We start from the raw sequence: 106,402 nt of genomic DNA, 5'->3' as shown, positions 1-106,402 counted from the left end.
ACGACAAGACGGTCACTTGCAACACTTGTAATGTTTCCAGAAACATTTGCTAATGGGACGCCATCTGTTATCAATGCTGAAGGTAACTTTCAACTCTCCAGGCAATAATCTCCATTGTCATTGTCCATCACATTTAGATGATGATGATGATGATGATGATGACGATGGCCAGAGTCTGGCCGGCTCAGAGGCTGCAGCAGGGTGCTCTCGTGCACCTCTAGCTCCTCTGTTCAGCGAGGCCAGGATAAACGAATGTCAGCGAGTAGTCTGTGTTTTTAGTTTTTATAATGGAGGTTGGGCTTAAAAAGCCAAACGTCTATTTTCTTTTGTCTGAAACAATTAATGTGAGAATCACAAAGTAAAGAGAGTTAATACAAACAAAAAAATGTGTACTTATTCCCTAACCCAACTAGAATCGATAAGGAATCGGATCAATAAGGAATCGGATCGATAAGGAATATCGATAATGGAATCGGAATCGTTAAATTCGAACTACTACTACTACTAAAGTCATGGTCCGGAACCACTTCTGTGATTATTTTAAACTACACAACAATTGATTGTGTTGTGAATTTAAACATGACAGAACATTATTACATTTTCCCTTAAAAATATGAACTCCATCAAAGGGTGAGAGCTTCACATCGGCAACAGTTATCACAACAGACGTGACTGCTATAGACGTACACGTAATAATGACCAGTGACAAAACAATAGGACCTTTCTGAAAACGGTCTCTGCAGTAAAATGGATCCGTTAATGACTTCCAGCTAAAGAGCATGGTGAGCATGACTGGCACATAATGAGGCAGAGACTGCTGCATGTGAAATCACAGGAACAGCAGTAAAATGGCCAGTGGAAAACAAATTAAGATTTAGTGTTAAGTGTTGTGTAATCAAAAGAACATCAGTATGTGAATGGGCTGTGCAAATGTCATTGACTAATGAGTAAAGACTTCATTTTCAAATGGATTAAGAGAGAAAAAGAATCATCTGTTCCACCAGGCTCCATGTGAAGAATCTATTTCAAATGAAAAAAGGCTTGACTTAAAGTGAACCTTCAAATAATGTCTCCAAGATGAGTGTGAGGTACATCAACTTACAACAGAGCTTGAGCAGGCCTGCATCACATGCTTTGGTATGATGGACCGTCTGTCTTTGGGTCCAAGCCACAAAAACAGCAACAACGTTCTACTTTATGTCCTTTTTTTTTTTTTTTTACAATGTTACTGTTGAAAACAAGTGCATTCATGTGTCCCGTCCATTGCTATTGAGCCAATATTGGGCATCAGTTCACTTAGATAAGGAGAAGGTGGCGAAAGCAGGTCAACACAAAAGGGTAAGAACTTGATGATGTGAATAAAGAGCAACAGTAGCTGCTGATATATAGAGGATTACATTACTGCTCCCAGAGCCTGCAGTGAACTTTCAGTCACATGATTTTCTAAATGTCATCCCTTATTTGCTGAATGTGTGCGTCTCAGAAACACAGCAACATTTGTTTTCTGTGTTGTTTTTTTTATGTGCAAATTGAAAATGCAAAACGATGGAAACGGACCTAATGCAGCTCAAAAAGGATTTTTAAAATGCTTGAATAGTGTTTATGCTGCTAACTGATCAGCTTATGTTCAAATACTTCTTGAGCAACTTTAACGTCTTGGTTATTTTGTGTCCCGTCCTCTTTGTGACGGTGGGTCAGTGGTTGAGGGCGTCGTCTTTCAGCTGGTAGGTCAAGGGTTTGATCGTCTACCCTGAGCAAGACTCATGGACTGCACTCACGTGTGTGTGAGTGAGTGAATGGATGAACGATGAATTTATAAGAGAGAGCGGCAACTCAAAACACAACATAATAAACATTAAAACACAATTTAAACAAAAGCCAGTTGGAATAAAAATCAAACAGAAAGAGTGGAAGAAAACAGAAAGCTAGACTAAAATATGACAAGCATAACAATTTACATTTATTGTGCAGTGAAAGATTCAAATTTAAAGTACTTTTTTTTGAGCATCAACAATATTGTACATAGATACACATACAGAGGAATCACAATGCTCCTCTTTATATAATATAATAACCCCCCCCCCCACGAACATGTTGGACACCAGTCCATAAAAAAATATTTAATTGAATTAAATAAAAACAAAGAAAGGATTTATAGTTTTATATATATATATATAAATATATATATATATATATATATATATATATATATATATATATATATAAAAAAAAGCACATACATGGGTTCGCCAACACTGAGGCTGTGCACAAAACAAGAAGACAAGGTTCACATGGATTAGATCACAATCACAAATACAAGATGGTTGCTATATGGTCTTTAAGTGGGCACAGTTTTAAGTTTACCTAAATGCTTCAACACTGGATCCCAGACACAAAAGAATTTGTCCTGAAAGTATATTTTATCTTTTCTAATTGTATAAATTGTGTCAGGTCACTAAACCACACAGACACTTTGGTAATAATGTAATAATATTCTTCTACGTGTGAGCAACGTTGTCAAAGCAATTATGTTTATAACTTCCTTAATGTTGTATGTCTCCTATCTGTGGTTGAAGATCAATATTCAATGCTCCCGACAACATTTTAATGAAATTTAAAGTACCTTTTTCATCAAGCTGAGTCATAAGCATACGAGAGTAGAAATGTTTTTAATGGATTTGAAAATCACATTAAAAATAATGACAGTAGTTCTGTTGGTCACTTGTTCCACGCCAGGTCCAGGGCTGTGGTACCCATGAGCAAGGCACCCGCTCCCCATGACTCATTAGTTACCTGGACACTCAAGGTTGTCCCCGGTCCCGGGTCATACGCTGCGGTGACCCCCAGACAGGGAGAAGCTGGTGTTTGTGTGCTGAGGTCAAGCTTTGTGTTGAATGACCCATGCTGGGTTCCATCTGTAGTCACATCTTGTCTGGAAGGCTCTGACGTCCTAGTTCCGATGTAAATGGAACGCAGCAGAAATGCCTTTGTTACAAAAAACAAAACAAAAAAAAACAGGTGCAACATGTGACCTCTGTCTCTCTTTCTCTCACACACACACACACACACACAGTCTCTTCAGTCTAAGCTCTTCCATATAATTAAGCTAATGAGTCAGTGATAGACAAGAGGAACATGTTATTTCCCCCTCGCGTCTATTGAAGGGACCAAATTGGTGTTCTCACTGTCTCTCTGTCTGTTGTTATGTGACGTGTCGCTCTCTTCTATGTGCTGCTTCCTTCACTTCCTCATGCACACGCTCTCAGACCCTGTGCCTCTCAAACACTGTCACACAGCAGAGGCTGTTCAGAGGACTTACCGTGCTTTTTCTTTTTGCGTGTAATCTTGAGAAACTGCTTGACGTCTTTGTTCATGTGTGTCTCTCTTATCTCATGCCTCCTTCTACAGCTTTCTGCTCTCCCTCTGTGACACACACACACACACACACACACACACACACACACAGCCCTCATGTATGTTCTGTTCCATTATGCCATGGCACAGACATGCATGATTGCATTAACACGGCAATATACCACACACAAGCCTCAAGAGATGGATGACTCCGACTCCCTCATGCAAACAGCACACACACACACACACACACACACACACAACACACACACACACACTGTGTGACATTATTAAGTCCTGGACGACTTCTTAACACTGACAAACCTGAAGTTCTGTTCCTGGGAGATTTGTCATAAGTCAGCCTTGGTGCACCTGTGCCACATAAACATCCTGTCATTAAAGGATGCCAGGAAGCTCGTTGTTGCCTTTATTACATCCAGACTAGATGACAGTAGATGACGGTGTGTTTTTAAGGTGCGTCTAAAGACATGCATTGATTTCCATTCATTTGGACAGCGTAAACAAAGTGTTATCCCATAACCAGTTAATGCCCTAACCCTTTCATGATGTTGAAGTCTTTTTTAACTCATGTAGAGTTTGGCATTGTTGGCTTTGATTCTTGTGTCGGACGTCGCGCTCATGACTCTTACAGTGACGACACTCTCTGACCAATCAGTGGCCGACAGTCTGTGACATCACACTTTAGTGTGGGCTCAGCTCGCCCGGTAAACCAGAACCACCAGGTGCTATCACTGATGGAAGAGCAAAAAAAAGCCCAGCAGAGTTGAGTCGAGTACCACGTAGTGCTAGAACTGTATAAAGGGAAAGTGCCATTAGTCTCATGAGTTCTCCCTCATTAGGACCAGGTTTTTGGTCTTCATGGGGACTACTGGTCCTGACGAGGTCAGTATTGAAGCTACACACACTGGGCCAATTCAAATGTCCCCTCAACCCTTAGATCACCTTCGTTGGGCTTCACTGCATCCTCTCCCTTCCTGTCATGTCTCTCCTCTGAGCAGAGGACTGAAAACCTCCTCATTATACATGCATGGCCGTCACATGCTCTCTCCACACCAATTATTCGGAGATGGGTACGAGGGTTCCGGTGAAAACAGCTGACCACAATGTCCACAACGACTGATGAGAACAAATGGCATCCGAGCTGCGTTTGGCCGTGTAATACGTTCTGACTCACTGTTTCATACAGGCTCTCGTTGTTATTTCCCTTGCCCTCCCTTCAGCCATTATTCACTGTTTTATTTCTTCTTAAATTGATGATGATACATTGGTACTTGTATGTTTGTTTTCATCCTAATACAAACACAGGTTACATTCAAATAAACACATTTAAAGGTTAAGCATATCTTTCTGATTTTGTTGACTCGGTGCGGCTTAATTCATATTCCTGTGATAAACTGTACGTTCATACTACTGCACACATCACATACTTATACAGATATTCTTATACTTACATTTATTCATCTCCAATATTTTATACATTGTAATTTTGTGAAGTTCCCGATACTGTGGTTTTTGGATCAATATTTATGTATCATTAAGTGTAGTTTGTGAAGACAGTTGGCAAACATTATACACATTATACACATTATACTGTTTCTCTTCACTGTCACCGAGCGCTTGGTTACTGTGTCTCTCTGTAATAATGTAAAGTGCCTTGAGATAATGTAAAGTGTTCCATGTTTCTATTTTGGATGCCGTGCAAAAGTGCTTTCCCACTGCACAGCATGGAAAATGATCCTGGCCCTCGCTGTGATGAGCAGCTTGGAAATTAAACCTGTCCGGGTACAAATGATGTTTGCCACATATGCATTATATTATTATCTCAACACAAGGAGAGGAAGCAGGGAGCGAGCTCAAAGCAAGCATAATCAGATTCCCACAGTGTCAGGATACACTCCCCTCATAGGTCTCTGTTCAGTTCATGTAAATCAGAAGAGTGTGACAGCGACAGGCTCCCTGAAACGGAGCCATCTAAATCTATCATGTGATGAAGAAATCCTAAAAACAAATCTGGATATCTTCTTCTTCTTTTCCTTTCGGCCGCTCCCTTCAGGGGTCGCCACAGCGAATCAACCTCCTCCATCTCACCCTGTTCTCTGTATCCCCCTCTCTCACACCAACTAACTTCATGTCCTCTTTCACTACATCCATAAACCTTCTCTTTGGTCTTCCTCTGGACCTCCTGCCTGGCAGTTCCAACCCCAGCATCCTTCTACCAACATACACTCACTATCCCTCCTCTGTACATGACCAAACCATCTCATTCTGGCCTCTCTGACCTTATCTCCAAAACATCTAACATGTGCTGTTCCTCTGATTGACTCATTCCTGATCCTATCCATCTTCGTCACTCCCAAAGAGAACCTCAACATCTTCATCTCTGCTACCTCCAGCTCTGCTTCCTCAGTGCCACTGTCTGTAGACCATACAGCATCGCTGGTCTCACCACTGTCTTGTATATCTTTCCTTTCATTCTGGCTGATACTCTTTTATCACACATTACCCCTGACAAATCTGGATATCTAAAGAATCAAATTATTTCTTCCACAATCTACATCCCCACAACATTTCAACCAAAGAAATGTTTTACTTTTCCAATGATGCTAAAAACAAAAACAAAAAACAAACTCAGTCCATGTTGCATGTTGACCACATCCAATCATTGTTATAGGAGGTAAACTGGCAGCTACATGTAATAATGTACAAACGCTATGATGAGAGTTCCACTGTGACGCTAAAAAGAGTGCTCCAGTCTCCACATCAGCACACACTGATTCACTGCCTCATCAGTATTATCACTCTGTCACACACGCACGCACACACAGGCATCACACCTCCATTTATTTTCAGACGTCACAGACAGAGCAGGTTTATTTGATTTAATGATGAGTGTGTGTGTGTGTGTGTACTTGAAGACACGGATGATGTCACACGTGCTTCTATGTGCGGTCAGTGAGATGACGTCTAAATTCACTCATAATTGCATCAAATGGAAACTCTGGCACTTTTAATTATACTATATAATTATATAACTGTGAATTGTATGGTGAGGACATGTTGTGTGGGTAGTATGAGTTTAAGGTTAAGCAGTTATAGTTAACTGGAGAGTGAATGTGCTGTTGTCTCACTGTTATTCACTCACCATTCAACACCATTGTAATTTCTCCACCTGGAAGGAAAAGGTTGAATGAATAAAAATGACACTGTTGCCAGCTCTTATGTCTCTTTGTCATTGATGGAACATGGATGTACAAAATGTCTGATTTTTATCTTGCCTTGAATTCTTTCTCTTTATCTATCAAACATTTATCATTTATCTATATGTTAATATTTGTATGACTTCATAAGTGAAGAGTCCTGAGTGCTGTCTCAATTATCTTTGCCATCTTTGCCCAACTCATCCCTTACAGAGCTTTCATTGAAAGAGAACAGAGTGTGACTCAGGGACATTGTCACATAGAAAACCTCTGTCTGACTGTGTTTCTGCACAGAGTTAACGCAGAGTTAACACAGAGTTAACTGAGCGTTAACGTAGAGTTAACACAGAGTTAACTGAGAGTTAACTGAGCGTTAACGTAGAGTTAACACAGAGTTAACTGAGAGTTAACTGAGCGTTAACGTAGAGTTAAGTGAGAGCTAACTGAGAGTTAAAGGCGACATAGACCGGAAGCTCCAATTAACACTGCGTTTGTGTGTGTATCTGCGTCATTACCTCGTTTATGAAACCCTAAAGTTTCAGAACAAACAGTTCAACCACTGCTGAGAAAATAGGGTTTTATTGTTTTCCTGGGCTCCACGAAGCGGATCTGATGATGTCATCAGAAAACCTCACCACTCCTCTCACCACAGTAGCGCCTCCTGGTGCGGGCACTAGTCCGGGCACATCCGGTTGCGTACATTCAACCGCAGAAGAAGAAGAACTACTCTCGTAGCTGCTGAGATGCAGAGCATCCACCGTGCCAGAGGGGGAGCTGTGTATCTGAGAGCTGGCCTACCAATTACGTCACTTCCAGGTACCTGGCCAATCACAGGACAGTGGGAAAGCTCTCGTTGGCTGGCCAATCACAACACAGTCCACGTTCTGGGGGTGTGGTTTTGGTCTGAAACAGCACGGCTGACGAGAGCGTCTTCATCATCATCCTCCGCTTATCCGGGGCCGGGTCGCGGGGGCAGCAGTTTCAGCAAGGGACCCCAAACTTCCTTTTCCTGAGCCGCATTGACCAGCTTCGACTGAGGGATCCCGAGGCGTTCCCAGGCCGTTCCATCTCAGGAGTGGAGATGTAATCTCTCCACCTTGTCCTAGGTCTACCCCGAGGCCTCCTCCCAGCTGGACGTGCCTGATACACCTCCCTTGGGAGGCGCCCAGGAGGCATCCTCACCAGATGCCCGAACCACCTAAACTGGCTCCTTTCAACGTGAAGGAGCTGCGGTACTCAGAGCTCCCCCCGGATGCCCGAGCTTCTCACCCTATCTCTAAGGGAAAAGCCGGCCACTCTCCTGAGGAATCCCATTTCGGCCGCTTGTACCCGCGATCTCGTTCTTTCGGTCATGACCCAACCTTCATGACCATAGGTGAGGATAGGAACGAAGATTGACCGGTAGATTGAGAGCTTTGCCTTCCGGCTCAGCTCCCTTTTCGTCACAACCGTGCGGTACAGCGAATGCAGTACAGCATCAGCCGCTCCGATTCTCCGGCCCATCTCCCGCTCCCTCGTCCCCTCACTCGTGAACAAGACCCCGAGATACTTGAACTCCTTCACCTGGGGCAAGGAGTCATTCCCTACCCGGAGAAGGCAATCCACCGGTTTCCTGCTAAGAGCCAGACTTAGAGGTGCTGATCCTCATCCCCACTCGGCCACGAACCGATCCAGTGAGCGCTGAAGGTCGCAGGCCGACGAAGCCATGAGGACCACATCATCTGCAAAAAGCAGCGACGTGATCTCAAGCCCGCCAAACCACAACCCCTCTCCCCCACGACACCCACAGGAAACAGGCCGGATTTAGTGCCGAGAACCCTGACACAGCTCATACTTTGGGCGTATAGGGATTGGATGGCCCTAAGTAGTGCCCCCCTCACCCCATACTCACGCAGCACCTCCCACAGTATCTCCCTGAGAACCCAATCATACGCCTTCTCCAGGTCCACCAAACACATGTAGACCGGATGGGTGTACTCCCAGGCCCCCTCCAGGATCCCTGCAAGAGTAAAGAGCTGGTCCGTTGTTCCACGACCAGGACGGAATCCGCATTGTTCCTCTTGAATCCGAGGTTCGACTACCGGTCGAACCCTCCTTTCCAGTACCTTGGAGTAAACCTTACCAGGGAGGCTGAGAAGTGTGATGCCCCGGTAATTGGCACACACTCTCAGGTCCCCCTTTTTGAAAAGGGGGGCCACCACCCCAGTTTGCCACTCCTTCGCCACTGACCTCGACCTCCACGCAATGTTGAAGAGACGTGTCATCCAAGACAGCCCCTCCACACCCAGAGCCTTCAGCATTTCTGGGCGGATCTCATCAACCCCTGGGGCCTTGCCACTGCGGAGTTGTTTAACCAGCTCAGTGACCTCCCTCAGGGAGATTGACGATGATCTCCCATCAGCTTCCCTCTCTGCCTCCACCACAGAGGGTGCAGATGTCGGATTCAGGAGTTCCTCAAAGTGTTCCTTCCACCGTTCGGTTACCTCCTCAGTCGAGGTCAACAGTGTCCCATTCTTACTGTACACAGCTTGGATGGTCCCCCGCTTTCCCCTCCTGAGGCCCCGAATGGTTTTCCAGAAACACCTTGGTGCCGACCGATAGTCCTTCTCCATGTCCTCTCCAAACTTCTCCCATACCCGCTGCTTTGCGTCTGCCACAGTCTGCCACAGAGGCTGCCGCCCTGTGAGGAGATATTTAGATCGGCGCGTTTGCAGCGACTAGGAGCATTTTAACCATGAAAACAAGTTAATATATGTAAGTAGACCTCCATAACTAACATATATGTGCGATACAAGCATTCTATGTTGCCTTTAACACAGAGTTAACTGAGCGTTAACTGAGAGTTAACACCGAGTTAACACATAGTTAACTGAGAGTTAACACAGAGTTAACGCAGAGTTAACACAGCGTTAACTGAGAGTTAACAGAGTTAACACAGAGTTAACACAGCGTTAACTGAGAGTTAACACAGAGTTAACACAGCGTTAACTGAGAGTTAACAGAGTTAACACAGCGTTAACTGAGAGTTAACACAGAGTTAACACAGCGTTAACTGAGAGACAACTGAGAGTTAACACAGAGTTAACTGAGAGTAACGCAGAGTTAACACAGCGTTAACTGAGAGTTAACTGAGAGTTAACAGCGTTAACTGAGAGTTAACTGAGAGTTAACGCAGAGTTAACTGAGGGTTAACTGAGAGTTAACGCAGAGTTAACTGAGGGTTAACTGAGAGTTAATGCAGAGTTAACGCAGAGTTAACACAGCGTTAACTGAGAGTTAACTGAGAGTTAACGCAGAGTTAACTGAGAGTTAACACAGAGTTAACACAGCGTTAACTGAGAGTTAACAGAGTTAACACAGAGTTAACACAGCGTTAACTGAGAGTTAACACAGAGTTAACACAGCGTTAACTGAGAGACAACTGAGAGTTAACACAGAGTTAACTGAGAGTAACGCAGAGTTAACACAGCGTTAACTGAGAGTTAACTGAGAGTTAACGCAGAGTTAACTGAGGGTTAACTGAGAGTTAACGCAGAGTTAACTGAGGGTTAACTGAGAGTTAATGCAGAGTTAACACAGCGTTAACTGAGAGTTAACGCAGAGTTAACTGAGAGTTAACGCAGAGTTAACGCAGAGTTAACGCAGAGTAAACTGAGAGTTAACGTAACACAGATTTAACAGAGTAAACGCAGAGTAAACGCAGAGTTAACACAGAGTTAACGCAGAGTTAACACAGAGTTAGTGTAGAGTTAATAGCCTTTGTCGTGAGACAATGAGAGGTGGAGAGACGTAAACATGTGACGTGTGCAGCGGCTGATGAGCTCTCAACATCCACATGTATGAATGTTTTCACACGTTCATGTCACATTGTTACGTCAACATTCATTTATATTGTTACACTCAGATTACATACAGATTATACAGACTCACATCAAATATTAGCCCAGTATGAAATAGTATTACTGTACTCTACATGAAGCTGTGTGTGTGTGTGTGTGTGTGTGTGATAGAGAATAGAGAAGGCAGTGATATTATTTCTGTACGAACAGGAGGCCTCACACCATACTTGGGGACTGATTGGATAAAAATGATATGGTAGAAATCAATATCACAGCAATGTGTAATAAACACAGGCCTGCAGGCAGTGACAGATAACATTACATTTATGGAAAAGCAGAAATCAAAATGACTTCACTGGTTGCTTCTGCCTGCTTAGAGAAGCTTATTGCATTCCCCTGAAACACAAAAGCAAGCTCTGTTTTTCACAATTAACAAGATCATTTTTTACAAATAAATAAATAAGTTTGTTATTTGTAAGTATTTTTAGGTTGTATATGTTGGGGGTATAAACCAATATTTCCCTATTTGTTATATGGCATGTGGATCTCATCTGCATCAACACACAAAATGGCTGTGGAGCAGGCAGCGCCAGCCCTGAGTAATTTGGTGCCCTTGGCAAGATTTTAGCTGGCGCCCCCTCTTGCATCGCAGCAGTCAATTTCACAATCAACTTTCATACAATCACACAGAAACTGCATGTGTGTATTCAAGATTTTATTTCTTTGAGTAAAAAATATCACACCAAATAAAAACTAAAGAAAGAAACAAGTGATAAAATTAAAAAGGACAGCAGCACCTGATGCTGTGTCACTGGGGGTGGTACTGAAATATTTTAAAAGTGCATCTGAAGAGAGAAGAGAAGTATATGTGACGACTGCATGTTACATTTTAATAAAAAAAACAGATGCTTGGTGTGCTATACATGAGACTAATATAGACTAATAACGAAAATGTCTTTATTGTCATTGCAATGCAATTCAGTCTAACCAGAGTGCACAAACCAGTATATGTATATATATATAGCCTATGAATGATATGGGAAAGCTAAGGTATGAAATATTAACAGTTATACACTTTAACACTGATGTAAACTTTAACAAACATAAACTGTGACACATAAAACCAAAGGCTTACAACCACCCTATTACAAAGGGGATGGACAACTAAAAGCATTTTAACTGACATACAAGCAGGAAAGACACCTGTAAAATAACACCTGAACAGGCCTAACGTTAAGTTTCCAAACGTCCCTGATGAATTTAAGGTGGAGTAACATTAACACACGTCGACTCAGCTATTTAGTGATTATTAAACAATGTTGCTATCGTCCCAAGTAAGCTAGCAAGCTAACACTCTGCTCCAACAACGGTAACTACGATGCATTAAACTATTAATCACATTGACATTACTGTACCTCTATCTTTTTCACCTTTTTCTTCCTCTTCTTTCCTTCTTTTCCTTCCTTGGGCGCCGGATGGCTTCAGTCTTTTGGACATAATTCTTTTTTTTTTTTTTTTTTTTTTTTTAACCTGTCCTGTCCAGTACCCAGGACATGTAATATGATTGACTGCATGCCTTTTGGTGTCGGACAGATTTGATATGTGCAGGACGAGTCTGGGATACTCGGAACTGCAGTATTTTTATTTATTCGTTTAAGGATTATGTGTTGCGGGCAGCCGGACCGGACAGGGGGACAGGGGGACAGGGAGTGGACTGACAAGGGGATGGGGAGTGAGCGGGGAGGAGGAAGGGAGGGGGAGGGGGAGTGAGAGAGAGAGAGAGAGAGCGAGCGAGAGAGAGAGGGAGAAAAAAGAAGAGAGAAAGAGATCGAGAGGGAGAGAGAGAGAGAGAGCAAGGTGGACAACAGTATAATACGTGGGTTAGTACCATTAAATTGAAATTATATAGACAGAACATACCTGATAAGACAGAACCTAGACAGCTTAAGGGTGACATTAGTGTGTTAGTAACAGGTTAATAACATTAAACAGTTGAAATTATTTAGTGTATACAGAACATGCTTTCAGATACAGTTTATATAGTAATTGTTAACGACCACATCAAGAGAGTATGTCCGGGCTTACAACAGTTATATCAGTTAAATTTAATTTATCTTAGCGTGTTAGTGTGTGTGTGCGTGTGTGTGTGTGTGTGTGTGTGTGATCGTGCATATCAGTGTATATGTGCAGGGGTTGTCATTAGGAGTGATTGGAATCTGGGTGGGGGACTGTGCCAATGTCCGGCCCGTCCCCAGCGACAGTCGGAGGAATGCGGGGGGAAAGCCCCCCCACCCAAGGTCGACCCGAGGGGGCCGACGACGACAAGACCACGGACAGAGGCCGAAACCACCCCACACTCAGGCAGGCCGCAGAGGCCCAGGGTCCCCGCACCCAGAGCCCGCCAGCGCCCAAGGGCAGGGCCAGCCCACCACCGGGGGGAGAAGCGCCCCCCCCAGACCGCCCACCAGGGAGGCACGGCCAGATACCCACCACTGCCACCCCCACCGCCCCCCAGTAGCCGACTGCACGCCCCCCAGCCCAGGGAGGGACAGGCGGAGGCCCACGTAGGGCCACCAGCCAAGGGGGCCCCCAGAGACGGAAGAGAGGCAGACTCCCGAGCCGGTCCAGACCCCCCAGGTAGAGGCAGGGCCAGTGGTCCAAGGACCCGCCGTGCCCAACCCCGCGGTGCCCCGGAGAGGGGTCCCCCAACATCCAGGAGCATCTGCGCCCGCCGACGACCCCCGCCGGGTAGGCAGACTGCCGCCCACCACAGCACCTTCAGGGAGGTGCGTCATGATGAGCCACAACCATGCCTCCCGGACACCCCCCAGACCGAGCGTAGGGGATCCGATCCCCCACGTCCAGCGACGCCTCATGGCCACCACTGCTGCCCTCACCCAGACCGCCAGTCCCAACACGGCCAGGGGGTGAGCAGGAATCGAGCGCTCAGGAGTGCACCCACGACCACCCCCCCCACCCCAGCCCACCGGTGAGTGATTTGGAGGTGTGTGCGTGTGTGTGGTGTGTGATACGATGTATGTTGGTATCTGGGGTGTAGTTAAAATGGTGGAGGGAAATGTGGCACGGGCGTCCCACTGTTGGCAGACAGTGGAGCCGTCGACGTGTCTCTCGCCCACCAGGCCCTAATGTCTAACATGCGATAAAATTAGGGGAAGAGTGGCAGATCATCGGGGGGAAGGAGAGCGGCCCCACCATGTGATGGTCCCACCCCCCGACCCCCCATCAGCTCAGCCACACCCCCCCCGGTGCCCTAGATGTGTGTGTTTAGATGTATCATCTGCGGTGGGGGGGGGCGTAGGGGGTGGGCAAGAGTGCCCCCCCAAGTAGGTTGCCAGCTTCCTGACTGGCAGGGCCATATGCCCCATTCCCACTCACCCCCGGCCAAGAAGGGAGCAACCCGTCCAGGCCAGGGACACGCCATGGCATCCCATGAGTGCCGCCGGGGCGGAGGACCAGATACCCCCACACTCGACCAGAAGGTAGGACCCCGGTGAGCACACCAGCCCCGACGAGGCAGGACCCACACCCAGGCCACCACGGCATTACTGACGGCAGCAATCCCCAGACCCCGGCCCGCCCACAGCCCAGGAACAGTCCAGACCAGGCCTACGTTCCACCCCATCTCCCATCCCAAGGGTCCCCAAAGCAAGGCGCCCCCCCGCGTGCCCCCCACCATGCCCCCCCCCCCCAAGGGACGGAGGACGCACAAGTCCGCCCCAGAGCGCAGCAGGAGCACAGCAGCGTGCACCGCCCCGCCACCCCGGAGGGCAGATCCCAGGGGGGATCCCCCCCCCCCCCCCCGCTAGGGGCCAACTCCACCCCCCAGCGCCCCGCAGGCCCCAGCGCACAGAGACCCAGAGCCCCTACCCCCACCCGCAGTGCGGCGCCAGCCCAGCCCCAGCCCACGGCCCACCACCCCCAACCCCCACGGGCCCCCCAGGCCAAGGCGGCAGTCCCCCCACAAATCCACCCCAACCCCCGTAGGGCAGACCCACAGCCACCGAGGGACGGTAGACCCAGGGCCACCAACCCACACAGACCACCAGACATCCCCAGTACCCCAGATGCACGGCCCGCAACACCACGGACCGACCAGGGAAGACACAGTCACCAACCCGCCCTAGGAAATATAATCAATTAGAGGTGTCCAGGTCAAATCAAATATAGGTAATTGTTTCTTTATGGAAGCAGACATTCTCTCCATAGAGATGTGATCTAAAATTAAATTTCTGTATTGGTTTAAACTTAAGTTTTTCTTGTTTTTCCAGTTCAAGAGGATAGTTTTCTTGGCGATGCTTAGGCTATTGATTAATATGTGTGATTTTTCCATGTTTATATGTATTCCGTTTAAATCACCCAGTATGCATAGCATGGGGGAAGGTGGTATGGTGTATTCGAGACATGCTGAGAGGTCCTCGCATACCCTACACCAGAAGTTATACACCGGTGTGCATAGCCATATAGCATGCATGTAGCTATCTGCTGTGTTTTCGTTGCAGTTTGTGCAGATATTTGATTGTAAGAGCCCCATTCTGAACATCCTTTGTCCTGTGTAGTGTGTTCTGTGTAAGATTTTGTATTGTATTAGTTGTAGGTCTGGATTTTTTATCAATTTGAATGTGTTAGATGATATCTGTAACCAGAAATTTTCATCTAGGCTGATGGATAGGTCCGCCTCCCATTTTGTGGTTGGTAAAGAGATTATACAATCATTTTTAGTCAATAGTGCATGTGTTTTAGACACCATTTTGGGAGACATAAGGTTTAGAAATTGTTTGATCATTGGAGGTAGTTCTAGATCCAATTTACTGGTTTTAAACCTCGTCTGGATTACAGATTTTATTTGTAGATAATCAAAGGACGTGTTGCTGTTAATGCCATATTGTTCCACTAAGTTATGGAATGGAATGAATTTGTTATCTTGAAGAATTTGTTCCAGGTGCCTTATACCTTTTTCTTGCCATGATTTGAGTTTTAGTGTTGTTTTATTCCGTAGTATGTCTGGATTATTCCAGATTGGGGTATATTTACATGGGATATGCAAGGACCCAGTGAGTTTGATAAATTCCCACCAGGCTGACAAGGAGGTATTTATATTTATGCTTTTAAAGCACTGATGCCGTTTAATGGTTTTACTTATAAATGGTAAATCGGAGATTTTAATTTCATTACAGAGTGTTTGTTCGATGTCTAGCCACAGACTGTCCAGTGGTTTAGGTTGAAACCATTTTTGGACATAGTGAAGCCTATTTGCAAGAAAGTAGTTGTGGAAGTTTGGAAGTTCCAGACCACCATAGGCTTTTGCTTTTTGGAGTGTTTTTAGACTGATGCGTGCTGGTTTGGTTTTCCAGAGGAATTTTGTGGTGGCAGAGTCTAAGGATTTAAACCAGATTGGTGAGGGTTTAGTTGGAATCATTGAGAAGAGGTAACTGATTTTTGGTAAGATCATCATTTTCATGGTGTTAACTCTTCCCATAAGTGATATAGGTAAGGAATTCCATCGTAGGAGGTCATCCTCTATTGATTTAAGTAGTGGGGTATAGTTTAATTGTGCTAGATCTGACAGCCTGGAGGAAAAATTTACACCCAAATATCTAATGTTTCCAGATTTTAGAGGACAGGATGGTGATGATTTGAAGTCATGGTTGATTGGTAGGATGATTGATTTTGCCCAGTTTATCGAGTAATCTGATATGGCTGAGAATTTATTAAGAAGTGTAATAGTCTCAGAAAGAGAGCTTTGTGAGTTTTGGAGGAAAAGTAATACATCATCAGCATAGAGGCTTATTTTGTGATGTAGTTTTGTTGTTTGAATACCTTTGATATTTTTGTTTGTGCGAATAGCCGCTGCGAGTGGTTCGATAAAGATGGCAAAAAGCGATGGGGAGAGTGGACAGCCTTGTCTGGTACCTCTCTGGAGAGTGAAGCTTGGAGAAGTTTGATCATTTGTTCTGACAGAGGCACTGGGTGAACTGTATAAAATTTTAATCCAGGAGATGAGTTCTTCTCCGAATCCAAATTTTTCCATTGTGGCAATTAGGAATTTCCAGTTTACTCTATCAAATGCTTTTTCTGCATCTAGTGAAACCACTGCTGCTCTAAATTTATTGATTGTGCAGTAGTCTATTATATTTACTAATCTGCGTGTATTATTAGTTGAATGTCTATCCTTAATGAATCCTGTCTGATCTGGGTGAATTATGAAGGGGGTGATTTTTTCCAGTCTCCTTGCTAAGGCTTTGCAGATGATTTTAAGATCTGCATTTATGAGTGAGATGGGGCGATAGCTGGATGGGAGTGACGGGTCTTTCTCAGGTTTGAGGTGGAGACAGATATGTGCTGTATTTATGTGTGTGGGGAGAGTGTTACTTTCCTTGATTTTTATTATCATTTTATAGAATGTTGGTGCTAGTATGGACCAGAATGTTTTGTAGAATTCCACTGGGAATCCGTCTGGTCCTGGGGCTTTCCTGTTTGGCATATGGTGTAGGGCCTCATTTAGTTCAGCTATTGTGATATGGGACTCCATAGAATTAACCTGTTCGTTATTAAGTTTTGGTAGATCTATGGAGTTTAAAAATGTGTTTATGTCTGTACTTGATGAGTTATTGTTTGATGAGTATAAGTTTTTATAGAAATCTCTAAAAATTGTGTTTATTTCTTCCGGTGCATGGGTTAGTTTACCGTCTGGGTCTTTTATAGAGTGGATAGTTGTTTTTTCTTTGTTTAATTTAAGTTGGTTAGCTAGGTATTTACTGGACTTATTGTTATGTTCAAAGTTTTCCAAGCGTAATCTCTCCAGTTGGAACTGCGTTTTCCTTTCTATTATTTTGTTTAATTCAAGTTTTAATTTTCTTATATTATTCAGCAGGTTCTCATCTTGGGATGCAGCATAGGCAGTCTCTAATGTTTTTATTTTATGTTGTAGTTCTAATTCCAGTAGGTTTTCTTTCTTCTTTTTAAATGAGGAGTATGAGATTATTCTACCCCTCATAACTGCTTTTGCTGCCTCCCAGAGGACATCTGGTTGTGTTCCTGGCAGGTCGTTTGTTTCTAGAAAAATTAACCACTCTTTTTCAAAGTATTTGATGAAATTTGGATCATCTAGTAATGATGTATTAAATCTCCAGTTTCTGATTGGTGGTGTGATGGCCTTATTAGTTATCTTTAGTGAAACTGGTGCATGGTCACTAATGGTGATAGGGTGAATCAAAGTGTCTGTGACGTCTGATAGAATTGAGCTGTTGGTGAGAAAGAAGTCAATTCTAGAGTAGGAATTGTGTACAGGTGAGAAGAAGGTGTATTCTTTATCAGCTGGATGACAGGAGCGCCAAGCATCACAAAGACCATAATCACTCATGTATTGTTTAAGTGTTTCTGTTGATTGCCAGTTCCGTGTTGTTCCTGCCTTACTGAGCCTATCAAGTTCTGGGTTGAGTACCATGTTGAAGTCCCCTCCTATTATCAGTGTTGTGTCTAAGTGAGTGGACAGTGAGGAGAAGAACGTGTGAAAAAAGGAGGGGTCATCAACATTAGGACCATATATGTTAGATATACAGAAGTTTGTATTATTGATTAATAAGTGAAGTATTATAAATCTACCTTCTGGGTCTATCATAGTGTTCTTATGTATGAAGTTTAATTTTCTATTGATCATGATGGCGACTCCTCTCTGTCTAGAGTTGTAGCTTGCTGTGTATATGTGGGGAAATTGTGATGAGGTGAGCTGGCAATCTGACTTAGCTAGGTGAGTCTCTTGTAGTAAGACAATGTCCGCTTGGAGACTATTTAGGTGGTTGAGGACTTTAAGTTTTTTGTGTTTCGAGCCAATTCCACGCACATTCCAAGTGACAAGCCTGAGTGTATTCATCTTATTAACCATATTTACTTATCTGGTGTAGCCTGTGTGTGTTTTCTGTGCATGTGCACAGGCTGATGTTTAACACAGGGTGTGTGTGTTCCCATGTAAGTATGTGTGTGTGTGTGTGTGCCTGTCTGACAGCCTATGTGCGAGTGCTGTTGTCTAGGATATGGTATGTGTGTGCGTGTATGCATGTGTGTGTGTGCATGTGTGCTTGTCTGACAGCCTATGTGCGAAACTACAGCCTGTATGTGGATGTGTGTGTATGTGTCTACGTGCTTGTAACGTGTTTGTGTGTGTATTATGTGCATGTGTGTGCGTCTGTCTGTCTGATAAACTGCAATACTACAGCTTGTATGTGGATGTACATATGTGCGTGAGTTTACGTGTTCAGCATGTGTATGTATGTATATGTGCGTGTGTGAGAGAGAGAGTGCATGCGTTTGTGCTGTTATATGCAGGGGCCTCGTTTTGATGTGGTCATTAATTACAGGATACATGTTGTAGATTGTGACATAGTATACTCTAGAAATACATGAACATAGAAAAACATAAAAACATAAACATGAAAAACACATAGAAGGATACAGTGACAGAAATAACCAACCAAAGTCCAACAAAATTCTTACCGTCTTCTTTTTTACCTTGGTGTACGTTACGGAGATGTGCAGTGATTGTGAATTTAGTGGCGGATTAAATGAGGGAGCGAGGGAATAATGTGAGTGTGGGTTTAATTATGGTTTTATTGTATTGATTTAATGTCGGCGATATATCGGTTTACTGTGTTTAGTAGAGCCAGGGGGTTACCTCTTTGTCCCGGTATAACTGACCGTTGACATAGAGCTTGTCCACTGCTATTACTGCCCGGGATCCGCCGTCAATAAACTTTCTTCTCACCGGGAACAGTCTCCTGCGTCGCTCCAGGATCTCTTTCGGGAACTGGTCGTTTACGCTGAAGTCCGTTCCTCGCAGCTCCCTGCCTCGGCTCTTGACCAACTCCTTTTGTTTAAACTGTTCGAATTTGACAACAATCGGACGTGGTCGCTGGCCTTCCTGTCGTCTCCCTCCTAGACCATGGGCCCGGTGGAATGAAATGTTTTTGACGGTATCTGCCGGGAGTTTGAGTTGTTTTATAATGAAGTTCTTAACTGTCGCTCCTGCGTCTTCTTCGTTTTTTTCCGGGATCCCAGAGAAAACTAGATTGTCTCTCATGCTGCGTGCCTGTAGATCAGTAATTGAGTTCTTTATGTGAGTATTTTCTTCTCTGAGGCGCCTCGTTTCCTCAGTGAGCGTTTTAACCGACCCTTGAAGTGTGTTGTTTTCCGCCGCGAGCTGGGACACCTGTTGCTGGCTGAACTCAAGAGATTCTCGCAGCGATTGGAATTCCTTGTGCAGAATCTCTACCAGAGAGAGTCGGCCATCGAAGGTGTCCAGCTTCGCGTTGATGGAGGTAAGAATCTCCGTGAATTCGCTGTCAGATGATGAGGCTGCTCCAGGTGAGTCCTCCGGGCGACTGCGTTTGGAGGAGGGGGTAACCGCTGGTTGTTTTGGTTTCCCCATTACGACTCGTTCAAAGTACTCGTCGATGTAATCCTCCAGATCCTCCAGTCTCCCGTATTTGCCCTCTTCACGTGCAGAAAAGGAGATGTGACTGACAAGTAGTTTTTCCCTTATTTTTCCTTGATGATAGTATACTGTGTGGAAATGTTTGGGCTAGACGCGCGCCGCCATGTTTTGATTTGGTTGCACAATCTCGCGCAGTCTCGCGACATAATTTTGGACATAATTCTGATACAGTGTCATTAATCTTTTTCTTCGTCTCTGGGTCAGATTCAGGCAGCTGGCCTCTTGACCCCGCCCCCCTCACAGAGGGCGGGTACAGAGCGACGGATCGTTGCACCCAGAAAAAAGGCTTCTGCATTATTTAGTAGTCTTTGCTATGACTTTATGTTGCTGTGGGCTTATATAATATTTCGAAATAATAGTAATAATGGCACTGGTAAAAAAAAATAAATTTATTTATTTTTTTTCCCCCCGTTTTCGGCGCCCCCTGCGGATGACGGCGCCCCTAGCATTTGCCTATACTGCCTATGCCCAGGGCCGGCTCTGGGAGCAGGTGACAGATCCAAAGATAGTCAAAGATAAATATGCATACAATGAATGAATAGCTGGCTAAATTACAGTAGAGTCTACAGTGTAAGTAGTTCATAGACAGTGTGAAAAGAATATTTCCATTATTTATCCCATTCAATGTAATCTAGTTGTTGTTCAATAAAACCTGTGAATTTACCTTCAGATGCCCTGAGAAACCTTTCTTCTGTTCCTCGGACTTTTTCATTAAAAAAATAAATGTCTGCTTTTTTCTGAATCGATGAAACTGAAGATATTTTCTCCATTTAAAAAATCAATTGTGTTCATTTTTATTTTTAAAGGTTTTTCAGACGAATTCAATACACGTGTGCGTTATATTCCTTATTGAGCTAATAGAGTAAATAAGTGACAGTTATTTTAGATGAATGATCGTGTCAGACGCAGCATGGAGTCCACGTTTAACGGCACTAGTGACAGTCACTTTCTACAGTTTCTGCTTTTCTCAGCTCAGAAACAACATGTGCCTGAAACTGTCCTTGCAGCATATTTACAACACTTCACACATGGACCTTGGAGCTTTGTGTGTTTAGTTATAGTTCAGACAAACAGTGACTCACTGTGAGCAGAAGAAACTCTTCTTACACGACTGTTACTGACTGTAAATGACTTTATCTTAAATGTTTTATTACAACGTTCGACATTTACAATAACCACTGATTCTAAAAGTCAAAATGAAGTGTTTGAAATGTCTTTTTGCTTGGACAGTTTATGACCCGGGTTCGTTTGGTCTGTTCCACTGTTACAAGGTACCCAACCCCCGACTGGTGTGTAACTGCAGAGGTCAAAATCACTTTCACTAATTGATACGCACTTAAAAACTCTAAATCCTAAAAGATCATGTCCTCATGTCCTCATGTCCTCATGTCCTGACCAACATCCATGAACCTTCTCTGTCGTCTTCCTCTTCTCCTCCTCATCACTCATCCCTCTGCACATGAACAAACAAACATCTCTTACTTCATTAGTGCTTTGTTTGACAAATGTTGATATGACACATGTTTATTGTTTATTTTATTTTGCACAGTTTAAAAGAAAAAAATACAAGATTGACAAAGAATACAAAGTAACATACAGTGCAGGAAGAGGCAGAAAGCCGAGTGGGCTTATTTGAATCCTCTACCTAAGTTCAACTTTGACAAATATCTAAAAGAAAACACAAAATCAACATACAAAAAAAATCATCTAACTATATAAAAGTGATAACAAACTAATAATCACAAATTATATATAATAACAATAAAAAAACAGACGCAAAAGTGTGAGTGTGTAATGTGTGCTTGTGTGTATGTATGTGTGTGTGTCTCCATGAGGGAAATGTTGGTTTTCCTTGAGCATGTGTGAATCAAAAATAAAACTGTTGTGGAACTATTAAAGTGCTAAAAAGTGTAACACTTTGCTATAGTTTGAAGACAATGATTCTATCAGTGCTTTTCCATGAGACCAGACTGTGGTTAATTGGATGTCTTGTACAAAGGTGGTCAAACAGAAAGAGTCTCCACTCAAGAAGGGAAAAGTGGAAATGAATTCTAAATGAAGTGAAATGGAAGCTTTTATATGACGTGAGATGTGAATTTCTGTTTGAAACAGTTTTTAAAGGGTGAAGAGCGATGAGAGCAATTTGTTATACGTGCTAATGTTAGACTGAGGGGGTGACAGACACGCTGCTGTTTGTAACACAAGTGAAACAAGGCCCCGATCACGTGAGGACCAGATGACTGATTACTGCTGCTGTCACACAAGAGGCTCAGAGAGGCTCAGGTTTTTCATTATTCATTTCATGGTTCCTTGTTTGTTCCAGGTCTGAGGCGTGAGACTGTGTCTGACAGAGAGAAGGACAAGAGGAGATGAGCTGACAGAGAACTGCACATTATTAAACTGTCTTTATCTCTCCATGAGTGCATTAAAGAGCCTTCACAAGAAAACATTCACAGTGTCAAATCATCTGGAAAATGCAGCCCGGTGTTATTGAGATATTGACGTTACATATCAGAGACGCCTCCTCCTTCCTTCCTTCCTTCTCTCCGCCCACACAACGCTGATGAAATCCCTCAGGGACTGAGGATTTATCGGGAATGTGTTTGCAGTTTGTCTTCCACGTTATCAACAATGTTTTCTTCACCTGCTGCTGAATGTAGAGCAACAATTTCACATTTAAAAAAAAACAAATGAGTGACAGTGACAAATGAGAAGAGGAGAAGACTGAGGGAAGGGTTATATTACATCAGTGACACTGGTAATCGGAATACAAATATGTCATGTACAGTACATTTGGAAACAGATTTCATTCTGAATGAGAGGACAGGTAGAGGACAAGTAGAGGACAAGAAGAGGACAGGTATATGTCCTTTTCATATCTGATCCACGTAAACGTGGCGTATTGATGTATTGCATTCCAGAAAAAAGAATAATGAACAGACAAGAAAGTCACAGACGTGGAAGAAGAGGACAATGAGACAGAGAGAGGACAGACGTGTTTGTTTACAGAGGCTGAAGCGAAGCTTCTTCTACTACAGGAGAATTAGACTAAATCTAGATTTTATTAATCCCCTTAGGGATATGATTTCTCTGCATTTGACCTACCCTAGAATTAGGAGCAGTGGGCTGCCACACTGAGTAGCACGTACCTTGGTCAGAGGTACCCTAGCCCATTTGATATGGTGGGGACTTGAACTGGCAACCCTGCAGTTACAAGCCAAGTTCCCTTTCCACCTGGCCACGGGGTCAAACTGAGTCAAAATACAAGTATTGTTTACATCACTTTAAAATGCTCTTATGATAGTTTTTGTTGCTCGTTGTGCAATATTTTATAAAGTAAGTTTAAGTGAATAAATACGACCTGTTTTATATTATTATTTTTTATTATGTTTCAATATTATCATTAACATCTAATAAACTATTAACAAGAGAAGCTGGTACAACAGGCCTTTCATGCTTTTACAAACACGTTTGAGGATTGCAAAATATCGGCAAAATCCCAAAAGATATTGGGATATTGATTTTCATCAATATCGCACACCACAATCTGATCATTCCATGTAAACGATGATTTTACACACAGATCTATGTCAAATGACGACGGGAACATCAAAGTGTGGCGTCGTCTGTCTGTTTGTCAAAGAGTGTGAAGATATTTCATCAGGATGTGGGTCACGCCCAAGGAAGACATTTGTCAAACTGGTGTTGATCCACATGCTGATGTGGATTCAGGGATTTGTTAACCTTGTAAAACAGGGCAGCGTACGAACACTGTGGAAACTGAATGGTCTTGGTGATAATATAATATTGTCTGTACGGCGTTATCACCCACACGAGGGTCGCAGGGAGCTGGACACAGGCACGGTCACACCACTGTTGCCATTTTAGATTTAGTCTTAGTCTTTTGGAATAAAAAAGATTCTTAGTTTTATTCACTTTTAGTAAAAAATAAATAAATAAATAGGTCAATAAGTATTGGAGGTTGCTGTTGGACAGAAACCTTTTATCTCCATATTTCAACATATTTACTCAGCATATATGGAACAGTCTTCCACAGCGTGTTAGACACGCCCCCTCACTGTCCACTTTTAAAACCCATCTTTACTCTTTGGCTGAAATCTAACAGTGGTCATTTTAAATGAAGTGCTTGATTTGACCTTTGTCAGTCAGTCTGAATCTGATACAGATATATCAAGACAGTTTTATTTAACCAGGAAACTCACTTACATTAAAATCTCTGTCTTTTAAAGGAGACCTTAGTTTAGTCCTATTCAACTCGTGGCTCGCGGGCCAGATACGGCCCTTTTTCATCTTCCTACCCGCGAAGCTGAGCTACTTTAAGGTAAAGCAACTGAGTCTCAACGGTCATCTGATCTGGGTACGTCTGTATGTCACGTTACACATGCAACATGGTGCTGGGCTGTGATTGGCTGCAGCAGGAGTCACTCACGGTGCTCCTCGTGGGCGGGACAGGTCACAGACGCTCACCTCACTGGTGTATCGCGATGTCGTTGGCCGAGTTAAAGTGACACAACGTTGACTTGGACAAAGAAAGATTTATTTACATTACAAATATTTTAAGTACAAGCACCAAACTAAAGTGCTAAAGGAGTGCATTCACAAGTCAAATCATGGCTGGTTTTCCAGAGGGCACAGAGGAGCGGGGGAGGACTGGTTACAAGACTGGTGATGACTCTTTAGGTTTGACCTGCTCTCTCTCTCTCTCTCTCCTCTGTGACTCACAGCATATTTCTGCTCGTCTGTGATGCGTTCACTGATGCTCGTAAATAGTCGCTCTCCTCTCACAACATTCCTGTCTCTAATATTAGTGAGGACATGTCCCCACTGTACATCCACAAACGTCCGCCCTTGCATCCACAAAGCTTCTCTTCTATAACGTCACGTGTTACCGTCAGCGTCGTTTCAGCATGTCAATAACTGTGTAACTGTTGGACTGGCTGCCGTCTGGATTAGATTATAATGCCAGATTAAAGTGAAAAAGATGGCATACGTTTGGCTAATTGTATTCCGTGTAGCAATATATTTGCTATAATTGCTAGAAACCTTTTATTTTAGCCAAATTATTATTATTATCATTGCTGTTGTTGTTGTTTTTAATTATTTATTTGAATTATTATTGTAGTTTTTGGCCCGTGCACCTGCTCCTGCCTTAGCTTTGAGCTCACCATAACAGAGCTCCTCCTCACCAAGTCCAGGTTGTGCAGAACAATTACACTGCAGTTTGTCATCAGTGTGGTGAAGTCATTAAGCTTTAATGTGTTCTGAGGGTTATTTCATGAGAACAGACAACAAAGAGGAGAAAGGCCACTCTGTTCATCAGATTCCCTTGTTTTATGGAGGTGTTCATCAAGCTGCAGGATCATCTTTGGAGGAGTTTATGTTTCTGCACTGACAACTATTTGAATTTGTGTTTATTACTTTGCATTTCTCTACTTCTATGCGTCTCCACGCTGCTGCCCCGCAGTGACTGTTACCCATTACAGCCCTCACCACACCACAGGGGCATGTGTACAATAACGCATGTTCATTCATCTTGCTGTGCAGCACAGATGTGTATGCGTAATTAATATTAAATAAATAAATAAATAAATATATATATATACATATACACGTGTGTGTGTATCTGTTTTATTGTATTATGTTAGATTTCCCTCTAGGATGCTACACATGATATATGGTCTATTATGGTCTATGTTGTCAGAGCTCTCCTCGCCTTAACGACCATTCAAAGCTGCTTCACACAACACACACACACACACAGCACACTTTCATACTGATGTGTCTTGCTCGGGGACATGTCAGCATGCAGACGAGCAGAGCCAGGAATTCAACCCCAAACCTTCCAGTTGAAAGACAACTCGCTTTGTTGCTCTTCCACCATATCTTATTTATCCTCATCGCCAGTATTTATTGATTAGTTTTTTTTATTTATGTGTCACTCACTATACACATCAAAGTCTTTGGGCCAAGGCCAGTTTGTTTCGAGGCAATTGAAAACAAAGAATAGCAAATGTAACAGATATGTTGGTTTAAAAACACTTGAATCTGCCACAGATGGTTACTAGTATTTTAAAAGCAAAAAAAAGAGAAATGTGATTTTGAATTCATCTACTGGGCCGGTTATTAATGCTGGTGGGCCAGTTTTGGCCCACGGGCCGCCAGTTGTTTTGTCAGCCTGCACAGCTTAAATAAACACATGACATCTCATTTTTCCTGCACTGATTCAAACCGCGTACAGAAGTGGTTTCAAATGCGATTGTGATTGTATTTTCATAGATCCCTTTCAATCTGAACGGCTCAGTTACTCAGATAGGATTTCAAAGTGTCATCAGCGTCACTCAACATCAATGATGTGTGTCCACAGAGATGAGAGTTCATTGGAGACGTGTGAAACGGTCGACACAGTGGAAGACAATGGTTTGAAGATCTGAAGAAAGAACAGAGACAGGCACAGATTTTTGTTTATTTTGTTTGGCCTGTCACTGTAAATCTATGTGAAAGACTCCACAATGTCAATATGGACACACACATCTGATCACTTATATAATATATATAATATAATGTAAACAGTTGGTCAGGAAGATCAGATTCTGATCGGATATGCTTACAAATCTGCTTTGGGCTGCAGTTTACTGGTGACCTCAGTGAGTCACCTGCCAAGTCCTGTGAACAGCTGGACTATTATCTGATGAACAGACAGACAGACAGTCAGACAGACAGACGTTCCTTCCATTTATAGATGACGGTTAGAAATAGTGTGAATTTACACTGGTGACACTTTTAACAAACACACTCACACACACACACACGCAGGCTCTAATGCATGCACACACACACACGCCTGTATACACACACCCATAAACACACTTTTCCACCATGCACCGCTCCGATTGTAATCCGCCAGCCAGTTGCTAGGCAACACTGGAACTCATAATAGCAGTTGGGTATCATGGCCCGCCACAGTTTGAGTGGGGGTGAGGGCTATGTGGGGGAGAAGCTGGGTGAGGAGGTTGAGAGGAGTTTGAGCAGGAGCCTCTTGGGGGTTGGATGACAACGCTCGCTCCCATCTCAGGCTCAGATGGAGATTATTAGCTCCTCCTCTGTCATTGGAAGAGGCGGGGTGTGATGAGGGCGCTCATTTCTTCTTCCACTGTGTTCTGACTGTTGTGAGGATGGGAGCTAATAAAAATAGTGTTCACCAGAAATAAAATATAATGTCCACTATAACTTCACTTACTTTAAATCCGACAATTCTTCAAAACTGTATAAAACTAAAAAATGAACGTTTATTACAACGTAGAGCTGACCTGAAGAGAGGAATCACGAAAGCAAAAGCAGAGCACAGACAGAGGATTTAAAACCACCTCTCTAACAACAACTCCCGACAGGTGTGGCAGGAATCCAGTAGATTACCAACTTCAGAGGACAGACCAACACAGGAGTGGATTCGAGCATCGCACTAGCGGAGGAGATAAACTCCTTCTTCGCACGCTTCGAGACCCCTGCCCAACAGTCTGCAGCCACACCACCCCAGCCGAACCCAGCTCCCAGCCCCCAACATCTGACTGTGCAGGCACATGAAGTGGAACGGATGCGAAGCAGGGTGAACCCCAGGAAAGCTTCTGGACCGGACGGTGTTCCAGGGAAGGTGCTCAAGGCCTGCGCCGCACAACTCTTGCAGGTCTTCACCACAATCTTCAACCTCTCCCTGACACAATCCATCATCCCAGCTTGCCTGAAATCGTCCACCATCATCCCAATCCCTAAAAAATAAACCGCCGCCACCCACAAGGACTACCGCCCAGTAGCACTCACACCCATCATCACCAAGTGCCTGGAACAGCTGGTCCTAACCCACATCAAGACCCACCTCCCTCCCTCCCTCAACCCTCACCAGTTCGCCTACAGAGCAAACACTCCACACCGCGCTGAGCCACCTGGAACACCGGGAGAGCGACGTCAGAATGCTCTTCATTGACTTCAGCTCAGCCTTTAACACAATCATCCCCGACATCCTGGTCAGCAAACTGTCTGACCTGGGACTCCCCCCACCCACCTGCTCCTGGATCAAGGAGTTTCTCACCAACCGACCTCAGACGGTCAAACTGGGTCACCACCTTTCCTCCACCCGGACACTGAGCACAGGCTCCCCACAAGGGTGTGTGCTGAGTTCACTGCTCTACACCCTCTACACCACTGACTGCAGACCCACCCACTCCAGTAACACCATCACCAAGTTTGCAGACCTACAGGGACGAGGTCCAGAAACTGTCTGAGTGGTGCTCAGTTAACAACCTGTCTCTGAACACCACGAAGACAAAAGAAATCATCCTGGACTTCAGGAAACACAGGTCAGATCCACTTCCCCTCTACATACACAAGGACTGCGTAGAGAGGACCCACACCTTCACCTTCCTGGGCACCGTGATCTCTGCAAACCTTTACTGGTCTGCTAAAACCTCAGCTGTCATCAAGAAGGCACAACACCGTCTGCACTACCTGAGAGTGCTCAGGAAAAGTAACATCTGCCAGAAGCTGCTGGTGGCCTTCTACCGCTCTACCATCGAGAGCATCTTAACCTACTGCATCACGGTGTGGTTCTCCCACTGCACCGAGGCGGAAAGGAAGAGGCTACAGCAAGTGGTCAAGACAGCACAGAGGATCATCGGATGCCCCCTCCCTTCCCTCAGAGACATCTACTCTGAGCAGAGCTGAGGCAATCACAGAAGACAGTTCCCACCCCGCACATCACCTCTTCGACCTGTTACCCTCTGGCAGACGCTACAGGTCCATCAAAACTAGAACAAACAGACTCAGAAACAGCTTTTACCCACAAGCCATCACTACACTGAACACAAACAAACACTGACACACACACACGCACACACACACCACCCAAGGACATGTGCATATATTGTAACAAACACTGTACATACTATCTATTTATCTATTTTATATCCTTTTGCACTGAACCTTGTTCCTTTTTTTTATTACCTGTACTTTTTTACGTACTTTGACACTCGGTTGCTGCTAAAATTTCGTTGTACATGTGCAATGACAATAAAAGGATTCTGATTCTGATTCTGAAACACGTGCATATTAGTAATAAAGTGATGATGGTTCACAATCACACAAATCAAGAAAGACAGCGTGTTATCCAGTTGTGAGAGGATTGTGTGGACAGGCCAACACATCACACCACCACCCATGTGATGGTCTTCCACTCCATCCCTCATCCTTGAGAGGAGACCTGGAAGTCCTTCTGCCCGTCGCTGAGCAGCCGGTGCACAAGCACAAGTGCTGCTCACTGGAGCTCAACTCTGCCAAAGGGAGCAATTTATAAAGCATTATAATCACATGAGGGGAAATGTCTCTGGCTTGATAATTAGTGGTGGTGAAAGGAGGGATATCGTCGACGCTGTTTGGTTTGGCTGCAGTGCAACAGCATATAATGGGCTTTTTCATTGTCCTGTTTCCAGCTGTCTCCACCCCACTTCAGGGAGCAATGGAACACACATTCATAATGAATGCGCGCAGGCTTTAGGTTCACATTTCTGTGGAAATCCATATTGGACACCAGAGGAAGCACTTGGAGCACAGACGTGCACTCACTTCCTCACACTGCTCCATCTCACAAGCTCAACACATGTCTCCCAGGACGGACAGACGTGATTACAAACATCACTGCGACAAAAGAGAGGAAAGAGAAGACGATAGAGACCAGCAGCATTTCACAAATGATTCACATCAATGACAATCATCATCATCATCACTATTGTCTTCATCATCTCGTCCAGGGTGTGACATCATGCCTGTTGCCCCAACGCCATCTGGGATTGGTTCCAGCTCCTCATGTGGCCCTCAGAAATGAACAAGCTATTATAATAATAATAATAATGATGATGTTAGCAGTAAGGTGTAGCTATATAATATAAAATAATAATTGGTGTTTCATTTTTAAAACACTTGGTCCATCAGAAAAAGGTTTAAAAGCTCTGTTTACTCCAGAATCAAGACCCAGTGTGGATTTGACCTTCAATATTACTTGAAAATCTTTAGGGGAATTAAAGTTGAGTGTGGAAGTGGGCTTTCTTTTTTTTGGTTCTTCTCACAATGTTGAATGTATTGAGGCAAAAATAAGGTTGAAACTTCCCAAAACCAACTTATCTTAAACACCAGAGGGTGAACTCTAGAAAATGGCTGAGGATATTGGTATCAAAATATTTTATCTACATACAAGTACTCACAATATATAAGCATATTAGATATTGGCAAAAAAAAAAGTATCGTGCATGTCTAGTTTGAGTACTTCCTCCATTACTGGCCCACTCTCTCGCTCTCTCTCTCTCTGCTCGGTCATAAGACGTGTAGTCCTCTCTCTGATCTCTCAGATCACTTCACTTACATTACACTGAAAGCTAATAATGGGGTAATTGTTAAATTGTGACAAAATGTGTTGCCTACCCCAGCTTTTTATCCACTGATGTCGTCATATATCGCTCAGATATCAGATATGCGACCTCACGCAGCAGCAGCAGCAGCAGCAGCAGCAGTGACCCCTGACACAGTTACTAACACTGAGTCTAACAGTGGAACTGTAGTCATCAAATCTCAACATGGACCATTTGTTTTGATGTCCCCACTGTGCCGCCCTTCCCCCCTCACATCAGCCCCTTCCTCTATCCACACTCCACCTTTAACAATATCATCTGGTCAAAGGAAAGTGACCGAGTGCACAAGCATGAGGATCCACCACTGAGCCACGTTCACATTGACCCTGTGTGTGTTGTGGTGAAACCACGCCACCCTGTGGAGGGAAGTTCTCCAGTGAGTCTCAGCCTCTGTAACGTGAGTCTCCACACACCTGCAGCTGATTGTGATGTGATGTAATGCTTTATTGATCCCTGGAGGAGACTTCTCTTCACTTTCTCTCACCTTTAGGTCACACAGAGACACAGTCATGTCTCACTGGAGGACATGTGACCCGGACGGATGCTTGCTGACGCTGCCGAGTCCATCCATCCGAGTCCACGAGGCATGAAATGCCTCGGATGGATGGACAAAAATGTTTTCAATTCTCAGGTAAATAAATCATAAAATCTCATGTTTTTTGGTTGTTTTTTTAACAAGGGCTTAAAACAATGCATGCATCAGACAGATGGTTCTCAAACTGTGGTTTCCACCAAAGCCTCCTCTCTGTCAAATGATGATGTCCTTTGTCAACTGGGACTGGCTCCAGCTCCCTCCAGACCGTCATGCAGCGGATAAAGCAGTAGAAAATGGAATGATGCTGTGCTGGTAGATGGATTTCAGTGACTTTTTTGACAATTTTGGACGACATACTATGACTTTTTTTTTAACATTTTCTTTGCTCATGTCTTGTTGAAATTAGTAAAAAAAAATGCTAGCTAACACCTTTGAGGCTTTTTCAAGCCTCTCGAGGCTAGCTGTTTCCTCCCATTATCACAGAGTTGTTGAAATCCTCGTTGAGATTGAAATGACGCAAAAGAACACACGCACACAAGGTTTTGTTTGGGATCAGTTTTTGGAAGTTGTTTTTTTGGTTTAGTTCTTTTTGAAACACCCAGCCAGACACACACCTCCAGTGGGATTCAAACACACAGTGTTGTGAGTCCTGATGCGATGTCCTTGTCCACTGTACCACCTTCAGCACTAGTTGTTCTCCCGACACGGACAGAGGATCACATGAAATAAGAGAACTGATGAAGGATCAAACAGTTTGTCCTCGTAATTCAACGGATCAATTTTTGAAAAACTCTTTATACTTATAAAAACGTTATAAGTTCTAGTCTTACAATGAAGTAAATGTAAGACATACTATATGACTTATATACTACATATATACTATGACTTTTTTGACTGATTTTGGACGACATACTTTACTATGACTTTTTTGACTGATTTTGGACAACATACTATACTATGACTTTTTTGACTGATTTTGGACAACATACTATACTATGACTTTTTTGACTGATTTTGGACGACATACTATACTATGACATTTTTGACTGATTTTGGACGACATACTATACTATGACTTTTTTGACTGATTTTGGACGACATACTATACTATAACTTTTTTGACTGATTTTGGACGACATACTATACTATGACTTTTTTGACTGATTTTGGACGACATACTTTACTATGACTTTTTTGACTGATTTTGGACGAAATACTATACTATGACTTTTTTGACTGATTTTGGACGACATACTATACTATGACATTTTTGACTGATTTTGGACGACATACTATACTATGACTTTTTTGACTGATTTTGGACGACATACTATACTATAACTTTTTTGACTGATTTTTGACGACATACTATATTATGACTTTTTTGACTGATTTTGGACAAAATACTATACTATGACTTTTTTGACTGATTTTGGACGACATACTATACTATAACTTTTTTGACTGATTTTTGACGACATACTATATTATGACTTTTTTGACTGATTTTGGACAAAATACTATACAATGACTTTTTTGACTGATTTTGGATAAAATACTATACTATGACTTTTTTGACTGATTTTGGACGACATACTATACTATAACTTTTTTGACTGATTTTTGACGACATACTATATTATGACTTTTTTGACTGATTTTGGACAAAATACTATACTATGACTTTTTTGACTGATTTTGGACGACATCCTATACTATAACTTTTTTGACTGATTTTTGACGACATACTATATTATGACTTTTTTGACTGATTTTGGACAAAATACTATACTATGACTTTTTTGACTGATTTTGGACGACATACTATACTATAACTTTTTTGACTGATTTTTGACGACATACTATACTATGACTTTTTTGACTGATTTTGGACAAAATACTATACTATGACTTTTTTGACTGATTTTGGACGACATACTTTATTATGACTTTTTTGACTGTTCTTGGACGACATACTATACTATGACTTTTTTGACTGATTTTGGACGACATACTATACTATGACTTTTTTCTCAAAGTTTGGACGACATACTATGCTTGGTTGTGTAAACGATCACCTGCCTCCTGCTTCTTATTTACTGTACCGACATGAGAGCAGTTTCTTACTCATGGCACGGAATCAGATATTAAGTATTTTCCATTATATTCAATCACTAACTATTAACAAGGTTTGTGCTGACCACTCCATCGGATAAAATCACTGGATTGATGATTTATGTTGGACTTTGTTGTGAAGTGAGTGGATTAAAAAATGACTTTGTCAGAATTACTGTCAGTAGGTGGAAAACAGCAGAGAGAGTTCAGTGAGTTCACCCCGAGGTCAGAGCGACAAGAGAGATGGAGTCAGTCATTCTTCACATCAGGAGAGGAGAGTGAGAGACAGAAACAGAAGCATGGGCAGGAATTTAGTTATGAAGTGTTATACCAGTGTTTATACCAACCCTGCCAGTTCCACTGAGAGTCAACAACCCACTCTGTCTCTCACTCTGAGTCGCTATTTTATTATTCTGTTTTTCAGACTAAATAATGTCCAAACACTGACATTGCATAGCAACAAGTCACTTCCTCTCTCAAACTATGCAGCCAAACATAGGACTGAATGATTTAAAGAATATGGTAACACTTGATTTTCACAGTCCATTGTTGCCCATTGAATATCTATTAGTAATCACAGTATTGTACTTAACAGATAAATAAGTGTTAACTAATTATCATGATTGACATGATACTGAATACCTAATATCATGTCAATCATGATAATCAGTTAACACTTGTTAATCTGATAAGTAACATACAGTTAACTAACTGCCAGTAGACTATAAGCCCCAGTCACTTATTATTAACTCAGCTGCTAAGAAGTTGTGTCCTGGGTTTGTAAACCACCTGTGACAGAGTGATTCATGCATTCATCTCCGATCATGTTACCTGACTCCATACGTATGTGGAAGAAAGGCAGATTTCTTTAAATTTGTTCACTCCTACATGGCTTAGATTTGGTTAAATTGCCATTTCAAAATGTTAATTGTAATAAAATGGTTATAAAACAGTGCATTTGTATGTAACTTTTACTGTTACTGTTAGCCCCCGGAGATCTTCACATCATCAAATCTGACTCTCATTGAAACAAAGCTTGGACACCCCTGCCCTAACTCTGCACAAACCACACGTCTCTGTAGATTGTGTCAGCATCTTATTAGTTGAGTTCAGATGAGTCTGTCAGTTGAAAGTTAACAGGATCATGTCAACACAAGTATGATCAGTTGATCTCACTTAATTATCTGTTGACATGTGTTTATTCTAAAGTAAACATCCAATCACAGATTAGTTGACAATTAGTTGCTTATCTGTTGACAGTTAACTGACTATTAGTAGGGGAAAGTTCACTTGCATCTGTGAGTGTGTGTCAGGACCATCTAATTAAAGTGAAAACACTTAAGAACAGTAGACATTAAGTGTCTTGACTTGAGACATGATGACTTGATTGTAGTTTATTTTATATTTTCAGTTTAAAGATAAAATATAAAATAAGTATGTAATATTGCCCTATATTTACAAACACACATCATGTAACCACTAAACAGCTGTCAGTATTTTCCCTGTTGATATACCCAGCAAAGTAATGTCACCATATACTCAGGAAACAGGCACTAAGATACAGGGAAACTACAAAACTAAACACAAGGCAATGAAATCTTCAGTCTGTTAAACACAGATGTCTTACCTGCTGAGACAAAACACACAACACAAGAGTGTCACAGATTAGAGCATAAACCTGACTATATGGGTGACGCTTCAACTGCTACCGTTGCATTGGCATATACAGACCTGTTTTCACATGGCAGACCTTTTATATTCACAAAGTAATGTAAACAACACAGTAGAAAATATAAAAAAAACCACTGGGGAACAATGAATATTTTGAAAAAGACTTGTAGATACTTTATAATATTTAATCATTTAAATTCCCTTAGAAATTACACAGAAAATTGAGAAGAAAATTGTTGAATAAGTGAAATACACTACCGGTCAAAAGTTTTAGAACACTCAAATTTTTCCAGTTTTTTATTGAAATTCAAGCCATTCAAGTCCAATGAATAGCTTGAAAGGTAAGTAGGCACCCCTTGTGAACTGCTAGGTTAAAAAAAAAAGGTAAGGTTACCCAAAACTGAAAAATAATATACATTTCAGAATGGACTTTTTCAGGGAACAAGAAATGGACAAATGGACAAGAAATTAACAACTTAGAGCTGTTCTGCAGCAATGGAGGTTGATCAAGCCTTTAAAGTTGGTGCTACCAATTCCTACAGGTGTTCCAACTTTACTTTATTACTTACAACCCCCTCTGTCTGCATAAAAGTAGTGTTGGAACACACTGTGGTACCATAACCTTGTGAGCATCATTTGAACAGTATTGTACTGCAGAAAGTAGTGTGTTCCCATAAAAATGGCAAGAAAAAGGCAATTAACAATGGAAGAGAGACAGACCATCATAACCCTTAAAAATGTAGGGTTTTCCTACAGAGAAATCGCGAAGTCAAGGTGTCAGTGAGTACAGTTTCCTTCACCATCAAAACGCACTCAGAAACTGTGAGAACCTCTGACAGGAAGAGGTCTGGCAGACCCAACGCCACAACAGAATCAAAAGACAAGTTTCTGAGAGTCAACAGCTTGCGTGATAGGCGGCTAACAGGACAACAGCTTCAAGCACAGCTTAATATTGGTCGTAGTAACCAAGTCTCAGTTTCAACTGTGAAGAGAAGACTTAGAGTTGCAGGTTTGAACGGTCGAGTTGCAGCAAGAAAGCTATTGCTAAGACGTCAGAGTACGAAGAAGAGGCTTGCCTGGGCCATGAAACACCGCCAATGGACTACTGAAGACTGGAAGAAGGTGTTATGGACTGATGAATCAAAGTTTGAGATCTTTGGCTCATCACGCAGGAGTTTCGTACGCCTTCGAGGAGGCAAAGGATGGTTCCTCAGTGTGTGACGTCAACTGTCAAACATGGAGGAGGAAGCGTGATGGTCTGGGGCTGTTTTTCTGGATCCAGGGTCGGTGACTTGTACAGAGTGAGAGGCACCCTGAACCAAAACGGCTACCACAGCATTCTGCAGCGCCATGCAGTACCATCTGTCAGGGGTTCATCCTACAGCAAGATAATGACCCAAAACATACGTCCAAGCTATGCCAGAACTACCTCAGGAAAAAAAGAACAAGATGGTAAGCTTGAAAACATGGAGTGGCCAGCACAGTCTCCAGACTTAAACCCCATCGAGCTGGTTTGGGATGAACTGGACAGACGAGTGAAAGCAAAGCAACCTACAGGTCCCACACATTTATGGGAAGAACTTTCAGCAGAATATTTGATTTCCATTGTCGAGAGAATGCCACGAGTGTGTTCAGCTGTTATATCTGCCAAAGGTGGCTACTTTGATGAGTCAAAATATAGAATACATTTTGGTTTATAAATTGATTCCATGATTTATTTTTTGACCTCAATTGTTTATTTGTTCTATGCTTTCATTTCAGAGTACAATGAGACATTAAAATGCATCATTTTCAATAAAAAACTGGAAAAATTGGGGTGTTCTAAAACTTTTGACCGGTAGTGTATATTAAAACATTTATTCACGAGTCTGTGACTAAATGAAAGTTATGTTCAATTAAGTTAAGTTCAAACCAAATAGTGTTGAATATTTAGGTCATTTTTATTAATAAATACTCCAGACAATGACAATTTAGTGCTTTAACAAACAGGAAGTGGACATTACAGTTATTGTATATTTCTGCAGCAGGTAGTTAAGTTTAAACCAAATAATGTTGAATATTTAGGTCATTTTTAGTAATAAAGACACCAGACAATGACAATTTAGTGCATTAACAAACAGGAAGTGGACATTACAGTTATATTTCTGCAGCAGGTAGTTAAGTTTAAACCAAATAATGTTGAATATTTAGGTAATTTTTAGTAATAAAAACACCAGACAACGACAATTTAGTGCATTAACAAACAGGAAGTGGACATTACAGTTATTGTATATTTCTGCAGCAGGTAGTTAAGTTTAAACCAAATAATGTTGAATATTTAGGTCATTTTTAGTAATTAAGACACCAGACAACGACAATTTAGTGCATTAACAAACAGGAAGTGGACATTACAGTTATTGTATATTTCTGCAGCAGGTAGTTAAGTTTAAACCAAATAATGTTGAATATTTAGGTCATTTTTAGTAATAAAAACACCAGACAACGACAATTTAGTGCATTAACAAACAGGAAGTGGACATTACAGTTATATTTCTGCAGCAGGTAGTTAAGTTTCAACCAAATAATGTTGAATATTTAGGTCATTTTTAGTAATAAAAACACCAGACAACGACAATTTAGTGCATTAACAAACAGGAAGTGGACATTACAGTTATATTTCTGCAGCAGGTAGTTAAGTTTCAACCAAATAATGTTGAATATTTAGGTCATTTTTAGTAATTAAGACACCAGACGACGACAATTTAGTGCATTAACAAACAGGAAGTGGACATTACAGTTATATTTCTGCAGCAGGTAGTTAAGTTTAAACCAAATAATGTTGAATATTTAGGTCATTTTTAGTAATAAAGACACCAGACAACGACAATTTAGTGCATTAACAAACAGGAAGTGGACATTACAGTTATTGTATATTTCTGCAGCAGGTAGTTAAGTTTAAACCAAATAATGTTGAATATTTAGGTCATTTTTAGTAATAAAAACACCAGACAACGACAATTTAGTGCATTAACAAACAGGAAGTGGACATTACAGTTATATTTCTGCAGCAGGTAGTTAAGTTTAAACCAAATAATGTTGAATATTTAGGTCATTTTTAGTAATTAAGACACCAGACAATGACAATTTAGTGCATTAACAAACAGGAAGTGGACATTACAGTTATATTTCTGCAGCAGGTAGTTAAGTTTAAACCAAATAATGTTGAATATTTAGGTCATTTTTAGTAATAAATGCACCAGACAACGACAATTTAGTGCAACAGGAAATGAACATTGCAAAGATATTTCTGCAACAGTAATCAATGACTGCTTATTAATGCGGTCAACCTAGCTTGCAGTGTGGTCGTTGCGGAGCTTGTGAGTGATTCTCTTGTGTCCCAAACTGCTCTCCTCTGCTTCCTCGGGCTTTTTATAGCTCTCATGTCGTCAGTGAGTTCACTGTGAGCCAGTCGAGCGGTGAATGACCGCGCTGGTGAGTAACCGCGGCCGTGTGTAGGCCTCTGTCGGAGCCCCGGTGTCAGGTGTTCTGTGTGGCCGCCTCCTGAAGCCTGAACTGCCGAACGACGCGCTGCGATGGAGCGGTGAGTGTGCTAACGTTTCCTGCGGCAACTGCTGCGTTTTCACTGCAGTTATTGTCAAATTTAATCAGACTGAGTGCGTTTAGCTTAAAAATCCGCAAAGTAATCCATAAAATGATTATAGTACAGTATGTCTGAAGAATATTAGACTACACTGACATGTGTTTGTTATGTGTAGAATGTGTTTGTAACCTTTCTGGCTGCAATAACCTTAATGCAGGATCTTATAAAGGTTTAATTTGTATTTTCAATTATTTTCACATGGTTAATGTGTGGACAAAGTGAATTCATTCACACCAATCCCATAATATTCTCCGGTAACTATGGTGATGTGAAAATCAGTTAAATATGAAATTCAAAGCATTGTTTTTTCAAATGCAACCCATAGAAATGTAGTATGTAACGTTTAAATGTAAACAAACGTCGCTTATATTCAAATGCATTGTCAAAGTTCAGTTTTTCACTATAGCAGTGTTTAGATCTCATGTTACCTGACGGTATTCCTGCGCTGCACACAGGAAGTGATTTCATTAAAGTCAAGTGAGACAATTGCAAACAGTTTGACTGAAAACACAAAGAAGTGCCCACAAAAGTTGCAGAAGTGAACTCTGCTGTTGAAACAACCCGGTTGTTCAGCAGTTTCTTGACACTTCTTGTCCCCGCTCTGCTGCTGTATACGCACAAACACTCCCTCTGTCAGGTCTGATAGTTTTGCTTGACAGAGCCTGTTTTCATATGAAGGACACACAGGCTTCAAACCAGTGGCACCGGTGTGTGCAGTGCCGACTTCAGAAATGCAAGTGATGTCGATATAACTCCTTATTTCAATAACAATACAAAAATAATAATCAAACACGTCGGTTGTTGTGTAATCGTAACCATTCCAACGCACTATATTACACAAGAAAACAGGTACTGCTTTAGTTTCTGTTCATGAAGGAGAAACTTGGTCAAAATAATCAACAACAAACAAACATTATGTACTGCAACTTAAATGTTTTGTAAAATAAATGAAATTTCTTTAATAAATGTAGAGATTTAGCAGTAATATTCTTCTTGGATGGTTTCTCTGCAGTCATACAGTTTGCTTTGTTTATTTGTCCCCACAGGTGTGCTTCACTGCAGCATTATAAAGCAGCCATGTTGCTGAGCGGTGTTGGGGATGCTCTTGGTTACAGGAACCAGCTGTGGGAGTACAATGAGTCTGGACCACTTATTCACCAGGTCAGTGCAGCAGCAGCAGCAGCAGCAGCAGCAGCAGTTTCTCTGAACTTGATATATATATAATTGAGGATGTAAAGTCTAGTGTGTAATAGAGCATGGATACTAGACTTGAGTCTGTTGGGACCCGATGGTTCCTGTCAGGTCGGGCTGAGTGTGGGCAAAAATCCAGAAATGATTGTCAGGCACTGTTTGGGTTTGGTCACATGGTCATTTTAAGTTATTTAAGTGAAACATTTACGAGGCTGTAACTAGGGTCTTTTAATAAAGTAAGAATTAAGTAGTTCCGTTAGAGCTTATACCAAAATGACTCAGTTTGAATGATTTCTTTGTTAAGTGGAGCTAAGAAATCTTTAACCACATTTAAGAAGCTGAAACAATCAGACATTTTGTTTTAATTAAGAGAAAAAGCTTCAAGCCGATCAGTCAATTATCAAAATAGTTGCCAGTTGATTGATTGAATATGCTGGTGTTTCCTCTCCTGCTTGTGTTTTCTTTCTTTCTGCAGATCATTTTTAACAAACGTCTAAACGTCTGTCCCTGCAGGAGCTGCAGGAGCTCGGTGGCTTGAAGAACATCAAGGTGGAGCTTCCCGACTGGCCGGTGAGTGACGACACCGTTCTGCACCTGGCAACAGCTGAAGGACTGGCAACTGGTGAGATTGTGTCCCCTCTCTCGGCACTTCCTGCCTCTGCTTTCATCGTTGTGTATTCAGTAAGGCAGCTGTGAGCTGTGATTGGATTCATGTGCTCTGATGAAGCAGCCAAACCTTCCTCCTTAAGAGCCCAAACTAAAGGTTAATTTTCAATCTCGTCTTGATTGGCTGTTCTGTTGCAGCGCTGCATAAGTAGGAATCCAACTTGACCTTTGCTGAAAAGGAGCAGCCTTGTTAACAGATTAAATAAGGTAAACTGTGCGCTCACAGGGAAGACGGGGGAGGAGCTGCTCCATGATGTGGCTGCTCGATATGTGGAGGGGATGAAAGACATGGACGGGAGGAAACCAGGGCCTTCCAGCATTCTGGGTGAGAGGAGCAAGAGAACGCACCGTTCTCTCAATCCCTCCATTGTTGAGCAGTGATGGTGTGACTTCCCTACTTCTACTTCTTCAGGAGTGTCTCAGCTGAGGCCGGGAGAGGAAGGTGGATTCAGAGTTCCCTATAACCCACAGGGGACGGGGTGTGGAGCAGCCATGAGGTCCATGTGCATCGGCCTGAGGTACAAGAACTGCCCTGAGAGGGTGAACATCATGAATATGAACTTTCATTGTTTAGCCTTGTAGCCTGAGCTCTCCATGAGTTCAGTGACTAACGCTCCTGCTCTCCTGAGCTGGTGCAGGGAATCTTGATGAGTCATACTGATGCTGTTCATGGTCAAAGAAGCACAAGTCGATGGGACAGTGGGAGTTTTTCTTGGAATCTTAGAACTCTGAAAGCTCCATGACCTCGGAGATTCCCGAGTTCTGACTATAAATGGAACACACCGTGAAGCCGGAGTGTTCGGCTTAGTCATACTCTGTTTCCTGTTCATACTAAACGAGGGTCCACGTCAGTCGTGTTTCCTGTCAGTGCTGAGATGTATATGTGCGAGTACCAGTGTACATTCTCACACAATCTCAAGCAAGTTTCCATGGTAACCGTCTTCTTTGTTGTCTCTGTTCATTTGTAAGAAACCTTCTTAGATCAAGGAGCAGTGGGCTGTCAATCACTGTCCCCTCATGCTGTTCGAGCGAAACTCAAGCTTTCAAAACGCACTTGTGTACTTATGATGGATATTATCTGCAAACATGAACACTCATGAATTGATTCTCCAAATGAAAAGTCAACGCACTTAAAGTTGAATGTTCCTCTGATTGGTCACTGAACACTCGGACGCTCCAACACTCCCATCAGTCATGATAATTCCAAACTGCCGTCCGAGCATTACATCATGTTTTTAAAGAGAAACTTGCAGATACTGTGCATCACACACGTGCACATGTGCATGTGCACAGTTTTTAGACTAAATAAATGCCACTGCAGAGATGCTGGTGAAAGTCTGACCCTGGCTTAATAATCTTGATAAATCTGAAATAATTCAATTCAGTTGTATTTGTATAACATACATTACATATAGAACTGTTCCATTTTTATCTGAAAACATGTTTCTGCTCCATTTGGGTGTAAAATACCGCGCGGAGCTCGTTACCAGCTGTTACAGTGTAGTGTCTCTGATCTGCCTTGTGATTGGTCAAGTCCAGATGAGGAAAACAACAATCCTATATATGTATATATATATATATATATATATATATATATATATATATATATTTATTTATATATATGTATATATATATATATATATATATATATATATGTATATGTATATGTATAGAAAGCTTTTAATCATTTGTCCCCACCAGGTATCCAAAGCCTGACCAGCTGTTGTCTCTGGTAGCGGTTGCCGTGGAGACAGGAAGGATGACCCATCCTCACCCCACTGGATTCCTGGGAGCCGTAGCGTCGGCCCTGTTCACCGCCTACGCCGTGCAGCGCAGGCCGATCACCACCTGGGGTCTGGGTCTGCTCAACGAGGCCTGTCCCATCGCCAGGGTCTTTGTCCAGGGCCGAGGTTTCGCTGTGGAGGAGACGCAGAGAGACTGGGCGTACTTCTGCGACAAGTGGCAGTGGTACAGTCTGTTTCTGTCTCAGTTTATGAGTCATGTTATGTTACAAGTGTCAACAATTTCAATGATCGAGGTTTTGGTTTTAGTGATGATATTTTACATTTCATTGAAATCCTTAAAAGTGAAAACTAGCACTGTCAGTTAAACGCGCTATTAACGGCGTAATTTTTTTTTTAATCGCAAGATTAACGTTCTTTTAACGTTTTTTTCACATGCTGTTGCAACAACTAGTGACAACAACACAGCCTCTCTCATTATTGTCACAACAAGATGACGCAAAATAAAACGTTAGCGTTGATGTTCGTGGCACAACGTCGCGTCTGTGTCGTCAAACTGAAGACACGTGTGTGTCTCGTCACTTCTGTTCTCCACACACAGGTACCTGGATGTGAGGGGCCTCTCCCATGGGCTGGGCCCCGTGACCTGGCCCTCGTCCTATGGCCCAGCTGAGAGAGATGAAGCCTACAAGAGCTTCAGCCTGTCGGGCTGGGCGGGACGCAGCGGCCATGACGCGCCCATGATTGCCCTGGACGCTCTGTTGGGGGCGGGATCAGACTGGGAGGAGCTGATGAGCAGAGCGGGCTTTCATGGAGGTCAGAGGTTCTGTGGCGTCATCATCTGTTGTCAGGGAAAAGTTTCCTCTTTTGTTAATGAATCATTTGTTTTTGGTCCATAAAATGGTGAAGATTTAGTTTAGAATCATGAATTTAGTAATCAATTAATAATCAATTCATTGTTTCAGCTCTAATTTAAAGGGTTAGTTGAGGTTTACAGAGGTGTGTGTGCGTGTGCGTGTGTGTGTGGAGGAACAAGTGATTGTAGCCATTTAACAAAGGACAGACTTCATATGTGTGACTGTATCTGGCTGTTGGACAGGAAACTGAAGTTAGAGTCACTTTGGAAACGGTGTATTCTCCACAGCAGACCTGGCCCACGTCAGGTTAATTAGAAATGAGAAAATAAAGGTTAATAACGGGGTCGTAGAGAACGACACGCTCCAACATGAACAACAATGAACGACTCATTCATCTTCCACACACACACACACACACACACACATACACAGCAGCCTGTAGCAAGTGTTTTAAGTTCAGTAGTCGTCTTTATCTCCCTCCCTGTTTGTTATCTTATGATCCGTCGCTCTGACATAAACTCGTACTACACGACACCAGTTATACGGCATTTTTGTGTACTGTGTGTTTATAAAGAAAACAATCAGTGCTGATTAGGTGTCACTTAAAGAAACCTGAACTAGCCCTTAAAAAAAAGAACAGAACCTTTTGATTTTGTTAAAAAAAAGAAAAAATTGAATGTATTGTGAAAATAATTGGCGATGAATTTAGTATTCAGTGACTCCTCGTCATGGTTCTCAGCAGGTTTGAACCAGCGCTCTCTGCTCACACTAAACCCTTCAGCAGCATTAAGAGTCAGGACACTTTTCCTCAGAGAAGCTCCAGATGGAGCGACGCTCTCAGCTCTAACTGATGCTCATCTGTCACTGTCTGCAGGACAGACACGGGAACGACAGCTGTCTGTGTGTGACAGGCTAATGACAGTGAATTAAGAGAGAAGTTTAGGTTATTGAAACCTGTTACATACGGCGTTACATTTGTGAAGGAACAATGTGAGATTCTCTACTTTCTGTCATTTTTCAGCTTCTTACATGTGAATATTTTCTAGTTTCTGAAGCTGAAAAATCAGGTCAAACTGAGTGAGAGGGTTATTACTGCACGTTAAAATGAATAATTGCAAACATATATTGAGCACAGAATATATGTTTTTGTTTGCTCAAATGAAATTATGTTTTGCTGGCGTATAATTTCTCTTCAAAATATAATTTCTGTGCTCAAAATCTCACCTACACTAATGTGGCACAAATATAACGCCATAGTTAAATTACAACTCTGAGCCTGAACTAAGACGTGGGGAAGAAAAAAACAAAAAAAACTCCCAGCAAACACCAAAGAAGAATGAATTGGTGTAAACTGATTAATGTGGGGGTCCAACAGTTATGGTAAATAGTTTGTTATATGACGCTTCTCTAGTCTTAAAGCTGCTTCACACTGTAGTTCACCCATTCACTCACACGTTCACTCATCTTTCACACACTGTCGGCACAGACATCAGGAGCAACATGGGGTTCAGAGTCTTGCTCGCATTGGCACTCTACAGGGCCGGACCAAGCCTTTATGGGGCCCTTTGTATACAACACAGATTTAGTTTAAATCAAAGAGAAACAAATACTGGAATAATCACACAACCTCACTGTAGAACAGCGGTTTGATTCACTGATAATATTAAGTAATATATTATAATAATAATAATAATATAAAAGCGTCATCATTTATGACAGGTTTTGTTGTCATGCTGTTCATCTCCTTCTTCTTCTTCTCTTTCAGGAGACAGTGACAGCACAGCGGTGATAGCCTGCTGCTGCTGGGGTCTCCTCTACGGTACACAGGGGGTTCCCCAAAGTAACTATGCCAACCTGGAGTACAGGGAGCGACTGGAGCACAGTGCCGAGCAGCTCTACGCCCTGTCACACTGAGGTCACCCCGAGGTCACCCTGAGGTCACCCTGAGCGCTGGGACATCACGTGTCCTGACCTGTTGCTGTGAGAGAGACACTGACACAGAGATGCTGTTTGTGTCGTCACTGAACCTCAAAGTGTCGTGTTCCACTAACGTTAAGTCCTAACATGTGTCAGTATATGTCGAGGGCTCCCCCTGGTGACTGTTTTAAATTAACACAACAGCTTTACCACTGAGTAGAACGAATCCAACTTAATGAGAATATAATCAGACAAAGTGTCTCCCGGGAGTTCATTCATTTGTTCTGTCAGCGTGAAATAACAACGAATGTTTAATGAAGTTCAATTTAAATGTATTATTGTCCGACTGTAACATGATGCAATGAATTAAACCAACAGAGCTTTGTAGTTGAGTTGAAAACTTTATTTTTTTGGTCATTGTTGTTTTAATATTTTTTTTGTCCAACTTGTCCATTTTTCTTTATTAATTATTATATTTTCCTACAGGAGAGAAGAAGGGCAAAGGGGAGGTTATAACTACTGGATCAAGTTTAAAAAAGAAAAGAAAAACGTGATTTGCTTTAAAAATCCCATCTCCTCTTCAAATCCCTCCTTTCTGGCTGTTTTCCGGTGAGAATCTTGCAACAGTCTGTGTTTTGTTCTATGGTACTACGGTAAAAACACACATTTCTCCAAGTGTCTGCTGTTGTTTATCTCGTCTGTGATGCGTTTGCCCGGCGAGGCGTTCTTTGTCTGAAGAGGGAAGAAGGTGAAAAGGAGAGCAGGATGGTAGCAGGGGGTCAGATGATGATGCTGCCGCCGTCGTCGTCATCTTTAGCATTAAACGCATCCTCCTCGCTCGGGGCTGATGAACAACAACACTACAGCAGAATAATAAGGTGCTGTGAGACTCGAGCTGTCTTCTCTGTACGGTCCCTGTCAGCCTGCTTCAGTCTGGGCCTTGAATCCAGCAAGAGGTGGGGTAATTGGGGTTCATTCCAGGGAGCAATGTAGGGAGGGTTGGGGTGGTGGAGACTGTGGAGGGCTTCAGTTTCCAGGTGGATGGAAGGAAGCAGGGTGTGTTTGTACCTGCATTGCTGTGGTAGACAACGAAAAGTGGAGTTAAAAAAGAGACTTTGGAAAGACTTTATTTCTCTTACTTTTATTTTAATGAGTAAGTGAATATTGGTTGGTCTTGGTAAATAATATTCTCAAGCTTCAAATCCAAACTGATCCTCCATGACATCTTTTCAGCTATTATGGTAGAAAGGTTGCTATTCAAATACATTCATATATGTCACATGCTCCACTAGGACTGTAAAAATATAATTAAAAATCAGCAGCAGCAGTTTAGCTGAGTCGTGTTGTGGGTTTTATTTCTCAGCGATAAACGCATCAGCACAAATGTGCTGTAGTTTAAAAGGTAAAATGACTTGACTGACATCGGTGGATCCTGAAGGCTGTGATATTGGACACGAAACAGTGATATGATGTAGGGCTGAAACTAACCATTATTTTCATAATCCGTTCATCTGCTCATGGTTTTCTCGATTAATTGCATCATCGCTTGGTCAATAAAATGTTGAAAAATATTGATCAGTGTTTGTCAAACTTGGAAAACATGATGTTCTCAAATGTCTTGTTTTTGTCCACAAACCATAATGATTGACTTTTAATGATTTCTTTGTTTTATGAAGCAAAGAAACCAGAAAAAAACCTGTTTACTAGTAAAAAAAAAAAACTCAAATAAATGAATCAATTATTATATATTCATTTAGTAATCGATTAATCAAGTAATTGTTTCTGCCCTAATAAAATTGTAGTTTTAAGGCGATTAAAAAGCAGGACCCCTATATCTGGTTATGGCTATAAGTGATGACTGCATGGTTCCAGAGACCACATTGGACTGATATGGTTCTAAGTAGGAATTGCAGGTTTTGTTGTGAACAGTCATGGTGGCTGTTGGTTGCCTTGGATCTACTTACCTTGTGGATGCCCTATGTAGAAGTGCTGGTGTGCTCCTTGCTGAGGTCCATGCTGAGGGTGCTGGGGCACTGAGCCAGGACCCTGCTGTGGTGGAGGCTGCAACATCACTAACTGGGGCTGACCGTGGCTCCCCGAGTGGTGAGGACCTGACATGGCCTAGAGAGGGAGGAAAGGAAATCACAGTATTGTACGTTTTCAAATTAAGAAACGTGTGAAATAATTTGGGAGGGGGTTCTTACTCTGGTGCTACACAGTTACTTTCAAAAATGAGAAGTGAACTGTACTAAAACATTTTTGTCTGCCCTAAAATCACTTCAATAAAATCCTGGCTAGAACCCTGTCGCTATTTCATTTTTGAAGGAAAATGTGAACTTCAAAGTGAAAACAATCCAATATTAACAGAGAGACGGACGCCGACATGTGCAATCTCACGTGAAGGAATGGCAACCGTACGGTTCTGTGGATCCATACCTGTGCGATCTGTCCCAGGGGGTATGACGGAGGGATGCCCTGGTGGCTGTGGATGCTGTAGCCCTGAATGGGGTAAGATCCCTGTGGAGACGTATGGCCAGGGGGCATGTTGGGCGGGGTGGGTGCTGACAGAGGACCCGAGTGGTACAGGGACTGTGGCTGTTGAGCTGACTGAGCGTTCTGAAAATAAACACATATCAAGGCATAAGTGAATGTCAGCAGGCAACCAAGAAGAGAAAAGGATAAAACAACAGATCAGGAATAGACTCTTCCTCAACAGGTGTGTGTTGTTGCAGCTCACCTGTCCAGGGCTTGGTGCAGTGTGTTGTGGAGGCTGGTTGCCTGTTGGAGTACTGGAGGGCTGAGGCTGATGTACTGCACCAGAGTGGTGGGAGAACGACTGTGGAGCTGGAGAGAAATGACAAAAACATCTGCTTTTGGAGGCTTTAACCAACAGTGGGACTTGAGAATAATGCCACGGAGCATTTTCTGCTTCGCTTTAATGATTTCTCCACTGACCGTAGATGCCCTGCTGAGGTCCCTGAGACCCATCTCCTTGGGTAGCATACTGGGGGCCTCCTGGCGGCCCCAGGGCTTGGGGATGTGGACCCCCACCTTGACTGATCATTCTGGCTCCACCCTGCAGCATGGAGTACATCGGCTGGAGAGAAGGGAGAGAAGAGAGGAACTCAATTTAAAAATAAATACATTTTGAATGAAACCTAGTCTGGATATTTATTACAAATGTTCATAAAAACATTTCTTCCTGGTAAAAATGACCTTCATGACATCACTTTTTCTTCTCATTACACATATCTTAATATATGATTGTAGAATTGTGAATTATGGATATCTGTAACTGAATTATGACTCGCCATTGTTGTAGCTTGAGATATCTTTAATTCCCATTCAATTATTAGAAAATAATATTATAAAAATGATGACCAGTATTAAATTGGAGAACTGCCAAACTGCTATCATGTCCTGGGAAGAATTAAGAAAATATTAAAACTAAACCAGCATGCCTTAAATATAGAGCTTGGCCAGAGGAAAATTGAAAACCTGCATTTACTTCCTGGTTGGTTCTTATCCACCACATCTCCACTCTCAGGTGAGAATGAGAAAACACCTTAAACACTTTTTAGTTTCACCTCATCATTGGTCTCGTAACACAACCGTTGTTGTTTTGAGTTTAAAGTGTTTTTGGAACTAAACAAACAACCACAGAGGAGAAAATCAGCCTATGGTTTAAACCAAGTGTGGACACAGATTAGTTCTGATAATGGGTTAAAACTTTCTTCTTAACATAGATATATTTTATATGAAAACGTCAAATGTCAGCTCTATTTTATTGCTAGTGTAAACACGTGTGGACATCATACCTGTCCAGGGTAAGGTGTCATGGCCTGGAGGACCTGCTGCTGGCCGTACTGCTGCGGGTTGTACTGAAGGTAGGACTGTGGGTACGGAGAAGCCACCAGTGGAGCTCCAGCCGCTGAGGCTGCAGTCTGCAGCAGCGGGGGCGCTGAGGTACCATGGTCAGAGCGGGGAGCCACGACTGATCCTGGTCAAGCAGAACATGACAACAACAATGTCAAGTCCAAACACTGAAAATTAAAAACATTTGTACACACAGGGCAACAGCTTATTTTCTTTTTTTAATATTATATATGGAATCACATGGGTTTTATGGGAGTTGCTTCTTAACTAAATGGTCTAAACAGGATGTTGCTATGTGTCAAATTTTTAAGACCACTGAGGCATACTGCAAATTTGGCTTTATAATAAATTAAAAAAATAATGTTTTAATTGATTGCACTTTGGTGTCACAGGTTATACAAATGTTGCCATCAACAAAATAAAATCACTTGCTGCTATTGGTGGATTACAAAATGAATCATCATTTTGGTCATTTAATTGATTTGATCATTTAATTGTTTATTTTGCTACTTTTTAAGGACATAAAATTCTGATTGATTTTTGGGAAACAACAATCAACAGTTTCATATTTTTCCCAATACTTAATAATAGATTTATAGATAAAACAATCAGCAGGTTTATCAGTGATGACAATTCTTATTAATCAGTCCAGCAGTGACATTGCTTCTAATAATTAAGAAGCTAATTGTCACATGGTAACTTAAGAGCATAGAGCACAGCATTCACCTTTGGTCCTGGGGTATTTTCCCTGGTTGACTGTAGACATTGTGTACTGGTACATTGGTGGAGGCTGAAAAACAGAAAAGGCAAAGTGGTCGACATGAGTAAAGCTGATCTATTTGAAGGTGAGGGGAATACAAGATTAAACATTAACTGATGAGCAAGAACTTCATGAATGGATTCATCCGTTCACATACCTGCACAGGGTGGATCTGTGAGACGTAGGAGAGGTAGGGAGTGGTGTAGAGAGGCCCCTGTCCACCAGGATGCTGAAGGACCACTGGGCTTGGAGGAGTTGGCCGAGGTGGAGTGGGTGCAGTGTTGGGCTTCGTCTGCAACGGCACACAAGCGCAGTGGAACACATTTGAAACACCACAGGGGTTTCCTAACACACATTTTTCATACACTTCACACGAGAAAAATCAATGAATGCTATTCATTATAATATTTCACACTATACATCAATCTTGCTTGTAATGATTATTTTCCCATAAAAATATTCCTCTTTGCTAGAAAATGCATGAAACCAAAAATACCAATATAGTGGTAAATAAACAGTGAGACAGCTTGAAAAAAACATTTGTTTCTCTGTGACCTGGACATACTTCTAATGTAGGCGTGTCCACTTTTCATCCCGTTCACTCACAAACTACAAGGGTAGAGTTTTGTTGCATAAGGATTCATTAGAAATGCAGTGTCTTACCATAGGCATCTGAGGTTTGTTAGGGTTGAACTCTTTAGCGTTGGGGTTTAAGGTGGATTTCTTGACTTGGCTAGAAGTGGGAAAAAAAGGAAAGAATCCATTTACTAATCAAAAAGACAAGGATAGGATGATATTGATTTTAGAAAACTATGCATTGATCTGTGATGCTAAAAACACCCCAAACCATGTTTTACTTCACAATCACGGTAATATAATGAATCAAAATTCTTTTGTTATGGATAATCCTTAAAGACAAAAAAAATGAACAAAAGGAGATCTCTAATCTTTCTTGACACTCACTCTGCCACGCCCTCTGTCTCAGACCTGCCCTCCTCACTTCCTGGAGTCCTGGCTGGCTGTGGGACAGCCGGGGACTGCCTGTCTGAAACGGCTGCTATGGCGACAGCTGTTGGGGGACCAGGTGTAGCTGTGGTATCCTTGGTGAGGTCCTCAGCGGGAGCAGGTGACTGCTGAGGTTGAGGCTGAGAGGGGTTGGAAGCTAGAGGCTGTGGTTTAGAGTCTGAAGCAGGGTGAGCGTCTGAGGGTGAAGGTTTGGCTGAGCCGGGCTGGGACACCTCACTGACAGCAGGAGGGGTGGCTGCAGCTGGAGAGCTGGGAGAGCTAGAGCTGCCTCCGCTTGGCTGGAGCTGGAGGAAAAAGACCAGTTTAAGTGCAGACACATCACTGAGGCAGCTGCCTTTCTCATCACTGAGGTTAAAACTAGGAAAATCAAAGTTTATGAACAGCTTCTGCACCAAAGTCCATAAGAAAAATCTGTTTTTTTAGGGACATGGGAGCTGCTGGTCTTACAGCCGTCTTGTTTGGCAAGTATGTGTGACTTCAATAAACGATTTCAAACACTGATGTCACTAAAAAAACAAATTTGACTCAGCGGTGTTGTTGTTGACCCTAGCAGTGGATCAACAAATCCTGTGTGCCAGGATGTAAAATCACTGACTTTCTCAATGGACTTTGATGCAGGAAACTATGCCGTTTATAAAGCCACACACTTCCGTTTCAAATGAAAAGAGGCAGACTAAAGCCGAGATTAAGTGGTGAACATATTCTTAAAATATCATTAATTTAAGCCTGCGTATATTTTATTACGCGAGCCTTTGGATAATGACTAAAATGTGTCAGCGAGAGTGAGCCTCTGTGTCTCAGGCTGGTTGTCAGCACAGGAGACTGCCACTGCAGTCAGTACCAGGTTTCAGTCACTCATACAACCACACTACTGTGTTTCTTCTACCCTTACCATGGCAAATATTTTTTTCTTTTTCATTTCTCATCCCAAAGCTTTAGTGCAGTGCAAGTGCAGTTCTTATTGTTCAGTTTTTACTGTTAATTGACACAATTAAAACACAAGGCGTGAGTGATTTGTCAGATAATGGCAATAACTAATGATCGGCCTCTTGATTCCTCACATATTTCCTCATTTCACACTTGAGTGAAAGCAAACTGAACTCTTACCCTAAATTCCTTGCCAAATTTCCTCAGCGCCTCGATCTGTGACCTGTGCAGCACTGAGGGTGCTGGTGCAGAGAAAGAGGAAACAAAGGTTAATGAGAAATGTGAAATTCTTAAGAAACTCATTCCAGTCCGTCCTGGCAAAAACACACATAACACACAGACGGGTATGAGTGGATTTGTTTCCGGTATTTATCTGGCACCAACTGAAACTAGTTGACACAAACCTTTACTACTCTTGCTTTCCTCTGTGCTGCTGGGACTCTCAGCTGAACGTTCTTTTGCAGCTGCACCAAGAATCTCATTCACTGCAATGATGAGAAAAATTGTAAGATTATTAGGGCTGCTTCATTACACTCCACCTTCAATGCTTCTCCTTCACTGTGAAGATCGTACCATCTACAGGGAAGAGAGGAGCGGGGCCAGGCGTCTTCTGGGCAGGTAGGCTGACAGAGGAAGTGTCTAAATAAGGCGTGTCCTGGGAAGAGCCTGATTTAGGAGAGCGAGTTGCTGAAATGACATGAGAGAAAAACCATCAGTAATTTTGCTGGTGACAAGAGCAGTTGACAAGATGAGGTGAGTGTAGCGTATACCTGTGGACTGAGTGTGTGAGTTTGGAGTACGGGCCGACCTGCTCGACTGTGGCGGTCTTTGGGCTTTAGGTGAAGTTCTAGCAGAGACTACAAAACACACACGCACAAAAAACTCCTTATAGTTTTTTTTCCACAAATCTACCTTGAAGCAAAAACAAAAAAAACATGCCAACCCAAGTTCACACACTTACCACCATTAACAGGCCTGCCTGCATCAGTAAGTGAGTGTGGGAGTGAATGAGAATGAGAGACTGTGTGTCCTTGTGGGGCCGGGGGGCTGCCAGGGGAAAGGGCAGCAGAAGCAGAGGTTGTCGTAGGAGCGGGTCCACCGGGTGAGGCAGGCGTGTACGGGCTTGCGGGACCAGAGCCGGGGCCCGGGCTGGGGCTTCCCTGGGGATGGTGGGGGGCGTAGGCCCCACTTCGCCCTGACAGAGGGCTGCTTCTCTCCGATGGGGAGATGCCGGTTTGTGGCCCTGCAGCAGAGGGCAGCGGGGGTCTGGGGGAAGAGGAGGATGGAGGGGTAGAGCGGTAACCTCCACTCAGACGGTTATGGGGTGGAGGCCCACCAGCACCTCTCTCAGCTCGCTCACGCTCCCGGTTCATCTCTCTCTGACGCTGAGGTAATGGAATGTACTTGCCCTCCCTGGAAGAGAGAGAACAATTTTTTACGTTCAGAAACAACAGACAATTGATTAAAGAAATGTTCTATCAAAACAGACTGGTTTGTGATGATGTTCTTGATCAGGGAACAGCAACTGATCAGATCAAACATCTTCTTCAACAGATAAGACTATCTACTTATACTAAGAGTTTGATAGGATTTAAAGGTGGAACACAAAATGACTTGACTCCCATCACTTCCTGTCAAGAGAGTGTTTCACCTGGAATTTATTTTCCACATCGTTACAGTTACTGTCAGTGTCCATGAGGATGTGATGCCAGAAAATGGTCTTAGAAGCATAAACGTTTGTCGACTGCACTTAATTTAAGCATTTCATTAAATAAACAAGAAACAACTAACCAGCATTTACAGGTACAGAATTGGCTTAATAATTTCTTTCAGCGTTTCAATTTTCGTTTCGGCCAACAATTTGCATCTTAGTGCATCCCTAGTGCAGAGAGTAGGCTATTAAGTTGGATAACGGAGCAGTGTACGCTATGTTGCTGATCTCATTGCGCCAGTCAAATTATAACATACCAAACCGAGTCTAATGCTCTGAGCTCTTTCCTACTACTTTTCCGCTATTTCTCCCTCTGCCGTTCGTGCTATTCTTCTCTCTCATCCCTCTGCTGTTCGTGCTATTTCTCTTGAATATTATATAAAAACAATAAATGCTCAGAATTCCAGTGTTTCATTAGTAAGAAGCTGTAGGCGTTAGTAACAATCAAACACAGCCTTTACACTATTTACACGATCAGGATTTCCGATCACTGATTAGTGAGTTTAAATAAACTGATCACCGATCATGATCCGATCACGTGAGGGAGGAATATGCCTATTTAAATAACTTGGTTATTTACTGTATATACTTATGTACTGTTTACTGGGTATCAACAAAAGTATCAACAAATATATATGCATGAAGATTAATGAATGAACGATTGAATGAATGACTTTATGTCATTGTTTTTTTCCAAGATGAAATTTGAAATATTCCTGATATGTCTTTGAATGTTTTTATGGATGTTGCCAATCTGTTATGTTTGTATACAGCAATATACATTACATTCAGTGGTCTCAAAATGCACTAAAGAGATACACACACCCAGCCCCGAGGGTCAGAGACCCTCCCCCACCACAGTCTCCTAAAATCCTGTGTGAAACACTGTGTGGTGAGTGCTATAAGATGTATGGAGTCATTGTGGAGGGTGAAAAAAAATACAACCTGCATTAAGGTTAGCGGGGGCCAGGATTTAAAATAATGCTCAGTGTCCCCTCACCTGTTGCTGGCTCCGGGGCTGTCTCGTCCCCTTTCACGGTCTCTGTCTCGTGGACTCTCGCGACCCCTCTCCCGATCACTGCCGTCACGCAACACAGCACTGAATTTGTCTTCCTCGCTTCTGCCCTCATCATTTTCCAGGTTGGCACGATGACGATACTGGGGGCTGGACTCGATCTCACTGGCCAGGCGAGCTGCGCGTGCCTCCCTCTGCCGATACACATCGGAGTTGCCTCTTTCTAGTGGCACACTGGGCAATGAGAGAGAAAAGTGGGACAGAGAAATAAAAAAAGTCAATGTTAACACCAAATACTGAACGAATGGGATGATGTTAACCAAAAAATGTTTTGTGTCCCTTCTCTCTGGTTTATACTGTACTCACCACTGAAATGAATTAAAGGGATTGATGACAAATACATATATGACATTGATACAAACAACTTAATATCGGGCATGGGACTCCCCTGATTTAAACTGGCATTCCTTCAACTGGAAACTTCCAACTAAAACTGCTACACACCAATTGATTCTCGTCCATAAATGCTGACAACTCACATTTCACTGAAACCTAGTGCCCACCTCTATAATTATTGTAAATCTACATAGTTTTGGTTGGTCTCCATATCTCATACATCAAACTCAATGAATTGATGGAAATACTTACGTATACATAGAGAGGCTGGAATCATACGTTGATGTTACTCCATATTTTACTTCATTGAAACGGAACATTTCATTGGCATCCCAGCCGTTGGACTGAGGAGGGAAATGGGGAGACAAGCAAGGTGGTAAAATAATCAGTGTTTGAAAGTAAATAATGTTAAATCTAATCCAATCCATCCATCTCTACCACTTTATCCTCTCCATGAGGGTCGCTGTGCCAATGTCAGCTAACATTGTAACGGGGGGTTGTTCTATACCGTTCAATTTCTGGTTCTACACTGTATATGAGAAAATAAGGAACAAATCTGTGGACTCAACACAAGAGACATCACTGACGGCTAATGCAAAAAGTGCTCAACCTCGCCTGATTAATAGTAAGTGTGAAAATAGGGGGATAATTATGTCACATAATATTTGTCTACAACTCAACTTTTGGAGAAAGTGACAGCCCTAAAACACAATCATTAAGGTAATTGTTGATTAGCTGGTGTTTCTCAGACTCACCGCATCATTTTCCAGATCATAACTCTCTCCGTTGCTGTCACCCCCCTCCCATCTTTGCAACACCTTCTCCTTGTGCTCTCCATTGACACGGGTGGAGGTGATGGCTGTGTCTGTGAAGGTGTCTAAAAATGAAAGACAGAAGATTAAAAGCTATTAAAACAAGTCTCCTTTTGTAAGATGTATCCACAGCCTGCATTCAAGTCAAGTCAAAACATTTAACCTAATTTAACAACAACAACAATGCAGTGGTTTTATTATTGTCTCCTAAAGAGGTCATTTCAGGTCCTTCCACACTAGAATGGCCCAAATAATCAAATCCTTCCTAGAACCCTCCAAATTATCATTGAAGAACAACAAGTTAAACTGCTTTCTCTTTACTATAAGGGACAACATCCTCAATTCTCAAACTGTTGTACTCGTACCACCAGTAGCACACAAGTGCCCACTAGTGAGTGTGAGTGCCCACTTTCCCGAGAGGATGACAGAGCTTGAGTTCTCTCACAGCTCAGGGTGGAAGTGGTGTCCTCAGGAGGCATTAGCCACCACGCCACAGCTGATTCTTGCACTTCCCATATGTAGTCACCACCACAATTTTAACACTGATGGTCGTTCTCTAGAGCCCTGCTAACATCAGTCACAATGGTGACAAACAGATCAACGATTTCCACTGGACGACATGTATCTGAAACAAAGGCATTGCAGGCCTGTGTTTACTAGGGATGGGCATTTGTAGCAAAAAAGGTATTTGAATATTTGATGGTATCATTTGATGAATATTTGAATATTCAAAGGCTTGTGAGAGCTAGTGAAGGTAAAGCAGGAATCACAGTACTTTGAGCTAACAAGATGCATTCAAACACCCTGGTAAATTTCATCACTTCTGTGGGATCTACAGCATGTTGAGCAAGAAACCTGGACTACATTGCCTGCACTGGCACTATGAAGCTTCTGGTTTTGGGTCCATGCCACAAAAACAACTACATTCTACTTTATAGCATACATCCACCAACTACATTCTTGCTGCTGCTGCCACCTTGTGATGACAGATGCACCACAACTAAGGCAGTTACTGAAGTAGAAAGATATGTTTTTGTAAATGCAATCCCTGATAAAACATCGGTTTGCATCACAATCACTGATAATCAAATGCTCATGCCCACCACTACTGTTTACAGCTTTTCTTGCACCTTTACCTCCACCCCCCCGTGTGAGTGTGTGTGTATTGTACCTCTGGTGGCATAGTTGAGGTCAACATCTTTGCAGATCATTGTCACCAGATCTGAAGGGCTAAAGATCATAGTGTCAGTGATGTCTTCCCTCCGTGGCGGAACCGACGTTGATCCGTCGTCCTCACTGCGTTTGTGTACAGCATCCACAGCCAACTCGCACTAACAATCAAACATGAAAAGGGCAGATGAAATTTGAGGACTGTGTGAACCATGGGAACAGGAATCGTCATATAAAAGAAAGTGTGATATTGATAGGTGTTTACCATTACACAGGCAGGATTGTTTGTGGTGCTTTTAATGAACGGGCAAAATAAACTTTTTCTCAATGTGTGTTTCTTACCCGAGAACTTAGAGTCTTGAATATGCCTTCAAATACACTGCCATTCTTGACTCTTATGTCACAGGTGGAACCCTGAAAGAGATTAAGATTTTATTAAAACCTTAAACAGAAAACAAGCTCATGTCTAAATGAGAAAAACATGCTCAGTTGCCTCTTCGGAAACAGAAAAAAGCAATACAGTGCATTTTTTTTCAAGCCCAATAGCCAAACTTTAACCAGCAGCATCTGTCTGCAACTTGCTGTACCCCAGTATAACCTCGGACAGACACATCACGGTAGGTTACGTTTAATCTCCAACTACGGTAAGAGAGTGACGTAATTAAAATAAATTAGGACGTAACTCACCACGACAGCTGTGAGGAAATGAAGCATTCTGGCATTGTTGTATACACCCTCAAAAACCTGCAGACAGAACAAGCATAGTCAAGACAAAGTTTCCAAAAGAACTAGAACATGAACATTCCACCGGAAAATGCAGTTGGGAATATTGAGAACTCTTTCCACGTGTGTCTTTCTATTTGTGACTTTCTCTCTGACTCTTGATCTAAATGTGAGTGTGTGTATGTGTAGCAACCTTGTTCACAGTTCTATGCTGAATAGACAAGGGTTCCATTCAACTCACGAAGGTACCTTAGATCAGCCCTGTTTAATTTTACTGATGCCTTTGATCTGCCATCACTATTTAAGTAAAAAAAAAAAAAACCTGGAAACAAATGACAAGTCGCTTTCAAGAGGAGGTGAAGAACTGATTAAAAACCTTAAAATGTGGAGGGCAGAATTACACCTCTCAGTGAACAGCCTGCTGGATAATTGGAACTGGAAGAAAAGTTGCAAGAATGTCCTAAACGAGCGCAACCTTTTTTGATAAGCTAAATAAGCTGAGAAATGTAAATGTTTACAACCAAAAAAAAGGCAGATACGATAATAAAGAAAACAGGTGGGAAATGCTGACGCAGCATTCCAAACTAGTGACTAGCATGTAAAGTGCCACACAGTTAGTTATATTTAAGCAAACACAGTGAGTCAAGTTGCTTTTCATTGTCACCCCATTTGAAAAGGTCAGACCAGCCCACCCACAGATTTGAAACAGGCTTCTACTCAGTGACTTCAAGACCAAATAGTCTTGCTCACGTCTGCAGGAATGACTGTTGAGCATCTCTGGCTGACAGCCTTCAGGAAATAGTCAAACAGAGAAGAGCCTGTGCATATAGTCAATTGTCTCGCACCACCTTGCAATCGCTCACTGTGCCTCTTCATTTTTTAATAGTGCCTGGCAGACTGCACACCAAGTGGTGTAATGCTACCTTACACAATTCAAATTTCTTTTGCACGGTTCTCATTCATTCTTGTACTCAATTATTTTACCCTCATCCTTGTTCCATAATCCTTCTGGGTTGTTCCTCTCTCTCAAAACTCAAAACCTTAAAGTTAACAATGTTGCTGATCTTGTGTGATCTGTCTGTGTCCTCTGGTTCTTCAACACAGTTCACAATCTCCCCATTGCAGTCTCCATCTCCTTCTGGATACTTAATCCTTCTCCTTCCTTTGATGATTTCTCATGCAAGGATTGAGATGAGTTAGCTAGGACAGGTTAGCTTGTCTCATAATATTAATGTGTTTTTTTATTTCTTCTTAGCACTTTTCTTGCCCAATTTTAATCACAAAACTTGTTCCTCACAAATCTTACATCAAAGCGTGTGACTCAACTAGGAATTGTGAGCTATGGCTTTTCTAAGTGTTTCATAATTGTGGAAAGAAAAACTGAATATTTCCCATAGGAAATGAACGGAGAGCACAGATCAAAGGCAGATGGAATTCTGTTGCCCCAGCAAACCATAAACAGATCCAATGATATGCATGTTCAGAAATTTCTCCTGAGAAATGTTCTAGTTGCCCTTGTTCTTCATGTTGCATATACACACGAAAGTTTATTTAAAAAAAGGCACATTTGACTTCACGTTGTTTGACGCTGAAATAAACATCGCTGTTACAAAGCGTTAACCAATACATAAACTTAGCCGATGCCTTTCAAAGAAAAGGGCGCTCTAAGGTTGAGTTGAATTGCAAAAACTTCCTCTTTTACAAAAGAGAGCCAGTTTTACCACTCTCCAAAATGGAAGATTAGCCCATTTACAGTTTATCTACAAATTATTTTCTATTTCTGTAAAAATTAGTCTCCAAAAGTGTAATCACAATTTTCAACTTATCAATTCAACATATTACTTTACCTTAACTCTAAAACATGATGACAGAGGAGGTCATTAAGATCCAGATTTGACTAAGATATTTTATAGGATTGTTCTTTCATTTTTACAACACATAACATGTTGTTTGTTTACTTCCCAAAGTTTGTGGATCAGAATACTCACAGGTGATGACTGGAATGATGGCTTTGCAGAGGGTCGATTCCTGTGGTAGTGGAGAAAGCATATTTTAAAAAAAACATGTTTGCCGGCTTAAATACGAAAGGAGTTTAACTTGTTTTTAAAAAGGTTGTCATAGCGGTGTCACATTCCTCATACAAAATATGGCTACCTGGGAAGAAAGTGGCACGCTTAGTTAGAGGCCTGACAAAAAGCCCAAACTCAGTATTTGTTCAACATTTAGCACATGAATACGTCCTTTAATGTCTCTTAAGATACATTCAACCTGCCTTATGCCAGAGTTAGGCCTCCACCTTTCATAGTATAAAAAATTAGAAAGACAATTTATAAATAACAACAGCATCTATGATAAAAAAAATAAAACAATGTGTGTAGTAATAAACACACAATCGCATATTCAATAACTAATTCAAGATTGACATGAAATGCTCTCCATAAAGACTGCACACATGGTATTGTATCACTGCTAGCCCCACACACGGTGACAAAACAAAGAGACAAAGCTGACAAGAATTCAGAAAACACACACTCATCTCATACAATTTGACCACGTATGACCTTGTGCTAACCATTACATCTTTTCAATATTAGCTATAACCTTTATATAGCACGCCGTTTTCCTGGCAAGAGATGCGTGTTGTTGTGTTTTTAACGTTTTGCAATCGCCAGCGTCCCCTCTCTGACACTGACAGGCCAGATAAACTTTGTGTCGCTTTAACGCTGATTTGCTAACCATAGCTTTCCCCACGCTTGGACCCGCCTTGTTTCTTCGCTTTTGTTGAAAGTGAGCATTCCGATTGCTCAGCTGAATCTGTCAATCTAACATGAGCATGTGTCATTGGCTAGAGAAGCGTGGGGCACGCCCACTACGTACACAGCGCTTTAACCGGTAGGCCTCGGAAACACAGTACAATCCCCGGTCTCTCCTACCAAGGCTCTCCCAGCTCACTTACCTCCCGGCCGGTGTCCTGTTGCTGTTGTTGGTGCCGCTGACTGGGGAAGACATACTGGCGGGGCCCGTGGTTCCGTTAGATGCTTTTCTCCCGCCTGTGCCGGGCTGCTGCTGTTGTTTTAGCATTGCGAAGCACAAGGCTTAAAGAGTATCGCGTGTAAGCGAACTTATAAACAGTGATACTCACGATGTTAAGTTTGTTTAGCAGTGAGCTATGTTTAACAGTATCACCTGTCCTGAGGAGCGCAGAGCCGGGTAACCTCAATTAGCCCGGCTACTGTAGCTAATCTCACCAACTGAGTACGAGTCGCTTGTGGCCTACAATGTAAAGCCAAAATACCTCAGTTTAAATTAAACGTAACATATAACTTAACAGACTCGCTCCACACTATCTACTTTGTAACCATAAAGGTTATGTCGAAGCAAGCGACAGATAAAAAAAAAACACGCGTTTTCGTGCAATTCTTTAGCACTTAGCTGGCTACGTTAGCGTTAGCGTTAGCTTTGATCCTCTAGCTCACTTCAGACGCTTTCCCTCCGGGATTTACTTTCTTCTCGCTGTCGCGTCGCCTCGAGTTCGGCACCGCTGACCCTTCCGTTAAAAATCAAGTCCTAAACGTCAGTGTCAGTTGCCTTAGAAAGTTAGGTTTTGCAGTTTTCTTACTGAAAACCGGCAGCGGTCGGTCAACACCACCTCTCGGTAGTTTCACTTGACTCAATCCGCGCGCGGCGGAGTGGAAACCGGCTGGAGGGGGGGGAGGGGGCGTGGACGTGCTCGTGAGCCTCTGACCCACTAGTGAACGCGCGTACGTGGTTACATTGTGTACATCGAAGCTGTGTGTGATTAAATATGTTTGATCTCTGATGTAAACAAGAATGGACGGTACCTATTGTACACGTGGCAGCCAGCACACAAAACATCAATATATGTGTGTGTGTGTGTGTGTGTTTTTTTTTTTTCCTCTTTTCAACAAAGAAATGACCTTCATGTTTGTTTGGCGCACCCTTTCATGTGTGTGCAATTGCAATTGCTTTCCTGTGAACACTTGTATTTGCTCGTTGATGAGAGGACATTTAAGGACAAGCCAATGACCCGACTGAGCACATTTGTGAGTGACTCTATACTCCAGTTATTACGGCTGGAAGCTGAACACAGCATGGCCGCCTCCATGAAGAGCGTTTGTGCTTCATGAGCTTGACACCAACAATCCAGGAATTCAACTAAAGTGCTCCCTCGTCAACACCTTCAGAGGCTGTATGTATCTTTAACAGTTACATTGTTGTGTTCGACGCTGTGATACATAGCATGGACTGTTGAATGCAGTGATTTTATAGATACATTGTAGCTCAACATTTAGCAGAAAGGGTCAGTAGATTAAAACTGTTCTCCCATTAACGTCTAAAAGTCTGGGTTGCTAGTTTCCTGTGGCTGTCTATTTGTGTCATCAGTAAATCATTAAAGTAATAATAATTTAACAATGTTGAATTAATAACGTACATATTGTTACCTAAATCATTATATGTATCACATGTGAATTGTGTAACTTAATTTTTGTTTTGTGTGGAAGAAGTTGTTGGAACATCCATTGTCTCATTAACTAAAATAAAGCATGATGGTTTTGTTAAGGGCTGCATAATAGTAGATTTTTGAATATTGCAGGGCTGAAAGGACGTTACATGTGTAAATAAGATACGGATAAGGACAAGAGTAGAGTGTTAAATGCCATCCTGCTTTGGGTTTGTTGTAGTGCTGTAACTGTTGATTATATTCTCTATTAATTCAGTTGTTTGGTCTATAAAATGTTGAAAAATTGTCGATCGGTGTTTCGCAAACTGCAAAATGATGATGTTCTCAAAAGTCTTGTTTTGTCCACAAATCAAGATGATTCAGTTTGATTGATTTCTTTGTTCTTCGGATTATATTCACATTTGAAAAATCAGAAAAAAAACTATTTTAACCATTTAAAAAAACAAAATATAATCAAAATAGTTGCCGATTAATTCAGTAACCGATTAGTTGTAGCCTTAGCTCGGTGCTAACATAGATCCAAACAGTGAGTAGTAATAAAAAATAAAAAAGCATTATACATTGTTGAAATACATGATTTAAAAATAAATGATTTACCCTCGTGTGGAGGGTAAAGTGGTAGAAGATGAGTGAGAGATCTACTTTTATGGTAGCTCATTGTTTGATTGCTCACTATGATGATCGCAGGTCAAGCAATGTTTATATAGTTTTACTGTGTTTATTGTGCCTGATGATGTTGTGGTGAGGAAACATTTTCAATATATTGTGCAGCCCTAGTTTGTTCATTTACATTTTGGAGGAAAAAACATTATTGTCTTTTTCATTGTAATCAAGACAACCAAATATAAGTTTGTTTTTAATAAAAATGAAATTGAATTAAAAAAAAGTCCAATAGAGTAGAACACCTTTATTTAAACTGTATGAGAGAATACAGCAGACGTATGAGTAAGACCTTGTTTTAGTGCAAAACAAAGTATTTAAAAGCTGTTTATTAATATCTGACCTTGACATCAGCAGGTGAGCAGTCGGCCTCTCACATGTTGACAAAGAAGCGCCCCCTCCCGTGGAGCGTCCTGTCCCTGCTCTCCAGACGGGCCGCTCACCTCGCCAGACAGCAGTATGATGTCATCGTGGTGGGTGGAGGTCACGCAGGGACCGAGGCGGCGGCGGCAGCGGCCAGAGTGGGAGCCGAGACTCTTCTGGTCACACAGAAAATACAAACCATTGGTGAGATAAAGGGGCAGAGTCATCTTATATATATATATATATATATATACATATATATACATATATATATATAGATGGCTCAGCATTGAATCCATATTTGTGAGGACCACATCTACATATAAGGGATAGATTGAAGGTATATTCAAGTTTTTTTTTAATTTTCACAGGAATGACAGCATGTGCAGACATGAACACCTGCAATATTAGTGGGGTGAGAGTAAAAGGATGCCTCAAGGTATAAGTACACATACAATCAGGCGTGCATTAGAGCGGGGCTGCAGCTAAATAATGAATTTATCTGTCAATTATTGTTGAGTACTTGTTTGGTCCAGAAAATGTTGTCCCCAAACCAAAATGATTACATTTGAATGATTTCTTTGTTATATGGAGCAAAGAAAACCAAACATATTCACGTTTTAAGGAGCTGAAAAATCTCAAATCATGTTTTAATTATTTAAAAAAAAAAAAAGTTGATGATTAATTTAGTAATGGATTAATAATCGAATAATTGTTGCAGCCTTATATGAGATAAAATTAAGATAAGCACAGAGGGAAACATTTTTTTTAGGTTTAAGCAACAATTACAGAAAATAATCTGTTTTGAATTATATTTAAAATGGTTATTTTTAGGGCTGCATCGATTAATCGTCTATAAACTATTTTGCTCAGAGTTGAATCGGTTTAGGTGTTTTTTTTTTCATTTTCCAGCGTCTTAAATGTGAATATATTCTGGTTACTTTGCTCCATATCACAAATAAATCATTCAAACTGAATCATTTCAGTTTGTGGACAAAAACAAGACATTTGAGAACATCATCAACGTCAGATATTTCATGAACTAAACAATTCATCGAGAAAATAATCGATGATGAATCATTAATGAATAATTGTCAGTAGTTTTTTCTCAGACTTCCTGCAGGTGCATTGAACAGCTAAATGCTTCCATGCTGCTATTGTTTTTTTCTTTCTAACTTTTGCAATGAAGGCAGAAGGAAATATTGAAAATGTAATAAGAATCCATTGTGGATAAGTGGACTGAGAGAGTGAGCGGCCCATGTTCCGTGCAGGTGCTCTGTCCTGTAACCCGTCTCTGGGTGGAGTCGGGAAGGGGCAGCTTGTGAAAGAGGTGGATGCTCTGGACGGACTTTGTGGTCGAGCAGGAGACTGGGCTGGGATCCACTTCACCATCCTGAATCGCAAAAAAGGCCCCGCAGTGTGGGGCCCGAGGGCCCAGCTGGACCGTCAACGCTACCGTGAATTCATTCAGGTATCAAATCTAGAGAAAATCAAAGAACTGTGTAGTTTTCTGTGTGAGTGAAATCTAATGGTAAGACTGTGGAGTGCAGCAAACAGAGGACTCCTCCTCTCACTCCTCCCTTTCCCAAATGCATCTGGGAACTACAGAGACCTTCATGTTACAAAAAGGATGATATTGTACTTGATTTGCATGGAAAGGCTGGTTTGTGCCACTTAACTCAACTCCTGCTCTGAAACCTTGAGATGAATTATTTCCATGCACTCATAGCTGCATGGGTTGCCAGGCCTCCAGTGCAATCTCCTACAAAAACAGAACATGTACACACAATACGTTTTATTATATGAAAATGAGCATATGACCTTTTATGTGCAAAAACATGGCACGTACAGTTGTTGTGACGGTGTCTTTACTTTCCTAAAACATTATTAAATAAATATATGCTGTATAGTGTGTTATCAATGATTATTTTACACTTTTACAAACATACGTAGCGAGCATATTCAATATCTGCTGATCAAGACACACCTGTTCAAACATTATTTCAGTTATTTCGTTTTTTTCTTTTGTTATTCTGTTAAGTTTCTTTGAGTGTCTGGAAAAGCACATAGAAATTTCATCTATTATTAATATTATTATTATTTTTATTATTTATTATTACCAGCTGTGTCTCCTGTGATAGACCTAAACGTGTGTGTCTGTGTGTTGTGTGTGTTTCAGTCTGAGCTGCTGTCCACTCCCAGGCTCACGGTGTTGGAAGGTTCAGTGGAGGAACTGCTGGTCACAGAGCCGAACCCAGAGGAGCCGGGACACCACAGAGTCACAGGGATACGTTTGGGTAGGAGGACTGTTAATGCTGAGGTTTACATGTTTACTGCTACTGCTGCTGTCACAAACAATCATTAAAGGGATAGTTCAGGGTTATATGAGGAATAACACCAGCACAGGACAGGCAGCCAAGCTAATAAAATCTGTGGCAGCTCAGTCTACGGTACCATAACAATGTGTTTGCTGCTTTATCTGACTGTTAGACAGCGTTTCTGTTGCTTTGTAAACCACTCACTCCTGCACCTAATTCCATAGAGAAAATCTGAAATGTTGCATCACAGGAGTTTTTAATCAAATGTGTTGTTTTGTGACTTTAGTGTTTGAAATCAGTAGACAAGCAGCTCCTGTGTCTCCACATGTTAAAAACAGCTATTGTCTCTATGAACTTTGGTGTGGGAAGTGAGCGTTTTACACAAGTGACACAAAGTTCAGTCTGTAGGTGAAATCAAGTCGTGACATATTGTTTAGATAAAGTTAAGTCGATTTTATTATTACGTTAAGTGGCCATTTATTAAGTGAGTGTCATTGGAAAGAAAAACCTGAACTATCCCTTTAACCTTATATACACTTCACACAGGTTTTGTCCTTCATGTTCATCAGTTTCTGGTCCTTTTCACTTGTTTCATCCTCTCAGCAAACAGAAGTCAGCCCATCACAGCCAGCTCAGTGGTTCTTACCACAGGCACTTTCTTATCTGGCGCCCTTTTCATGGGCCAGACCATGTCCCCCGGGGGTCGATTTGGAGATGCTCCATCTAGTGCTGGGCTGTCTCACACTCTGAGGGAGAGGCTAGGACTCAGGACAGGCAGACTGAGAACTGGCACTCCTCCCAGGATTGTGAAGGATTCAGTGGACCTCTGCCAGGCTCAACTTCATCTGCCTGACACACATCCAACTCCATTCAGCTTCCTTAATAAACATACACGCTGCAAGGTAAAGTCAATGTGAGGTGTAACATCTAGTTCCTCTGTAATCTGTGCATGTTTTTGTTCACCTATACTTCTGAAATAAAAGCCCAGGTACTTCTACTGAATGTCCACTTAAAGGGATAGTTCAGTTATATATACTGTATATATATATTCCCAGGCGAATATATATATATGTTCACTGCTTTATCTCACCATTAAACAACTTTTTCACTGCATCAAAGCTGAGATAAAGCAGATAAAGCAGTGAACATGTTCTTTAGTTATTATAGACTCAAGCTGACATCGAGCTGTCAAGGTAAGCCTTTTGTTAAATGAGTGAAATCTGTTTATTTTCTTGTGTATCAATGGAAGTGAGAATGAGCAGCACAATCACTGCTCGTGAGTCACTCTAAAAACTGTCCTTTTTAACTGAAGAGTGCTTTATTTTAAAAATGAAACTCCCTGAAGCCTGAAGAGCAGCTGCCTTGTCACCTGACCACTACAACGCCTGGAGTGGAAAGAGTCGTGAAGGAGAGTCTTCATCTCAACTGTCACATACAGCAAGACACCAAGGGACCCAGGTAATCCTGCACACACACACACACACACACACTGTGATCTAACCCTTCATTTAAGTTAAGTTGATATTCAGGTAAATGTCTCAATGCTTTACACTAAACTAAACCCAGATAAAGAGTCTATTCTTACATGTACATGAATGATAATGAAAGTGTTTTCCTGAACATCACAACCTTATGTGTGAAAGTCTGACACACCAACTCCCCCCTCCCTCTCTCCCTCTCTCCCTCTCTCTCAGATACTGCCCGTCCATCGAGTCACGCGTGCTTCGCTTCCCAGGCCGGAGTCACCAGGTGTGGCTGGAGCCCGAGGGGTTGACCTCTGACCTTCTGTACCCACAGGGCCTGTCCATGACCATGCCCCCCGACATGCAGCTGCGACTCATCAGAGAAATCCCAGCCTTGCGCCGAGCTGAGATCCACACTCCTGGTACAGTAACACGGTCCCGTATAAAGCTCTGAGATGACTCTTGTGCGACTCTCGTGTGCATTTGTGACTAAACAGTCTCTGTAGATACAACGTCTAGTGTCGTAGAGCTTTGTGTGTGAACACACGTGAACCGACTGAGTCTGGTTGGCCTGGACGCCATGATGTCATGTGACATTAGTCGGAGAATCTCAAAACCTCTCACACACACACACACACACCAGGCACCAGGCACAGGAGGATGGGTGTTAATATCAGGGCTGACTGGGGTCTTTACTGATGTAAACGTGTAGAGTATAATGGATTTACCTGCTTGTTCAAACAGTAGTTTATGGATCGACAGTTAAAATAAAAATGTGTTTTTGTTTGTTGGGATTTCCAGGTTATGGTGTACAGTATGATTTTGTGTGCCCCACTCAGCTGAGCCCTGCTCTGCAGGTGAAAAGCACTCAGGGTCTGTTTCTGGCTGGTCAGATCAATGGAACCACAGGCTATGAAGAGGCTGCTGCACAGGTAGCTGCTTTATTTATTTATTTATTTATTTATTTATTTGTTTGTTTGTATTTGGTGAAACTCACCAAAATCACCTTGTAAGTTCATTCATAGCCATTCTTCATGCATGAGCGTCCTGTAAAGTCACATTTCTGCAGCAGAAACCCAGTAGACAGCAGGTACTGAGATTTTCTTTGAATTGAATTGACCAGGGTTGCATCTAGAAGGGCATCTGGGGTAAAAATCACTGCCAAATCAAATCTGTGGATCATCAGCTGTGGCGCCCCCTAGAGAGGGAGAAGCCGAAAGAACAAAAACATTCCAACTATTCTCAAACGAGTTCAGACAATAATGATTAAGTCTATCAGGTCCATGTGACTCTACTGTTTCTCACTATAGCAGTGTTTAGATCTTGTGTTGCCCCTCAACATTCCCATGCTGCACACAGGAAGTGATTTATTTTGTCAAGACAAATGGAGGCAAGAAGTCTCTGTCTCTTTCCGCCGCTGGGACGTGAGATTACGTGGAGAACAATGAGAGTAACATCGCCTGGGAAATGCAAATTCCAAGATCTCTGTCTCACCAAAGAAAATGACAAAGACTGACTTTGACCAAGATCGTGAGGACAATCACTTGTCCAGATGCAGAGCGTGCTGCAAATCAATCAAGTAAAGTTGTTAAAAAGTTGTCCTCCCACCTTAAACTGAGTCGGCACATTCAGTCCTTGAATTTGTGGTATTTTCAATACTTTCCACTAAACTAAACCCAGATAAAGAGTCTATTCTTACACGTACATGAATGATAATGAAAGTGTTTTCCCTAAACGGCACAACCTACATCTATAAAATGTCTTATGTGTCTTTTTTATGTCTCACTCAACATGTCGTATACTAATCTATGAGTGCAGGGGTTGTGGGCGGGCGTGAACGCCGCCCGCTGGGCGCTCTCCTTACCTCCAGTGGCGTTGTCTCGGACAGAGAGTTACATTGGAGTTCTGATTGATGACCTGGTGTGTCGAGGAGTCACAGAGCCGTACCGCATGTTCACCAGCAGAGCGGAGTTCCGGACCTCTCTGAGGCCGGACAACGCTGACCTCCGCCTCACTCTGAAAGGTGCGTAAAGTATCCGGGACTTTGGTTATTGTTGAAGCAACGAGTCACAGTGCATCGTTTCAAACCTGTAGTGTGTAACTTTTAAAAATGACGTTCAAATCATTTTGAAATGAGTTTTCCCGAAAAACTGCGTTAGTGTATGAGCTCCACACAAGATAACGTGTCACCCGGTGACATTCCTGTACTGCACACAGGAAGACACAACATACAAATAATGTTCCATCATTTCTGTCGCAACAGTAACCCATTCAAATATCACAAGATAAATACACATCAAGGGAGGGCTGGGCGATATGGTACAAATCTTATTAACATATACTGTACTTTTTTACATCATTCAATATTTATCACGTTATAAAACAAATCAATATTTCTATATGGCTTATAAATGATGCCTGGATATTGTGAGTTTTTATAATAATATGTGAGATCTAGACGATATAAAGTTTGTGCTTCTCAAAGGAGACTGACAATACACTGTAAACACACTGTGAAATAAAATATAATCTACGATCTGAAAATACACTTATTACCTTTCAGATAAAACCTGCTTTATTTCTTTGGCCTTTTAATGAAGGATATTTAGAAACAATGACATTGACTATAAATACGGTCAAATTCTGCAATAACACAAATATGATGGTTATCAGTTTTTAAAACCAGGAAAAGTCATCCCAGATACTTTATCATGACACAAAACCTACGACCATACCTCGTCTCTTGTCATGATATAGATATAATATACATGTATTCACGGTATAGAGAGTTTATGGTGTTGCTGTTGTTGTGTGTCAGGGTCGGAGGAGGTTGGCTGTGTGTCGTCCCTGCGTTACCGCGAGGCAGTGAGAGTGAGGGACAGTCTGCAGGACGCTCTCGCGGCTCTTCACGCTCTCGCGCTGTCCACAAACAAGTGGAGAAACAAGCTGCCCGGCCTGCAGATGAGTGAGAACAAGAATACACTGGTGACGTGAGTGATGTACACAACACTGTGGAATCACAAAAAAGAAGGTTTCAAAAGTTTCTAATGTTAACCTGTGAGGTCGATGTGTGTGACTTACGTTTCAGTGCGGGCGAACTGCTCCAGTACAACCATGTTACTTTTGAAATGTTGGCGTCCGTCTTCCCAGAGAGCCTCTCTCCTTACACAGAATTCTCACAGAGACTCAAGATAGAAGGTAAACACTGACAAACCCAGTCTCGTCTAAATGAGTTGTAGGACTAAGGGAAGTGGGGTAATAACGGGTACTGACACAGCCCCTGCACCTAGAATCAGTGAAAATAATGACTACCCACAGGGACACAAGGAAAAAACAGATTTATTTACCCTAAAAACATTAAAGTTCATATATAAAGAATAAAATCCACACTTTGTTTTGCCGTTTGTGAACCGCTCACTCCCTTCCACCAAACTCCACTGAGAAAATCTGTGATTTTACATCAACTTTGGTGCTTGAAATTCTTTTTCACATGTCTGCAAGTCACACTAACTTAGACCAGCAGCTGCTGAATGCTTCACAAAGCAACACAAACTGGTCTAAACGTCTACTTAAGATATTGTACAGCTGGCATAGAATTGATTGGGTTAAAATGAGTATTTCCTGAGTGTTTCCATTAAAGTCAATGTCACAGGCTCAGTGATCCTACCGCATCGCCTCGAATCGTAAATATTGCCTTTTAAACTACTCTGACATCATGACTAAATAAATGTGTCTCCCCTCTGTCATGCAGCTGTGTACAAGCCGTACTGTGACATGCAGAAGAAAGAGATTGAGAGAATTCAGAGAGAGGAGAACATGTCTCTGCCACAGGACTTAGACTACTTCTCTCTCCCGGTGTCACTGTCTCAGGAGGTCCGGGAGATTCTGGACAGAGTTCGACCCAGCACTGTGAGTGTGACCGTCACTCATCACTCATCACTGACAACTGACACTCACTGTTAACGTACGTCTGAAAACCATGACATGATGACTCATGCTCATCCATGAATCCTGCCATTGTCATCCGAGAATGAGCCTGAAAAAACGGATCATTCAGTGTATTAAAGGTCGTCAGCTGACCTCGGGTCTTTTGATCACAAACTTTTGCTGAACTTTGACCTAAACAACTCACGCAGCCCCTGATCATAACACTTAGCTGGGCAGCAGGGGGCGCTGCGCCCTCTCACCAAATGGATGCTAGAATAGTTTTCCCGTATAAAATATGAAATCGATGTTTGTTATAAAATGCATGATGACGGTTAATTAGAATTCACGTAAACTCTGTTATCCCGTTGTTGTGTTCTTTGCTATTTAAAACGTGATATCTGACCTTAAAGGGAAATATAAGGAGAAACTTAGTGAGCCTTAGAATTCCCCCTTTTCAACATTAAAATGTTCAAAAACTCTGCACCAGGTGACCCCGCCTGCTTCAACACTCTGCTACCATGCCATCAATGTTGCCCTAATACTCTACTAAGACCTAAAATGATTCATATACTTAGTTTCCACCTCTTTTGTTCTTCTTTCTCCTGCAGCTGGGTTCTGCTACACGTTTACAAGGCATTACTCCTGCTGCAGTGGTCAACCTGCTGCGCTACGTTCACGGGACTAACGCGGGGCTTAAGGGGAGAACGCACACAAACCAACCAGAGCAAAAAGAGGAGAGAGACGAGGAGCGGTGTGCAACGAAAGCCTCTTTACCTCAGTGATGAAGTATCTAATGTACAAAGAGAATACAGTCTACAGAGTATACAAGTATTTGACTTTTTAATATGGTAAAAAAATAAAAGCCAAATGTGTCCATGTGCCTCGAGTGTCCTGCTACCTTGTGGAGAATTGTAATCCTGTTAGTGACAGGAGTGTGAACAGCATTAAGCTCCATGTGACCTCAGCGTCACAGGCTTTGTTAATAACAATGTGCCGGTCCAGCTCAGCCGCGCCTCGGGTGAAGAAACCAAACGGAAACTTCCAGTCAGGTTGAGGCGAGCCTCTGGGGGATTCTGGGTAAACTGTGGTGTCTGCAAACATCACCTCGGTGGTTAGAGCGAGGCGGGACGACAGGGGACACTGAAGAAGAGAGGAGGGTGTTTAATACAAGACATGTGGAACAGTGTGAACGGTTAGACGTGTGGAACAGTGTGAACGGTTAGACATGTGGAACAGTGTGAACGGTTAGACGTGTGGAACAGTGTGAACGGTTAGACGTGTGGAACGGTGTGAACGGTTAGACGTGTGGAACGGTGTGAACGGTTAGACGTGTGGAACGGTGTGAACGGTTAGACGTGTGGAACGGTGTGAACGGTTAGACGTGTGGAACGGTGTGAACGGTTAGACGTGTGGAACAGTGTGAACGGTTAGACGTGTGGAACAGTTTGAACGGTTAGTGTGAACGGTTAGACATGTGGAACAGTTTGATGTTTACCTTGAAGTTTTGACACTTGAAAATGTATTTGGCCCCGAGGACGTAGTTCTGTGGAAGGTCTACGAGACCCTGGCGAGCCCATAGCACTTGGATAGAGAGAGAGCTGGGGAGGAGGCAGCCAGTGTCACATGACTCCTGATGTAAAAAGACAAGAGTTAACACTTGTATATATAGGGTCAAGTAAAAATATCCTCAAAGTGACCGTGTGTGACGTTATTTCACTCATTCACCATTCACCTCACCAGCAGAGAGGACCACTCATTTCTGAAGTTCATAATTGTATTAATGACGCGTTCCATTTACATGGGAAGACTGAACTAAGAGAGTTATTTTTAAGTATAATGACTGAGCTCTGAAAGCCCAGAGCTCTCTGCTTCAGCTGTACCTGTGGGCTGACCCGACAGTCCTGAGTGATGACTCTTGTCCAGTTGGGCTGGGAGCCGGAGTTCATGGCGAGCTCATTGGGAGCAGCAAGTCCCTGCAAGATCCCGTAGATCTGGGAGCGCAGCTCTGAACAGCTGCTCGACGGGGAACTGGACAACAGCACACACAGACGCTGAGATGAAACCTTCCTTAGTTTAATAAAGAGACGATGGTGGTGGAGTGAGTCTGTGGATTCACCTGAATGTGCAGCCGCTGATGGTGTTGTGTGTGAAGAGGATCGGTGCTCGTGTGCTGGAGTCAGAGGAACATTCCCCTCCCTGAGACATCATGGCCGTGGTCACCTGACCATCTGTTAAGGAATCTTTCACCTTTCACCGTTGGTGTTATTATTCTGTCTCTAGTTGGTCTTTGTGAACAGAGACGATATAACATGATTTCCACGCGGCATCAGGAGACTCAGTCAGGCAAAACTATCAGCGCTGGACAAGGAAGCTTTTGTGTGTGCGTAGCAGCAGAGCAGTGGTGGACGGGGAAAAGAAGAATCCTGACAAAGTGCTGAATGACCAGCCATCCCACTTGACTAGCACAACGTTATTGCGTTATACGGTTGCCTCCATCTGTCTTGACATAATCACTTCCTGTATGCAGCATGGGAATGTTGAATGGAGTGAGAGAAGGTGCTGCTATTGGCTGTTTTACTCCTAACACTTCTCCAGCATCGACTACTGCCTATGCTGCAGAGAAACCTTAAAGAAGGAACGAGTCTCGGACGTGCCAGACAATAAATACCCTTAAACCTGTAATATCAGCAGGTTTCTGTTGAATATGAAGTGAGTGTGTCTGTTCATGTTCATCTGAAGAGAGGAGCTCAGAACAAACAAACAAACCACAGTATCACAATGTTAGTGTTTTTTTTATAATCTGTGGTTGAAACTCAACAATGAACTGTTCTTCTAACAATCCTGCCTATGGCTGCTTTAACTACTTATGATGTCAAATTGAATGGTGAGGATACAGTTGTCACGTTTCGATCAAAGCGACCAATGACAGGAGATCCCACTCTGAGTCCATCCGTGGGGGCCAGACCTCGTGGAGTGGACCTGGGAGTGAACAGCTGGAAGAGAAATAAGGTAATAATCGTCAATATGTGCCTAAATCACTACTTCATGTGGTGTCTCGGGTCTTTAATGGGTTACCTTGTACTGCACAGAGTGTGTCTGCTGCACTAACTGATTTGTGTCCACATCGGCTAAGACCATGTTGACAGTCGCAGTCGTGAGCTCCCCTCTGACTGTGTATCCTATGATTAACTCCACCTGGAGGAGATATTTCATTATTAAACTTAGAAGTGTTGTTGTATGAGGTACTGACGCTGACACAACAGTCGCACCACCTTGAGACACGGAGATATGGAAGCTCACACTCACTGAAAACACAAGGAAACACTGATTTTAGCCACTTAACAAAAGTGGTTCGCAGCCTTTTTCTAAATGGTAAGTGAAGTTTATTTACTCACTCCCCTGCACCCATGTCCATAGAGAAAATCTGAGATTTTACGTCACACCACACAGGAGACACAAACTTACCAAACAGGGCAGCAGTAGAGCAGCAGCTCAAATGCTAAGATAACCATATTATTAAGATATCATTGGAGTAAGACAATGATTTTATTATGTGAAGCTTTTGTTCAGTGGCTAACGTCAGGTTTTCCTTGTGTCCATGTGCCTCTCGGTCTCATGCACACACACACACACACACAGGCACGTGCAGGCAGTGCTGACTATACAATCGCACTGTAAGAGCCTGAACGACCCGTATAAATAACATGTGATTTAAGTCCACTGTGCAAATACTCACATGTTTCACCACGTTGACACAGGAGTCGTTTTGTTGGGCTGGTGCAGACCACGTAGACCGAGGTGTAACTGAGATCTGAAACCAGAGTTAACACAGCATTGTACTCTCTGAGATTAAAAAAACAACATACTGTAGCCCCCATTCAGAACTGGTACTAACATCTCTCTCCTGAGTGAGTTCACATGTGAACACATCCACATGCACTGAAATCAGCAATAGTCAACATAATGCCTGTTCAGTGAGTGACACAAAGGCTTGTGTCATATATGATTTTGAGTTGTCTGTAGAATCCATAACTTACCAGAAGGTCTGATATCTGGGTTGTCTCATCTACTGGAATCTGTAAAGAAGCACAAATGATCTACACCAGTGATTCCAAAGCTTTCTGGTTGGCTGTCAGGAAGCTGTCAGTATAACTTTAAAAACTCATGATAACTAATCAAGCAAAGCAACAGGGTTTACATGATGAGCATTATCCATCCTAAAAATGTTCAAAGATTCTACAAAAAAAACCTAAAAAAAAACACTTTTTCTTCGGAGGAACACTTGTATGTGTTTGTAAATCAGGATTATAGATGCTAAAATATGGGGTTGTGAAGTTTGGGAATGACTGATAAGGATTAAGGCAGTTTTTGCTGACCTTGAGCAGATTTAAGTCAGAGAAGTAGGAGTGTGCGTTGAGAGTTGGGTCCGTGGTACAAGACTGAGGCGTCACCATCCGGCTGCAGGACAGAGACACGGACCGTAAGAACTCTACAAGCAGAGGAAAACAGGTGCTTATTAGATACAGTGGACACTATCTTTTAGGGCTGCAACTAAGGATTATTTTCCTAATCTGTCAATTATTTTCTCGATTCATTGTCTATAATCACGATGACAATTTGCACATCTTTACAAACAACAATCACAATATCATCTTAGGCAATACATCTTCTCCTTTTTCACCTCTATGTGTTACTCCATCATTTTGACGATGCAGAATAATTGTGGATCCAGTGGCTGGATCATTTTCAATGTACTGTGTCGACAATGCACAAAACCTTAACCTTCACCTGGATAACAAGTCTGGACTCACAAAGATGTAAGAAATGTGTGTGTGTTGGTTGTGAACGTACTTGCAGGGTTGCGACTGACGCACAATCCAGCGACGGGCCCTGGAGACGGCTGACGGAGGAGACTGTGCACAGATGAGCTGGCCATGAACGTCTGGATGACATCGTCAACCTACAATAAAGACAGAGACCATCCATGAAGTCCCAGAGTCAGGTCTCCCGTCCAATCACACACCACAGTGATATTCAGTTACCCTGTAGAAAGGTCTGCTGTGACTGCTGCTTATTGGTGCTGGTGGTGAGAAGTGGTATGAATCCCCTAAAGCTGGAGATGGAGGGAAACCCTGAAAAGACTGGGCTGCTTTATCTGTTGAGACAGGTTTTTAAAAAATGTGATATTTGTACACATCACAGTACACAGAAATATACGTAATAAACATGATGGACATCCATCCAGGAAATTGGACACTCTAAATTGACCATAGGCGTGAATGGTTGTTTGTCTCTGTGTGTCTCTGCTGATAGATCTATCCAGGACTTTGAATTTTAGTCCATCTGTAAATTATCTGTAGATAATCATTTTTTGAATGATTTTCAGAACATTCAAAGACACTCTATAAAACCTGTTAAGTTTGCTTCTGTACACACTCAAACACTTAATGTTCATTGATGCAGATTTGTGAGACAAGTCTTATCTGCAGTTCCTGGACAGATGTTAAATAAAATAATAATAAATAAAAGGAGAATAAAAAACATATAGCCTTTCCAAAATATTCAAGTTAATTAAAAGACAATAATTCAAAACTACAGTAAAAGACAATAACAGTAAAACAAACATGTAGGTAAAAATATGTCCAGTGCTTTAATATTAGCTGGTTAACATATATTAACATATTCTTTGAGCATTTAAAAGTGTCATCATATTTTCCAAATTTCACCATTCATATTTATTTATTTATTTATATTTAAGGTTTTTGGGTTGTTTTAATTAGAACATTCTTACCCTCAGATTGGACACAAAACATGGAGTCAGTCACTGTGACAAGCGATGAGTCCACGTTAGCCCTGAACATCAGCCATTTCTCGATGCAAACTCCTGATCTGAACAAAGCACGCACAAAAAAAAGAAAAGTTTTCACACTGTTAACTGTCAAATATGATGCCATCACTTTAGAGCAGCTCAGCAGACCTACACGGCTTTCTGTGGACATCCAGTGAAGACAGCACTCAAGTTAGCGACGCCGCAGTCTACTGTGTCACAGCAGCAGCCAATGTCACAGGTGTCAGGCGTTAAATCACAGAGACACCCTGGAAAACAACAACCACAACAAAAAAGACAGGTGTTGGTTGGATTTAGAGAATCACAGTAAAATGCTAAGCTCACTGCTTGAGCACATTTAAATTCTGAGAAATGTTCAAGGGGCCATGGAGCTGCTCTGAAACTTGAATCCATCCAATATCTGGCCCACGACAACACAAATGGACCCTGAAGTCTGCTTACACTCACATCATCTCTTGTATTGCCTGGATTAACGACGGGTGTGTGACACCTGCATTACGGTCACTGGCTCTCAGGCGCTGGACTTTGTTGTTGATGTAGAAATGTAACTTTGAGAATTTGAAAAAACTAAAACTAAAGTGACGTTAATGACACCCCCCAAGAAGTCTAATGTGGGTGTGCTTGCTAAAAATATTCCAAACTTAATTTTGATGCTCAACTGGTGCTTTGCACAAAGACTTTTCACCAAAGTTAGTAAATTCCTCTCTTAACAAATTAAGAAAAGGTCATTTATGCTTCTATCTGCTCTGGAATTGAATACTGCAATACACTTTATTCTGGAATCAAGAAACAACACTTGCAAAGATTCAAGTTAGGGCTAGGCAATATAAGAAGAAAATCTTATCAGGATATACTTTTTTTATATCATTCGATATTGAGATATATATATATATATATATATATATATATATATATATATATATATATATTTCATTATATAAATCAATATTGCTGTAAGGTTGGGTGATATGGAATATTTTAGTCTATATCCTGATATATGAGATACATGTGGACATGAAGCTGCACACAAGTTGTTTCTCTGGACTTGTAAAAAGTTTTCTTTGAGATGTTTTTGCTTGAAAGTGACAATACACTGTAAACACACACTAAAATAATATATATAATCTACTGTTTATGATCCGTATTACATGATCTTAAAATACACTTACTACCTTTCATTTCCAATAATGCCTGCTTTATTTGTTTGTTTTTTAATGTTTAATGAAGGTTATTTACGTGTGTTAGAAACAATGACACTGACTGTAAATATGGTCAAATTCTGCTATAACACAAATATGATGATTATTGAAGTCATCACAGATACTTTAACATGATATGACTATTCCAAAATCTAAGACCACATCTTGATGTCACAATCACATAATAACAATATATTGTATTCTGATATTTTCAGTTGTAGATTGTGTGATAATATACTGGTTGGTCCCCTGTTGTCCCCTGGTGCTCCTTAGGGTTTAATAGGATGTCCCAGTCCACATGTTCATTTGTATGTCGGCATGTTTTCTAACATATTTCTACGAGTTAACTACTTGTTTTTAAAGTTGTAAATAGTCTGGCTTCTGTCTTAATCTGTGACACTTCACTGTAGTGAAATACAGGTTTATGCTGTGGTCACACAGACAGTGAGTTACCCTGAGGAGGCAGCACAGGCGGCTGCACGGTGGAGGCAGAGGTGGCAGGGGATTCAGTGGGAACCTCTTCAGTCACTGCCTCTACAGACGGACCGTTTTCAGTGGGAGCAACGGTAGCTTCTCCTTCAACGGCAACGGTAGCTTCTTCTACAACGTTAGCTTCTCCTTCAGTTGTTGGGCTAACAGTGGAATTAGACGATAACGCTGACACTGCGCCAAGCAAACACACACAGAAGGCGATACATCCTAAAAACAACCGACACCACTGACGGGAGGTTATCATCTTCTTACAGGAACATGATAGTGAACCTAACTCCACTTAGCGGATAAGCTAGAGTGCTAAGGTTAGCCTTTGTTAGCTAGGATACTTCCCTTCGCGTCACGCGCAACCTGTGTAAATGTACTAGTATATAAAATGAACTAAAGCGACGTTTAACACGAACATACGACTCGAAATGTAACTGGCCATGTCGAACAGTGGACCGCTAGACAACAAGCTCGTTGTTACCAAGGAAGCTGTCACGGACACTTCCGTTTCTAGGACGATACCGTAAAGAACATAAAAGAGAGGGCAGCCATCTTGATTTCACGTTCGTCAAACTAGAGCAGGATAAACACACATGAGCAGAGCTAACATGGACGAGGTCAGCTGATATATGACTGACATATTATTTATTTATAATGGAAAGTTTAACATTTAACACTGCAGTAAAGTTGTCGAAGAGCTAAATAAAATTCAATGTTGTCATTTATTTTCAATTATTATTTGATAATGGACATACTTTTTACAATTCTTAAATGATTTCACATGTTTGAGTTTAATTTATATAAATTGCATATTTATATTTCGAGATAACGCAAGCATTGTTTGTCTATTGTCCCATTTAATTTCATGTGGCTCGAGACATATTAATTATAAGTTTTTAATATTTTCATTCTGCATCATAAATTGCATTATATTGTAAACTATAAATTGTTTCATATCAAAACAAACTCTTATTTTGATATGATGCGAAATGTGTAAACTATAAATCGTTCCATATCAAAACAAACACTTTTTTTTAATTATGTGAAACGTGTAAACTTTAAATTGTTCCATATCAAAACAAACATTTTTATTTTGAAATTATGTGAAATGTGATCATAAACATTATTATCTAGATATCTTTCTCTAATACTTAGAGAACCTAATACTTAGAGACCGGCCCTCTACTGACCAAACGAGACCCTCAGTGGCCCCTTGGTCATTACATTTTGAGACCCTGGTCTAAACAAATATTACAGTCAAATGTATCTATGTTTTATCAGCTGTGTTTTATCAGTATGTTTTATCAACACCAAGTCTGTTGTTTTATTGCTTTAAAGGTCCAGTGTGTAAGATTTGGGTGGAATTATTTCCATTAAGCAGAAATAGAATATTAAATAATTATACAGAATCTTTGTTTAGTTTTATTTTGATGGTACAATCACTTGAATGTATGAGTTGTTGTTTTCATCACCGCAGAATGAGCCCTTTAATCCTTTATGTAAGTCCTGATGTAAATAACATTACGACTAGGTCTTCTCTATGAAGGCTGCCATGTTGGACCATGTTTTATTGGACAAACTTAACGTCATTTGAGTTTTAATGACAACAACAGGCTAACATAGGTTTTCCTATATGCTATATCTTATATAGGCCAGTCATAGGATCTTTATGACAACTTTATACTTTATACTTTCACGCAGTTACTTGTAACTCAAACCAATCAGACAAAGCTGCTGAACGATGTTTGTTTAGAATTGTGCCAGATAAAGCTAACATTGATTGATAACTGGATTCTGCGTATGCCTGGACTTTCTGGCTCTTTCCTGAGCATTTCTCTACTACTTTCTTGGTCACTGTTTATTTCTCTGAGACTTTATGGATGCCTTATGAACTGTAGCCATTTACTGTAGATTTCCCTCAGCAACTATCAGCAGTATAACCTTAACTAAAATACCAACATTTATTCCATAATTCTTTACAAAGATGGCTCATCATTGGATCGCGTTGTTGACACATTAAAGCTGTGACCGCAAACATTGTTTGTTGAAAATATAAAAAAAAACAACACTGCATCCACCAAGATCAAGGATGTTTATGCATTTCTAGCATTTTTAAACACTTGTTTTGGCAGTTTGACACCGTGACCTCTTGCTGAGGACAGCCACATTTCTAAAGGTTTAGGTGACAGTGCTGGTATTTGAACAAATTGCAGTGAAATTGTACAAATATGTATGAAATATGTACATACTAATTGAACTTTCAAAGTCTTTAAAAAAAATAATAATAATAATATAATATACATATTACATGTATATGTGTGTGTTTGAATAACAGGTCTAGAAAGTCAAGGACAGAGCACTAAAGGCAGCTGCTGTGTCTCGGGTAGATACGGACCACTGGCTCGGTACATTTGACGGCTGGCAATTATACAAAAAACATCTATAGTTCAAAACATATGGCAGCAAAAGCATGAATTCACCAGCATGTCTTCACCTCCACCTCACTGTCTCACTTCAGTGTATTTAGAAAACTTCCCTCCACATGGGGGCACTGCTGAGCCTCTAAAATAAATGTGGTCACAGTAAATGCTGCTTCAACATAAGTTCAGATATGATCAGTTTACATTAATTTACATTCTGTCTCTGTGATTATATACATTATAATGTACGTAGCATTGTGTCCCTGTTTGGTGTAGCATTACAGCGCCACAGTCACAAATGTTTTTTACATATTAAAAAAGACATTCTCTGTAAACTGATCATATCTGAGCTTATGTTAAGCAGCATTTTCTGTCATCACTAATCTGGTGAGTTGTGACTCTGTCATAATCCTAACTACTTCCAATGAGGAAATCATTCAGTTCTGCGGCAAGACTGAGCTTCATCTGACTGTATTTACTGCAGTCGGCTGACTGCACACACACACACACACACACACACACACACACACACACAGAAACTAGCTGTGGATGTGCAGGGCATCTGAGTGTGTGTGGAACAATCACTCATCTGTTAATTCAACTAAAAATAGCTTTTGTTTTCTTCACTTTGACTTGTCTGTGAGTACAGGGCGTGTTCTGGTGATGTCCAGCGTCTTTTCAGACTGACTTTAGTTACTCTGACAGTAAATGCCCCCGACTTTAACATCATCGTTTCCTAAATACCTTATTTGTTGTCTACACAGAAATGCAAAGGTGGCGTTTTGAGGTTTCCCCGCCCTGGGACCTGTTTAAAAAAACAACAACTACCCTCTAATGTAAAAGAAAAACTAGTTAATAACATAGCTATAACATAATTAATGCATAATTAGTAACTTACAGTGATACATTTGTATCACTGTAAGTTACACACAGATCAGGTTCAGCGTACGGCCCCATAAAGGCTTGGGCCGGCCCTGTCCACTTGCATGTAAAAAGGTTTTTTTTGTAGTGTAATTTTCAGCTAATGTTTTACTCAGTTAGGTCATTCACTCTGGGTCCAAAGGTCTGTTTCAGCTGGACATACAGACACACAGTGTCTCTCACAGTAAACTTTACTAAAGTTTTCTTCTTCTGTGAAAAAAGTGAAAAGAAAGCAATTTGAGCTCAGAGAAAAATATGCATTCCTCTGTGACAGATTCCCTGGTGTGTGTATGTGTATGTGTGAGGGGGGGGGGGTGGCTCTGTTAAGAACCTCCCCATGTCTGCTTCTTCCTCATATTAGAGAGGAAGCACGAGAAGGCATAGAAGAGGGAAAACAGTTGGAATGTTACACAAGAGCACTGTAGTGTAGGTTTCAGATAAGAAGCTGAGCTCTGACAGGCAGGTTATTAAGAGAGCACGAGGACAGAAAGAATTTCAGAGAGATCAGGACACTGAGTAGGGAGGGACGTCTTCTGGATTCACAGGCTGCAGAGACCTTGGCTGGAAACACAAAGACTTCAAGAGGAGAAAGGAGAAAAGAGAGAGAGAGAGCCAACAGGAAGACAAATGAAAGAGTGATCAGGGCTCACATGCTGTGATTGTGGTTCCTGATAACCAAGATTTCCTATAGGCACCGGAATCGAAGGTGTTACCGGTTGAGCGCGAGCCAATAAGTCTGTGACAAAGGCATCACAAACAGCTGAGAGAGGGAGAGAGAGAGAGACAGAGAGAGAGGAGCTCTCTGCAGGAGAGGAACCACTGCACTGGTGTTGCTCAAGTGCTTCTGGAAATTCCCCTTTTTCTTTATTCTCCTCAAGTGAACTCCAGTCATGTCCGAGGAAAAAGAGTTGTCGTTCACAGAGGTCATAGAGAAGGCCAGCGCCTCCATCACTCGCTTCCCTCTCATCAGGGTGAGAGGAGTCCCTCTCATGTGCTACATCGCCAACAACTTTGACTCAGTGTGGGAGTTCAGCCCTGACCCTTCAGACATCCTCATCGCCACCTACCCCAAAGCAGGTACTCACACTGCTGCGCCACCGCTGCGCCACCGCTGCGCCACCGCTGCGCCACTGCTGCTGTGTTCATGGAAGGAAAATACACTTGTCTACAAACTTAAAAATATGACTTCCATTGGTAGTTCATTCATTCATTCATTCATACGTCACAGGGTCGCTAGTGTCCACCTAAGTTCATTCAGACTAAAATGACCAACTTTCTTGCTTTAGTTTGAATGAACCTAATTAATTTACTAATAAAAGTCATATTTTTAAGTTTGTCAGCCATTTCTTTTTTGAGTGTATGCTTATTTACTCAAATATAAACATGAAGTGTACTGTAAGTGTATGTCCACTGATCTCTATATTTAACCCTCGACTACTTGTTGACTTTTCAGAATAACATTGTGCATATAAATAATTAGTGTCATGAATTGATTATTAATCAATTAAAATAATTGTCAACTTTTTTCCTTTTTTTTTTAATCGCCTAAAAAACTAAATATCGAGCATGAAAAACAAAATGAATGAAGCGGGGAATGAGGACAAATAAAAATTCTTAAAAAAACATTTACTGTTATGAGGCAAAAAGAATTGATTTCTTCCCTAAAATAAGGATATTTAACATAAGACTGTATCTTATTCTGTCAGTTCTTCGTTGGTTTTTTGTTTATTTGTTGGTTTTCTCGATGATTTTGGGACACCAGGGACCACATGGACTCAGGAGATCGTGGACCTACTTCGTCACAACGGGGATGCAGAGGCCTGCAAACAAGCGCCCACACCTGTCCGTAGTCCTTTCCTGGAGATCAGCTCCCCACCTCCCATCCCCTCAGGTGTGTGTTGTCACAATAATATACATAATACACACACATATGTATGTATGTATGTATCTATCTATCTATCTATCTATCTATCTATATATATATATATATATATATATATATATATATATACATATATATACACATATATATATATATATATACATATATACATATATATATATATATATATATATATATACACACACACACATACATGTTTAAGTGTATATACATGTCTGTAGGATAATAAATGTAACAAATGTAAGTTTCTGTGGTTGATTTTGGGCGTTGAGCTCATTTGTATCCATTTCTCTAACTTCACTCGTCAGGTCTTGACCTTCTGAACAAAACCGATCCCCCAAGAATCATCAAGACACATCTTCCTTTTCAGATGGTGCCTCTTGGATTTTGGGAAAAGAAGTGCAAAGTAAGAATTGATAATTGAAAAACCTGCTGAGAGAAAACTCTGCTGAGTCAACGTCACAGGATAGCTTTGCACAGTTAGCAACAGCATTTACAACACAATGCCATAAAAGACATGTTAATCCAATGACCCGGGCCTTGTATTGTTGTCACAACTCCTTCTCTATGTCTCCCTCCTGCTTCCTTTGTAAAGACGATCTACGTGGCACGCAATCCCAAAGACAACCTGGTCAGCTACTACTACTTTGACCAAATGAATATGACCCAGCCTGAGCCCGGGCCCTGGGAGGGCTACATCCACAAGTTCATGGGAGGAGAGTGTAAGTAGATTCATCTACATTCCTCAGTGTCCCTTTACCTACAAACTGGTTCTATCTGCACAAAGGCCTCTAACCCTGCAATGAATTCACCAATCAACAAATCCTTGTTACTAATTACAGGGAAAGGATTTACAGTATAATGAATTCATTTGGTGTTATATTATTATGAATAAAACAGCTGCTACTCTACACCTCTACAGATGCATTGTCAACAGTTCTAACTTTATAGTTTGAACTCCAAGGTCATGGGTCATTTTCTGTGGTTAACCGTTAACCAGGTCACCATAGAGGCCATTTCCTAGAGCACCATCTACTGGAGCTCCTTCATTATAATATCTACATATCTATATCATATCTACATATACACACACACATATATATATATATATATATATATATATATATATATACATACACATATTCATTATTCTTTTACCACTTGACAAGCCAATTTCTTGTTATTTGTTTCCGATCAAACTTGTTTTGTCTTTGTCTGAACCACAGACTGAGAATATCATGACGAAAGGATCACCTTGAAAAGAAATGATACAAATTGCACCTAAAGGCACCAAAGCTCCTTAACTTAACTGGTTTTTTTAATAGCCGTCGTGTTGACAATGAAAAGTATGTGCGTAAATGAATAACTGTCAGACGGAGAACAAAGTGACATCTACACTTATATAAATAACACATAAAAGATCAGAACTTCCCAGAATCATTCATGTCATAAAGTCAGTTATATTGTCACAGAGCTCATTGGTGTTTAATCACCAATAACCAGCTTCAAGGTGTTGAAATGTGAAAGTCAAGTATCATAACCCCTGAAATCTTCTGTCGAGGAGGTGACATTTCAGATCTGTGATGACAATATGGTGATATTTCATGTCATGTATCCTCGTGTGAAGTGCATGAACACTGTAATACTGAGAAACAAAGATGGGCCAAGACTTAATCACCATCGTGTGAACTCATCTTTTTATATTTGAAAGTTACATATTACAGTTTTACACTATCACCATAAAACGTGTCGTTAAAAAATAATATGGAGCTACGAGCGGGTAACTGTGGGACAAAGGAATGTCAATCATGAAGCGGATGACTAATCCACACCAATCAGATGATTGAAGATGATGTTTACGACCGTGTGACTGACGGCTGTTGTCTGTGCAGTGTCGTGGGGCTCGTGGTACGACCATGTGAAAGGTTACTGGCTGGAGAGAGAGAAGCACAATATTCTTTACCTCTTCTACGAGGACATGAAAGAGGTACGGACAACACAAAGACAGACGATAAAGTAGCAACAACAATGATGTGAAGAGATGACAGTGTAATTAAAACCATACTGTAAATAACTATAACTATATTTGGTTAAAAATGAACACGACTTAAATAATTAAATTGCAAATCACACAATGAGATTTAGACCCTTTTCATTTCCAGTAGAGAAAAATGGTATGTTTTGAACTTCAACTTTATTTATACATTACAATGTACACAAACACAGCACATTTCTAAATCAAAAAAGATTTATTATTATTATTATTATTATTATAAACATAAATGGCCTTCATTTAACATTAAAAAGCAAAAGAAATAAAACAGTTATTATCTGAAATGAAAGGTAATGGTAAGTGTAATTTAATACCATGTAATACAGATCATAAACAGTAGATCTTTTTCCACATACAGTATCTTAAATTAGTTTATTTAACTCCCGGTGTATAAGATAAAGAAGTAAAGTTAGGTGATAGTGTTATTTCATCATTAAGCATCAAATACATGTGTGTTCACTACTTGATTTCCACCTGAGAAGAATAAGGTGGAGTTGAAACTTCAGGAAAATATGCATTTGGCATTAGGTTTCCTATAATATATATATGGAAGGAAAAGAATGAATCTTATATATGTATATATATACTGTATGTATATATGCATATTTGTTGGACATTGATTTTGAACCGTTAAAAAAGCTACATCTAACTTTAAAACAGAACTATTTAGGGTTTGTAAAAATATGTCCTCCAACACTGTAGTGGGAGCTGTGTAGAAAATAAGGTGACAAGGCAACCACACATTTTCATCAATATTTCATGATATTTCATCAAATATCAGCATTTGCAGTTGTTAGAAACCTTTTTTTTTTATTCTGGATTGAGAACATTTACTTAAACTGCTTAAATAATCCTAACCTTTGAGACATGTCATCGTTATAACTGTTCACTTGAGCTGCTTCAAACTTGGCAGGTGACTTACTTAGGGCACCAGTGTGTGCACTTTGACATTTTGGATAAGAAATGCAAAATATCTTGGTAGAAATATTTGCTAAAAGAGTTAAAAGACACACGTGGAACAATAACTGCATTAGTCAGTTGTAAAAACTCCACCTACAAATTGTATTTTCCCTAATCCCCATCTCACATTTCCTTCCCAGAATCCGCGGCGTGAGGTGGAGCGCATCATGAGGTACCTGGACCTGGACCTGTCTGATGAGGTCCTCAGCAGGATTGTGGAGCTCACGTCTTTCAAGAACATGAAGGAGAACCCGATGGCCAACTACTCGTGCGTGCCAGCACCAGTGTTTGACCTGTCTGTCTCTGCCTTCATGAGAAAAGGTGATTCACTCACCTCCACAAGTCATGTATTAACCCTAACCCATTTAAGCATGAGCCAAAAACATAATCACCACGTCACACACAGGACAAAACATGTTTGTTAGGATTGTACCATTCTACAACCAGTCTACTCTCTCTGCTTCATGGTACAGTCCACTAGTGTCTAGCCTACAGTCTAACCTTACTAGTTTACAACTTAAAGAGGAACTAAACCCCTGTTCTGAAGCTGACTCCGCCCCAAATGCCTGATTTTAAAAATCTACAAAAAGTGGGCAGGGAGTTATCGGTGAGTGTGCATGAGAAACTTGCATGAGGAAGTCTGCCGATACTTACACATGTACAACTCAGTGCAGAGAGAATACAAGGAAACTGTGGTCATGGAATATAAGTGAGTAAGCAGGTGTGGAGAACGACATCCGGGGATTTAGAACGCGGTATAATCTCACAGACAGAGTGTCATTCTCTCAGATTACTTGATTTACTTTAATGGTGAAAGAGTTGCAGGCAAATATCAGAAGTGAGAGAGGAAGCTTTTAGTCTTTCATTCAGTTGCATTATAATTGTGCACACACACACACATACAGCTATTCTACATATGAGAACGCCAATATGTTAAATATTCAGATTTGAGGTTTATTCACATTTTGGATTGAGAACTTGTATTTGTTCAACATTAAAATGAAAAGTGTGCACGCGGTGTAGATTATGATTTATATGAATAATTAAAGATGAATATATCCCATCATGATTTGGTTCACAGGTGAAGTGGGTGACTGGACCAACCATTTCACACCGGAGCAAACCAAGATGTTCGATGACGACTACGAGAAGCAAATGAGGGACGTCGACATACCATTCAGGAGCCTCATCTAAAGAAGTCATGCTTCTATATATACATACATAACATATATATATATGTATACATGTGTATATAAGCTGATGCAGCTCTGCAAACCAGACACTGTGCAGCTCTCAGAGGAGACGAACCAATATGATGAGGAAATCAAAAGATAAATAAAGATATATGAATGTCAGAAGCTCATGATGTGCAGATGAACAAAGATGTGCTCCGAAGTCCAAGTGCACGAGTTTGTAATCATCACTTTATTTGCAACTTATCGCGTAAACAATATATAAGACCAAAAGTGTTGTGACTGAGTGGACATGCCCATTTAATGTCACGAGACCCCCCAAGCGTCCATTCACTGACTGCATGAAGCCTCTAGAGAGCGCTGGCAGCTGGAGGCATGTGGCTTCTTCTTCTCTTTTTCTTTTTTTGTCTGAAGTCATTGTGTGAGCCTACACCACGCTGTACAGAGTCCAGCCTAAAGCACGGAGGCTGCACGAGACACACGAGCGACAGAGACTAGAATAACAGTAATCAGCTGGAAAATCAATGATAAGAAAATGGACAGAGGACACAGAAAAAAACACAACAGCTGAACAATATCCAAGTTTAACAAAAACAAAAAGTCATTTTTAATACATACTTTATTTCTTAGAATAAAATCTTAAATATCTTTTATCAGTCTGGATAGTCGTGTACCACCTTTTTGAAATTAACTCTTCTTTTTCTTATATAGAGGCTATTTTTATGTTGAGGTTTTTTATAGTTTTTTTAACACGTTTTCCCGTGTTTACTCCTCTTTCTTCTATTTGGTTGGCTCCTCTCTTCGGCTGTGATCTCTCTCTCTCTCTCTCTCTCTCTCTCTCTCTCGCCGCCTCCCTCTCTCTCTCCGACCCTTAAGATCCTCTTCATCTTCTACACCCTAAATTCTGCAGCCCGCTGAAGAGAGACAAACAAACACATCAGTGAGCTCATAACACAAAAATAACACAGTTATTCAAATATCAACATTTGCAACTATAGCGTTGTGATCTAGGCGGGAACAATCGAACAAAGCGTGAATCTTTATTAAAGTTTATTTTCCTATCAAGGTACATGAGCAGCATAGGCGGTTCTTAACTACATTTACATTAACTACATTTATTAAGCACTATAGGAATAGCCTTTATTAACTCTCCTTGTGACTCTTATTTTAATGTAAACATGATTCCCTTAACTATGACTTTATAAATGTATGGGTCTAGAAAATAGGAATTAATGAACCATAATTAAGTATTTATTAAGCATTATTATCTTTTATTAATGCTCCTTGTGACTCTTATTGTACACACACAACTTAAGGCTCGGAAAGGATCATTAATAAAGGTTAACAATGTTTAATAAATGCTTTATTATAGTTACGCTTATTCACTAACAGCTTATTACTGCGTTACCAGTAGCTTTAATAAAATGTTTAGTTGAAGTATTAAGTCAATTAACTGCTGTTCATTAATGTACCTTTGATGAAACCCAATAAATGATGACAATAATTAGGATTGAGGCCTTTGTGAGACCCAGAGCGACACTGGACACACGTCTGCAGGAGTATGGACAGAAAGCTGCTACGCTAACAGCAGCAGCAGCAGCAGCAGCAGCAGCAGCACCTCGTCCTGCTGAGGCAGCTCATGAGCCAGGAGGACATGAGACGTGAGGGGGACATGAGACGTGAGGAGGAGGACATGTCACAGACGCACAGCAGCACTCTGGGACCTGCACACCATGTCAATGTGGGACTGAAAAGTGTCTCCACTGTTGTTGTTGTCTAGTCAGGGAGAGCCCAGAGTGCACGGACAAACAGCACACACACACACACACACACACACTTGGGTACGCAGTGATGGAGCCACCAGCAGCTACAGCTGTGGAATACCTTGTTTTAGTTACAGGCTAATGGTGGTAGGTTGACTCAATTTACTCTGGAAATTAAAGGAAGGGTTAAGTGAGTGAACGGTGAATAAAGAAGAAAGAACAGGCAGATGAATTGTTAGACAGATGATGTACATGGTTGGAATGATGGGGGGAGCTCAGTCTGAAACAAACAATAAATAATCTACTAATAGTAATATATATCAATATGCGTTTATTTGCTCATTACGAACCAATTTGTCTGCACTTTAATAGGCCGTGTTGCCATTATCCCCGATTTACCCATGAATAAGCCCATGTATGACTGACAGCTGAGGAATGACATAAATAAAATTTGCATTTCATTTTATCAAGTGAACTAATACGATGAAAAACTAAACGTGTATTTATTTTATAACATATGGCAAAAGTTTTATATGAGAAGTAGTTAAAAGCCAAAGTCAGTGGCTCTTATTTTGAAAGCCAGGTAAAGGAAATGGTGCTCTTTGGTTTTTAGCTGCTCATTAAAACGTGTTTTTGTCTGATAAGAATAACTAATAAAACTATAATAATGAGATATTGTAAAATGTGTACTTTATTTTTCCAAAGATAACTTATAAAGCTACATTTTAAATTTAAAAACGTGTATTTATTTGATAAAAATATCTACTATATATATTATAAAATAATATGGGGTGATGACAGGCCGCACTGAGCTCCCCCAAATGTCACAGTGTTACTCCAGCACTGATTAAGTGGAGGTGCAGTTCATGGTGATGTACTCAAGGCGACTTACTCTCAACGTAGTTGCGGGCCACGAACTTCAGCACCTCATCAATGAGGATGACGGGGAAGGAGAGCTTCAGCACCATCAGCCACTGCTCGGTGTTCAGATGGGTCAACTTGAAGATCATCTGTATGAGACGGCACAAGAGTGAGAATCAGTCTTCACACGTCAGCTCCAGTGTGTGACGAGCAAAAAATCAACATACGTCCAATAAGTATGAGCGGGAAATTACTTTCAAATTCTGTATTTTGGGCCACGTGGAAGCATCGTGGTGAGCACATTTGTCTTGCAGCAAAAAGACCTAGGTTCATGTCCTGGTCTGACCAAGTGTGCATGTTTTCCCCTTGTGTGTGTGTGTGTGTGTGTGGGGGGGGTTTTCTCCGGGTTCCTCCCACAGTCCCATGACCATAGCAGTGAATGTGACTCTGTGATATTCAGGATGCACGCTGCTTTTCACATGTTGTCACAGTGGCCACGCGACCCTCATGTGGTAGACAATGAATGAATTCATGAATTAAGTATTATTTTAAATGATGTGTTGTAGGCAAGAGCCCTGCTTCTCAGAGGCAGCCATCTTGTGCCACCATGTTTCTACAGTCGCCTGAATGCTTATTTGCTATTTGGAGCAGAAGCTTATTCATGCAAACAACATCCTTTCTGGTCAGGATGAGCCGATATTCAGTATCCATGTCCGACCGGTGTGATACTGGTCAGAATCACTATCTTAGACTTTGGGTCGTTTTCCATGACTTCAGCGTGGGCGGAGCCATGCTACGACTGTACAGTTGAGAACAGAGTTAGCGCAAAGATGTCGACTGTGGGTGTGGATGTGTGACTTACGGGCAGAGGGTCAACATAGATGATCATGAAGTGCAGGGACATGGAGAGGGTCATGGCGGACAGCAGCCAGAAGTTGCTCCATGGGGGCATGCGGATCAGAGACTGGTTCTCAGACAAGCTTGATGAAAAAAAAGGACAAGGAAATGGGTCATGTGATGTGTAAGCCACTCGAGTCATGATTCTATATAGTGCTCAATAGTCTCCCTCCTCACTACACTACTAACCCCATATTCTGCCCCCTGCAGGTCACTTAGATCAGTGATTCCCACAGATGAGTCATGGGAGATTTTTGAAAGTAGAAGAATGTTCCCACTCCGTAACTCACGATTGTGTTTGGATGTAATTACCAAACATCTATCAGTAATTATGTATGTTTTTACATCTTTAAAAAAATACTGACTTAGATCATCCTTTAATGTAGTACAATAACACAGTACTAGTATATTATTATTGAGTATATCACACTGTTAGTGTGTATATACAGTACTGTGACTTTGTTTGTAGCAATGCTAAAATCACCATTTGTAGTTATTTCCCAATCTCTTTATTGGAATACAACCAGGAAAAAAACATAAAAATATGAATGTATTATGTTAAAAAAGTGTGACCTTCAATGCAATATTGAGTTTTTTCCAGCCTAACTACTGGAACAACCACATTCCCTGCACAAGGATCAATAAAGGCTCTTAATGTTCATTTTAAAACAGCTCCGGTCAGTTCCCTTCTTTTATTAAAAAAACCTAAATGGACAGATTGTGTGTAAGCCCTGGAATGGCCTCCCATCCCAGTCACATTAGGTCTCCATCATTGTTTTCATTTTGATCTAATTTAAAAGTCTTACATTTGTTTTTAACCTTGTGTTGAATCCTCTTTTCAGTTTGACTCGATCATGTATAACTGTGTCATGTTGTTCCAGTCCTTGCCTTGTCAAAGCGCCCTGTTGTTTTACATAGACATGTGTGAGGTGAGGTGAGGTGACTACCTGTTGAGGGCATTGCACATCTCAATGGTGACCAGCACAGACAGGGCCATGGTCATGGGGGGACAAGCCTCAAAGACCTCACAGTCCAGGCCGACAAAGTCCTCGTTCTCATCGTGGCACTGCATGAAGTGGGACTGAGAGAGAGAGGGAGAGAGAGGGAGAGAGGGAGAGAGGGAGGTCATGAAGCATCTGTATGTGAAAGACAGAGAATACACTGTAGAAAAGTGATGGTTACATACCAGCTGGTAGTAGGTGATTTTGGGACCAGTCTGGTCGTACAGGAACCACCAGACAGCACCACCAACAGTGGCGGCACCAACGTATCCTGTCAGGATGAGGTAACAGTGTCAGTGCAGCCATGTTCTTCTTCCTGCTTTTAAACTAAACATGTGGCAACATGATGATGATGATGATGGCACGTACCACCGATGGCCATGTATCTGAAGAACAGCCAGCCAGAGATCAGGGGCTCCTTGGGGGAACGTGGGGGCTTGCCCATGATGTCCAGGTCGGGGGGGTTGAAGCCCAGGGCGGTGGCGGGCAGACCGTCAGTCACCAGGTTGACCCACAGCAGCTGGACGGGGATCAGAGCCTCGGGCAGACCCAGGGCAGCAGTCAGGAAGATACTGAGGGAGTGATGAAGAAAACATGGTTAGAGACAGAGAGGAAGGGAAGGGAAGATCAAAGTGTGTTAGGGCTGGGTCAAAGTATCTATTTGGTGTGTATTGTTGTCTACATGATTAAAACACTCTTTAGTGGATTCACCAAGACAACGTTTTTGGAGTCTGGAAAGGGTGAAGTCTCCCCCCACTGTCAAAGAGGCGTGGCCATAGATGATAATGCCTCTGCATGCAATTGGGCAGACCTACAATCAATCAGACCAATGACCAGGACGACGTATGCAAAGCGTGGAAAACGTGTCCACAGGCAGGCTTGTTGTGGTTTTTAGGAGCAATGCTATCTAGTAATGACTTGAGTAAGTCGCCTAAAAAGGAAGCAGAAGCTGAATGGAAAGACAGCTGTTCTTCAGTGGCTGCCATGTTGGATGTACACAAAAGCTGGTAGACGCCACTTCTCTGTCGTTAAGTCCGTAGCGTGCCAGGGGCGATATTTGTGATTGGTTCAACTTTCTTCCAAATCAAACTTTGAGGCTTCAAAGTGGGAGTTGAGATTGTTCTGGGGCCACTCACCAGACGACCTCACCCACGTTGGAGGAGATGAGGTAGCGGATGAACTGCTTCATGTTGTTGTAGATAGCTCTGCCCTCCTCAACAGCAGCCACAATGGAAGAGAAGTTGTCGTCAGCCAGGACCATCTCAGAGGCAGACTTGGCAACGGCAGTGCCAGAGCCCATGGCGATGCCGATCTCGGCCTTCTTCAGGGCAGGGGCATCGTTCACACCATCACCAGTCTGCGGAGAGGAAGCACCGTCGTTTTTAACAGTTACTACTAGAAATCCTCAGTGAACCCCAGGACAAAAGCAACAGCTCATTTATCCTGCGCTGCCAAACTCTTACCATAGCAGTAATGTCATCAAAGCCCTGAAGAAACTCCACAATCTTGGACTTGTGAGCTGGCTCCACACGGGCAAAGCAGCAGGCCCTGCGCACGGCCTCGGCCTGTTCATGGAGGGGCAGGTCGTCAAACTCACGTCCGGTGTAGGCCTTGCCGGAAACATCCTCTTCCTCAGTGAAGATGCCGATGCGGCGGCAGATAGCGATAGCAGTTCCCTTGTTGTCACCTGGAAGTTGGAGGAGATGTTGGATGCAGGTTTTTGTAAATATTAAATCTACAGTGAGGAGTACAGTTCTATATGTGATATTGTTTCATGATAAACGATAAAAAAAATTCATCATTTTTACAATTATGATTTTAGATTCTCATTTTTCTCATTTAACCCACTTCTTACCAAAATGTAAGAAAGGATCATTTCAGTGTTTTCTTTAATTTAATTTTAAGAGTGTAAAGCAGATGTTTACAGTGATTACAATGTAACATAAATAAAATGTATTATTAGTATTATTATTTTATAATTATTTGCATATTAGCAGTAACAACAAATCATGTCATGTTTTTCTAACATAGCATCATTTCAGAGTTCATAGTGGGCTGGTGTGGAGAATTCATCCAGCCCATAATACTAACCAGTGATCATAATGACACGGATTCCAGCATCTCTGCACAGCTCAATAGAGCTAGAGACTTCCTTACGAGGGGGGTCCAGCATACCCACACAGCCCACAAAGGTCAGATCAGTCTGAGGACAGAAATCATTCACGTGTCATTACAGTTGTGTCCAAACATTTTCAGGAACAAGTTCACCAACAACAACGATAATAATAATAATAATAATAATAATAATAATAAGAAGAAAACTCTCACCTCGTAATCAGCGAACTTGGTTGAGTCCTCAAGGACCATCTCCTCTGGCCTCAGTGGGTTGTCATTGGTGGCCAGGGCCAGGCAACGCAGGGTGTCGCGACCGGTACCCCAGTCCCTGATCACAGACAAGATCTTCTCCTTGATGGCGTTGGTCAGGGGGACGCGGGTGGTGCCCACGCGCACGTATGTGCACCTGTCAATCACGCCCTCAGGGGCGCCCTGTGGAGCACGCGGGTTGTTGTTGTTGTTGTACAATGAACACAGTGCAGTCACAGAGGAAGGTGCTGAGAGGGAAGTCACTGACCTTCACGAACATCTTGGCGCCACCCTCACCTTTACCGGGGGTGCAGTACACGGACATGGACTTCCTGTCGCGGGAGAATTCCAGAGTGAAGTTCTTCTTCATGAGGTGTTTGATGACCTGAGGGACGAGTCAGAGAAAGACGCCATGGTCAGACAGGCACTCGGGGGGGAAATGAGATTTACTGAGGGTTTTTCAGTGAATCACAATGAGCTGGGTTTAAACTCTCTGAGAGTTGTGGCTGATTTCTTTTACTTATTGTGTCTTTTATTTATTCTTCTGTATTGAGTTTGAGGCCTGAAATAATAACAGAGAGAGAGAGAGAGAGAATACTCACTGAGCAGCAGGCGTTGGCTCTCTCAATCCTGGACAGGTTCTTCACGTTGCTGTTGAACACGTTCATCTTCTCGACCAGGCAGCACAGAGCGGTCTCAGTAGCCTCACCAACCTTCTCATAGATCTTCTTAGACTGGAGAGAAGGAGAGAGCGATGGACACGATCAGTCGACCTGTGCGAGGGCAGAGGGTTTCAGCAGGATTCACGCCACATCGTTCTGACTCTACCTCGTTGTAGTCCAGAGAGGAGTCGTTGCACAGGGCGCAGATGGTAGCCAGCTCCACGAGGCCATCGTATGCGCTGCAGTTGGTCTTGGCACCACCCTGAGAACTGATCCACAGAGAGGGAAATTACAAACCAATAAACACGTGACTGTTTGTTTACATTTAAATGATGCCTGGCATCACATTAAAGTTCCAACGTGTAACATTTCAGGAAGGCCAATGTGGTTCCCTGGTGTGCGCGGGAGGAAAGGATGCTTTACTCTGCTGCAGTCTCCAGCCTCACCACTAGATGTCTATAATTGTTGTGCATGGCAATGAAAGTCCACTTACACCTCGCCCTCGGGGGTGTACTTGGAGCCAGAGATATCGAAGGCGTCCAGGTCAACGTGATCGCTGTCTACGCCCTTGATAACGAACATCTGTGAAGGAGGAAACAAAGACAGTTGTTTGTGTGCATCTGGGGAAAGGTTGTGTGTACGCAGCGAGCCGAGCACAAGAAACACTCACCTTGGTCACACACATCTGGTTGGTGGTGAGGGTGCCAGTTTTGTCTGAGCAGATGACGGAGGTGCAGCCCAGGGTCTCCACAGAGGGCAGGCTTCTGACAATGGCGTTCTTCTTGGCCATACGGCGGGTACCCAGGGCCAAGCAGGTGGTGATGACAGCGGGCAGACCTGAGAGACATTACATAGAGGAAACTGTGAGTGTCATTCAAAATAAAAGTACACAAAGACATGCTGTTTCTTCTCCTTCTTTTGCATCCCTCACCCTCGGGGATGGCAGCCACAGCCAGAGCCACAGCGATCTTAAAGTAGTAGACGGCACCACGGATCCATGAGCCTCCGTGGACGGGGTCGTTGAAGTGGCCGATGTTGATGGCCCAGACAGCAACGCAGATCAGGGAGATGACCTTGGACAGCTGCTCGCCGAACTCGTCCAGCTTGGCCTGCAGAGGAGTCTTCTCCTGCTCGGTGGCGGCCATCTGGTCGCGGATCTTGCCGATCTCAGTGGAGACTCCGGTGGCCACAGCCACGCCGATGGCCTTACCGGCAGCGATGTTGGTGCCCTGTGGAAGACAACACGTGAAGTTTAGAATAAAACGGGAAAGGGAATATGCATTCATTATTCATGGCAGTACGTGTAGGATGATGTAAAAATATAAAAATGTCATGGGATGCCGATAGTTTTAGCTCAAATCTAGTATTTTATCTTTTTTCCTCCACCTGATAAAAGTGTTTAATGACAAATACAAAAAAAACCGACTTCACTTCAGTAACCAGTTATTGAACAACAGTATATATTTGATGTCTGCACTGCAGTGACAATATTTTCAATAAAAAATAATATATAATCTACATATTACATTTAATAAATGAAAACTAAAAAAACTTAAATAAAGAGGATTCTTTATAAATCTTGAGACTAGCCCTTGTGGCACTTCAAAAATAAAAAACTAGGATTGTATGTTGGTGAGCTCGACTCGCACATGAAATATTCATAACTTTTTCCCAGTTTGGAGGCCAGGGAAGTATGGCTTTATTTTAGGGTTATTTGGAAATAAACCCTTTATTACACTATATTTATTTGCTATTTTTCACTTTACAGTTTATTTGACCAGACACTGGGGGCCACATAGAGTGACCACTCCAAACTGACAAAGATTAGATTTTCAAAAGTCCATCATTTGGAAGTACATTCAAATGTTAAATAGTGTGATTTAAAGTCGTGTTCGTGATTGCGATGTGTGATAAATCATATATCATGTTTATCCCTAGATGGCGGTGTGGGACTTACAGAGAAAAGCATGTTCTTCTTGTCCTGGTTGACAGCTCTGAGGTCGGGCACAGACTCCGTGTGTTTGATCACACTGACGGACTCACCTGACAGACAGAAAACAAACACTTCACTCAGAGCTCAAGCTCAACACAGACCGACTATAACGACAAGGATTTGCTGGAGAGCTGACCAGTGAGGATGGACTGGTCAACACGCAGAGTGGTGGACTTGATGGATACAAGCCTGATGTCAGCGGGGACTTTGTCACCAACTGTGGGAATGACAGAGAAAAAGAGAATGTTTTTATTGTACTATTATAAAAAAACATTCATGAAGTGTGTGGTTAGTGGACAGATCTCCTCTTTAATCATCCAAATCACACAAATGCTGTCACTTATGTGCTGGAACATACTAGCACTCATAATAATAAGATGGTACCACAGTAAGAGCCACATGACATGTCTGCACTAATCCACGGGCTTCACTGTGGGGCTGAGAGTGACGCGGGTCAGGTCCAATGAGAATGAACTATACGCCCGCGTGTGTGTGTGTGTGTGTGTGTGGGGGGGGTCAGCTGGCCCTCGAGGAACAGGTGTACACTCTGTGTGTGTGTGTGTGGGGGGGGGGGGTGTAGAGGCGTGGCAGGTGCTGGTTCAGGGTATTTATATTCACGACTGTGTTTTCCTTCAGTCAGCATGTTTTCACAGCAGTGCCTCCTCACTCCTCACTCCTCACTCCTCACTCGTGTTGCCTTAAAAAGACACGAGGCTCCACCATCAGGCTTCACCACACACACACACACACACACACTACATGTGTCTCACTTTCCCTCAATGGAAATTAAGGCTGAATGAATTCTTTTTTTTTCTCTCTCTCTCGCTGATTGCGATTTTACAAACCCATATAAGATTGAAACGGCTTCATTAGCATTAGCTATTATTAATATTTGAAGATAAGATAAGATACCGTGACAATTATGGTAGACTTAAAGGTCCAGTGTGTAACATGTGAGTGTGTTTAAAGTGCCATAATGGGGAAAGTGACATTGTCACAGCAGCAAAGACAGTAAAGGTCATAAACATACATAAGAAACATGCATTTTCTTTGAATGTACAATATAGAAATAGTTTCCATTTACCAGTTCAGTGTAGGATCAAATCCACTATTTAGATTTAGATTTAGTATTAAAATAAATATATGACCCATCATTTTGTTTGAATATTGTATTATTGTTTTAAAGCTGCAGTGCATCGTTTTTGTTGTTCCAGTCGGAAACAAAAATGTATCTATGTTTTAGGATTAGTATTAATGTAACATGTGTTACATTAACGTTGTTAATGTTACATACACTCATAATGAACAATTTTAGCATGAAATTAACAGTTACATTTAGTGTCTGGTCCTTATTGGCACTATTTTAGTGTCACTTTAACACTGTAATATTGAATTGAAATAATAAAATAAGTAAAGTCAAATTAAAATCATTTAAAAAGGAAAACAATGATGATATGTATATATACATATATATATATATATGTATATATATATATATGTATGTATATGTATGATGATTTACAGTTTCAAAGTGTGATTTTGATGACTTGTTCAGCCTCTTCTCACAGTGACCAATAATAATCATGTTATTATTATTCTCCTAACATAGGTGTTTTCAGAGCAGGCAGATGATTAATGACAAATCTTAATTACCGGACACCTCCACAATGTCTCCAGGGACAATTTCTCTGGCCTTGATCATCTGCACACTCTTCCTGTCAGAACGGTAAACCTTGCCCATCTCAGGCTCGTACTCCTTCAGAGCCTCGATGGCGCTCTCAGCATTCCTCTCCTGTGACACACACACACACACACACACACACACAGGAAGCATGAATAAACACATGAAATCTTCATTTTGTGGCCAAACTCATTTCAACACAGCTTTTTTATTATTATCCTGGTTTGAAAGGATGAATGAATGAATGCTCGGTGTGACACAGTGTACTGAGGTTTACATGCGCTGCTGTTCATTAGCAGCGTTTGACCGCTGTGTTCCCTCAGTGACTGATCAGCATGTCTGTTGTGTTTGGCCTATTCACTTTATGATATCTTTCATTTCCTTTCCTCAGTTGCCCTAGCTTGGTCTCTGTTTCTGTAATTATTTACATTTAAATGTATACTTATTTGAATAAAGCTTTGTTTATTTATTTATTTATTTATTAAAAGTGCACAGCACATGCTCAGAGCACCACGTACAGGCCTGGCATATGTACTACAGGTTGTTGGGGGTTTCCTGTGGATGAACATACTTGGTGAAATGATGCTACGTTTACTAAAAACTAAAAACAAAAAGACCAAATAGGGAAAGTTGTGTTTCTGTGTGAATAAGGCCTCAGTCACTTCTTTCAGCTCTTACTCAATAGAACATGATGCCAATTGTGTCATTAAGGTTCCGACTGTGAGGAAAATCGAGCATCAAGCATAGAAGTGGACGCCAGTGTGAGCGACGCCTGTGAACCTGTCATGGCAGCAGTCAGATCTTGAGGCTTTGAAAGTGGAGTTTGTTTTGTAACCAGAACACGACATCCAAGACTTGTCTAAATAAGATGAGCTCACAACAACATGCACCATTTTGACCTTTAAAGCTGCAAAAGTGAGGCCGCGTTGGAAAACCTGTCAGTAACTGGAAACTGTTTACTCCACCGTGTCACCACCCTCATCACTGACCTGCCACACTCCAACAACAGCGTTAGCGATGAGGATAAGGAGGATGACGAAGGGCTCCACGAAGGCGGTGACGGTCTCCTCGCCTTCCTCGAACCAGGCCAGCACCTGAGGTCACAGCGGTCAGGATTATAGGTCGGCGCAGAGGAGACGACAGAAAAAAAACACAAAACCATCATCATGGTTATAAAGTATATGATGTTGTGTCTAATGGGTGGAAGTGAAGGGTAAGAGAAAGGCTGCAATTAGGCAGCAATGATCACTTCATAGCTCAGTTATAGGCTTATCATGGCCGTTTATTTTCATTACATTTAATCTGATTAGGCAATCCCATAAGTCACTGCTCCTCCTGACTTCAGCCTCCGTTCCTTCCTTCAGGCGTGACCTTTCCTGACGGATTCAGTTTCTCTCCTCAGCTCGGAGCTGTCTTAAAATAAACCCTTACCCCCTCATCCCCCCCATACTTCCCTGACCCCCATCTCTCACTGGCTCCTCAATATTCGCCTTCTAAGGCCATCGTGACAGCTGCCCAAAGGGGTGAACGCCGGCCGCGGGAATTAATACACCTCCGACGAGCCTTCGCAATCTGCCTCCCTCCTCTCAAGTTGTTGCCCTCAAATTAACACGAGGAGGGTGGAGGGAGTTTAAGGAGTGGACGACGTCCAGACGACATGTGTGTTTACTGAATTAGTTTCAGCGACACATTAAAGGCCATTAACTGCATGTTTCCAGATGACACACAAGAGTGTCAGAGGGGCCAAAGGTCACGTGAAATGAGAAGTTCATTTAGCGAGTTTATTTCGGCGTCAAGACTAATAACTTTGAAAAGTGCAACACTGTGACCATGGACGCGCTCACATGAGCTGGGATGACGTCTAGTGATACAGCTCAAGTTCAACATGAATACAATGTGATGGAAATGTGCGACATGTCGAGAGCGAGAAAGGACAACTTATAAACGCTGACTTACAAAAGAGATGCAGGCAGCCAGCAGCAGGATCCTGACGAGCAGGTCCTCAAACTGCTCAACGACCAGCTCCCAGATGCTCTTACCTGACAGAAACACAAGATAATGAGCAGAAAACACGTTAATACATATGTCACTGTGTGTGGATCCTTGTGTAACACACACACTCTCTGAGTATGTGATGCTTGTGTGTGTGTGTGTGTGTGTGCACAATAACAAAGGGTGAAAAGGAAGCTGGAGGTAATAGACTATATTGTGTGCTATATGGTGAACATGAGGGTGATAATGTCATCAGGTGAAATCTTACCCTCCTCAGCTGGCAGCTCTGGAGAAGCACACCACAGAGAAGAAGGAAGTGGAGGAGGAAACAGGAAGAGAAGGGGAAAAAAGCTAGTTAGTTCAAATGACTCATCATCATCATCATCATCATCATCATCATCAACTCACATTTAAAACTAAAAGCTTGAGAAGAGAAACTGTGTAAATGTGATCCTGAGTTAAAATGATATTATGATACTGTTTGATTTCCTGTTCTGATCGAGGCCTCGTAAAAACCCAAAGTAGCTGCTCGTTCCTTCACATTCAAACTCCACTAAAACACAAACACCAGCGTTTAAACCCAAATACCAAATATCACATTAAAGTCACTCCACGGATTATTGATCAGCAATCATATTAACGATCATTTAGCCATAAGCCATCTAAGGACCTCCTCCTTTTGCCCGGCCTAAAATTATCCACCTCTCCTGTTCTAACGCCCGCCCCCCCATATATCACCCAGGAAGCTTCTTGAGCCGTCACCTGTCTCTCTCGCTCTCCAGCCATCTTCTTTGGCTGTCTTTAAATAGCTCTTCAAAGCCCTCAAAGTCTCTGCTTCTCAGTGTCTCTGTCATTTCTACCAGCTGTTGCAACTCCTCTGAAAACAGCATCACATGCAAAACCCGCACAACCCCGAGGCCTGAGCCGACAAGTGTCTGCGCACAAACACGTGCATGCTTAACTGTGAAGTGACAAGTTTCCCCCTCCCCATCCCTCATGCCCGCGCTCTCACCGTTGTGGCCATATTTCTCCAGGTTCTTCTTGAACTGGTCTGGAGTGAGACCGGTGATCTCGTTCACCCCAAAGTAAGCCAGGCATTCTGCCGGAGTCTTTGCGTGTGAGTTCTCCATCCTTGGTGGACAGACAGGGGATTGGCCTTCTAACCGAGCCTATCCGCGATCTTCTACTTCTCGATTGTTCTCTGCAGTTTTCACCCTTGGTCCACCTCCCTCACCTAAAAGTGCGGCACCCTCCAATTCAGGACTGCTGGTCTGACAGAAAGAGCGAATAGGCTCATGCATGTGTGGAGTTTTATACTTCCCCAAAGGGCCGGGGATTGGTGGACCCCCCCGCCGGCACACGCCTCCAAAATTCCAGCATGGGACGACACGGTGGGGCGGCGAGGGCGGGGCCTGAGGTGGAGCAAAAGGGGAGGTGAGGTGGACTTGGACAGGAACTGAGGAGCAGGCCTGGCCTTGGAAAGGAGGTAGTGCAGGAGGAGTGAAGGTGCAGGGGGGGGCAGGAGTTGTGGTGGTGGTGGTGGTGTTGGTGGGGGGGGGGGGGGGGGCTGTCGTACCGTAGATGAAAATGAGATCTGTTTTTGGAACATGCATGGTCAGTGGAATAAGACGAAGGGAGAAGGTGAGAGAGTGAGACAGGAGATCGTCCAGGGAGGGGGAGGGAGGGAGGGAGGGAGGGAAGGACGTTGGGGGTGTTTGGTGTGTTGCATTGAGTGATGGCTCAACTGGTTTCTGCTGAGAAAGGGAAGGGACACCGAAGGAGGGAGACAGACGAAAAATCCAGCACAAGGATTAGCCGGCATTTTTTTTTTAACATGTAGAACACGAGTTAGACACGAGTTAGACACGTCGTCACGGCGACACTTGAACTTGTCAAGTCACTGGAAGCAAAAGTCAGAGCAGAAACAGCTCATCCTCATCATCATCCTCATCATCATCATCATCATCATCATCAGTGCTACAACGCAAATCACTGCTCATAATTACAGAGACACCAGACCTGATATAACGAGTTATTAGAGATCACAGAGGGGACAAAGCATCTGGTGGCTCAGTGACTGCTGGTGGACAGGAATACTGAGGACAGCCTGGCTGTAGAAACAGGAGGATCAGGTTTTATTTCTCTTTTTTTTATGAGGATGGGAAGGAGAGAGAGAGAGAGAGAGAGAGAGAGAGAGAGAGAGAGAGAGAGAGAGAGAGAGAGATGGCTCAACTTGATGCAGGACATTTGATCTTTCCACCAACTGCCATTCAGTGAGGCACAATGGCCTCTTGTGGTGAAGTCAGAGCTCGACTAGAGAGGCAAGAGGCCACATGGTTAAACCGGGAAAATAATAACTTCACATTTTCTATTGATAGATCATTTTCACCCCGGCCAAGAAGATGTATTTCAAAATAAAACACCACATACACAGCTAATAAATGTATCAGCCAGACCATGTATTACAATATAATACTGTATTTTTTTTTTATAGGTTTAATTTGTATTTTGATACAAATTATGATTTCATCTCAAAAAAAGTACAAATTACAAAATATAATATTTTGTGTTTGTAATTGTTTAAACACATACATCAGAAATACAACCCCTAATTGTGATAATTGTGGGGTTGTTATCCTGATATGAAACTGAGCATTCAAATTTAAAAAAAGTTACAAAAAAAGACTTTATTTGTCCAAACGTCTCAAATGTTTGTAAATCCTATTGATATACGATTTGTATAAAAGGTGCAGCTGTGCGCTGTAGAGCAGCTCTGAACACAATCAATACACTGACAGGTGCTTGTGTAGAACAGCAGTGCTCCCTGCTCACCACAGCCGACACGTCTGCTGTCATCTATTTATTACCTGTGATGCTGTTGAAAGACGTCACAGTCTCAGACTCTGTCTGAGGCGTTAGTGCATAATAAAGTCAATTCTCCAAAGTTTACGTGGAGTAAAGAAATCCAGCGAAAACAAGAGAAAAGCATGTGATCATTATGTAATACACACATATGCACTGATTTGGCAACTGACAAAACACTGTTCATACAAACTAAAATGCTCTCAAATGTAAGGATTTAGACATTTTTATTTATTTATTTGTTGATTTTTATTTTTTTTATTTTTAGCCAAAAAACAGCAGATTATTTTGGTCTATTATAGCAACATTAGAGTGTGTAAATAATTTGGTCCTCCATAAGTGCTTAAGCTCTATCCTAGTTTGTGTCTGACCTAAAAAACCTAAAACTACAACTCCACAAAACCTTGACTTCTAGAACTCTACAAAAACCTTCAATACTACAACTTCACTAAACTCAAACAGCCGCTAGACTACAAAACCTGAAGTACTACAACTTAACAAACCGAACCTACTTACCTACAACTATAAAACCTAAGCTACTATAACTTAACAAAACTCAAACTGCTACTACTTGACAGACAGACAGACAGGCAGGCAGACAGACACATTATTTATTCAGTGAAGGTAATAAACAGAGGAATCCCTGAATCAGATTTGATAAGTAGTTCAAGGACACCATCAACAGGCCTGTCATTATTATATATTTCTGAAAATGACAAATCAAAAAAAGATACTTAAAAAACACACACACACACAGTCAAAGACATTCTTGTACAGCATTTATAGTGAAGACACTCATAGACATAAGTGTCTTCACAGAAATCTAAAACTAAGGTCTCAAGCCCGACATATAAAAGGATGCAACACATTAGTGCAAATTCATTTATGTGCAGTCCTTTAGACTAGTTCAATTGTATATATGATTGTATTATATGTTTAGAATCATATACAATGTTCTATTCCCCATTGTTTTTCATGCAAATCCCCTGCTGTAGGATTAGTGATCTTCAGATAGTGTGAGTAAATGTGTGGTTACATGTCAGGACACATGTACAGTGTCTACAGCTCTGACCTATTTGCAACCCAAACCTGCTTCTGCTGCGCGTCCACACAGAACATCTAAAATTGGAAGCTGTTTTTGTGGCAGCTTTCATGTTTCCCATCAGCTGCTGGTCATCCGTTGAGTTGACCCTCAGGGCTCCTTGTGAGGGCCGGCTCTGTTTGCAAAGGGAAAACACTTGGTTTAAGCATTCATACACACATTTATTATTTAAAATAGTTTGTTCACTATGAAACTAAAATGGTGCTTTATTTGGTAACTAGCTAAACTAATTAAGTTCATTTAATCTAAAGTAAGCAATTGTCTTTATGTAAATTGCTAACTAGTACTTTTAAGTGTTAACATTTCCTTTTTTTTATTTAACTGAAGCCACAAAACGACACGTCATACTCTCGTATTTTATTTCATTGACATGGTTTTCATATGTGACGCACAGTGCGTGTGCAGACTCATGTAAACCTCATTTAAATAAAAGCTTTATTTGTCCCCGGGGGCCGATTCAAGTCGTTAAACAAACATTGAGAAACAAGAAGGGACATAAACGCAGTCGTATCGATTTGTCTGACATGTTATTTGTCGATTAAACATTTACACTCGTCCTGTGGAGCCATCTCTGTTTCACCCCGCCGCACTCCCGGCCTCAGCTGTCGTACAGCCGCTGTGATCTCTGAGATGTGGGGGCTGTGATAGGGGTCGGCCTGTCAGTGTCTCCCTCAGGGCAGAGCAGTGACATTTAACTCAATATCCCAGAAGGATAAGGTTTCTCCCACACTCCTCTCCATCTTCCATCTCTGTCTATTCCTCAAGTGTTGGTGGGCCTGCGAGAGTGTAGGACCCCCCCCCCCCCCCCAAAAGCTGGGACACCCATCAGCTCCTGCACCCACCATGGCACTAGAATGCCACACCTTCGTGCCAGGCTGAGGGATCACCATGTGCCGTCTTAGCCCTCCCTCCCTCCTCTGCTTGTGAACTCTATACATGTTCCCAGTTCAGTGCAAGTGTTAAGTACTGCGGCGGTACAGCTGTACACACAGCGATCTTATGCAACTAAGTCTGTCTCTGCTGACTTGCATGGTTCAAGCAAAGTGAGAGGGACAGGGCGACATTTGGCACCTAAAGACGAGGACCCGGGGCGGACCCGGGGCGGACCGACCCACGGGCCCAAATGCCTCAGTGTGGAAAATGTTTCCTCATACGTCTGGAGCACATCACAGCGCATTGTCATTAACATATTTTGTAGTCGTGTACAGTTATTTAAAAGCTCTTATTCTCTCACTCCTTCCTGTCTATTTTTATAAATAAAAGCCTCATGTTTTAAACACAACATTAAAGTGGAAGTGTGTCTGTGTGAGGTACTGACACAGACTGAGCTGAGAACATGGCTGCCAGCGGAGAAGCTCGTCTACATCACTGTATGAATATGTTCTGGTTCATTATCTTTTCTTACTTTTCAAACTTTAGTTTCTAAACCTTTTTTTCATGGTTGGTTTTTCAGAGTAATTTTTTTTCAGTTTGTTGTGCTAGTTTAGTGTGCATTTGAAACAATAAACGTTCGATTTATAACAACATGGACGGCTTGTTTAGTTGAATGAAGTTTTACTTGTTTAAGGCACTTGTAGAACCTGATAATGTAATAACCCCGATAATGTAATAAAAATTTGCACTTGAGTCCATTGAAAATGTAATAAAACCTGATAATGTAATAACTTCCCGATAATGTAATAAAGTGCATTTCCTAATAATGTAATACACTTTTTTACCAATAATGTAATAAAGTATTACATTAACGGGAGGTTATTACATTATCAGGTTAGCCTTCATTTCCTGGAAGGCTAACCTTTCCAGGTCCTATGGGATAATGTAATAATTCCCCAATGTTGTACAAATTTAGCAGCAGACCACCCGTTACTTGGGTTCAAATGGTGATACTGTGT

The 106,402-nt window shown here is 41.9% G+C and overlaps 7 protein-coding genes across 10 annotated transcripts; 4 read left to right on the top strand and 3 right to left on the bottom strand.

Annotated features, from left to right (window-relative positions):
• Positions 1-13,788: 13,788 nt before the first annotated feature.
• LOC131448859 (proline-rich protein HaeIII subfamily 1-like) lies at positions 13,789-14,573 on the top strand. Its single transcript, XM_058621647.1, has 2 exons — positions 13,789-13,911; positions 14,016-14,573. Exons 1-2 carry the CDS (start codon positions 13,789-13,791, stop codon positions 14,571-14,573), a joined length of 681 nt encoding a protein of 226 aa, XP_058477630.1.
• A 23,445-nt stretch (positions 14,574-38,018) lies between these two features.
• Positions 38,019-45,130, top strand: adprh (ADP-ribosylarginine hydrolase). The gene is made up of 8 exons (XM_058620571.1): positions 38,019-38,292; positions 39,399-39,513; positions 40,057-40,165; positions 40,436-40,534; positions 40,622-40,727; positions 41,911-42,177; positions 42,553-42,767; positions 44,574-45,130. The coding sequence occupies exons 1-8, from the start codon at positions 38,285-38,287 to the stop codon at positions 44,720-44,722; spliced, it is 1,068 nt and encodes a 355-aa protein (XP_058476554.1). The 5' UTR covers positions 38,019-38,284; the 3' UTR covers positions 44,723-45,130.
• atxn2l (ataxin 2-like) lies at positions 45,114-60,802 on the bottom strand. Its single transcript, XM_058620542.1, has 23 exons — positions 60,098-60,802; positions 59,130-59,169; positions 57,106-57,162; positions 56,761-56,832; positions 56,420-56,579; positions 55,192-55,313; positions 54,689-54,780; positions 54,026-54,274; positions 52,276-52,727; positions 52,085-52,171; positions 51,888-52,001; positions 51,719-51,799; positions 51,495-51,556; positions 50,325-50,671; positions 50,025-50,094; positions 49,519-49,653; positions 49,328-49,391; positions 48,544-48,725; positions 47,681-47,822; positions 47,463-47,569; positions 47,162-47,341; positions 46,690-46,846; positions 45,114-45,801 (listed from the first exon to the last, which is right to left on the bottom strand). The coding sequence occupies exons 1-23, from the start codon at positions 60,220-60,222 to the stop codon at positions 45,752-45,754; spliced, it is 3,147 nt and encodes a 1,048-aa protein (XP_058476525.1). The 5' UTR covers positions 60,223-60,802; the 3' UTR covers positions 45,114-45,751.
• A 126-nt stretch (positions 60,803-60,928) lies between these two features.
• On the top strand, positions 60,929-71,229 carry mto1 (mitochondrial tRNA translation optimization 1). 2 transcript variants are annotated; one of them, XM_058620548.1, is made up of 13 exons: positions 60,929-61,351; positions 62,642-62,851; positions 63,919-64,118; positions 64,827-64,944; positions 65,569-65,867; positions 66,311-66,423; positions 66,660-66,850; positions 67,230-67,360; positions 68,247-68,451; positions 69,247-69,418; positions 69,517-69,626; positions 70,180-70,337; positions 70,964-71,229. In XM_058620548.1, the coding sequence occupies exons 2-13, from the start codon at positions 62,662-62,664 to the stop codon at positions 71,135-71,137; spliced, it is 2,061 nt and encodes a 686-aa protein (XP_058476531.1). In that variant the 5' UTR covers positions 60,929-61,351; positions 62,642-62,661; the 3' UTR covers positions 71,138-71,229. The 2 variants fall into 2 exon arrangements, with proteins under 2 accessions (XP_058476531.1, XP_058476532.1); XM_058620549.1 differs by having other exon boundaries at positions 62,639-62,851.
• Positions 71,179-78,365, bottom strand: LOC131448259 (tectonic-3-like). Of its 2 annotated transcripts, XM_058620556.1 has the most exons (14): positions 77,856-78,365; positions 76,337-76,451; positions 76,147-76,244; positions 75,398-75,510; positions 75,207-75,315; positions 74,732-74,844; positions 74,393-74,431; positions 74,092-74,166; positions 73,431-73,550; positions 73,250-73,348; positions 72,472-72,575; positions 72,236-72,383; positions 71,851-71,985; positions 71,179-71,495 (listed from the first exon to the last, which is right to left on the bottom strand). In XM_058620556.1, exons 1-14 carry the CDS (start codon positions 78,136-78,138, stop codon positions 71,250-71,252), a joined length of 1,797 nt encoding a protein of 598 aa, XP_058476539.1. In that variant the 5' UTR covers positions 78,139-78,365; the 3' UTR covers positions 71,179-71,249. The 2 variants fall into 2 exon arrangements, with proteins under 2 accessions (XP_058476539.1, XP_058476540.1); XM_058620557.1 differs by lacking the exon at positions 77,856-78,365 and having other exon boundaries at positions 76,333-76,452.
• Positions 78,366-81,581: 3,216 nt separating this feature from the next.
• Positions 81,582-87,790, top strand: sult1st6 (sulfotransferase family 1, cytosolic sulfotransferase 6). The gene is made up of 7 exons (XM_058620573.1): positions 81,582-82,300; positions 82,986-83,114; positions 83,435-83,532; positions 83,722-83,848; positions 85,019-85,113; positions 86,280-86,460; positions 87,221-87,790. The coding sequence occupies exons 1-7, from the start codon at positions 82,114-82,116 to the stop codon at positions 87,331-87,333; spliced, it is 930 nt and encodes a 309-aa protein (XP_058476556.1). The 5' UTR covers positions 81,582-82,113; the 3' UTR covers positions 87,334-87,790.
• On the bottom strand, positions 87,542-101,823 carry atp2a1l (ATPase sarcoplasmic/endoplasmic reticulum Ca2+ transporting 1, like). Of its 2 annotated transcripts, none has more exons than XM_058620543.1 (23): positions 101,559-101,823; positions 100,815-100,832; positions 100,511-100,593; positions 99,544-99,648; positions 98,527-98,665; positions 97,010-97,090; positions 96,838-96,923; positions 95,812-96,109; positions 95,551-95,717; positions 95,374-95,462; positions 95,047-95,149; positions 94,821-94,952; positions 94,487-94,603; positions 94,183-94,401; positions 93,946-94,057; positions 93,318-93,541; positions 92,991-93,211; positions 92,224-92,426; positions 92,040-92,125; positions 91,801-91,934; positions 90,819-90,936; positions 89,988-90,105; positions 87,542-88,246 (listed from the first exon to the last, which is right to left on the bottom strand). In XM_058620543.1, the coding sequence occupies exons 1-23, from the start codon at positions 101,674-101,676 to the stop codon at positions 88,230-88,232; spliced, it is 2,988 nt and encodes a 995-aa protein (XP_058476526.1). In that variant the 5' UTR covers positions 101,677-101,823; the 3' UTR covers positions 87,542-88,229. The 2 variants fall into 2 exon arrangements, with proteins under 2 accessions (XP_058476526.1, XP_058476527.1); XM_058620544.1 differs by lacking the exon at positions 87,542-88,246 and adding an exon at positions 89,243-89,262.
• Positions 101,824-106,402: the final 4,579 nt, after the last annotated feature.

The sequence above is a fragment of the Solea solea genome, chromosome 21 (genome assembly GCF_958295425.1).
Source record: "Solea solea chromosome 21, fSolSol10.1, whole genome shotgun sequence".
Taxonomy (NCBI): domain Eukaryota; kingdom Metazoa; phylum Chordata; class Actinopteri; order Pleuronectiformes; family Soleidae; genus Solea; species Solea solea.
The sequence above is the reverse complement of the archived record's forward strand: the minus strand, read 5'-3'. Positions and strand labels throughout refer to the sequence as shown.

Bases quoted from the DNA above. Each gene is read 5' to 3' on its own strand.
- LOC131448859 (XM_058621647.1), top strand. From the start codon at position 13,789: ATGCCCCATTCCCACTCACCCCCGGCCAAGAAGGGAGCAACCCGTCCA. The intron at 13,912-14,015 runs GTAGGACCCCGG...GCCCGCCCACAG, and splicing joins CCCCCACACTCGACCAGAAG to CCCAGGAACAGTCCAGACCA.
- adprh (XM_058620571.1), top strand. The intron at 39,514-40,056 runs GTCAGTGCAGCA...CTGTCCCTGCAG, and splicing joins CTGGACCACTTATTCACCAG to GAGCTGCAGGAGCTCGGTGG. The intron at 40,166-40,435 runs GTGAGATTGTGT...GTGCGCTCACAG, and splicing joins AGCTGAAGGACTGGCAACTG to GGAAGACGGGGGAGGAGCTG.
- atxn2l (XM_058620542.1), bottom strand. From the start codon at position 60,222: ATGCTAAAACAACAGCAGCAGCCCGGCACAGGCGGGAGAAAAGCATCT. The intron at 55,314-56,419 runs GTACAATACACA...TTTCATTTTTAG, and splicing joins CCTCAACTATGCCACCAGAG to ACACCTTCACAGACACAGCC. The intron at 52,172-52,275 runs GTAAGTGTGTGA...TGTGTTTTGTAG, and splicing joins AGGCAGGCCTGTTAATGGTG to TCTCTGCTAGAACTTCACCT.
- mto1 (XM_058620548.1), top strand. From the start codon at position 62,662: ATGTTGACAAAGAAGCGCCCCCTCCCGTGGAGCGTCCTGTCCCTGCTC. The intron at 64,945-65,568 runs GTAGGAGGACTG...TCATCCTCTCAG, and splicing joins AGTCACAGGGATACGTTTGG to CAAACAGAAGTCAGCCCATC. The intron at 66,851-67,229 runs GTACAGTAACAC...TGGGATTTCCAG, and splicing joins AGCTGAGATCCACACTCCTG to GTTATGGTGTACAGTATGAT.
- LOC131448259 (XM_058620556.1), bottom strand. From the start codon at position 78,138: ATGATAACCTCCCGTCAGTGGTGTCGGTTGTTTTTAGGATGTATCGCC. The intron at 76,245-76,336 runs GTAGGTCTGCTG...TGCTTTGTTCAG, and splicing joins GGATGTCCACAGAAAGCCGT to ATCAGGAGTTTGCATCGAGA. The intron at 71,496-71,850 runs GTAAACATCAAA...TCTCTTCTTCAG, and splicing joins TCAAGTGTCAAAACTTCAAG to TGTCCCCTGTCGTCCCGCCT.
- sult1st6 (XM_058620573.1), top strand. From the start codon at position 82,114: ATGTCCGAGGAAAAAGAGTTGTCGTTCACAGAGGTCATAGAGAAGGCC. The intron at 83,115-83,434 runs GTGTGTGTTGTC...TTCACTCGTCAG, and splicing joins CCCACCTCCCATCCCCTCAG to GTCTTGACCTTCTGAACAAA. The intron at 83,849-85,018 runs GTAAGTAGATTC...TTGTCTGTGCAG, and splicing joins CAAGTTCATGGGAGGAGAGT to TGTCGTGGGGCTCGTGGTAC.
- atp2a1l (XM_058620543.1), bottom strand. From the start codon at position 101,676: ATGGAGAACTCACACGCAAAGACTCCGGCAGAATGCCTGGCTTACTTT. The intron at 94,058-94,182 runs GTGAGAGTTTTC...TTCTGTCCTCAG, and splicing joins CCAAGTTCGCTGATTACGAG to ACTGATCTGACCTTTGTGGG. The intron at 90,937-91,800 runs GTAGTCACCTCA...TTTTTCATCAAG, and splicing joins ATGTGCAATGCCCTCAACAG to CTTGTCTGAGAACCAGTCTC.